The 144,179-nt window shown below is 42.1% G+C and overlaps 3 protein-coding genes across 11 annotated transcripts; 1 reads left to right on the top strand and 2 right to left on the bottom strand.

Moving 5' to 3' along the window:
• Positions 1-173: 173 nt before the first annotated feature.
• Positions 174-11,730, bottom strand: UBL7 (ubiquitin like 7). 2 transcript variants are annotated; one of them, XM_072147858.1, is made up of 11 exons: positions 11,583-11,730; positions 10,435-10,642; positions 9,493-9,612; positions 8,366-8,448; positions 5,630-5,714; positions 5,035-5,092; positions 2,579-2,709; positions 2,193-2,242; positions 1,930-2,097; positions 1,697-1,819; positions 174-531 (listed from the first exon to the last, which is right to left on the bottom strand). In XM_072147858.1, the coding sequence occupies exons 2-11, from the start codon at positions 10,613-10,615 to the stop codon at positions 400-402; spliced, it is 1,131 nt and encodes a 376-aa protein (XP_072003959.1). In that variant the 5' UTR covers positions 10,616-10,642; positions 11,583-11,730; the 3' UTR covers positions 174-399. The 2 variants fall into 2 exon arrangements, with proteins under 2 accessions (XP_072003959.1, XP_072003958.1); XM_072147857.1 differs by lacking the exon at positions 11,583-11,730 and adding an exon at positions 11,259-11,523.
• Positions 11,731-35,877: 24,147 nt separating this feature from the next.
• PEAK1 (pseudopodium enriched atypical kinase 1) lies at positions 35,878-85,666 on the bottom strand. Of its 3 annotated transcripts, none has more exons than XM_072147850.1 (5): positions 85,436-85,666; positions 46,090-48,709; positions 39,728-39,930; positions 38,450-38,919; positions 35,878-37,949 (listed from the first exon to the last, which is right to left on the bottom strand). In XM_072147850.1, the coding sequence occupies exons 2-5, from the start codon at positions 48,609-48,611 to the stop codon at positions 36,777-36,779; spliced, it is 4,368 nt and encodes a 1,455-aa protein (XP_072003951.1). In that variant the 5' UTR covers positions 48,612-48,709; positions 85,436-85,666; the 3' UTR covers positions 35,878-36,776. The 3 variants fall into 3 exon arrangements, with proteins under 3 accessions (XP_072003951.1, XP_072003949.1, XP_072003950.1); XM_072147848.1 differs by having other exon boundaries at positions 85,376-85,666; XM_072147849.1 differs by lacking the exon at positions 85,436-85,666 and adding an exon at positions 51,190-51,514.
• HMG20A (high mobility group 20A) lies at positions 85,555-106,352 on the top strand. Of its 6 annotated transcripts, none has more exons than XM_072147861.1 (10): positions 85,557-85,973; positions 88,626-88,670; positions 91,747-91,829; positions 98,622-98,754; positions 99,318-99,533; positions 101,370-101,502; positions 101,749-101,780; positions 104,741-104,816; positions 104,973-105,188; positions 105,952-106,352. In XM_072147861.1, the coding sequence occupies exons 3-10, from the start codon at positions 91,747-91,749 to the stop codon at positions 106,086-106,088; spliced, it is 1,026 nt and encodes a 341-aa protein (XP_072003962.1). In that variant the 5' UTR covers positions 85,557-85,973; positions 88,626-88,670; the 3' UTR covers positions 106,089-106,352. The 6 variants fall into 6 exon arrangements, with proteins under 6 accessions (XP_072003966.1, XP_072003962.1, XP_072003965.1 ...); XM_072147864.1 differs by having other exon boundaries at positions 88,631-88,670; XM_072147863.1 differs by having other exon boundaries at positions 85,558-85,973; positions 88,631-88,665.
• Positions 106,353-144,179: the final 37,827 nt, after the last annotated feature.

The raw sequence follows: 144,179 nt of genomic DNA on the forward strand, positions 1-144,179 counted from the left end.
GAATGATTAGTGATATCAACTTCCTGTTTGTGGCACATTAGTATATGGGAGGGGAAAAACTTTTCAAGATGGGTGTTGACCATGGCGGCCATTTACAAAACATTAAAATACGGGAAGACTGGGGTTTTTTTTAGAACTTTTTCTTTATAATATTGGATAGAAGACAAACTTAATCTATTTCAAAGAAAAGCTATTTAATACATTTCATATAACTCAATACCGATATATACATGCAATGAAGTGTAATTATAGTAAAACACTGTATTCTGGCAAGTGATGAAATAAATATGCCTCTACGGTCTACAGACCAAGTCGATAATTTACAGGAAGTAAAATCCCTTTTGAAAAGTTATAGAAGAGTGGAGAACTCAGAAAAAGCAACATTCACAGAAGTAGTAACTACAAAGCACCCCCAGCAAAGATCAGCTCCAGTGCAGCTTGGATATCTCCTCCGGTAGCCTGTAACGCCCGCAGACTGAGCTCTTCATCACGAATCCCCATATCCCGTAACTGCTGTAGCTGAGGCTGCCACTAATTATGCAAGACAATAGAGAAAATAAACTTAACAAAGCAAAGAAATAATAGAGTTTACACATATTAATCCATTTCGTGACAGAGGGTCATTGGTGCCTGAATTTCCAGGTCAATTTTTGCAGATCTGTTTTGTTCTTCTTTAAATTACAATATCTGTGTAAACACTTTATATAGAGAACATTTAATGAGTCTTTTACATGACATGTGAGACTTTAAACTGATATCAATAAAATGATTCTACATTTTATTATACAAAAAATTAAAAAAAAATATGCTTTAATAATTTTCCCTATTACATTTTCTAATAAGCAATAAAATGTTATAAACCTATAAACATTTACAAACATGTGTAATGAATATGTGCAATCCATTTTTTTTTACTGTATATTCTTTAATTTTCAGACCAGATCATACTTGACAAAGGTCGGGCTGACTGAAATGTCCTAAACTACCTCCGATCTGTATAATATATTTTTCTTGTGTTCATATATCTCGGTGAAGGCTATGCGATATATTCACCAAAATAAAATCATAAAAATTACTCTGGTGTGTGCCATGTTCTCTGTATAAAATCAAACATATGTCATAAGTCATATCTCCGGAAATGTGGCATCTATAAATGCAATTTTGGTGTCCAATTAAAGAGGAGAAATTGTGTTTCTAGGTGAAAAGGAATCCGAGATATCCAGATATCTGGTTATGGGAGATTCACCTTTTAATGAGACACCAGAATTGTGTTTTAGGTGCCACAGTATGGGAGATATGAATGACTGTTTAAAATGGGACACTGCCATGACATGTATATACGTGGTATCTAAAAATGGGCATGTCCAAATAGGACCTGTATAGCTGTATGGCAGTTGTGAAGGAGTTAAACATAATGTTCTATTATTTATCCCTTTATTGGCAGGGGCATTCCCATATCGGCCCTCCATGATACAAGAAATAACCACCCATTTTCTGTAGCTAAGTTTATGCAAGAAGTTGAGCGCAAAACTGCAGGAGAAACTGCAGACATGCTTATTAAAAGAAAAAAATAGGCGCAGTAACACAATAAATTATATTCTAAAAATGTCCCTAGCCTTCTCCCAGCACAATATTACATAATGCTTGAAATGGCACTAATACTTTTTAATTTAATGTTACTGAGCAAACTACTCACCTGCTGTGTGGTTTGGCTGGAAGCTTGCAGTGCATGTTGTAGAGCTTGGCTGAACAAGTCATTTGTGATGGGGGTCCCCGACTGTACGCTAGAGGACATGGGAGATGTTCCTGACGAATGACCCTACAGAATATATAACCATAACATTTATGTTTTCATACATGCAGAAATAGTTAACTAAAACAAGATTAAACGAATGCCAAGACATAACATCAGATACAATTTGTTCTGACCTGTGTTCCAGGTGTTGGTGTGTGAGAGCTGCTCTCTGGGGTACTTGCGAGAGCCAGAGCCGTAGCCAATTCACTTTGAGTGATAGGACGGGGACCTGAGGCTCCAGTATATCCCAGAGATGCTGGACGGGGACCAGATGTGCTACTAGAGGATCCTGGCCGAGACGTCTTTTGCACATAGGAATGAAAGAACAAAATTTTAAAAAGGAAAACTCTTTTCTAATCAATTTATGTTTAGCTAATCTTGTATCGGATCATCTCACCTGTGGATACTCGTCCTCTTCATCTGACAGACCATCAAACAGGAACCCACCTAGGATCCAACAGAGGTTACAACCAGAAACAAGTCAACCAAGGTAAATATAACCAAAAGCACAAAGGATGTATATCCGGGATAACATACAGTAGGATAGAAACTCTAAGCAACAACAAAGGGAACCGGCTTTAAAGTAGAGATTCTGGCTACAACTAATCAGGCTATAAGTTTAGAATTTTTTTTTAGATTTTTTATATTCTCCACCAGTGGCCCCTAAAGAGAGCTACATCTGTGTACTGTGAACCCTGGCCACAGAACACACTGCCCAAGGGGAAACAGGAACATTCATAAAAAAAAAAATGTTTTGACAATACATCCCCTTTTTATTCTTACCAGGCATATGTAAAGTTGCAGGAGGAACTGTATGAGCAGCGCCATCTGCTGATGGGAGTGACGAACTTCCAGTCACCGAATGTAGGATTAATATGATAGCATTTACTAAAGCAGGGTGAGAGGACACCAGTCTGAAAGAAGTAACAGCAAACTGGTTACAAAATGGTTAGTTTATGCCTCAAATTTATGATGCAGAATATAGGTCTTGCACTATGCCCCCTTCACATACTATGGATAATTTGGCAATGAAGCAATTAGAAATGATCTAGGAAAAATGAATGTAAGGTGAACAGATGAGTTATAAAGTTTGTTTGTTTTTTTTTTAAACAATTTTTATTTGGTTTTCAGTATGTACATCATACAATATTGTAAGTAATACAACATAATGTAATCACCTATGCAAAGGAATATCGTACTAGAATAGGCGGCGATATATTATATGTATAGGGGGCTAGGGTCAAGATATTGGCCCTACTAATTTCACATCTGTCAAAATAAAACAAATTTCAACATATTTGTAATAAATAACAGGTGAACGATATTCCACAGAGCATAACAATTATTTATTCTCATAATGGCGTCATGTTTAGCAGAGCATTTCCCTGTTGGACTCTTTGAAAAATATATATTGCTGCACATGTACTTATTCTAGATTCTGTATTATTGATCTATTCTTTATAACCTAGTTACAGGCTAGCTCCAATCTAACCTTTAAAAAATGTGTACATTAAAGAATATTCTACTGTCAATGTCACATGGGGAAGGGGCTAGTTCAAATATAGTCCCCATTTTCATTACCGATTTGGCAAGCTCTGTATAGCGCTGCGTAATTTGTGTGCGCAATATAAAGGAATTATTATTATTCCTATAATTTTCCAATCCTCTCTGAGTTTCACTTGCTCAAGTAGTAGCATTTTTATACAGTAAATCTTTTTTTTATTCCATTCCCTTACAAAGAATGGTCGGTTTATTATACAAGCTCCTATACCTCCACCCCCTCATCCTCATTGACTGTAAGCCCTTGAGAGCAGGGCCTTCACTCTATTGTACCATAGGATTATGTTTTTACTTTAATGGCTTATTTTATTTGTATATGTCCCCCACAATTTGTAAAGCGCTATAGAGTATAATGGCACTATATAAATATAAATTATTATTATTTATATATTTATTATTTTGTAGGTCAACAATGAAAGAGAATTTTCAATTTTTGACAATCATTGCATACAGGGTATACATGTTTATGGATGTAGGTCCCATTGCTGAAATCCACAACTCAAGGCAGAGGCTGTGGATCACACAGCCTGCTGCGTCTGTAACTGAAGTGATGCTGTAGGCATGCACAGATTTCTTTATTCACTTTAAAGGGAGTTTCAAAGATCGCCCAGCATACTTACTATTAATAGAAAGAGTTAAAAGTCCTGCCCATATCACATATATCAATTATCTGCCACTGAGGCGCTGTACCTTAATTACAGCAATTGTATGATATGCAAATGAGTAGAATTCTGCTCAGAAGAGTCATGTTTTCTCCAGGTTTCCAGTGAGCCACACCTCCTCCTTCTGACTGACAGCTTAGTGGGTGCAGTTTTCTGGCGGAGAAGGCACATATATCTCCCCATCCCTGCCAGTTTCTCCAACTCACACGCCACTTTGGTTTTGTCAGGGCATGAACGTCTGGCCCAGCAGATTTACTATATTCTCCACTGGAAAACCAACGGAACTGTGGAAAAAACCTCTAAGCAGGAGGGAAATTTTAAGACTGGCGTTTAAAATGCCAGCCTTAATGCATTCCCCCAGGGTCTCTGCAAATCTCAATCTGAGCAGACAGGAAATCAGTGGGAAACTGCAGATCATCTCACAATTTCACGCACCCTATGGTGACTGGGGCCAACATAGTCAAGGGGAGAAAAAAGTTTAGAAAAGATTTAAATGGTTTGAAGAGGCAGATGTAAGCTGGGACACAAGCACTGCTCTTTTCAGTAAGTAAGGCTTATTGTGACAGCTCCCCATTGGAACTTTAACCTTCACTAAAGGTTTAATTATCATTGTGATATATAATATTATTAATCACACTCAAGAACATGGTTTACGTATATTTGTGTTGGAGATGTGAGCCGGCTATTGTCAGCCATAAAAAAAACCCTGCTTTTTGCGGATACAGTCATTTTCTATTACACGCAATAACAATCTCATTATTGAAGACTGTTGATGCCGCAATCATTATGCAATGGGTTCCAATCCGGACAATTTCATGAACATCAATTTTGCAGACATTAATATAGTAAGATGATAGCGGCGCAGCTGCCAGTAAGAACACTCAGCGTCTCAATTTTAATTTCTTTCATCTTCTACTGAACTGGATCCATTAAATGTGTATATAGAATTAACATTCAGCAAGTCCCAATATAAAGCAGAAATTCTTGGAGACTTGTGTGTGTGATATTAACACTTACGTGTCCAGCATGCTGGGATCTGTGAATACTGTAAATAAATCTTTATCCTGCAGAACTCCTGTAAAACACAGATGAAAGATATGATGATCCTCTGCTGTATTATTTTTAGTATACAGTTTTATACATTCTTTCAATCATCCACTCATATCCCCTACACCAGAGATGGCGAACCTTTTAGCGACCGAGTGCCCAAACTACAGACCCAAATCCCCTTCATTTATTGCGAGGTGCCAACCAAAAATTAAAGCAGTATCTTATTGCTCCCTGTTCTTCAACAATGTTCAATCATATTGGACTCATGAGGACACCAACATAGTAGATGGGAAGGAAAATTTGCATCATTGTAGCTTCTTTCCAGTGTCCCTCTGTACACAATCATGGGGCCAGCAGGAGGTCCTCCAAAGATAACTAGGCCCTGTCAACACATTCCTGGGGCAATGGCCGAGGTGCTTGGAGTGCCGCTTCTGGCACACGTGCCATAGGTTCGCCAACACTGCCCTACACGGATCCAATGCCAAAGCAATGTTCCAAGTAAATAGTTCACTGTTAGCCAATCTCATCCAGTGACATGAAAAACTATGACTAAGGGACTCACCCATGGCCACGGGATCAGAACTGAGACCAGGAGTTGCCACAACAATCTGCTCCAAAGACTCACGACTGCCAAGCAGCTTGAACACCTGAATAACAAAAATGTTAGTGAATGTGAATCTGTATATATAGCTACATCATAGGGGTTCTTCACTCTTTTACATACGTTGGCAATGTACCTGTACTGGCTTAATAATAACCACTGAATGTTTTTCAAGTGATTAAGATTTCCTGTTACTTACTTGATTGTTTGTTTACATGTCTGAGCTCTAACGAATAGAAGGGGCCGGAGCAGAAGATTAATGACTCATCCTGCTCCCTCCATCCCTTCTCCCTGTATCTGTCAGTGAGACGACAGTGAGAGACACACAGAGGGAGACTCCACAAGTTGTGGAGAAGTTGTGTGTATATATGCAGAGTGCAGCATTGTGAGAAAATGGAAAGGCTAAACTCTCAAGGGAGGCAAAGGTACAAGTAAAGTACATGCAGAGACATGTCTAATGTGGTCAACTGCTTTAAGATTTGTATTTCTTTTGAAAGAGAATGTTGCTGATATTAAGGGTGTGTGCACATATTAAAGGTGTTGGCCAACTAAAATGATGTTTTTTGTAATGTGTGTGGGGCAAAATATTAATTTACCAATATACACCTATTAAAAGTTCTAAATCACTTTATTGAAAAGAAATTCTGGTCGCAGATGGAGGGATATGTGATCTCTACGTGTCCGATGTACAATTGCCCTGCCATACTAGTATTCGTAGTATTCCGGGATGTTTGCCTGATGAGGTAAATGACAGGAAGCTTCACCTTACATATCAAGAAGAGGTGACAAACTTTTTATAGTGTTATACTGGTAAGTTTCTTAATATCCTGTCCCCCACACATTACATAAAACATGAGGAACAGTGGCCAACCCATTTAACCCACAGAAGTGTTCTTCTCATATGCTACCCCTTTGAACAACAATGCAACCTTCCTGATACGCCATTTACATAGTGAAATACATAGGGCAGTGGGGAGATATTGCAGGGACGGCTGCCAAGTTCCAGATCTTACTTAACACCAAATTCCACATAGAAAGGCAATCTGCAACAGAGGTAACTGCAGGGCAAGAATTATAGCAATTCTGTTCAGATATTTATCAGAACCCTAGGTCACATAGTGAAGGACATTTCCAAATCAATTCATATAGATTTATGGGCCTCACTGATAGCTTGAAATTAAATCAGTAATCCAAGCTGTAACATGTATGAATTTTTTTGCAGAATTATTTTTTCATGGACAACTGCATACAAAGCATGCTTTCCTTTTGTAGAGTGACCCGGACTATATTATTCCTCCTTGCTTTTTAATACGGTGATGCATTTAATACGTCTTAATACATCAAAGTAAATATTGCACAAAAGCTGATGTGTAATATAAAAGGGATGGTACTTGATACTATCTTTAACTGCGGTCTCCCCAACAAGCCACAATTTGCCGTATATACACTAGTATAAGCAGATTTACCTTATTTTACCACAAAAAACTGGGAAAACCTATTGACTTGAGTAGAAGCCTAGGGTGGGAAATGCATTGGTCTCAGCCTCCACCCAGTATAAAGCCAGAAGCCCCTGTCCCCCAGTATAGAGCCCGCTGCCCCCTTTTGACATCATAGTGTGTGCCGATGGTGGGGACCAGCTGGGGCCATCAGAAGGCGAGTACACTTTTTTTTTTCCCTACAGACTTAAGTATAAGCCGAGTTAGGGTTTTTCAGCACATTTTTTGCTTTGAGAAACTTGGCTTATACTTGACTATATACGGTACATGGCTAAGCTGCCTTCAAAAATAAAATTTAAAAAAAAAATGAAAAACCCTGCTCAGATGGAAAATGATGAATAAAATATAGTAAATCACACACAAAAATAAAAGGTTAGACAAAGTGAAATAATTAACCTGGGAACGAAAGACCAAATGAATAAAACAAGATATGTTACACTTTCATTGTTTAACTTATGATAAAAAAAATGAATAAATTAAAGTTACGTGCCCAAAATCCACAAATACAAAAATACAAAAAAAAAGAGACAAAAGATGGCCAAAACTTATTCAAAAAGTATGTATGAAAATATATAAATGGAAAAAATATATAGGAAAAATATTAAATTAGCAGCTTTTGTAAGATTGCCATATTTACAGTATATAATGCAACATATATAACAGTGATGGCGAACCTTTTAGAGACCGAGTGCCCAAACTACAACCAAAATCCACTTATTTATCGTGAAGTGCCAACATGTCATTTTAAGCAGTAACTTATTGCTACCTGCTCTTCCACTTCTTTAATTGTATCGGTCGCCTGAGGCCACCAATACAGTTGAAAGAAGGAGGGCAAATTCAGACTATCATTGTAGCTGCTCTCCAGGGTCTCTCGGTACAGGAAGATTGTTGGGTCCAGCAGGAGGACCTCCAAAGATAATGCAGTTCTGTCAACACCTTTGCACTTTTCAAGCAGTTTCAAACAGTCAATGAAGTGTCGCTGTAAAATAGTGCTGAGAGCAGAATCTCTTAAGTTGCCTGATACTGTGGGAAAATTTAATGGATTTGGTCCTGTTTGGTGAACTCTGTCCTGGGCTGATGGCCTGAGTGCCCACAGAAAGGGCTCTGAGTGCCACCTCTGGCACCCGTGCCATAGGTTCGCCATCACTGATATATAACATATATAGTGCAAACCCTCCTATTTTGTACATTTAATACTTACTGCATCGCGGTAGCTGGAGCTTGTATGCAGGGCTGTGTGCAAAGCTCGGAACTCACGACTAGCAGCAATTTTATCCACCGGTTCTAAAATTTAAAAAAAAAAAAAAAAAACAATAAGACTAGAGTTTTCTTCCATGTGACTACCATTTTCCCATGTTCAGCACTACAGTAATACAATACATTGTTTTCCCCATGTGCAATGTACAGCAGGTAAACATCTATGTAGTAGACTCTAAGTCTCTAAATCCCACAGCATCTACTACCTGGACACTTTACAAATGTGGCCCACATCTTTTAGAGAGATGAGACACAGACATGTGGGGGACATTTATCAGGGCTTGTATGCCAGTTTCTGTTGTACAAACGATGAAAGAAATGCATTGCCTAGCAAACCTCCAGGCATTGCGATTATCTCTCCTTTTACGCCACCTCCAGGGCATGTGGGCATGGAGGGGCATGAAGAGGGCGTGGTTGTTCCTGCGTCATGTTTGCACACTTTCTTTTGTCTGTGTCCATTCAGGGCTGAATGTTTCCAGCATTTGCGCAAATTTAGGCCAGACTGAGCATTTGGGAATACCGGGGCAGTGGGCCACCCAATACATCAGTAGACCAGAGCCAGTGGCGGAGGAGTTTCATAATATGCTTAAATATCATACAGGTGCACCGTTCTTTATATTTTGTGATTACTCTCATCATGACATCACATGAGCAGGGACCGCTGTTTATACAGAGAAGGTAAATAATGATGCTTCCTGTTGAATGACAGCAAGCAGAGATCTTGAAAATCATGAGGAATTTATAAAGAAAGTACATTGGAAAATTGTTTAACTTTTCATTACACAAACAATATCCATTTGCTGGAATTTGCTTAAAGTGGACAACCCCTTTAAATGCTGTAACTGAGCAACTAGTAGTGTTCATAACACAAGTACTGGAACATTTAGCCATTCATCATGAACACAAAAAGAGACATTATCCTTCCTTCACAAATGGCACATACAATGTTAGCTATTGTGTTCATTCTAGCTATTGTATGAGAAGGAGTGTAATACTAAATACTACAACAAGCCAGTTCACAGTCCATCCATGCCTAAAATTCACCAAAGATAATAAAAGCCTGTCACTCACCAGGCCGGGGTGGGGGCTCTGGCCACGCTCTGCGCAATATGTGGACGGTGCTCCCTGACTGAACTCCATAAAACTCCAGAGTCTGATCATCTCGGAGACGTCGACCACAGTGCACCAGGTCTGTTCAAAAACATGAGAAACAAATGTCAAAACATTTAAAGAAATTAATTTATGACCTCCATATTTTAACCCTTTCCAGTTTGACAATGAAGTTCCATCCTCTCCATGGACTGTAATCCACACAAGTCAGAAAACACGAATGTGTACACTATCAAAGGATCTGTGGTCTGTTTTTGGCCCAGGTCTTTGGTGTGCAAAGTCCAGTCAAGACACAAACTCTGGCAGTATTAGAACCTGCTCTGAGTTTAGCGGCTCAGGCAGTTGGATCATATATACATTTTTGCAGATTTTACTACAGATTTTATGTTTAATAAATCTTTTTTTATAAAGTACTATCATATTCACTTTACAGATCATGGAGTATATATAAAAAAATAAGAAATTACAGAGTAGTAACAGAGTAATAATATTGTCATATGAAACAACAGGAGTGAGGGCCCTGCTCGTAAGGGAGTAAATGTCTTTTCTAGAATCTGCTCATTTATGTGAAATATCTCCAGGTTTCCTATAAATATCTCTTTCATGTGAAAATAAACAGAGAAGAGGCATGTTTGTCTGAGATGAGTTACATTTGGAGGTTGCAAACGTAGTGTCACTTTAGATGCTCCGATCTTTGGTATGATAGAATTTCATGCAAGATAGGATTTTGTTGAAAGTACATTTCATACCCTACCTTAGGGGGCTGGCAAGTTCAATGGGGAAAAAGCTGATGAATGTCTTTTAAAATTCCAACTGCAGATTAGATTCTTTGGTAGAAAATCCATATATATGTAAACCTAAGATGTAAACTACAAAAAAAAGCAGATGATATGCAGTACTCACCTATCAGCTCTGGGTCAGGAAGTGACTCTGGCAATGAAGCAGTGATCAGTTGTTTGACTGCTGACACCCGATGACCACAAGAAGTGTCCCCGTCACCATTGGAATGTACAGGGAGGTGGACAATGGATTTAGGAGACAGAGGCTGATCTGCCAGCTGGACGCATATATGGAGATCAGACATGACTGCAGTTTGATCCTGATTTGAAATCTAACGGAGAAGATGAGGAACAGACAAAATAAATTTTAACAAGTTCCCGAAGGCAGAGATGAAAATACAATAAAATCAAGGTCATTTAAAGCCCACAATGGGTCAGAAATCCTGATGTGGTAAAGTCCCTGAGTGGGCTTACAATTGAGGAAGAAGGAGCTGAGATACAACCTTATGACAAAAGACTGAGTCTAACATGTAAGACTTTTCTTTTTCCATACTTAGCAATAAAATAGGCAGTCCTATCAATGAATGACAGCTATGTCCTTATGCACATTCAAGGATAGCTGTCAAATTACTAAAATGACTGCCCCGATGACCTCAAATCAAATAAAGAACAGAGATTGAATTTAAAAAAAAAAACCATTATTCATACTGTATCTTATCCCAGCTATAAAACAATGTCCATCTGCTGTCTGCACATCGGATTAAATAATAGATGCAACAAGTTCCCATTTGGGCACCGCACTACTATATTATTCGCAAACTGTATAAAATGTGTCACAGTCCACATAGATATTCATATAGAGATATTGTAAACATAAAGAGATTTATGAATATAGCGATGCCACTGCTTGATTGAAATAATCAGGATGTGTGTGTGCGAGGCTTGTACCCCATAACTTATCTGTATGGACCAGGAAAGCTGCCAGCACATCAGTGGGTCACCCATGAGGATGGTTACAGGACACCCTCCTCGGGTCATAAGACTTTCCTGAAGATAAGCTGCACTCTATAGTGGGCTATGGGCCTGTGTAAGGGATGTCCCAGCACTCAGGGTGGTGGGGTGTCACAGTGGTGGCTGGGTGCCTGTCCCCAAGAGCACACATGACTGCCTGTACTGTCTATACACTCCAATACTAGTTTCTAATGGGGAAACACGGTGCAGACGAGACGATACAACCCGCCATAAGGCGCCCCCCAGGATAGAGCTACTTACCCGCTGACGATACTGCCTTTGTTTACAGTCCACTAGGAAATGACTAGTCTAAACCATCGCTACACGTAAACTACATGTCCCATCATCCCATGGCGGGCGCGGGGTAATGACGTCACGTCCTTGTGTAGCGTTCACCAATAGAGGCGCTACTGCTGTGTTTTTGTCTGATTCGGAGCTGTTACATGTAATGGAACTGGCAAAATGGTGACCCTATATTGCTATAGGAGGAACTACTCTCAGGAAAGTTATGACACTTTACCCAAAAATCCAGTGTTAGTCATGTTGTAGGAGAAAACAGTATCTAGTCTAGCAACAGAGGTGGGCGCTCTTCTAAGTGAGAAAGTTGAGGGTGGAAAAACAGGCATTTTATTCAGCCAGTTAGAATCAGCCTGGTCCTCATAAACTATCTTATATGAGTGAATCAAGAAAACTGCTTCTGACTAGGATATGACTGTCATTTTTTACACATTAACAACATGTAATGGGACAGTCCATCACGGTGTCACTAAGGATGTATGAAGGGAGCTCAAGGACCCTGTTCCCTGCCTGGAGTCTGCCCAAGAGTCCCAGACCTGTCATTTAACCAGATTGTTAGAGATCAGTAGGAAAATAACCATATGCAAACAAAACACCTGACATACAGATTTAGGCTACATTCACATGATGTATGCCCGTTGTACCTTAGCACGACGGGCACACATCGGCGCTGGGGAGAGGAGGAGGGCTGCTCACCCTGCCCCTCTCCATAGCGATATATGGCGCACGGAGAGGGGCTAGAGGGACATTTCCTATCTTTCCCCTGGCTACGGAACGGTGCGGTGCCGTGAGCCCATTGCAGTCTATGGTGGACGCATATACGGCGTATATAGGTGGGCGGTATATAAGTCCTCCATACGGCAGTGTAAATGTAGCCGAAGCCTATTTACATACAGACCTTTTTGCCCACAGTGTCCTCAGGTGAATACCTCTGGATGCTTGTAATATACTTTACTTTAGTCCCATGCTGCAATGATCAACTGTAAGGTCTCTGCAATTAAGCTGCACTGTTAATTTTTGTTCCCTTGTTAAAGGACCATAGACATTCTTCTTCATGTTTTAGATATACAAAAGTGTAAGCATAAAATAAATTAAATGATTCTTGGCAGTTTTGTTGATAATGAAATAAGTCACTGCAAGGACAGAACCTCTTTATATCCACGGTAACGACTGTGAGACTGGCTTCAGTGCCTTTCGCGAATGCGTGGGCCAAACTCTGTTCCACAGCCGAGCATCCTGAGTGTGGGCACTTGTGCCGCACACAAGGTGGTGCTCGTTCGCAGAAGCTGTGCGTATAGATGTGCACTCTCTCCAGTAGCCAATAGCTGTGTGTGCATTCTGTGCATGAGCACACAGCAGCCATCTTTTTTACACCCTCCAGGGCGAGCAGGTATTAAAAGGTAATAACCTTTCAAAAAAACTTATAGCCACATCAATTAGAGGAAAAAGTATAGGTCTTTTCCATGTAGGGCATGTAATTATGACACATAAGAGTTTTTTTGGTGGCTGTACAACCCCTTTAACTACAAATTTTTTAAAATTCAAAACGGGGACCAAAAATTTCCTTGTCTGGAGTTACACTTATTAAATATACCTGTTCTGACTTGCATACAAATTCATCTTAAGAACAAGCCTATAGAACTTAACTTGAATGTAACCCAAGGGACTACCTGTATTGCAAGTAGTCCCCTTACAGTAGTATGTGAAATCAGACCCCCCCCCCCCCTCCCTCAGGATCCAAGTACCCTAGGGAGTATAAAAAGTTCATATAACCCTCAATTTGATAAAAATATTGAAATAAACAAACATTTTCTCTGTGTCCAGTGCCTGATCTATCAAAATATAAAAATGATTATTCTCTGCTGTGAACCAATAACATAAAATAGCACCCAAATGTTTGAATTAACACTCTTTCTCAACACATAAAAATGTGATTAAAATGTGATCAAAAGGTGTAACAGTTCCCAAAATGGTAGCATACAGCAGAAGGAGAGAAGAGAGGAGCTGCTGCGGGGAATGGGGGAATGTGACTACAGGTGTTTATTATTTTACTGTGGGGGCAAAATAAAAGAGGGAACTTCTGGGGGGCCCTAGAAAGGGGGAGCTGCTATGGGGGGAAAAATAGAAGGGGAGCTTTTGGAGGGGCAAAATAAGAGTGGGTGCTGCTGGGGGTGGGGCAAAATAAGAAATGGGGCTGCTGGGGGTCATAATAAGAGGGGGAGCTATGGGGGGAAACAAAAAGATGGGGAGCTGATTGGGGGAACAGTAAGAGAGGGGTACGATTAGTAGGTGAACTCTTGGGGGGGGGGCTTTAATACCGTATAAGGGGAGCTGGGGCTACAATGTGACGGAGCTGGGAGGACAATGTGAGGGGAAGATGGAGGCACTAAGAAGTTAATTATAATACGTGGGGGTAGAGTAAGGGGTGGAACAAGAGGCATGGCTTAGAGGAAAAAAAAATCCTCTTTCCTACAAAATTTGAATGGTATGCAAAACTGATGGTTGTTTGGTGTTGTTATTACTGCTTCGAATACTGCTATTCTAAATGTAGACCCTGCCCATTTGGATGGGGACCCTGGCTGTGTCTGCACATGCATAGGCTGGCACTGTGCCTTTAAGATGACACCATCTGAATGGCACGGGCTGCCATAGCAACGAACAGCGTCCCTTGAAGACAGCGCGTGGGGGGAAAGACCGCCCAAAGGCCCTTTAAATGCCGCCAACCGCGTCATTTAACGGGTTAAACACCTGTGATTGGAGCCCACTCCAACCTTGGGTGTTACACCGGGATGCAAGCTACTGGCTGCAGCTGACATCCAGTGTATCTCGATGCCGGCCTGGCTCACATCCCGACCTGGGCCGGCATCAGCTCTGCATCTGATATATCAGACGCTGAGCGTTAAGCCACTGCACTCTGCCTTCGATATACCGGAGGCTGAGCGGGAAGGGGTTAAGCAGGAGAAAATCTGCAACACATTTTGTAACTAGTATGCACAGAACAACTCTGCAGTGGGGGACAGGAGGGCAAGTAAAAGGTCAATAGTATTTGTCCCAGTTAATATACACGCTGGAATACCCCCAAATTCATCAATGAGTCTCATCGTCTTGGAGAGGGATCCCTGGGTGTCGCTTAAAAGGCTTGTCAACTATTAGAAAAAATTAGCAGAAGGGCTGGGAAGGTTTTTTTCAACAAATAAAGCTTCACTCACCTCCTGCGGCGTTCCCTGCTCAGACTGCTGGGGTCCTGGCACGCCCACTTGTCTCCTGTCCCCGCGCCGTAACGTTGGTGAAGGGGAATAAAGCTTTATTTATTTTTAGAAAAGCACTCCCCAGCCCTTCTGCTAATTTTTTCCTTTAGTCAGACAACCCCTTTAAGAACAATAGCCTTTCTCCCAACTTCTATTTGCATTATAACTCCTGGAGCAACATGTCCATCTGGAACTATCCTCTTACCTTTCCTCCAACTCGATCTTCAACAAACTATGATCTGGTTTCCAACCCTATCACTCAAGGGAGACTGCCTTAACCAAAATCAGCAGGATGTTAAGTTTCTATCAGTCTTATACCTCTCATACATGAGTTGAAGAGGACTAAATACAGATTAAAGGGTTTTTCCCATGAAAGAAAGTTCACAAATTTTAATCCCCTAGTGATGTTAACACAATAAAGATCATTTTAATCCCTCACTTAACAAGTATTTTTTTTGCTGTTTTAGCTCCTATCTCTCCCTCGGATGCTCAGTGCAAAATCCCAGGGTTGTCGGCGGGGCCTCTCTAAGCAGACACATTATAATCCATCTAGTTCTGTGAGATGACAGTGTGGTTTGATTATCAGGGTACAGGTTTATATAGACTTTCATTTAGCTTCTGAACATTGTACTAGTATTTGACACATAGAAAGAGACTGGCAGATCAGAGATGATGAGATCCATAAGATGCCTATTGCACACAATGGCAGTCAGCTCTCCTACATCTCTGCTATTCCAACACATAAATCTGCTGTGCCTCCCCAGATAAACAACTTATCTGTCTGTAGCTTGTAGTTCACCTCTGGCTGCTGCTGCCGGCATGAACTCAGCGTGTGTGTATCGCAGCAGAAAGTCAGTGTATGTGTATTAGTGATGGGTCAGCACAAAGTTTTCAGTGAACTAGGTGAGCTGGCTCCCTCCTGAGAGCTGATCCAGTGAGCTGTTTCCATCAGATTATAGTAAAGAGGGTCAGGCTAGGCAGGATTACGAGACATCTGATGTTCAGATGGGGTCTTTCCTCCTCCACCACCTGACCTGTCCCTCTGTGTATTTCTAATAAAATCACCATGCACTAGTCAGCTCTGGGCAGGGAGCCGGGTGCTTAGTAAACCTCTCCCCTTACTGTCTGACTCCGCCCCTAAACAGAGACTCCCTCTATTATATTAAACAGGGAGCCGTTCAGGAGCCAGGTGAGCATGATCCAGCTCACTGAAAAGAGACGGAAGGCCCATCACTAATGTATATCAGTGTGAGCTCCGTTCTGGACTGCATGGGAGCAGGGCTAGAGGCAGAGAGAGAGAGAAACTGAGAACAGAAATCCAAGATGGCTTCCCCGACCCTAAGTCCGAAGTTACACCAGGACTGATAGAGACAGGTTGGAGTCATATCTATATTATCCGTGGTGTATATGTAGGAGTTCTATTTTTTACATTTTCCACTTCCTTACATAACCAGTGATTTGTAAAGATTTTGTAATACCCTTCTTAAATGCCACAAAGGCTCTTTAGCATTTTGATGGGGGACAAATCAACTGAGAAAACTCCTAAAGCAAGTCAGAAGCTGCACTCTAAAATAATAACATTTGCATGCTTTTGTTCAGTCACTTGTCTCCATTTGGGTCGATAGATCTTTCATTATTTGGTATTTTGGCAGCTAAAAGTTAGTAAAAAGCCTTAAGCAGTCCTATCAATTATATGGCTGATTCATCCAATAGACATTTTCATTTTGGATCACCTCATAATACTTAGTTTTAATGCAATTTACAATTCATAATCATTTCGATACAGAAGTGTTTCAAAATGAAATGCTTGTCATACAAATTAGTTTTCAAATTAGCATATGATGCATATTCCTTTATTAATCATGCAATATGCTAATGTTAAAATCTCATAAAGATTTTTAGAAAATGTAAAATATATTTTGCTCGGATCGGTGGTTGAGGGGGATATTTATCACAAGCGTGGCCAATTGTAATAATGATTTGTACGGTTCTTATCGTAATAATAATAATTCCTAAATATGAGCAAGGAAAAGTTCATCTGGAAATAAATAATACTTTCTTGCTGAGGCGTAACTTAAAGCTATTTATCTACAAAGCAAAATGTGGTCCCCCCCACTTCTGACTCCAAATCTGGGAAGAGAAACCTTATGGCTCCCCTTTAGAACCCGCATAGTCTCTCTGGCTGATCGCAGAGTTGGCTGAATCTGTAAATGTATAAGTTCCTTGTAGCCATTTTTACCATGGACGTTGTTGTTTAACACATGCCTTTCATGACATCTGTCACTAGGCAACAGGAAAATCTCCAAGAGCAAGGATCGCCCTGATTAAAGGGACCATCATATCCTCATTTTAAGCCACCAATTATTCACTAGTGATATTGAAAATGTTCAATATCTATGAGACACCATAGCAAAACATGACACTTTGAGGGACAGGCAAGATAGTAACAATCACCACAGGTGTATCGTACATCATGATATCAAAGCAAAGAAGGAATGCAAACAAATTAAAGTATAAATTCTGCAGTGAGAGAATAATTGATGCACAGAACTAGTAGACATTTAAAGTGTTGCTATGGGGAAGAAATAGTAACCTTGGGGCCCCATAGCAAAACATGACTCTTTCAGGAAAATCTTTTTAGAAGGCTTAGATAATCTGTATCGTGTTGTCAAAATACACAGATGACAAACACAGTGATGTCACAGCACAGGTATAATATACATCATTATATCACAGCAAATAAATAATGTCAACAAAAATACATTTAAAGGGGGTTTCCACTTTCATTAAATAAATGATATTGTTTGTGTAATGAAAGGTTATACAATTTTACTATATACTTTCTGTATCAATTCCTTGTGATTTTATAGATCTCTGCTTGCTTTCCTGCTATAGAAAGCTTCTAGGTTTACTTTCAGTGGATAGGCACTACCTTGAGAGCTGAAGGTTGGCCGGTGTTCATACAGCAAAGGTAACTTAGTGCGTCCTGATATATGGCCAAGAGTGGGTGTCTAACAGCCAGGTGCACGTATAGAAAGGGACCTGCTATCGTCTTAGACAGAACTCAGACAAGTAGGATTTGTTCTTGTTTATAGCTATGCTGAGGCTGAATTTAACGTCAGAGTGTGAATAAAACACTTTTTTTGGACCATATCCTGCACATGTCCTTGCTTCCTGCACTTCTACCTAGTGTCTGCCAGAGCATTTCCCAGCACTATATACATAAAGATACAGTTCTTCACTCATACACACACACATTTATACACTCTTACACACACACACATATTAATAAAGATTGATTACTTCCAAATTAGAGGACAACGGGTATAAAAGTTATACCAAGCATTATATAGGTAACTTCTCCATCCTGATTAGCCTAAATGACTGGCAAAAACAACAACTATAACCTTCATGAAAAAACACCAGACATAAACAACAAAAGACATGTCCAAAAATGTGTACAAATTTTATTAATTGTTGTTGAAAATAGAGGAAACAGACAAGTGCACTAAACTAGAGGGACACACATAAGGATGACACTGGCGCAACAAGACATATATTGTATAAAATTCTATTAATTTGTATACAGGTTGACAAGTCCGACTAAAAGTATATTAAGCAGTCTATAGAGCCTAAAGTACAATGGATACACAATATCAGAGGTGCTATGATTAATTTTACAGTTCATGATATAGTTAAAGGGGTTATCTGAGCTTAGGAATAATTAAGACGGGGCTGGGGCGAGCTATTTAAAAAAAATAAAAGTGTACTTACCTCCTCTGGCGCTGCTGATGTCCGACGCTGCTGATGATCTGTGCACCGGTTTGTTTACAAGGGTGCAAAGGGAGCTTCCGGTCGGAAACTCCCATCCAACACCATCTCCCAGCGTCTACAATGCTGAAAGATAGGAACGGATGGGCGTGGCCGGCCCCTGCGCCGTCTGAAAGCTCCCTGTGTGTGGCTTCTGTGCCCCTGTATACAAACAGGCACGGATCAGACGGACCGCGGCGCGGGACATCAGCGGTGCGGGAGGAAGTTAGTACAACGTTTATTATTTTTAAATAGCCCGGCCCTAAGTAATTTCTTAAACCCAGATAACCCATTCAACACATCACACATAGATGTGCAGCATAATATGTATATTATGGCGGAAATCCTTCATTCTTTAGTTTCAAGTCGGATGACGGCCCCCTGCCAATGCAGGCCCCATAACGGCTGCTGTGGCTGCTACCACTGTAGTTACGCACCTGGCTGGGTACAGTTCCATCTACTTCTCACTCAAGAGCAGGCCTGAAAACATGGGCAGTGATTTGACCCCATTTACCAACTTGACTGTGAACTATAAAAAAAGGAGTATAAAAAACCCTGACCGGAGCTCCCAATGATTCCAATACAGCTGTTGTTCAAAATTCCTTCAAAGATCTTCAATTATATTCTACCGATGAGGAAAGTTTTGCAACAAGATGTAGGCCACTATTCAGAACGTCCTTAAGGTGCAGTTTTCTCCTTAAACTCACTCAACCGTGTGGTAGCAAAAACTAAAAGAGAAAGTAGGCTCCAAATCGCATAGTATGTTCTTAAAACCTTGGATTTTATTCTTAAAAGTTATACTCACAAGAGTATGTTTAAAATGCGCATAAAACAGTATACAAAACGGGACGCCAGCTCCACTCGCTCGCCCGACCCTGGGTTTCGCCGTTCTCAGCTTCTTCCGGGGAGTGTCACTGCTCAACACTTGCTGAGTAATTTGAGTATGGGACTGCCATTCTGGAAGTAACTATGATACTGTGGCTTCACGACAGATGAACAATAGTAGGGTTTGCTAACTTGAATACTACAGGTCAGGAAGTGGACAACCCACAGGGAATGTTACCTGCCCAAAAACAATCTGAAAGGAAAACTTATTGTTGTGATTCATTTTTCAAATGCAACCCTCTTTACTGACAGCAAACTGAGGAACTAAAACATTTCATTATTCAGTGATTGTAGTATATTTGCATAAATACATAAAACCACATTTAATGAAAACATAAAATGACAGCTTGAATTTTTGCAGTCAATGGGATACATTTATCACTAACCCACTCAAGGTTTGTGGAGTGGGTATGGAGCTCTTCAGATGTCTTTTGCATATCAAATGTATTATAATAGTTATGCTTGATAACTGTGGTTTAATTTGAGCACATGAGATATTTACCGTAAGTGGATTTGCAACTTTTTCATTAAAAAGTCACTAAAAGCTCTTATGCCAGTTGCATATGAGTAACAAGACTGTAATGGGCCCCAGTACAAACTTACGGATTAAATCAGTCACAGTTGCTTCCTTCTCCATCTGTGTTGGCCTGGTCCATCCTTGTCTGTATTTTGTGGGCTCTTCACAGGTGACAATTCTCCATCAGCTATACAACCTTACAATGACTTCTCCCGGCGTCTCTGCAGGATCTGCCAACCAGTCATTTGCCTTGCCTCACTGTGCCACTAAAGATATATCACAGTTAATAGAGTATAGTGGGGCACATTCATTAAACACAGTGCAGTCTGTACCATGTGCAGTTTGCCTGTGTAGTGTCAGGGGGCTCTGCACTGCTCCGACAGAGTGCACCACTTTTTATTTGGTGCACCTTTAACATAGGGCATGCAACACAATTCTGTTGGTCTTTCCATGTTAAATCTGGTGCACGGTCCAACTGTGCACTGGAACACCCGCTTTAGTGCCGCACGAAGAATAGAGCAGCCCCGACACAAAAGGGTCGCGTGTGACACAAATATTGTGCAGACACTTCTTAAATACCTGTGTAAGCAGTTTAAAGAAAGTGCAAAGTCCGACAACAAAATGGTGCAAAGCCCTTAGTAAATGTGCCCCAGTACTTCCTGGATAACTACTATGTCCCATGCTACTAATAACACTCCACAACTAAGCAAGCTGCCACCTACATATATATTAAATAATACAAAGGGATCCCAGATATATATAAGTAATAACAGCAGTCCCCCATCATATATAAAATTAATAAGAGCCCCCCACGTCATATAAAATTAACAGCCCCCCCCAGTCAGATCAAATTCATAACAGACCCCCAGTCATAATAAATTCATAAAAGCCTCTCACTCAAAATTTATAACAGACCATCCCACTCATATTAAATTAAGAACAGCGCCTCTTTCATATAAGATTCATAATAGGACCCCCTTATCAGTTCTCATTATAAAAATAATAAAATCAGTACCTACCCAGCTGCTTCCTTTTCTCGTCCCGCTGCTCCTCTTCTGTCCAGTCTTACTCAAGTATACATGAGCCTCTCTCTATGACCCATACATACGTGATGCAGTGCATGATCACGCACCGGATCATGCAGCCCTGGGTCATAAAGCTCTCTGCTGGCGGCCTCAGCATGAGTCTTTTTTGAGGTGGCCGGTGAGCTGCCAGTGACAGTGCCGATGCTGGCATCACGGCCTCCTTAAGTGCTGCAGAGGGCCTGCATATCCCTGAGAGCCTCCCTAGCACGCAGCCCGATCATGATCGCACACACTGTGACCGCGATCGTTATGCCCCTGCCCTCCAGGTATCTGCAGGATTTATCGTCCAGAATGTAACTAAGCATGTTAGTTCAATAGTTTTGAGTTTGGACCAGTACAGACACATGGAATAAATATGTCAAAACAAATGAACTTGTGTGCATCTCAAGTGCATCTCCCAGCATATATGCTGCATATGTCCATAGACATATGCAACAGCCCTCCAAATGCATAGGGTGGGTAGTTGTTGCAAATAACGTCCATGTTCGGAACTGTCTATAGAGACTGACTGTAAAGCAAACTGGAAGCTGGTTGGCCAGTGCTGTCACCTCACTAGAGGAGTATAAACCCCCTTGTGGGTGGGAGCACAAGGTCTTAAATCCTAGGTCCTGCAGTTGTTAGTCAGCAGAGTGAGAAGTCAGTGTGCCACACCAGGAAGCGAAGGTGTCTCAGTCCTGCTGTCTGACAATTCGGGCGGTCAGGAGACTGAGCCCCAGAGCAGAGAGCTACCATCTGGACTCGGTTCCATCTTTACCAGCCCAGCCTGATGCTATTAAACAGGCTGTGAGCATATCTTCCTGTGGACCTTCACTCTGACCAGCTTTCCAACCTGCTGATCCTGCTGCTGATGTTAGGCCATTGCCTACTGTTGAAGTACCAATAAAGAACCAGGAGTATTTTTGCACAACATGCCTACGTGCGATCCCTGGATCAGGCTGTTATGGGCTCCCCTTCCTCCATCACCCAGGGATCCCTATATACATCTCAGGGATTGCCCCAGAGAGAAACTTATTCCATCAGCGTCTCCCTCCATTTTGCACACACCACCTGCTGGAGACCTGCTGTAGGCCCATCATCCGGTCCCAGTACCAAGTACCGTGACTATAGTGTGCCCAAGGCCACGTCAGCCAGCCACTCCAATATTCTGGGCTGTGGCAGCCAACGAAGAAAGGCTAGGCCCTGGGGGGGGGGAGGGGATGTGGCACATATACTCGCAAACAGAGACATCCTTTTTGCTCTGTCTGAACAGAGTGATGTATATGCTCAGCAGAGGCCTTAAAAGCCTATTGCCACTCAGAGGCCAGATGTATCAACCTCTAAGATAAATCAAACAAGCCGTTCTCCCCCATTTCCAAAAAAAAGACAGACACAAATCTCCAGACTAAAGATAAATGACCCTTAATGTCTGGGCCAGGCGGCTGTCAGTCTCATTGGGCTAATTAACAGAACCGCACTGCATCCCCCCAGGTCCAGAAAGGATAGGACTTGGCCAATTGGAGTCTATAGCTGGAAACAGATGTTCCAGAACAGGAAGTGAAACAAGCAAGCAAAAAGAGAGATGATATTAGAACATCTTTGAAGTTAAACTGCAAATTATGTTTATTATATAAGGTATGACATAAAGTCAGTGACCTCAAGTGGCCCTTTCTGCTATATCAGGAGACATTCGTCAAGGAATACATGCACATTTAAAACCAGAAGTTTACATATGCTATATTAAATCCTTCACGCTCTGCGATGTACAGCGCAGAGGTGTGGAGGCTATATGAAGAGGGCTTACGGGCTGTGCCCTCTTCGTATAGAGGTGTGGTTTGCTGCATATTGCACTGCCATCTTTGTTGTGATCGCTGTTCCCCCGAACGTCATTGGGGGGAGTTTGGCGATGATCGGTTGTCTTGACAGCCTTGGGTCTTCAGCATACCTGTGGCTGTCTGGTTTACAGGTTACAGTGAGCCAGTGGTTATTAGCGTTAGAGATGGTGCAATTTTCTTTTCCGTACACGTTCATTTAATTTTTGAAAATGTATTAAAACACAATAAAACCTATATCAATCTGGTATCACCATGATCGGAATTAACCTGAACCATAGAATAAAGTAGATGTATCATTTTGAGAGCACAGTGAAAGTAGTAAAAACAGAGTCCACAAGAAAGTGACGTTTTTTTTTTGTGACAATTTCACCATATTTGGAATCTTTTTTCCAGCTTCCCAGGACAAGGCATAGAATAATAAATAATGTCACTAACAAGTAAAATTTGTTACACAGAAAATAAGTTCTCACACAGCTTTGTGTGAATAAACCCTTCAACCTTAAGGGGTAAAAAGACACATATGTATGTTTTGTTTACAATCTGACGTGAAATCAGAATAAACCTTTACCATTTTAGTGTGGAGACAAGATGTTCGGCTCCCCAAACTGCTAATTATACACGGCCCTGCACCTCCTTCAGCATGGGTGTCGAGATGACCTCACGCAAGAGGTGTGAATTCACGGCTCTTGTGTGACGTCACCTCCCTGAGGGGTATGCAGAATTAGCAGCCCATGGTGCCAGACATCTTGTCCCCGCGTTCTGTGCTCATAATTATAACTTTCTTTTCTAGGTGATCCCGGTCAAGCTTAGTAAAAGACATCACTGGGATCAAGAGAATAAGGGGTGAGTATTTGCAGTTTTTTTACATGATCGATTTCCTTTAGGCAACTTTGTAACCAGTTTGGCTTCAACTTTCGGGTCATTGTCCATTTGGAAGACCCATTGTGTCGCCCCCATGTTTCACAGTTGGGATGGTGTTCTCAGATTTGCAGGCTTCTCTCTTTTTCTTTAAAAGGTAACAATGGTCGTTATGGCCAAATAATTAAATCAACCAGTAGGAAAAAGTAAAAAAAAAAACACTGAAAATACTCACCTCTTCATCTTGAATCCGGCGCTTGTCTTTGCAAGTCTTGACATCCCAGGAAAGAGACTTATAACTACCATTTATATTTGAGTACTAGCCGACCCGAGTATAAGCCGAGACCCCTAATTTTACCACCAAAAACTGTGGAAACCTATTGACTCGAGTATAAGCCAAGGGTGGAAAATGCATTGGTCACAGCCCCCCCCCCCAGTATATAGCCGACAAGCCCCCAGTAGTATATAGCCAACCTTCCCCTTGTAGTGTACAGCCAGCCTGCCCCCATGTAGTATACAAACAACCTGCCCCCATGTAGTATACAACCAGCCTGCCCCATGTAGTATACAGCCAGTCAGCCCCCAGTAGTATACAGCCAGGTTGCCCCCTGTAGTATACAGCCAGGTTGCCCCCTGTAGTATACAGCCAGGTTGCCCCCTGTAGTGTACAGCCAGCCTGCCCCCATGTAGTATACAGCCAGGCAGCCCCATGTAGTATACAGCCAGCCCCATGTAGTATACAGCCACCTGCCCCCATGTAGTATACAGCCAACCAGCCCCATATAGTATACAGCCAACCAGCCCCATGTAATATACAGCCAGCCCCCAGTAGTATACAGCCAGCCCTCAGTAGTGTACAGCCAGCCAGCCCCCAGTAGTCTACAGCCAGCCAGCCTCCAGTAGTCTACAGCAAGCCAGCCCCCAGTAGTATACAGCCAGCCAGCCCCCAGTAGTATACAGCCAGCCAGCCCCCAGTAGTATACAGCCAGCCTTCCCCCTGTAGTACACGGCCAGCCTGCCCCCTGTAGTATACAGCCAGCCCACCCAGCACTTGGCCGTGCACATGCCGGCTGTTACAGAAGAACGAAGGGGAGCTGCACTGAGCATCGGGGTCGCCAGAGGGTGAGTATATAAGTGTATTTTTTTTATTGACTTCTGTATAAGCCGAGGTGAGGTTTTTCAGCATATTTTTTGTGCTGAAAAACTTGGCTTATATGCAAGTATATACAGTATGCATGCCCCCTGCATGACGTCATCTCCCTCTCCAACATGAAAGAGGTAGGCATGTATCACACAGGAGGTGTAAAGTCACCTCCCTCTCCTAGCATGGGAGAGGGAGGTGGCGTGTGTGCATAATAAGCAGCCGGGAGCACCGGACATCTCATCCCTGCACACTGGACTGCTCTTTATAAGTCTCTTTTCTGGGTGATCCCAGCGTGTCAATACTAGCGAAGGCAATTGCCAGGATCAAGATGAAAAAGAGTGTAGGTGAGTATTTTCTTTGTTTTTTAAATTTTTTCCTACTGGTTGATTTCCTTTAAATTTTGTTCTCGTTGTACCACAGTTACTGTGTGCATTTTCAAACATTAATCTGTTTTATTTTATGTTTCTTTTGGAGTAATGGCTCTTCCTGACCTTTCACGTCATATAGAAACAGCACTTGTTTCACAGCTGGATAATAATACACTCTTACCAGCTTCAATCAGCATCTTCACAAGGTCACAAGCAGCGTGTTTTAGGTGTGCTTTAAAAGATATCCACAGGTGTGTCTCTAATTTACTCAGATTTTTCTGAAAAACCTATCAAAAGCTTCCGAAGAGATGACATAATCATATGGGCTGTCCCCTATTGTTTAAAGGCATAGTAATCTTAGTGTATGTAAACTTTTGACTTTACAGAACATATGTCACATTTTAGAAGCATCTTACTGTCTCTCATAAACACTGGTGTTCTGGTGGTCACTAAGGGTTATAAGAGATTATTCAGCAATGAACCCAAACTTTCATTCACAGAATTAATCTCTGATAGGATGGGTCTTATTGGCAGTGGAAAAGTTCCTTTAAAAGCATTAGGTGAACCATAAAAAAATTGGACACTTGATACTCAGGACACATAAATGTAGCAAGTGTTTCTTTAAAAATGCCCAAAGTATCCCCTTCTTGTTGCAGGTATTCAGTGTTAAGGTCACACGACAATGGTAGGTCTCTATAGAGCAGGGGTCCCCAAACTACAACCTTTTCTATCCAGCTCCTACCATCATTGGCGCTCTTGGAGCGGCAGTGTGGCCCCATGGATCCGGATTTAATGGTCTGGGGTCCCCGGGCTGGTGCACCAAAAGCCCCAATGATTAGGACCCTGCTGGGGCCTCCGTCTGTCCGGATATCAAGCTCATGTCTGTCGCTACATAGTGCTCGGTGCTGCCGGAAACGCTCACTCGAGCACTATTACTGGAGCGATGTGGCCGGAAGACAACCCCGGCGTACATTGCTCCATGAACTAGGATGCACGGCTGCGTGATGACGTCACGCCTTCCTGTCTGACCGGGCAAGAATAAGCAAGACGCAGGAGCCAGAGGGGAGTATAGGATTTTTAAAAAAATTTATTATAGAGCAGTAAAAACATTGTGCCTGCCCGGGGCCCAACATATAAAACAATTAATTATGGGAGCAGATGAAATAATTCATTGTGGGGGGAAGCATATGTAATAATTCATTGAGGGGGGAAGCCTATGTAATAATTAATGGTGGGGGGGAAGCATATGTAATAATTAATGGTGGGGGCATGTATATGTAATAATTAATGGTGGGGGCAGCATATGTAATAATTAATGGGGGGGAAGCATATGTAATAATTAATGGTGGGGGGAAGCATATGTAATAATTAATGGTGGGGGGATGTATATGTAATAATTAATGGTGGGGGCAGCATATATAATAATTAATGGGGGGAAGCATATGTAATAATTAAGGGTGGAGGGGCAACATAGGAAATAATTAATTATGAGGGGCAGCATAGGAAATAATTAATGTGGGGGGCAGTCTAGTAATTAATGGGGTGGGGGGGCAGCATATTCAATAATTAATGGAGAGGGGTCCTAGTATATTAAATAATTAATTAACCCAATTAATTAATTCATTGGGCCAATATATAAAATAGTTCATGAGGGGGTTCAGTATATTAAATAATTAATTGAGGGAGGGGGCAGTGTATTACGGATTTTTAAACTTTAGTCCGGCCCTCCAACGGTCTGAGAGGGACAGTGAACGGCCCCTATGTAAAAAGTATGGGGACCCCTGCAATAGAGAGATGTCCAGCACAAACAAATAAAAATATTCAACACTACATAATGAATCAGGGCAAAACTTGAGTACTGTCAAATGAACACCTTTTTATTTTACTAACATCCATGTTTCCTGCATAATATTAAAAACACAATATACTTATAGTAAAAATGCAATACAATTCCCTAGTAGGTAAAATACAATAATAATCTGTACTTTTCATAATACACTATTCATTCACATGTATATATTATTCATTCACATAAATATATTGATGTTACAATCTTCCAAGTGATTCCAATACTGGGTCCAATGTAAAATATGAAATAATATCCCCACCAGGATAACAGCCAATAAAAAGATCTCCTCAGATCAACAATACAGACATCAATATAAGTAATAACTGGGGGTGAGACTGAAGATGAAGCTTACTCATGAATGACCTTCATATTAGCTCCTTGTGTATCTCCGACTTGGGGTCGTGGAGTTTAGGATGCAGTAATAATTGACTTTGCACATCTTGTCCCCGCGTTCTGTGCTCATAATTATAACTTTCTTTTCTAGGTGATCCCGGTCAAGCTTAGTAAAAGACATCACTGGGATCAAGAGAATAAGGGGTGAGTATTTGCAGTTTTTTTACATGATCGATTTCCTTTAGGCAACTTTGTAACCAGTTTGGCTTCAACTTTCGGGTCATTGTCCATTTGGAAGACCCATTGTGTCGCCCCCATGTTTCACAGTTGGGATGGTGTTCTCAGATTTGCAGGCTTCTCTCTTTTTCTTTAAAAGGTAACAATGGTCGTTATGGCCAAATAATTAAATCAACCAGTAGGAAAAAGTAAAAAAAAAAACACTGAAAATACTCACCTCTTCATCTTGAATCCGGCGCTTGTCTTTGCAAGTCTTGACATCCCAGGAAAGAGACTTATAACTACCATTTATATTTGAGTACTAGCCGACCCGAGTATAAGCCGAGACCCCTAATTTTACCACCAAAAACTGTGGAAACCTATTGACTCGAGTATAAGCCGAGGGTGGAAAATGCATTGGTCACAGCCCCCCCCCCAGTATATAGCCGACAAGCCCCCAGTAGTATATAGCCAACCTTCCCCTTGTAGTGTACAGCCAGCCTGCCCCCATGTAGTATACAAACAACCTGCCCCCATGTAGTATACAACCAGCCTGCCCCATGTAGTATACAGCCAGTCAGCCCCCAGTAGTATACAGCCAGGTTGCCCCCTGTAGTATACAGCCAGGTTGCCCCCTGTAGTATACAGCCAGGTTGCCCCCTGTAGTGTACAGCCAGCCTGCCCCCATGTAGTATACAGCCAGGCAGCCCCATGTAGTATACAGCCAGCCCCATGTAGTATACAGCCACCTGCCCCCATGTAGTATACAGCCAACCAGCCCCATGTAGTATACAGCCAGCCTGCCCCCATATAGTATACAGCCAACCAGCCCCATGTAATATACAGCCAGCCCCCAGTAGTATACAGCCAGCCCTCAGTAGTGTACAGCCAGCCAGCCCCCAGTAGTCTACAGCCAGCCAGCCTCCAGTAGTCTACAGCAAGCCAGCCCCCAGTAGTATACAGCCAGCCAGCCCCCAGTAGTATACAGCCAGCCAGCCCCCAGTAGTATACAGCCAGCCTTCCCCCTGTAGTACACGGCCAGCCTGCCCCCTGTAGTATACAGCCAGCCCACCCAGCACTTGGCCGTGCACATGCCGGCTGTTACAGAAGAACGAAGGGGAGCTGCACTGAGCATCGGGGTCGCCAGAGGGTGAGTATATAAGTGTATTTTTTTTATTGACTTCTGTATAAGCCGAGGTGAGGTTTTTCAGCATATTTTTTGTGCTGAAAAACTTGGCTTATATGCAAGCATATACAGTATGCATGCCCCCTGCATGACGTCATCTCCCTCTCCAACATGAAAGAGGTAGGCATGTATCACACAGGAGGTGTAAAGTCACCTCCCTCTCCTAGCATGGGAGAGGGAGGTGGCGTGTGTGCATAATAAGCAGCCGGGAGCACCGGACATCTCATCCCTGCACACTGGACTGCTCTTTATAAGTCTCTTTTCTGGGTGATCCCAGCGTGTCAATACTAGCGAAGGCAATTGCCAGGATCAAGATGAAAAAGAGTGTAGGTGAGTATTTTCTTTGTTTTTTAAATTTTTTCCTACTGGTTGATTTCCTTTAAATTTTGTTCTCGTTGTACCACAGTTACTGTGTGCATTTTCAAACATTAATCTGTTTTATTTTATGTTTCTTTTGGAGTAATGGCTCTTCCTGACCTTTCACGTCATATAGAAACAGCACTTGTTTCACAGCTGGATAATAATACACTCTTACCAGCTTCAATCAGCATCTTCACAAGGTCACAAGCAGCGTGTTTTAGGTGTGCTTTAAAAGATATCCACAGGTGTGTCTCTAATTTACTCAGATTTTTCTGAAAAACCTATCAAAAGCTTCCGAAGAGATGACATAATCATATGGGCTGTCCCCTATTGTTTAAAGGCATAGTAATCTTAGTGTATGTAAACTTTTGACTTTACAGAACATATGTCACATTTTAGAAGCATCTTACTGTCTCTCATAAACACTGGTGTTCTGGTGGTCACTAAGGGTTATAAGAGATTATTCAGCAATGAACCCAAACTTTCATTCACAGAATTAATCTCTGATAGGATGGGTCTTATTGGCAGTGGAAAAGTTCCTTTAAAAGCATTAGGTGAACCATAAAAAAATTCAACACTTGATACTCAGGACACATAAATGTAGCAAGTGTTTCTTTAAAAATGCCCAAAGTATCCCCTTCTTGTTGCAGGTATTCAGTGTTAAGGTCACACGACAATGGTAGGTCTCTATAGAGCAGGGGTCCCCAAACTACAACCTTTTCTATCCAGCTCCTACCATCATTGGCGCTCTTGGAGCGGCAGTGTGGCCCCATGGATCCGGATTTAATGGTCTGGGGTCCCCGGGCTGGTGCACCAAAAGCCCCAATGATTAGGACCCTGCTGGGGCCTCCGTCTGTCCGGATATCAAGCTCATGTCCGTCACTACATAGTGCTCGGTGCTGCCGGAAACGCTCACTCGAGCACTATTACTGGAGCGATGTGGCCGGAAGACAACCCCGGCGTACATTGCTCCATGAACTAGGATGCACGGCTGCGTGATGACGTCACGCCTTCCTGTCTGACCACGGCAAGAATAAGCAAGACGCAGGAGCCAGAGGGGAGTATAGGATTTTTAAAAAAATTTATTATAGAGCAGTAAAAACATTGTGCCTGCCCGGGGCCCAACATATAAAACAATTAATTATGGGAGCAGATGAAATAATTCATTGTGGGGGGAAGCATATGTAATAATTCATTGAGGGGGGAAGCCTATGTAATAATTAATGGTGGGGGGGAAGCATATGTAATAATTAATGGTGGGGGCATGTATATGTAATAATTAATGGTGGGGGCAGCATATGTAATAATTAATGGGGGGGAAGCATATGTAATAATTAATGGTGGGGGGAAGCATATGTAATAATTAATGGTGGGGGGATGTATATGTAATAATTAATGGTGGGGGCAGCATATATAATAATTAATGGGGGGAAGCATATGTAATAATTAAGGGTGGAGGGGCAACATAGGAAATAATTAATTATGAGGGGCAGCATAGGAAATAATTAATGTGGGGGGCAGTCTAGTAATTAATGGGGTGGGGGGGCAGCATATTCAATAATTAATGGAGAGGGGTCCTAGTATATTAAATAATTAATTAACCCAATTAATTAATTCATTGGGCCAATATATAAAATAGTTCATGAGGGGGTTCAGTATATTAAATAATTAATTGAGGGAGGGGGCAGTGTATTACGGATTTTTAAACTTTAGTCCGGCCCTCCAACGGTCTGAGAGGGACAGTGAACGGCCCCTATGTAAAAAGTATGGGGACCCCTGCAATAGAGAGATGTCCAGCACAAACAAATAAAAATATTCAACACTACATAATGAATCAGGGCAAAACTTGAGTACTGTCAAATGAACACCTTTTTATTTTACTAACATCCATGTTTCCTGCATAATATTAAAAACACAATATACTTATAGTAAAAATGCAATACAATTCCCTAGTAGGTAAAATACAATAATAATCTGTACTTTTCATAATACACTATTCATTCACATGTATATATTATTCATTCACATAAATATATTGATGTTACAATCTTCCAAGTGATTCCAATACTGGGTCCAATGTAAAATATGAAATAATATCCCCACCAGGATAACAGCCAATAAAAAGATCTCCTCAGATCAACAATACAGACATCAATATAAGTAATAACTGGGGGTGAGACTGAAGATGAAGCTTACTCATGAATGACCTTCATATTAGCTCCTTGTGTATCTCCGACTTGGGGTCGTGGAGTTTAGGATGCAGTAATAATTGACTTTGCACATGCCCATTGAAGATTTTTGCCGCACTACAGGAACCGCAACAACTCAGTCGGCACAGCAGTCAGTAGGAGCATGAGTAATAAGAAACAGTAGTGATAGGCTGTAGTAGTATGTGGAGACGTTTGTAAGTAGCAAATCCATTTACCTCCTCATGATTAGCGTTAAATTACAGCTGTGGAATCACCCTTATCAGAAAGGGTGAAAGATGACTGGATTCTCATGTACAGTGGGTACGTAAAGTACTTAGACCCCTTTAAATTTTTCATTCTGTTTCATAGCAGCTAATTGGTACGCTCAAAAAAGCTATTTCTTTGTTAATTAATGTACACACTGCACCCCATCTTCACAAAAAAATAAAGAAATGTAGTTATTTTTGCTAATGTATTGAACAAGAAAAACTGAAATACATGGTCATATGGAAACATGGTCATAAGTATGCCGACTCTTTGCTGCGACACTTATACTTAACTCATATGGAGTCCATTTCCTTCTGATTCTCCTTGTGATGATTCTTCATTGGAATCCAGCTGTGTTTAATTAAACTGATTTGACTTGATTAGGAAAGGCACACACCTGTATAAATAAGATCTCACAGCTCACAGTGCATGTCAGAGCAAATGAGAATCATAAGGCCTACGAAACTGCCCAAGGAGCTCAGAAACAATTGTGGCAAAACACAGATCTGTCCAAGGTTACAAAAGAATTTCTGCAGCATGCAAGGTTCCTAAGAGCACAGTGGCCTCTAATATCCCTAAATGGAAGAAGTTTGGGATGACCACAAGTCTTCCTTGACCTGGCCATCCAGCCAAACTAAGCAATCATGGGAGAAGAGCCTTGGGCTCCAGAGATGCAGTAGGGAGATGAAAGAAAGTCCCATAAAGTCAACTATCACTGCAGCCCTTCACCATTCGGGGCTTAATGGCAGAGTGTGCCGACGGAAGTCTCTCCTCAGTACTAGACATTTTAAAGCCTGCAGTTTTGCAGTTTGCAAAAACAAAAAACATGAAGGACTCCCAGACTATGAGAAATAAAATTCTCTGGTCTGATGAGACGAAGATGGAACTTTTTGGTGTTAATGCTAAGCGGTATGTGTGGAGAAAACCAGCCACTGCTCATCACCTGCCAAATACAATCCCAACAGTGACACATGGTGGTGGCAGCATCATGCTATGTGGTGTTTTACAGCTGCAAGGACAGTTTAACTTTTAGCAATTGAAGAAAAGATGAATGTGGCCAAAAACAGAGATAGCCTGGATAAAAACCTCTTCCCGAGTGCTCTGGACCTCAGACTGGGCAGAAGGTTAACCTTCCAACAAGACAATGACCCAAAGCACACAGCTAAAATAACAAAGCAGTGGCTTCAGAACAACTCTGTGACCATTCATGACTGGCCCAACCAGAGCCCTGATCTAAACCCAATTGAGCATCTCTGTAGAGACTTGAAAACGGCTTCAACTAATGTTCACCATCCAACCTGAGGGAACTGGAGAAGATCCCCAAATCCAGGTGTGAGAAACTTGTTGCATCATTCCCAAGAAGACTCATGGCTGTACTAGATTAAAAGTGACCAAAGTGAGCAATACTGAGCAAATGGTCTGGTCAAATGACCATGTGATATTTGATTTTTTCTTGTTTAAGAAAAAATATCTAAATTAAGATGGGATAAAGAGTGTACAGTAATGAGCATAAAAAAGAACTTTTGGATCTTTCCCATCTGCTGCAATGAAGCAAAGAGTGAAAAATGTAAAGGGGTCTGAATACTTTCCATACCTGTTGTAGTTATCTTAAAGAGATTATTTCATGTTTAGCATGGTTGTCCTGTAGAGAAGAAAAAAAGGCCAATTCCTTTACGTCCTGTTCCACAGAAGAAACCATTCTCTCTGTGGAGTTCTGGAATTAATGGGATAAAAGGTAGGAATTTTTTTTATAGGAATTGAAGGATATTACCATTAAAATCAACTATGATAAACCAGGGGCACTTACACATAGATCCCGGAACAGTGACTGTGGTAATCGTCTTACATTTGCTATCCATGGCCTCCTTCCTTCTAAAATCAAGCTTTAAAATGATATTAATGAGCTTGAAAGGCTCAGGGGGCGGGGGGATGCAAAAGCAAGTGCTGAGGGAGAAAATATGGAGGGGTAGACAGTGTAACAGCCTATGAAACTGCAGCACTGAAGACACTACCTGGATCTATGAGTAAATTAACCTGGTATATCATGCTTGATATTGATGGTAGATTTCCTTTAACCCCTTATTAAAACCATCATTTCAGCTTTTTACATGGGACATTAAGGGTACTTCTTCTGATGCAATGCCTTTCTATGGTGCCAGAAGAAGATTGCAGGACATCGGATCTGAAAAGGGTCAATTCTGCGTGTTTAACTCCTTAAAATCTGCAGTGAAACGTGGAGTGCGATGTCTAAGTGCATACAAAGGGAGCGAGTTCTCTGCTACCCATCAGAGCTCCCCAGCAGCTATTGTGGTGTGTCACATGCACCTGGAGGTCCTCTGAGCACCCTGGGATGCCTGTAGCATCTTTCTATTAGGCCATGATAGCGCAGTGCATTATAAAAAAGATCAGATCTTCTGTCTGTTCCCCTCTTTTCATATTATATCTGTTAAAGGGGTATTCCAGGAATCAGCATAATTAGTATACAAATGAGTCAGTAAAATAGAAGCTAATATGTAATTAGTTGTTATTTAAAATTTTGCTCCCCTTAGCAGATAAATGCTGGTGACATAGACTGTAATAAAGAATTAAAATGCTACTGGCTCTTTAATCAGTCCGTTAATTTCCTTCGCACGGAGAAGACACAGGACAGAAGATGGCCGCTGGTCACATGTCCTGCACCTGCCTGGGCAGGTCATGTGATCACCACTATGTTTGGCTGTAGTCGGTTGGTTGCAGTGCATACAGTATGGTCAGTGTTGTGGTGACGGCAGTTACACATTATTACTATGGGAACAGAGCAAGAAAACCTGTTACATCATCACTGGGAGCAGAGCATAAGAGGGAGGAGGAGTTACTGAGAACTAAAGGATCATGGAACTTGTAGTTTCCAGTGGCGGCCATCTTAGTGATAACTCCACCTACTTTAGAGAGGCCATAAATTTTGTAAATCATAAAATCAAACTATTTAAGCTCCGTTTTGTGACTAATGACATTGAGTATTGTTGTACTCATTTATTTATATCATCATGGGTTTTTGTGTCAGACGTTCATATTCCTGGAATACCCCTTTAAGGACAGAAGTTTGTTGCTATGGGCAGTATCTTAGAGAGATCTTATAGAAACATAAAACTGATGCATAGGTTTATGTGACCCAATTGGGGAGATTTATCATTAGGCAGGTTCCATGCTTAGTTCTATGTTTGACTTTGGAGCCCTGCTGCTTTTCCGATTTATTAAAGTGGCGTTGGCCCTTTAAGAATTCTCTTGCTGATTTTTTCAAAATAATAGCAAGAAGAGTAAAATAATTGTAGCAACACAAACACCAGAAAGGGATTGGAGTGACCTTGTGACTTTTTTGCAATTATTTTTTTAAAATCGCAAGCCATAAATCTGGCAGTACCAGTGGTTCTATGTTTAAGCCAGAAATTGTGAATGGAGGGAGAAGGCACAGGGAAAGGTATATGCAGTGTTCATTGCACTGCCCATTCTCCTTAATCCTGATTGATAGGTTTCCTTGCTAAAGAGCTCTGTTGCGTCATTGTCCACTTCATGTTGTGTGACCCGAGAGAGGTGATCTAAAGTCCTGTTACATTTGCAACATATACCCGATGTATCCGATCACATGAAATCACAGCAGCCTCCAAGAAGGCAGGGGGAAGAGTAGGAGTCCATGGAGGCTGCTGTGATTTCATGTGGTCAGATAAATACATGGGGTAGATGTTGCAAACATAACTGGGCAAAGGTGACATCACCCTGGTCACATAACAAGCTGAGAAGAGGCATGGGATATGGGAAGGTGTAGATAGGTAGTCGGGGATGTGCACTGGTCGACCGTTCCCTCTCATCTACACCTCCTCCTCATGTACCTGATGCCAGGTAATATAACATAAAGTTGATTTATGGGGATGTAATGGAAACAATTGTTAGCTAGAAGAAGGGTGTCAGTTAATTAATAAGGTTCTATGGGAACCTAGCTACATTTGTGGAAATGTGGTTTCCCATTAAGTCTTTTTATATATTTTGATTTGTCTTCAAAATGTTATTTTCAAAATGACAAAACAATCAACTACAGAAAAATCCTTTATCTTATTAACTAGTAATATCCCTAAAGAAATAACACAGACCACTAGCACTGCCATAAAACAAATTTATTAACACAGCAACAGTAGGAACATCAGCAGTAAAGATGGAAAAGTACCACAACAAAAACAAAAAGGAAAGGAGGCATCGGAGCAGGGAACACCTGTACGAGATGACCATCTGTGCTCCCCTGGCCTCCTATAACAGAGGAATCACCGAGCAGCAGGGCTCTAGTCCCCATACGTTTAGGAACGTGAAGCGTCAAGGACACTTCTGTCTTTCCATTGTGTATACTGTAATTACTTCTATAAATGAAATTTAACACTATGTGTGGTTCTTAAGTATACTGCATGTGTTGCATATAAATATAAATATGAATTTATGGTATTAAAAGCATTAAGAATAAAACATTTTGTATTAATACTAGTTCTGGTAATCTCTCCCCCACAGTCTGGCAGATTGTGTGCGTATGTATGGTGTATCAGCAGTGCTGTGCGTGTCATGGCTTCAGCTTGTGTAATCCTCTGTAACAGGTTTGTAGTTCTGGCGATGCATTAATACTTTCATGGTGGGTCCAACGGATTATGCCAGCTATGACATTTATGATAAGTATGAATATGTTCGGTATAGAAATGGTAAAAAGTGGCTTCTGGCAGGATTAAAATGACTGTATAAAAAGGGGGTGGTGTTTTGAAATGCATTAATAAAATGAAATATACTTGCTTGTAAATACATTTGTTACAATGTCTATACTAAGTCCATTGTTTTTGAGGCATGCAAAAGAGTGTGTGTGAAGACCAACATGTGAGTGTAATGTCTGCTTAGGTATCTGCCTGACTGTGCAGGAAGGAGTGGTATAACACTGGACATTCAAGCTTCTTAAACGGAGCCTTCTGGGTATTCCCAGCTATTGCACACAGACCATGTTGGGAAAAGTTACAAGAATACAATGCTATTCAGTTTTTTCCAGGAGCCGTAGTGTCTGTGCCAGTCCCTGGGCTGTGCCAAATGCCAGGTACTGACAACACAACCAGTCCTCCAGAGTCACTCTACTCTCTTTCTCCAGAGCTCGCTCTGCAAGTCTTATTAACAGCAATGTCCTCTTCACCTCCAGCCAGTTATGTAGAGATCCTGATCCTTGTAGAACTTGTTCTCTTGGGCCCCAAATTAAGCAGCGTAGGGCAGCCTTGGCTTGTCCAACCTGAAGCCGATCTGAAGGGCTGTGCTGCAAGAGAAGCCCAGCCAGTCGTCCCAAGCCACGCGAATATGGTGAGCGGCGTGGTACAGCTGGTAAGTCACAGGGTCCATATTCTCTTTCTTTCAAACCCCCATCAAGAAAAGGATTCGGTAAGTGCAACATTTCATAGATGAGGATCCCAGTCTGAAATTCATCACTTCTCCGGTATTGTGTTGCTCCCATAATTTCAGGAGCCATCCGTGATGGATCACCTTGTGGACGCCAAACCCTCTGGCTCTTTAATTTAGCCTGGCTAAAGTTAGTGAGAAGCAATCGACCAGCACAGGTTGGGAAAGCTCTCTGTTCGGAAGGACTTGTTTCCTTGGCATCTACTGGATCCTCTGTAGCAGACCTATAACAACAACTACATCCTGTATCGCCAGGGCGGCAGTTGGCAAGCAAAATGTTGTCTAGACGAAGATCACAGTGAGTTATTCCTTGTGCCTTCAAGTGCTCCAGAGCTCCACAGAGCTGAAGCAGTAGCAGACACACTTGCCGTTCATACAGCTCAGGCTCTCTACGATGTTGGATTTCACCCTCCCGTACAAAATCTGCAAGAGTCTGTTTGGGGGGTTCTCTGGTAATAACTACCACTCTACTCCTCCGTTTGCCCAACGAGCCTTGATTATTAGGAGAGCTCTGCTTTTGATTTGATTTGGGGGTCTCTTTTTGTTTCTTGGTGACCTCTCCATTTTCTCCTTCTTGCTCTTCCTCCTCCTCCTCCTCTTCTGACACAGTAGGATCCTCCCAGGGTAGTAAACGCGCAGGCACCTCAGCCAGAAACTGCCCACAATCCTGCTGGATATTGAAATGTTCAGTGAGTCCCTGTCGCACAGCCAGGCAGTGGTAGTATTCCCGCTGGGCTTGCTTAGACTTGCTGCGGCAAATCTGGAAATCAACAAAAAGACCGGGTTAAAAGAACAGTTTTACTACAGTGAAAAATTTAAAAGTATAATAAATACATCATCTCTGTAACTTAGAAGCCGATGTATATCACAGGACGAGAACAGAAAAACTCCACTTGGGATAAAAATGTGACTATAGAAAAATGAATAATATAAATTACTTCTGATGTTGTTTTTAATTATGAATGTATATTGGCAGAAACTTGACAACCTGATTAATTCTGTACAGCTTTGAACATTTGCCACGTAAGCAACAAAAGAAAAAATAAAAGGACTAAAACTGCTGCTGTAGGCCAAGAAAAAGGCAAGGAGGTAACAGAGATCTACTGAGGGAGAAAGATGTATAATAAGTATAAGCCATGCTCCTGTGGTTTCTAAACTTCACCCTTGCTTATTCAATTTGGCATGACTATAGGGTCACGCATCAAAGGGTAAACTCTAAACTATAAGAAAAACTTCCAATTATTTGTGTAAAAAGTTTACCTTCACAGCATAGAGATTTCCAGGGTCTCGTGCATAAGATGCCCGGTAATATACTGCATCTCCAGCTTGGCAGCATGGTGTGGGACTTGTTAGTCTGAAATCTGGCCAACTTTCCAATCCGAAGCTGATTGGTTCCCTTTGTCCTGCCATGAAAATGTCCTCACAACGAGCATAGAAGCGGCGCAGGGCTTCAACCTGTAACTCTGCTATCTTTCCTCCACTTCCTTTGGGTCGCTCCATGGAGTCACCTGATTCAACTCCACCAGTTTCCCAGCTGCGGTCTGTATCGTATGTAGGGTTAGCCAGGCTCAACGATGTCCCGGGTGCTTTTTCTGGTGTCGACTGTCGAGGTGCTATATTTTTCTTTGGAAGAGGGGGAGGGGTCGGATGAAGTTCTGGTTCATTGGGTGGGCTTCCTCCATGGGTCTGGCGAGGCTGTTTATATGGAATCATATTTGCCCGAGACTGACCTGTGGATACGGATTTAGCAGATTAATGTCCTGGAATATAAAGTTTCTATTTGGGAGTACATTTTATTCCTTTTTACCTATTATTCTTTTGCCGCAATACCCAGGCATGGCAACTCAAGGTTTACTTGTTATTCTGGGTCAGCCTGACATAAGATGGAGCTGCTTTGCAATTATCTATTTGTATACCACACTACAGTTTTTTTTCTGATAAGAGTTGTATTTTTCCATATTTTAGTGAAATCTCTAGCAGCGATATGTAATTGACAAGTACTAAACAAGAAAAATAATGTACTTAATCAGTTGTGCAGGATCTGGGATATGTAAAAAATAAAAATCTCTGAAAGAAAATGCTCAGACATCGCAGTTGTATTTTGTTACTGATCATTTTTCCCTGTATACAAAGGCCATGCAGCAGCACTGTATAACGCTGAACTTCATATGTCAATCCTAGGTGTGGTGAACAGGCTGCAATGTGCTTATGTATTTCCATAGTGATGAAACATGAACACATCCAGTGGTTTCATATAGAATTATGTAATATTACTGCTGCCTATAGTAACTGAATGGCATGGAAATATGACAGATCCAGGATTTTTACAATCTTAGACTATCCTGGACTATAGCAATAGTTATGACTAGCCATGACTATAACAGTGGCTATGACTATCAAGGAGCAGCAATGGCTTAAGGGGCAGCAATGACTATGACTATCCAGAACTATAGCAATGGCTATGACTATCCAGGACTCAAGATGCAGCAATGGTAGAAGAAATGCTTTAGTTACTGAGTTTGGAAGTGTAGATCTTACCTAAGTTGGTATAGGTGGCTCCCCCTGGACTGAAGTCAGATGAGCAGTCGGAGGCAGCACCAGAGACAGGAGCAGGTTCTTCATGTGTCCGAACCTCGGCAGGTGGTGGAGAACTCTCTGTCCGCTTCTGCTCATCTGGAGTTGAGAGCACCATGGGGCCAGGAGAGGCCGGGTCTTGTAGGGGAGGCATATCGTCAGGGGTGCTGCATTAAGAAATATACAGATAGCGGCATAATCACTATCAACACCAGCAAGTGTTTAGGAAAAACAAATCTAAAATATATATATATATATAAAGTAAAAGAAAAACAACAATAAATAACAAATCCGTCTGTTCAAGACCTCGACAAAGTAAACTACAAATACGATAAGCCAAGTGAAGTACAGATCCAATCTTACCATTTTCTGCTACTGACACAGTTCCCCATTCTCTAACAGAAAAAAAAACTAATGCATGGAGTGGAAAGTCGTGACCAGACTGCCCTGTGATGTGACCTAACCTGTGTGTTTACCTGTGAGGGAGTGTCACCAGAAACCCTCCCCTATGACAGCTCAGCACTGACACACACTACTCCCCCCCTCCTCCTCAACTCCGATAAGAAGAAGTTTTTCTCTATAACCAAAGTTGGAATGTACACCCCTTACAATCCTACCTGCACACTGGAGCAGATGAGCAAATAAAAAGTGTCTGAAAAAAAAAGTTGTTGTGGAAAAAATTGAAGAAAAAAGGAGTAGAAATAAAATTTGAGCGGTGAGCCTAGTAGTGAAAGTGCAGCACATCCAGGCTGTGAAACCACACTGAGCAGAATGACAGGGAAGAGGAAGGAGATGGTAAATAATAGGAAGTGTGATAAGTGTGCACACTGGGACATGAATACTGCTAACATCAACAGCAACAGCCAGTGGTGACAAGAAACCTTACAGGAGCCTAAGAACGTGGCTAGAGACTGGAGCTAATCATTGGGGTTGTAGTACACGTCTATTTAGTATCAAAATCAAGCATCATAAAAGCAAGGACACTGTGACTGTGGTAATATTCTTCTATCTTCTGTTATCAATGGTCCCCTTCCTTCTAAAATCAACATTTAAAATTACGCTCATGAGTCTAAAGGGGGGTGTATTATGTTGGATTAAAAGATTTCCTTTTAATGAAAATGTTTACAATTTACAATGATAAATAATAAAAACATAAGAACTATAAAACAAAACGTCCCTCCCCACAGAAACCCCTCTTTATGGAGAAAGATTTATAAGAGGAATTCTAAAATGATTCCTAGAAAATAGAGAGCACTACTTCTTTAAGCTTTGTGTTGCCTGTTATGAGACAACAGCGAAAAATACTAAGTTGTAAGAAGCTAAAATAGCAATAAAACTAATAGCAATAAGTACTAAGGCGAGGAAGCTGGTGACTGGGAGTGATGAGTGAAACCATCAGTCTATTTTCTGTGACTGTAACACCATAACCATCAGTTTTGTTTTCTTTTAAAAGGTAACCAGGGTTTTTAATCAGAATTATTGTGTTTTATTTTTTGTAAATGGGAATAAATATGGTAGTCTCTCATTTAAAAGTGTGTTGTACCTTGCAGGGGTTTCCCCATGAAAGAGAATTCTCAAATTTCAATCCCCAAGTGAAGTTTACACAATAAAGAGCATGTTAACCCCTTACTCTCTAAGCAGACACAAAGGGGGTTATTTACTAAGGGTCGCGCTACTCACTTTCGTCGGATTATGCGCATTTTTCGGAGATTGTACAGCTTGGAACCTGAACCTGTTAACAGGTGTCTGGGCTGGGATTGTGTCGCACACGATCATTTTCTGGCGCAGCTGCGCTGGCTTCCACGTAACACAAATCGGGGGACGTGCCATTGGACAGTGCAGGGGGTGAGTGCTCCTTGCCTCTTCACAGGGAGCCGAGCGCCCCTGCAATAAATCTGGTAAAGGATCGGATAGGCATGTCCGGTGGGCCACTGTACTGTTGGCAATACGGCCATTCAAGTTGAAGTAAATTTGGCACCATGCTACCTGTATTAAAACAGGTAAGGGGCATAAAATTTTAACTTCACAGAGACTGAGAGCAGAGCGGAAAAGTTCAGCATCCTGGGTGATCCAACCAGATTTATACTTGATCTTGAAGTTCTGGTGTGCTTACATTTCTCAATATTGACTGTCATGTAAGGGATTACTCCATTCCTGTTATGTGCAGAAAGCTTTTATATTTCCTGATAAAGGGTGCAATATCCGTTTCTACATGGCGATATGCTGATGGTTATATATGACGATCCTAGGTCCACCATAATCTTAAAAGACAAAGGGGCACATTTACTTACCTGGTCCTGCGCGATCCCCGCTGTGCGTTGTCAGGTGAGAATGAACTTTTCCGCGATTTACAAAGATCGTGCACCTGATTTCCGTCGTCTGTCTCACTTCCCCGCTCAGGTCCGCCGGAGTTCACCTTCTTCTTCCCGGTGTATGTAAGTACATTGTCTTGCGACACAATTTTAAAGTTAAATCCCGCGCTCAGTCCCAATCCGTCGGATCGCCCAACGGCCCTCCCCCCGATTTCTGTTGCATGAGAGTGGGCGCAATTGCGCAAAAAAGATCTGATTGCCTGCGACACAATCCCCTTCTAAATAGCTGTCACAGCAGCGCAAATCCAGAAAATTTCTAAAAGCTAATGAAAGTGCGATCCATGGGACCCTAAGTAAATAAGCCCCAATGTCACTAACCTTTACAACAATAAACTAGGAAGCATGAAAAAAAAGCATATGGAGAGAAATACTCCTTTCCGTGGCTGCCATCTTGAGCGCTATAGCTCTTTATATGGACACATATAATCTTTGTAACAGAACCAGGAGTGTGGTTCTCTGCACAATTCATCCAGAGATAAAAGCAGTTAAAAGGGGCAAAACCAAGTTTGGCGGGATTAGAGGATAAAATTTGTATTGTGGGGGTCAGACAGCCGTGACCAAAACTGACCACAATAACAGCGGGAACAGGGGGTGGGTCAAGCATGTGTCCTGCTGCTTAATGCAATATCATAGGGGCTTTCATATGGGACACCAAATGGGAGGGCCAAACATAGCTCCAACAATTAGTGTGGGTACAAGCAGATGTGGGATTGTTATCCACTATAAAAGATAAAGTTTGGAATTTATGGGACGGGCACCACTGAGGCCACTAGTTAGCTGAAGCAGGTCCTGTAACCCCCTGGAACTTCCAGCCCATTCTCCATTGCTGAAGAAACAGCAAAGAGTGGATAGCGAAACCCAGACTAAATGCATTCAGAATTTATAGAAATTTTTTTTATTTCAATGTGTCTACTTTCTGCAAAATTCTTCCTCTGAAATCACCATTTCACCCCTTCTTTATCGTCTTCTGTAGCTTGCAGAGAACCATCCACCTTGTGTATACATGATGAATGGGCTGTTTACAGGTTGGTGGTGTCTGAATAGCGCACATGCCCCCCAGCCTGACATCATGCATTCCTGTGTGCTTGTTCCCCCAGTTTTCCTCTTCTCACATGGTCTCCCTTGTCAGCAGCTGCCAGCCCTGTGCAGTAGCAGAATACTTTCCTAAATACTCCCCTCCGGGCTGCTCTGTGTAGATGAGTTATCCTCCACCAGGGTATCCATTAGAAGGCTTAGGTTTCGGTGACACGCGGAGCTTGTATTGCATTTAGAAACGCAGAAGCACACAGGGATGGGGCTCAGCCTGATTGCATCTGTGTTTCCAGTAAACAATGCAAAAACGTATTGCCGATCGCAAGCCTTTCACTGTAAACACACATGTGATCGGGTGCCCCATGTTCTTGCATTGCATTTGTAAACCGTACCTTCATGAGACAAACTTCTGACAGGATTTTGCCTCAGAATCTCCTTTGTGGCACAAATGTGCAGTTTACCCACCATGTAGTGATAACGTCAAAATAAATCCAAGTTCTGCCACATAAGTGGAGGTGTCACAGCAAATTTGTGGTAAAAGTTTCTGCCATGATGTTACTATCTGCTGCATGTCACTCTGTACAGGCAGTGCTCAGGTTATGTACAGAATAGCTTCTATACATTTGTTCTAAAGTTAAATTTGTTTGGGGAGAAATATTTTTGGATCCTCTGATTTGAAGGACATCTACCACGAGAATCAAAGCTTGTAAACCAAGCACACTGACGTACTTGCGTACTTGGGTGTGCCCCTTCTGGCAGGACCTGCTCTTCTTTAAGTATCTTATGCCCTTGTTTTAAAAATTTATGCAAATGCTTTAAAAATTATGCAAATTTGTCTGAGGGGCTTCAGACTCCATTTACATCTATGGAAACCTGAGCCCCTCAGATTAATTTGCATAGTTTAAAAAGTCTTTTTTTGTAAAACCCAAGGCACAAGAAGCTAAAAGAAGAGTGGATCCTGCTAAAGGGGGTACACACCAGTATGTCAGTGTGCTTGGTTTACAATCCTTCCTCCTGGTGGTAGATGTACTTTAAGTTTCACAGATTTTGTGGTTCTGCTGGAGTTCTACTTGGTGCATGACTGATGCATATGTTAGAATGATGTACAAGCTATTTCACTCCTTTAAACTCAACATTAGTTTTGTCGTGATAATAGTTCATATATAGGTCTGCACTAGATGAAAGATTTACACACAATGCTTGCCTTGAAGTCATTAAATTGCTTCATTATTTATTATTTTTTCTATGTTGATAGTCAGTGGTAACTGAGTTGGATTGTCTTCTTTCCTGTATCTACTCCCTTAAGCTTCTTCTTCATCTATAGTCTACAGCTGCAAGAAAGGGGTTACCTGGGTTTCTGCATTGATTACTAATAAAATGTGTCCAGATACTTATCACAATAGACATAGCATAATAGACAAGCAGGGTGTAACTAGACCAATAGCACATACACTGTCCGTGTAGGAAGAACTTGTAGAACATGTATTTCCAGCTTGTTTCGTCCAATATAGGGAAGAATAACTCATGTGGCTAAAATTTTTGAGGAAAAATAACTGATCTTCAGGGCATAAGAGTATCAATAGATCAATAGGTGTAGAAACAAGGATGCAATCTCAAGACTAATATAGTCCTTAAAAGGGGCTGTCCACTCAAGTACCAGAAAGGTTCCTATTATATGATAAGTATCTTTCCCATATTAATCTACTTCCTGTAAGCCTTGACCCCACCAAAGGAGCAGTGCCAAATATTAAAGGAGACTATCTGGAGAGTAGCACCACCTTCTGCATGCCCCTACAACCATCTTCCTTTTAGTCTAGCCAAACATACTGGTCAAATAAATGGGTATGCCTGAAGGAAGATATAGCATATGATTAGAAGATTACTTGAGAAGATACACTATGAAAAAAGAAATACTGGAGGATATTTGGCTAATTTAAGTTTTCCTCTTCTTTTTTCTCCTTCCCCGGATAGCTGGGTAAGGGTTGTGGAGGTGGGCAGTTATGGGTTTTAAGAAAGTGCGTCTTTTATGGTGAGGCTATATAGACAGTAGGAGGATCATGACACATGAAATTTTGGTATGTTTAGGAATGTAAGTTTTTGTACTTTCTTTCTACAATTGGATGTTGCAAATGTCATACTGTTATTTGAATTGGTATTACAATGTTATACTCTATGCCCCTTAAAGGGGTTATCTGAGTTTAAGAAATAATTTAGGGCTGGGCCTGGGAAGACTATTTAAAAAAAATAAATATGTACTTACCTCCTCGGTCGGCCGAAAACTCCAATCTGACACCATCTCCCAGCGCTCTACAATGCTGAGAGATAGGGAGGGATGGGCGTGGCCTGCCACCTCGCCACCCGGAAGCTCCCTGTGCACGGCTTCTGTGTCCGTGTAAACAGACAGGGGCACAGATCAGCCGGACCACGGCGCGTCCATAGGAGGTAAGTACATGTTTTTTTTTTTTTAAATACCCTGCCTCAGCCCGGCCCCAAGTTATTTCCTAAACTTGGATAACCCCTTTAATAACGTTTTCCATTTTTGTGTATTTTTATATGCAATGTTTTTTGCGAAGGAGAAATAAAAATAAGGGAAATTGACGACAAGGGGTTCATTGTGCCATAATAGTAATAATACATCTTGGCAACACAACTCTGAACACTCAGCTTTTACCAATTCTTTTACAATTGTTCCTATAATGCGACACTGGAGTAGGACCAAAGTTGTACAAAAACAAAAAAACAGGCTTCTATTGTACATTTACATAAATCCTCCAATATAATACTTTCAAATTTCTTTATATAAAGTGGACAACCCTTTAAGCTATTTTTCTCCTTTTTTAAGTCATTTCATTTATCTCCAACACCTGCACATATCTGTTTCACTATTAAAATCACACACGTCTTACAGGTGACAACATTTACCTGCTAGATCTGGTCTCATTGCCAATGCTATTCTGTGGACTTCCAGCCGCTTGCTCTTCCTGTGACCGATACATGAACACAATGGAAGGTTTCTCTCCAGGCTCTGCTCGACTTTCACTAAACCAATGGTGTCTTTGAACAGGTGGTGGTGGAAGCATGTGAATAACCGTGCCATCTAGCCCAACTAGTTTTCCATCTTCTCCTCTGTCTTCACAGCCACCTTGCCCACTTCCATCCTTCTTTCTCCTGAAAAAACTTTTGAAGGATATCCAACGTCGTGGTTTGCCATCTGCTGGCCGGCGTGGTTGTGTTGAAGTATCAGTTGGTGAAGGTCTGTTATTTCCAACTGGTTTTCCACGGGTTGCAAAGTGTTTGTGTAACATAGTGGCATGATAGGGAGAAGAAGTTGAGCGTGGGGGAGGGAAAGGTGGGAGAGGTTCTGAGGTGGACGATACAGTTGGGCTGTCATCACTGGAAAGTGCTGGAGAGTTCTTGTTTAAACTCACAGTTCCAAAGGTGTCACTTTGGGAGGTAAACAGAGTTTTTGGTCTTCCTAACGAACTAGTATGCTGTTCTGGATCAGATTGAGTTTCTGGTGGACGGTGATCATCACTACTGCCCGATTCAGGAGTCAAAGCTTCTGGTGGAGAACGTGGAGGTTGGATGGATGCCACAATCTGAGACAAAACACGGTTGGCACTTTCACGTGTACAACCAATTGTTTCCTGTGGGACCCCACCAGCAGAATCGTCTTTCTTTAGTGCTTTAACAGGGGTTTCTATTTCCTCATATGTGTGGCTTGCTGCACTTCCAGTCTGACGTTTTTCCTTGTCTGGGGGCGGAGGAAAAACACCACCAGAACCAACAAAACTTCTGTAAATTGCCAAGTTATCATAAGCACTGGGATTGATAAGGATGGGCACTTTATCAGCACTTTTACAACTGTGGGCATATTCCGGTTCATCATGAATAATAATAGGGAAAGGTGGCATGCCTGCATTGTTATAGCTGTTAAATTTGATCTCTGATAAGTTGGGGGAACGAACAGGTACAGTATGGGCACTTAAACCAGCAGTGGGTGAAGTTGGAGCAGACTTATAGCAGCTTCGTTTGGGAGCCTCCACATTTTCTGTTTTAGAAAGCTTTTGTCGAGGGCTAGTGCTTGATGTCCATACTTCCTGATAACGTGTAGAGCTTGACTTTTTTAGCTTACTGCTCAGACGAGATTGGCATTCACCAGCCATTGCAGCAGAAACATCAACTACTGTATATGGCTTACAGACAGGTTGTTCTAGATTAACCACACGATATGGCTGCGCCTGTGCCATACCAATATCTTGAATAATATCTTGTGTTTCAATATCCGTCCCAACTGCTGATGGCTTCTCTGTGACTACATTTCCATTGCAAAAGAGTCCCCCGGAAGATGATGAAGATGATGATGCTGATGAAGAAGTGGAGGATGAAGAGGAGGAGGGAGGACAAGACAAGGAATCAACCATTGATGCATCAGGGGAAGGTGGAACAACATGACCTTCCCCATGAACACCTACATCACAGCCATTAAGAATCTCATCATAGCTATCATCATAGTCCACAGCACAAACCCTTTGTAAAGACTTTTGACGTAATGGCACAGTATTCCACTTCTCTCGTTTTCCAAGTCTTCCTGGCACAGGAGACAGACTGCCACTTTGAAGATTTGCAAACCTTGGTTGCCCTCTCATGCGAATCTCCATTGCCAAAAGTTCTTCATCACTTTCTTCCCAGCTATCCCGTTCCTCCTGCTCATCTTCATCTTCCTCATCCCAGCTGTCATCACCACTGGAAAACTCTGGATAGCAGAAGCGCCCACCATCCATTCCAATCACTGCACCCTCTTCTCCACTTAAAGCTACTCTTCTAACACACTTTTTTGGCCCTGCTCCTTCTTGGCGATTTCCAGATAAACAGCTAGCGGGTGGCTTTCTCTCTAAAGAGCGGCGGTAACATTGGTTGATTCTACACAGAAAGTTTTCTCGAGGTGTACCTTCTGAGGGGGGTAAAGGTTCTACTGGACTTAAGCCTGCTATTTCTTTTAGTACTTCTGTAAGTCCACTGCTAGTCATATGATTATTATTAGTGACTGTTTGTTCTGCTCCTGTGTTGTTATTGGCTCGATCATCATTGGATACTACATTCTGGACTTGTGTTCTAGTATTTTGCGTGGGTAGTGGTGACCTAGAATGATTCTGAATAGGATGGCATATTGCTCCATCTACTGCCATCATGGTAGGCTTCACAGCAATGGTAGGTTTCTTGGCTACAGGTGGCCTGAACCCAGTGGTCGTACGTGGTCTCTGGCTGGAAATTACTTTGGCATGATTTGCTCGGTAAGGAGGTGGTGGAGGTGGAGGCGGTGGTGGTTGACCAGGGTTGCCTCTGCCCAGAGCCGATAACTGATGCTGACCTTTGGGCTGAAAGCAGTTCTTGCACTCTCCTGGTTTCCAAACATGCTCTGTAAATGAGCCGCAAGCCGACATGATTGCAGGTTCTGTAGAGCATGGCACCAGGGCACAACGTAGATCTTCAATTAAAAATTCATAGCAGACAATGAAAACAGCATAGCTAGTTCAAGTGCCTAAAACAAAAAAAAAAAATCTGTGAGTATTAAGTATTATAAGGAATAAAAAAAAACACTTTTCGATATGTTCACATAAAAACCTTTAACCTGGCAGACAATAAAGAGCAAAGGTCAGACTTTTGGCCATTCTGGTTAGTGTTGTGGCTGTATATCGGGCAATGCAAAGCGGCATGCCATTGGTTTTTTTTTAAAAAGAAAGTGAATTTACCAGAGATTTTCTTGATGGAAAAAAACTTTTGCATGAATGAGCTCCAACTTTAGAGATGGCCCTTTTTTATCCATAGACAAATAAACCTAGAATTTGGTGGCGCTGTGAAGCATTGAGACACTTTCATACACAGGATAGGAAAGTATATGCCCCCTAACATCCGAGAGCATGACAACTCCTGAGAGGTTACAGAAGAACCTAAAAACTTCCAAGACAATGTTAAATGTCTAAATGTTACAACTGAAAGCCTATTCTTCAGGCAACCCTTTTAGTGCCATGTTTTGTTAGAATATCACCTACTATATAATAAAGCCTTAAACTCTACATGTGCCTTTACAATGAGTTTATATAAAGTGCTTAATACTCATTTCCCCCATTAATGTACTGCAATGCCCTAAGACCATCAATAATACTGAACAGTGTTATAAAGTGTGAGGATGTGTCCCGCATAGCTGTAGTACACTCTTCTACAGATCTTCTTTGCATTTAAAGAACTCAGTAGGAATCATAGCGCAATACAATAATGCACAATTATACTAAGTGATTGCTCCACAGTAAGTAACACTATGCAATGACAAATACAAACCAAGCACATAGAAACTCCGACATTCGGCAGCATTAACATGGTTACACATAAGTGATGCAATAAATGATGCCTCCATCAGCTGGCTGTACCACGTACATTGGCTGTGCCAAACTCCCACTCAAACTAAGCTCTGCCAACCTAATTGTTTCATATAAAATGTATATATATATAACACAACGTCATCAGTCTCCCCCTCAGTAGCTGTCAAGTAAATGGAGAACAAGTATGCACAATAAGATGGAAATGCTAACGCTTTGCCAACTCACTCTCCAACTGCTGTCGCCCAGATTAGCCAAGCGCTTGGACTGCACTATCTGTACAAGGCGATAAGTGACCCATGCAGATTTCCCCAACTCTCATGGAGGGAATGGTGACCTTTAATGAGGTTTCTGAAGTTGTTTCAAAACTATAATTTTTCCAACGTTATAAACCAATTCCATTCTGACCTTCTGGACGTTCTATTTTTGCCCTGATGCTATAACCAGCTATTCCTATCTTGACATTCCAGTTGCTTTCAACCGGGATAGTTTCTGATTCCATCTTGGCAGAAGTTTTTAATAATCTCCTGAACCTTCTGCACCCTTTCCATGCCAGGCCTAAGAGCCTCATCCAGATCTCCGGCCTTTGCAGTATCAGCTGTTCTTAAACTCCAGTTTCCGTTTAGTAAGGAAGGAAGACATTAAGCGTCGGATACTCAGGATAATCCACCCCCCTCCTAAAACACCACCTCAACGTCCTGCCTCTGAATCACAAATGGGTGTGAGGGGGACACCTCCTCTGTCAGAGCTCTGCAGACCATCGCTTATTTAACCCCTACTGCAAACACTCCTTCTTGACAGATACAAGGATTAGTAACTGTGTTACATATAGGTCCATTTCCATTTCAGAACACAAGGAGTATCCTGGAGTTATACAGCGGTCTTCATGTTTTAGAGAAGGACCTATCGACCTGCTCACATAAACATTTGTCCTGTGTGTGTCAGAAAGTTGTATTCTTTATTCATATCTCAGCATGTCTCTATAGCAAGCGTCTCCAGGATTGACAGGGTACAGCATGTGCATGTGACAGTAAGTGTGTAGCATAGAAATGTGACAGCATGGTCTATGTACATGTGTATAGGAGCCTATAGGTCCAGCTACACTGCCTCCCGGGCCTGGGAAGAGTTACAGGAATGCTCGGTATGTCTGGGGGGGTCAGTCTGGGAGCAGGGAAAGTATGTGCTATTTACAGGACAATATGGGGGAGGAGGCTCGCCACCCAGGCAAAAGCCCCAAAGAGCATCAATATAACTCTACCCGACATTTCTGCTTTAACCCTGAGATTGCCGGTTACCATGACACCTCATGCTTCATACCCACGCCTTGTTACATGTCAAAATCACATATGTCTATGGCAGCAATGCTGCTGCAGACCCCCGGATACTGCCCTCCTGTACAATGATGCAGAATAGCAGGTTACCAGAGACTGGTTTTAAGGAATATGAATATTCTGGGCACATATTTAAAGGTTCATTATCGCATAATAAAATAAAAAATCACATACAGAAAAACGCAGAAGGTCCCTTAAACCTCTTATTCCAGAAAAATCTCCCCAGTGCCAGAGTACTCTCCTATACAACACAGCATATTCCAGCATGTCAATCCCACAGATTCATATCTAGCCAAAGCAATGCCAGCACTCACCAGAACAGGCGTATAGCTGATCTGTCCCTGCAGAGAAAGACGGTCACACTGCGCTGATCAGCTGAATATGTATGTGACAGAACAGCCTTTGTATGTGTGTCTATGTGTCACAGGGCCATGGAGCTGAGTGTAGCAGAGCTGTCAGGATGTGCCATGGCCGTGCATTAGCGTGACAGCACTGGGTGACATGTTATTCTATAGAACAATGTGTGTTACAAGCTGCGCTGTGTGTATTTCTGCCTGATGGGTGTATGTGTGCTGCTGGCCTGAGCTGTGTGTGTGTGTGTCAGCCAGTCTGTGTCTGCCTCTCTCTCCATCCGTCTATCTGCTTCTCCCCCTGCAGGGAATGTTAGGAGCAGCAAGCAAATCATTTCCTGAAGGAGGAAGGCACACATCCCTTCTTTTACTCTCACATACACATAAATACGCTTCCCCCACATATACAAATACAGGCGGCACTCATCTGATACTCACATGCACTGCACACACTCATACAGTAGCCATGTACCATGCAATAATCCGAAATAAGCAGACAAATCAATGCTTTTTTATAGGAATACATTCATTCCAAATAAAAGAAATAGAACATTGTTTATTCCAGTTTATAAATATACAGAAATTATGATATTTTTTAATTCTGAATCTCTTTACCAGATTTTGTTTTTCCTGTAACATCCAGCATATCTGTTTCTTAATATTGGGAGATCCTAATGAACTGTGTTGGACTGGCCCATTAGAGTTCCAGAGGATCCTCTGTTTGGTCCACGATCAGACACTTAAAGAAAATCTTCCATTTAATTTAAATGCATTCTGAACCCAACATACCTTGGAAGGCTGTAGCTACACTGATGCAGGCACATTACTTCATTAATGCCTGAACTGAGTGTTTTTGCTGAAAAAACAATGATAACATTCAGGTTAATGGGCAATTTTCCTCTTACATTAATTATGCATTCAGAGTCCTGAATGTTATAATTGTTTTTTCAGCAAAACCACTCAACTCAGGGATTAAACAAGATATGTTTCTGCATCAGTGTAGATACAGCATTCTCAATGTATGTTTGGTTCATAATGCATGAAATCAAAAGGTAGATTTCCATGAAGGGGGTGGCCACATAAGAAAGTTTAGCAGGATAAGTACAGTACACTAATAGGTTCATCCATTTGGACTTTCCCCTGTACACTTTCCTCATCTGCCAAGTGGAGCTACAGGTTTTCCACCAGAAGCCACTTTTGGGTCTCCCTGTGACATCTGAATGCCAAGAACATCCAGACTAATGTGGTACGCTCCCACGATCTGATGGAAATCCATAAGACTTTGCACATTATGGAAGCCCCAAAAATGGCGGCTTGTAGGTCACATGACCAACAGTTCTTCTGGGCAGAAGGAAAAACTTACTAGAGTAAGGGCTCATTAAGACCACATAAAAGTTAATGGTTTCACAAAAAAAATATGCAGTCTGTTTTTTCTTAAATGTTGCTAGACAACCAACTGGGCAGGGAATAACAATAATAATTAATAATTCTTTATTTATTTGGTGCACACAGATTACGCAGCGCTGCACAGAGCGGGGTGGACCCGGAGGAAACCCATGCAAACACAGAAACACGCAAACCCACATACAAAATCTTTGCAGATGTTGACCCTTGGACTTGAACCCAGGTCCCCAGCGCTGCAAGACTTTAATGCTAACCACTAAGCCACCATGCTGCAATATATTATGTCAACCCATACGTTTTTGTTAGTGTATGTGAAAAAAAAATTATGACATGTGGATGTTAAATAAACAAATGCGGATACAATAGGGACTGCATGCCTAAGTGCAATGGACATGCCCATCTATATAAGTCCAAAGCACAATATAGGTGTCCCTGTTTTTTGTAATGTCCTTACCCCTGCTAAACTTTCTTATATGTGGCCAACCCCATTAATAATAGGCCCTCAAGAAACCCATTTAGAGGTGACTGGCACAATCACTTGAAACTGGGACTATTTATTTTAAGATGATTCAAAAACCCCATTATGGATGCATGGTGGACCCATGGTACCACAGTCCGACATAGCTAGTCAATCAAATGGATAGACAGAAATGTCGAAATATATTCATTGTCAAAACTGCAGCAAAAACATCATAGTAAATAATACGTCCCTGACATCTACCTGAAATATCATATGGTATAGTTCAAGCAAGGAGTAAGCAATGGATAAAATGTATTCAGTATATACCACCTTGTGCCCCAGAAAGGCACATACCCCATACAAGCCAACAGACTGGTTGATGGTGGTCTGTGGGGCGGAGCTTAAATGCCCTGATTTTTACCAAAGGAGAATCGTTAACGTTTCCATTGTGCATCCATTAGAAAAGGACCATTTCATACCAGATATCCCAGATTTTATAAGAAAGAATCAATAAGACAATATCCAGAAATGTTCCTTACCCAAAATATATATCAGTCAATTAAAAATAGCAGTAATCCAAGGTACCATAATAATGCACCAATAGGGGCTTCCGGTAAATACAAAATCACCCACGGTGAACTCTAATATCTTGTTATTGCTATCCCTAAACACTTGAGGTTTGTTGATATTACCAATTTACACATAATTTTAATCAAAGTCGCCATCCAGGCACTTGAACCACATGTACAGTACATCTCTGAAAGACTTACGTATTATACATCAAAATAACAAGAATACAAAGCTAGGTCATACAACTGGCCAGAGTCTAAATGTATTCTCTAATGGTGTGTGCTGTATAAGGAGGGATTCCCAGGGGTGGATATCATTCCGAGAGATCACGGGATCCCAGAGGGATCCCATCCCATTACAGGCGGATTTTCTTCCCCAGTTAATGGATGGCTCATTCAAGGATACATTATACCATTACACTGTGCATTTAAAGGAAACTGAGGAACAAGCATCTTATAAATAATACCAAAGCTCCAAGGCTAAACGGCAAACCTTATGTTAGTAATTGAGCTTTTACAACCAAATTAAGAAACTAAACACCCATACATGCAAAGAAATCGGAAAATTGTCTAGGAAATTGCTTCTTCTTAGGCTACGAAAGAAAAACAAAGAAATATAGTTTTACAGTCCATTGCATATCAAATAGAAATTACAATACGCATTAAAGGAGATAACAGATGATGACAAGAGTCCAGGAAAGCTGGGTGAAAAGCCCTGTGAGAGAGTGGTGTTGCAGCCATGATCATATATATATATATATATATCTATATATATATATATATATATATATATATATATATATATATATACATACACACACAAGATAGGTTCTGTAGGTTTGTTCTTAAGTTGAATTTGTATGTAAGTCAGAACTGTATACTTTATCATTGTAACCCCAGACAAAATTTTTTTGGTCTCTGTGACAATTTGGATTTTAAAAAATGTTGGATTGTCATAACAACCAGGATTAATAATAAAGCTTATTTGCGGACACCTGTGATAATTCGGCTGATTATTGTAGCCAAAGGTAAGGTATAATAAATTACCAGCATCCAGGGGTCCGTTTATAACTAGGGGTTGTCTGTAAGTCAGGTGTTCTTAAGTAGGGGACCGCCTGTTTAGGGTGTATGTACATGCATACATGTGTGAATACATCATAGCCATACGATTAAGTTCTTCTACATAATACGGTAGATTGTCCTATATTTTTTATACCAAAACAGCTTTGGCTGATCAGGCGCTGATCAGGACCCCTTTAGGGAATGTGGCATCCTCGCAGGGAGAGGTGTAGATAAGTGTGACATCATCCATTATCAGACATGGATGGAAATAATGTGTTTTCTATAGAGGTGTCATCTTCTATTGTAATTCTGTCTGTAATGTAAATTAGGGTTTAGAAAACCTCAACACAATTACTAAGTGTCAGTCTATTATTAAGCCTAGTGGCAAATTACAACTGCGGGATCTAGTGCTGTTTATTAAAGGGAACCTGTCATCAGGAAACCTTTTTCTGGCTCCCCTGTGTCTCCAGAGAATAGTGTACACATTGCCGAAGAGTATTTATTGTAAAACTGGCTTTTTCCAAAGAAAAAAAAGATAAGTTGGACCATAGTTTACCTTTCTATATGCAGAGCTGTGTCCCCAGTCCCATGGGAGTGTGTGGTAGACATGTATGACGTCCTGAGAGGGGAACCAATGGGGAGGGGTAGATATATGGAGGGGCATGGGAGCATTAAATTTGAAATCAATGAATGACAGTGTGGTTTCCCGAGGGGGGCACTCTTCACTGGCCACTACCATGGGACTAGGGACACAGCTCTGCATGCAGAAAGGTAAACTATGGTCTAACTTATCTTTTTTTTTTTTTTTGGAAAAAGACATTTTTACTATAAAAACTCTTTGGCAATGTGTACACCATTCTCTGCGGGGACATGTTGGAACCAGATTTTTCGGGGACACCTTCCCTTTTTAGGCCCCTTCACACAGATGGTGCTCACCTGGTCCGTTACCCGGGTGTAGCACATGGTCAAATAGAGAAGGGAAGGGCTCCTCACCTCTCCCTTCTTCATTGAAGGCCAGGTGGTCATGTCAGGGTGCAGTGGGACACTGTGAGCTCCCGGCACCATGATGGGGTGCTGTAGGGCAGCACAGTGGCTCAGTGGTTAGCCCTACAGCCATGGGATCCCGGGTTTAATTCCCATGCAGGTCAACATCTCCAAAGAGTTTCTATGTTCTCTCAGTGTTTGTGTAGGAATTTCTTCCGGGTTTCTCCCACACTCCAAAACATACTGGTAGGTATGAAGGAATTATTATTATTTTTTATTATAGACCTCTATGTGGGCCATGATTTGGACACAAATTTTGCAGTCATGTCATGGCCCCCATAATGGTTGGATGCACGAGGCCTTAAGATGTCTAGTGGTATGGCCTCCATTGATTGATTCCACAAATTTGTGTCCAAGCACACTCCATAGGTGCTCACCCAATTGATTTTGGAAGCCAATGGGATTGAGATCCATAGTAATCTGTCATGTTCCTCAAACCACTATGTCCTCTGGTTCAGCGAAGGAGGAGACTATAGAGCAGTGACTGTTGAGCAGTGTCTGCTAGCATTGTTCTGCGTGTTCCCTCATCGATGTCCCTTACATAGAGAGAGACATCACCGGGGACATTCCTGAATGTACGCTCAGTGGAGACTGGGGGTGAATAAAATACATTGCACCCACCCCCCTCAGCCATGAATGGCCTCCACTGAGGATGGAAAGAAATAGTTTGCTCAATTTCCAAAAGTATGCAGCATATACTGTGCAGAAGAAGGCAAAAAAGATGCCTTAGTGTGCCAGTAGATGTCTATGGATATGCTCAGAAAATACACTTTCCTGGCTTATACGCTGAATGTATCATGTCATATACAGCCCATGTCACTGTATTTTACTTGGTGTAAACTTGGTTTCTATGGTTCAGTTTACAACGGACCTCTAATTGTTAATAATAGAAGTGCACGGCAGTCTATTAAATCCCATGCTTCCCTTGACATAAACATGCAACTTTTTCCAAGTGTTGATAGAGTCTTGAGAGATAGCAGACCGCTGGAAGAGTGTTGAGCTGACAGATATCCAATGCATTTGGGCAGCTTTACGTACCAACATATTTGTTGCTATTCCACTTCATAGACTGTAAGCTCTTGGGAGCTGTGCCCTGTGAGCGGAATATGATGGAGCTACATACTGAATATAAAGTTTATTTATTATTATTATAACTTTTGATATTTATCTTTGAGTTTGTCACACAGAATATACAGAGAAGACATAGGAGATCACATGTAGGAAAGCAGATACGATAGAATACACATTGCTCGCCTTCGCCCGTCACCACTTGCATTCTGTTACATTGTACATGCACAGACAGTGCCCCTCTGCACAGAAAGCAATGATCTCTCTTTGACCATCTGTTTCTCCTACAGTCACATTCCAAAAGTGGGACAGCAGAATGGCTGGAGAAGGCAAACCCGCAGGGGTATACTGCGGAATCTGGCAAAATATTACAGAAAGAAACCGTTTCCATCAAAAACTATGCCAGCAAAGCTCAGAATTCAGATTTATTATCCACCATCAGAATCTTTGATAAATCTGTTTTCCATTTCATGCCAATATTAAAGATACCTCCTGAGCAGTAAGTTGCTATCTGAAAAATAATGAAAGCCTTAATGTGTGTACGGAGCAGGTAACCAGCTGGGAATCTGTGAGAAGTCCAGTATCACGAAGCAGCGGATGAATGGCCCTGGCCAATGACTTCCTATATTCCTTCAGTGTCCTAGCTGCTAGACGCAGAATACTGTACACTAGCAATAGTGAAGGGACTGTAAGTTTCAAAGGTCGGAGCCCCCACATTTATTGGTCACTGGGAAAACAGTCATATTTTTAATACGAGTAAACAGGCCAACATAACAGCACATGTTGTCTTAAAGGTTTGTGCCTAATAGAAAGTGTAGTTGTCATGTGGATTATGATTAAGCTCATATATTGGTCAATAAGGGTCTCAACGCAGCTGTAAAAAATTATAAAATTCTTCTGGCGACGCAGGTCACACTATTGAACAAACTATAAAATACAATTTTTTTTTTACCTTATGTATATAGTTATATGATATAAAATTGAAACTTGTTCTTTGTGGATGATCAATTTCCCTCTATGGGTCTATATAAACTTAAAGGGGTTATCCGGGTTTAAAAAAATTTTTTTATGACCGGGCTGGGGAGGGCTAGTTAAACATAATAAACATGGACTTACCTCCTCCGGTGCCGCTGATGTCCCGCGCTGCGGTCCCTTCGATCCGTGCCCCTGTTTGTTTACAGGGGCACGGAAGCTGCGCACAAGGAGCTTCCGGTCCGCGTTGTGGACGGCTCCTCCCATCCGTCCCTATCTCTCAGCGTTGTAAGGGCTGGGAGATTGTGTCGCATGGGAGCATCCGGCCGGTGTAATGAAACCGGCGCACAGAGAAGACCGGCCGCGGCGCGGGACATCGGCAGCACCGGAGGAGGTAAGTACATGTTTATTATGTTTAACTAGCCCTCCCCAGCCCGGCCATAAAAATTTTTTTAAACCCGGATAACCCCTTTAAGAGTGTACCATTTATAATGAATACCAAACTGATCAGGTACTTTCATTATTTTGCATTTGGTGACAAATGGACATTATACATATTATGATGACTGCACATGACTTTTGGAAAAGTTTTACAATAAACACTAAACTATAGTTAAACATCAAGACATTCACCCAACAATGCACGGTAAAGTGGTCTTCTGGACCTAAAGGAAAGAGCTACAGGGTTTACACTGCAGAAATTAAAGGACATCTATCACCAGATCAAGGATTGTAAACCAAGAACACCGACATACTGGTGTGTGCCTCCTCTGGCAGAATCTGCCCTTCTTTTAGCTTTTTATGCCCTGATTTTTACAAAAAAAAAAAGGCTTTTGAAATGTATGCAAATGAGCATGAGGGGCTCCAGGTTCCATAGGAGTTAATGGAGCCTGGAGCCCCTCAGGGTAATTTGCTTAATTTTTAAAGCCCTTTTTTTCTTACAAACAAGAGCATAAAAAGCTTAAAGTACAGTAGATCCTGCCAGAGTGGGCATATACCAGTATGTTTGTATGTTTGGCTTACAATCCCTGATCTGGTGATAGGTGTCCTTTAACATCTTCTGCAGGAAATGCAATCTGGACACTGCATACTGTATACCATCAGTAACAACCTCTCACCCCAAACTGCATATAATGGCTTACCGTATTTACAATAACCTCATACCAAAGTCCCGAAGGCTTCTGCAAACACAGGAACAACAAAATGTATCCAGTAAAAATAAATTAGGGGTGTGATTCAAACCCGAAAATCCAGAAACTCCACATATCATAGTAGGCGGCAGCAAGAAAAAAAAAACACATCATCGAAAACTAGAGAATATTCTTCTCTTCTCTTGCCAGACCATGGAATTTAATATCTATAATGACAATGCTTCCAAACTCAAAAAGCCTTTAGTGCAATGTCCCACACCTCTCCAACCAGGAGGACAGAATAATATGAGGGAAAGAGACGTATAGCCTGCAATAAATGAATACAGTGAAAAATGTCTATGCACCACTGAATCAGAAAATATTAGCTTGCAGTGACGGGTCCAAATAGAAAGTGTGACAACGCCATTCCCTACTATTCACAGATCAGCACAGTGACAGATCCCATCTAAATTCATAGGAAATGGTAATGGCGCAGAATGCACGGCCAAGACCTTATAGTCAGCCATCTGCGACAGTCACAACAGCACTACAGTGATGTGTACTAGATGATCTCCCTGCTGTTCAGGGATTGTTCCTGCTGTCCCAATACAAGGGAAGGTCTGTGGTCTATGTGACCACATTACAGGGATTGGGAAGGACTGTCTACATACTATAAGAGGAGATTAATACTCTTTTCCTAGGAAAAAAATATGCATCTGTACCTATAATGGCCATACATATCTATTCCCCAAGTCACCACAAACACCTGCACTATCCCCTCCTGTGCTCTATGACTCCTGTGATGGACGCTCATCTTTCAGAGAGGAAATTGTATATGCTTGACCCTTCTCTCCGCGCCATTAGGAGAGCTCTGCTGTCTGAACACTTGCCCAAACTTCCCATACACATGTATTTCTGGCTTGGGAAAAAGTCAGGTAGCCCAAGTGAGTAATGGAGGTAACAAAGCATTATGCCCCTCCCTCTGGTGTTGCATCCATAAGCCAAAACGGGACCACCATTCTCATGATCGCTGTGGGAGCCTCATCAATCAGCTTGTTATATCCTGTCCTGTGCAAATGGAACAACCACTTCAAATCAAAATACCGATAAAACACCTAGTGAACAGGCTAAAAATCAGTTTTTCACTCATTGCACTCTGATGTGATTGTAAGAGCCCTATGAGGTGTTAGGAGGAATGGCATTTGAAAACTATAGATGCACTCTGGGCCAAAGACCTACTGCTATACTGAGCAGACTGGAGGACATTCAACCTCTGTTTTTTTGGGAGAATTATTTTGAAGAATTCTTTCAGAGTTTTTACAATAAACCATTGCTCATAAGGATTGTAGCTGGAATACAATCTATTAATAAATCATGTTCCTCATGTCAACTCATTTCCTACTTCCAACTCCAGGCATACTCATGTAGAAACGTAATTGGGACCATTATAGAATCCCAGAGGCAACGATCCCCCAGAATAGTTACAGATATTGTACCATAGCATGTGTTTCCCCAGGCCACAGAGGAAGGAATAGATCATAAAGATAATTAGCCGAGCCCTTCACAGACCTTGTGTTCAGATCAATAATTAAGCCTTTTCATTAATGTAGATCACTGAACCAAGTGAGATTAGGGAGATTTGGTTTGTTTGCAGATAACTAAACATGAATGGCCCACATTAAAGGGATTACTGATTTATACCCTATTATTGCTATCATTTGCAAATACCCTATTACGGCTTTCTGAGGTAATACATGAATGTACCCAAATCAAGAGAGTGGTTATAAAGTCCATACCTTGTTCTTGAGGACTTGGCAAATCCATGCATTAAAACCCACTGCATTCAATACAAATAGTGTGATGCTTCATTTGTCATGTGGTGGCACTATAGGACAGCGACCGACCCATAGATAACAGCTGGGCTCCAAAACATTGATCTGATAGAGCAGTGATGGCAACGCTTTTACAGACTGAGTGCCCAAACTAGATCAAAAACCCCTTTTATCATAAAGTGCCAACATGGCAAATTAATCAGTAACTTATTGCTCCCTGGTTTGTCATAAGTTGCAACTGTATCAACGCCCTGAGGACACCAATACAGTAGAAAGAAGGAGGAGACATTCAGATTATCATTGTAGCCTTCCAGGGTTGGAGCAGGAGCTCCAATAATAATCCAGCTCCACACCTTCTCGCTCCATCTGTAGTCCCAGGCAGAACAGGACGTGTCGCTTTATAATAGAACTGATCATGGCACATGTTCAAGACTTGGCCTTGAGTCCTTAACGCTCCTTGAACTCTGTGCTGGGTTGACTGCCTGGGTGCCCATAGACAGGGCTATGGGTGCCACCTTTGGGGCAGGTGCCTCACGATGTATCAGGCAGCACCATAGAGGCGTATGATAAATATCCCCCTCAGTACACAGACAGTGAAATGATGTTGCAGCACAGAAATAAGGCAAGAAATAACACTGCAAAAAAAGTTACATTAAGAGTTAAAAGAGTTTTATTGAGGTTTGGTTACATTAAATTTTCCTCATCTCTAATAGTTGTCACCTTATGTCTATGTGGAAATGGGGAGCTCATGTTTCCATGCACAATCATTCAGACATTACATATGTTGCGTATAAGGAATTAAGATTATATACGAAACAAGAGTTTCTTGTGCAAATATTTACTGTGCGGCTGTGGGTAAAGAATTGTTCCATATTATCAGTTATTTCAGGCTACAATGTCATTCAATGGCATAACTGTACAGGAAATCTTCTGTGAGCGTGAATTCACTTGTAAGATCCTATCTTTATGATCACACGTTCTAACAACCTGCCAGGTCAAGAAAGAATAAGGAAACATTTTTAAAGACTTGCATTTGTTAGAATTAAATATATATGTAGCGACTTGAGAAATGTGCCCACCGCACCACACCCTCCTTTTATACCAACCCTCTGGAGAGCTGCTTCATTTGTTTTGGACATTTATGCAAGTCTTGTATCTGGACTTTGAAGGCTTTTTTTTGCCCCCCCCCCCCCCCCATATAGGGGTCCATTCACACTGTGCTGCAAAAGCCTTTTTTTCTTTTTTATATAATATATATTAAAGTACATATGAACAATGGCAGCTGCATGTATACACTGATGCAGTGGTGTGTAAAGGACTTGTACCAAGTAATATTGTTGTCTGCTATCCCCAGGATAGGTGATAACAATCTGATTGTGGGGATCCTGAATTTGGGGATTGTGGGGTTCATGTGACCTCCATTGATCACGAGAATAGGGTCCCTTCTCATGTATTTTTTTCTCATCTGAGGCAGTATAATTACATAAATTATCAATAATCCTTCATTCACTAGTGCAAAATTAAGAAGCAGCATTTAAGGTAATTTCCCTGCATTCTATAATAAGGAGGTACTTTATGGTCCAGTCTGTAGTCCATTTAGCCACTAGATATAAGCTTACATGAAATTACATTTTTTGCATGGACATAAAACATTATGGACCACATTTACTAAAGGCCCTGTGCCAGTTTTCTGACGGACTTTACACGTTCTTTTATGTGTGCATGTATTTAAGAAGTGTCCGCGCAACATATGTGCCGCATGCACTTTTCTGCGATGCGGCACTGAAAGGGGCGTTCTGGTGCGACACATTTATCATGCCAGATTCATGTAGAACGGGTGTAACAATTCATGAATCTAGCTCACCCATTAACACAGTTTTTTTGTTTAGTAGATGTGGGCCTGTGTATCTTGTCATAAACAAATAATGTATTTTCCCCAAAATATAAGTCCCCTTATAGCGAGAGAGTAAAAATAGAAGCTGTAAAGAAAAACTCATCTTTCTTAACAAAATTGCACAGAATTTGTTAAGTATGTGTGCTCCAAGACACTTGTCTCTGAACAAAACATAGATTAGAGATGCACGCTTACAATCTGTGCAACTTCTCTACATTTGATCCCCAATGGCTAAAAAACCAACATAAGCTCTACTTGCTAATGCTATTTTTAAAGGCAGACTAAACCTAAAGTCTATGGATTAAAGAGTGCAGCTATTATCCTTTAGATAGTCTATGTATGTCAATGGAGATGTTCTCAGAATTGGATAAAGATAAAGTAGTGAGGATGTGGGCAGAAAGTTATTATAAACGATAGTTTTGATCCCTTAATACACTGTACTTAAAGAGGACCCGTCACAAGATTTTGACAACCCTGAGTAACAATGCCTGCTGATAAAGGGTTACAAGTCCTCCCCATATAACCTAAAATTAGCTCCCAGTGGGGCAATGTACCTTAATTACAGATGTTATTCTGATATGCAAATTAGCTGGCAGTGAACCACGCCCATTATTCTGACTGACAGCTTTGTGTCTCTTCAAATTACTGCTCTGCCTCCTTGTACTTATGATGGAAATATTGTGCCTCGTGTTACATTCATGACATGTGACCAGTGACATAATTGCAGGTCCTTTAGCCTTCTAACAATAGCTAACTGTACACCATATGTATGTGATTACATGAAATCACATGACGGATGAAAAGGAATAGAAGTCCATGTTGGCAGCTGTGACTTCATGTGGTTGGATACATGCATGGGTTACAGTTTGCTATTATTTAGAGGCTAAAGTACCTCAGATGATGTCACTCTGGTCACATGACATGAACTGTGACCAGTAAGGAGGCATAAGGCAGGAGGAGGATTAGATGGGAGGAGCCGGCCGAGCAGGACATGCCCCCTCTGATACCAGGTACTATAAGATAAAAGGTGATTTATATGGATGTAAGCAAAACAATTTTATCTAAAAGAAGGGTGTCAGTCAGTTAATAGAGCTCCATAGGAACCTGTCACTGGCTGTATACAGTATGTGCAAATGTGGTGACTGGTGACTGTGAAATCTTTGGGATGGGATGAATTAGAGATTATAGTTGGTTTAAGGTGGAGGGTAGGTTGTAGGAGGCCAGGGTGGTAGACAACAATGTGTGCGGGTGCAATGTATACATATAAGTATCAATACTAGGTTTTAGAGAGGTTCAATATATATACAGGCGGTCCCCTACTTAAGGACACCCGACTTACAGACAACCCATAGTTACAGACAGACCCCTCTGACCTCTGGTGAAGCTTTCTGAATGCTGTAAGGTGTCTGTAATGAAGCTTTATTGATAATCCTTGGTCCCATTACAGCAAAAAAATGTTTAAACTCCAATTGTCACTGGGGCCAAATTTTTTTTTGTTTGGATCTACAATTATAAAATATACAGTTTCGACTTACATACAAATTCAACTTAAGAACAAACCTCCAGACCCTATCTTGTACGTAACCCGGGGACTGCCTGTATATACAATTCAGCACAGTCTTGTGTTTTAATGTGTGTGCAAGCCTTAGCTGGTTGTCAATGACATCCCCATATTTGAAAATGCCTGACCTGATCTACAAATCCCTACAAGGATCCAGTAGTGTCATTAAGTATGAAGTCAAAGGGCAGGTATTGTTAACGATCCCCCTCATAGCGAAAAGTCTCCAGCAGACCACCACTTTCTGTGAAAACTATTTCCACGTGAGATTTACAGGCTTCCCTCTAAGAGCAGCAGCTCAAGGTCCTTCTGTTTGTTGGCAGATTGGGAAATCACATGCTTTACGTATAACACAAACAACTATGGTTTGTGCTTTGATCGACCTCATGGTATTGGTTTAATACATCAATGAACGGTCTCCAAATCCTAAAACAAATAACAAAAATATCTTCCTTATAACAAATGCTTAATCCTTAATGATCTAGTGGTAGACTACTGTAGTCAAAAAGCAATGATTGATAATGGATGACAAAGAGCCAAGGCTGGGACATTCTACTTGAATAATTCATCACTCATCTACATCACTTTAGTAATGCATAGCGAAGTAACAACTTGGTATTTTTAGCATGTAATATCCTGAGAGGCCACCACCAATCCATAGATAAACCTCTCCACGCCAGATCCCCAGTATCCTGGCCAGGACTCTGTTCACATACACTTGTCATCAGATTATGATTGTGTAGAAACAAATGACAAATAGTAAAAACATAACAGAGACTAAAATTGCCACCTATCACATCAGTTCATTGAGACGTAGCAATCCACTAGATCTTGGACAACACAAAAAAATGGTTTGTTGGGACAAAAATATGTCCTGAAGTTCTGTTCATGGGTCATTTCCAGAATTCCTATTTATCCTACTATACGGAAGGGGATATATATATATTGTGGATTGGTTGCCTCAATGTAGGTTTCACCAAGCATTGGTACAAAGTTTTATGTCTACAGGGTGGGCCATTTATATGGATACACCTAAATAAACTGGGAATAGTTGGTGATATCAACTTCCTGTTTGTGGAGCATTTGTCTAATTAGTACCATGGTGGCCATTTTGAAGCCGGACATTTTGGATCCAACTTTTTTGTCTAATGGAAAGAGGGTCATGTAACACATCAAACTTATTTATAACTTATTTATAATTTTAAGTAAAACAATGGTCTGCATGGGTGACAATTGCCTTTTGATGACCCCTAAAGTCCGAGCATTCCCACAAAAGTTTCCTGGAAAGTGGATTGGACATCTTGGGCCAGTTGAATGGCTACCAAGGTCTCCCTACCCTTAGAGTTTTATCTTTGGGGTCATCTGAAGTCAATTGTCTATGCTGTGAAGATACGAGATGTGCAGCATCTGAAACAACAGATACTAGAAGCCTGTGCAAAGATTTATTCTGCGGTGTTACAACCAGTGTGTCAAGAGTGGGAGAGGAGAGTTGCATTGACAATCCAACACAATAGGCAGCACTTCATTTTATAAGTGGTCTTAAACTTGTAAATAATTCATGAAAGAATAAAGTTATGTAATTACAAATTATTACATTACAAATTTTTCTTGTGAAATTTCTTAATATGTTTGATGTCTTACATGACCCCCTTCCCATTGGGAAAAAAAAAACGGCCAACTTCAAAATGGCCGCCATGGTCAACAGCCATCTTGAAAGGTTTCCCCCCTGCCATATACTAATGTTTCACAAACAGGAAGTTGATATCACCAACCAATCTCATTTTATTTATAAAAACTTCAACACAACATCAACATATATGCCGTATATTATAACTTCCCCCTCCCTGGATATACAGCACTACGATTTCCCTCTATTCTCTCTCTATAAAGAGTGTAAATGTAGTATGTGACGTCCTATTATAGACAAACCAAAACAGCACATGTGGTTTCATCACAATTCCAGGCATTTTACATGCACATAGCTTGCATAATGGTAGTAGTCACTAAGGGGTATTCAGTGATTTGACTGAGCTTATTTACAATGAATACAAAATGAATAAAGAGCCTGATATAGAACACAGAGTCTGACCCAAAATGTTGGACAAAGCTTGAATTGAAAGCTCTACGTCTTTATGGAGATTTTCTGTGGGACATCTTCACATAATCCCCCTATTATATAACCAGCTGGTATCTATCTGCACTTCTTACAAGACTTCTTCATGTAAAAATATATTCCCTGCTCACATCAAACATGGAGCATGGTTATGTCCTACTCCTTCTTTTACTATTGTTAAAATTTCTTAAAAAGATTCATAAATATTATAATGTTAAAAAACAAAACATGGAGCCAGTGGTTAGCCCTCTAGTGCCAGTCTTAAGCATCTACAGGATAATGCAAAGACCAAGCGGAAGATTCTATATATGAAATACAAAACCATCAATAGTAATGTATCCAGTAATTTTCCTGTATTACATTGTGGACAACCAACCATCACAGCCATTTGGATACCATAGATTTACCATGACAGGGTGGTATTTCTAATCTTGTACATTTTTTCTGGTGACTTTGTTGACTTAAAGGACATCTACCACCAGGATGAAGGATGGTAAACCAAGCACTCTGACATACTGATCTGTGCCCCCACTTTATATGGTTATAACTTTTGGACACTTATTTATCTAAGCAATTCTGAGATTGGTTTTTCCCCACATGTTGTACTTCATTTTACCAGACTTGAATATTTTTTTCTTACGTTTTACTAAATTTGCCAAATAAAACACTTATGTGGGGAAAAATCTATCATTTGTGCATCGCCGCCTTCCAAGTAGCATAACATTTTTACTTTTTAGGCTATGGAGCTGGTTGATGGCTTGTTTTTTGCGGAACATGCTGTACTTTGCAACAATATTATTCTGGAGTTTAATGTTTTTTTTATCACTTTTTATTGCATTTTTGTGGGATTCAATATCCAAAAATGATTATTTTTGGCTGGTTTTAAACATTTCTTTTTAAGCGGTGTTCATCGTGCGGGTTTAATAATTCTTTATTTTTATTCTACGGGTTGTTACAAATGCGGTGTTACTATATACTGTATGTGTGGTTTGTTATGATTTAGACTGTTTTTGGCGTTATATGTCTCTTTATATGTTATGAAGATTATGGGCATTTTTTTTATTGATTTATTGCTTTATTTTTTATTGAAAAACATTTTTTTTAACTTTTTCACTATTTCCACCATGGGACATGAAAAAGCAATCTGATTGCTTGTTCATGATAATACTTTGCAATACTGATGTATTGCAGGGTATTAGCAGTGTCAGACATCTTTCAGGCAGTGCCTGCAGGCAGCTCTGGGTTCCTGATCGGACCCCAGGGCTGCCATAGTAACGATTGGCGCCCCCTCCCCGAAGACGGTGCAGGGGGGCCGAAAGTGGGAGAAAAACCCCCGGAAGGCATGTCCTTTAAATATGCACAAAATCTATTTGTACTTTAATAAATCTGCGGCAGTCTAATGACAATTCCTCAAGACTGAGTCTGGTCTGTGTTGCTGTGTGTGCTTGCAAGACTAAGAATAACTGAACAGACAATGTGGTGATAGGGAAACATAATGATAATGAAAGGTAGGCACCCCTCCCTTGCAATTCCTCTACCAGGATGCTTTGCCATAAACCATCTTCTACAGGAACCATATACCATCATAAAACCTAATGGTCCAGTGGGGGGAACCTATCAACACTATAACAGAGGACAGCAAAAAGTGATGTCCTACATACCCATAAACATCAAAGAAATAAGTGGCACATATGTGTCTGCATGCTTTTCCATAATAACTCCATCCAGGACTCTACTGTTACTGTATCAAAGGCCACCGAATGTAACTCCAGCAACAGGGAGCAATTATTTAATTTCCAAATTATTACTACTCTTAGCATCATGTTTATTATGCATGTGTGCAGGACATTATCAGGGAAAAGATGGGTGTAAAACCAAGTTGGTAGAATTCCTGCTTTGCAACATATCATTATATAAAGAATATGAGGCATTAAAGATGTAATTCGTGGGTGGCTGGGGGGATGTTGGAATCTTACCTAGAGGAAAGAGTCACATAGCAAGTTTCTCATTCTTTGGGGGTCCCTAGCGGATAGATTGATCACTTATTTTTGCTTCAACAGGCACCAGACTTATAACTTCATGTAATGTAGTAAGTTCTTTGTAAGCACGGACCTTTTGACTGCAATTTAATAAGAGTCTCCTTGATGTGTGCTACTAATTCCATGAAAAGCCATCACCTAAATAAAGTAATATTCTGAATATAGCTACAGCCTGGCACTTTTCATACAAAATAAGAAGCAGAATACTTACTATCCCATTTTCCAAAAATACTGATATTTCATCCAAAAATACCTAAAAATACCATTATATCAGGGGTAGGTACAATATCTGAAAGATTAAGTACATGGCTAGACCGTTCGATACAGCCCATTATCCACAGAACCCCAGGTTTTCTTCAGGACTCAAAATTGGTGCTACAAAGTATGTCTAAGTTAGGCTGGACAGAACAATAAGCGTGGCTACCCGGTGACATTCCTGCCGTGTACATATGCATGCTGTATGTGACATCTCTGCCCTGTATATAAAGCACTACATGGATTAGAATATTCTATGAATAAATATACACAATGTTCAGTAGATTTAAAAATTTTTATTCTAACCGTCACAAACTTTCTACTACATAACAACTATTTTGCCTTTAATAATAAGTTCAACTATCAAATTCAAAATTGCCCAATGGGCTCATGTTTCTTCCCTTCACTGGCCAACATATATATGACATACTCATTGTATGGCATAGGTCCTCGCTGTACATGGAGTGCATGAATGACAACACATGTCCATTTTACGCATATACCATTCTTGGATATACTATTGGACGGATCTGCATCCACAAATAATAATAATAGTAATTCCTTTATTTAAAGAGGACCTGTCACTCATAAATTGGGCACTAGTGCTTAAAAAAATCAAATGCCGCAGTGTTAGAGTGATAGCTTTACCGGAAACCTCCGCTATCACTGCAGAGTAGTACAATGTAAACGTCGGACCACTCGCAAAGTGGTCCGACGTATTCATAAGGGAGCGGTCCGAGGGCTGTCTCTTCCGCGGACCACCCCACTCGCTCCATAGGCCGCTGGTGACAGCCACGCGTCATGTCTTAATCCCGCCCCCTCATGAATACATCGGACCACTTGGCGAGTGGTTCGGCATTTACATTGTACTCTGCCATAGTGTACTGTGGCGTTTGTTTAAGCACTATGAGGCAGCTCTTAGTGCCCAACTTATGGGTTACAGGTCCTCTTTAAGAAGCGCACACAGATTACGCAGCGTTGCACAGAGCTTGCCAAGTCAGTCCCTGTCCCCAAAGGGGCTAACAATCTAATCAACCTACCAGTATTTTTTGGAGTGTGGGAGGAAACCGGAGGACCCGGAGGAAACCTACACAAACACAGAGATAATATACAAACTCTTTGCAGATGTTGACCCTGGGAGTTGAACCCAGGACCCTAGTGCTGGAAAGCTGTAATGCTAACCAGTAAGCCACAAATACTATTGTTACTTTATACGCTTTATAGAAAGCACACCAAGGGGACATTTCAGGTCTACAAGTCACGGCCATAGAGTAGGTTACCGCCCCTAAAAGTGGCAGAGAAAGGATACACAAACTTCGCAATAGAGAAATATATTGGATCGTTAAAGTAGACACGTTCACCAAAAGGCTTAAACAATAGATCTGTACACGGGGTAAAGATAGCACATGTCCTTTCTTTCCTTGTGTGCACAGCCCGTATGTCGTCTATGGAGAGGGGAGGGGTCACCCCTCCTCCTCTCCATCACGGTGGACGTATGCCCGGCCGGCCGTATCCGTGCGGGCATACGTTTGTCTAAAAGCAACCCGAGCCTGTGATCCCAACAGACATGGTGAGTCTGGTTCAGCGATTCCAGGTTTGGTCCTGTACACTAGTGTAACATATAACATAATGATATATATTGCTGAGCAAGGGATGCCACCCTTTGTGTAGGTATAGTCCATCTGTAAGTATTATCTACAGGAGTAATCGTTTCCAGTCATCTGCGTTACCACTAGACGCTATGAACCCTATGTGCTGCTGCCCTATCACCTATAAATCTGTCAGCTACCACTGACTCACCATCCACTACTTCTTTCCTGACATTGTCCTATGACCTGAAAGTCACTCACATGCCAGTTTTACAACTTCAATGTCCGCCATTCATCACTGACCTGACCCTGGGTTGTGACTCACGGCTAGATCAGGTTACATTTCCTCCAGACTACATACGATATGCACACATGTATATTTAAGTATCATGAAGATGAATACACATCCACTATATGCGGCCATGCTCTATCTGGGTATCATTTTTAATTCATTTCTATTTCTGGAAATTCTTGTCCTGTGTGCAAACGATCTATGTACTGATAATGAACACGCTTTACTGTGCATGCCATGAGAAACAACAAGGGAATATCTAACAGCAGCTGTCCACTCTCTCACGCATCCTGACTCAGTCCCTGTGTGGGATCAGAGCTGGGCCCAAGTCCAAAATCAAGCGACCCCTTTCCATTGTGACAGTACAGTCTGCTAGACTAACCCCTTCCTGACGGCCTTGCCCATAATCATAACATTATCCATTTTAGGCATTCACTCAAAGAACATTGACTCCTGAAATATCAGCTGTCTATGACACATTCTGATTACTTTCCACAGAAACCTGGAAATATTTTCCCAGTCATACATTACCGCACAAATACTATGACATCGTTCAGTCTGGATTCCTCATAAACATAAAGAATATTGGACACAAAAGCGTGGGGAAAAAAAGTACCTAAATCTACTTAAAGTCCCAAAATAGAAGTACCAGTTCTCAAAAATGTACAGCCTATGTCCTCATTCTGCTCCGAGTAGTGATGGGGCGTTCGTGAACAAGCCGGCACAAAGAGCTGGCTCTTGTTTGTGAACAACATGAGCCGGCTCCTGTCAGTGAGCCGATGGCTCACTAAACCTCGCCCCTAACCGGCTCATCAAGCCCCCTTTATCCAGATAAAATCGGGTTACAAGTGGTGTGGTGTCCGGTGACTGACTGGCCTGCGGCTCCCTATAATATTTTTAATAGGGAGCCGTTCAGGAGCCAAAAGAGTCAGCTCATCTTAGGGAGCTGAGCCTAATGAGCCAGCTCACTAAGAGGATCCGGAAATTCCCATCACTAGCTCCGAGGACCTGCCCCAATGGATCTCTCTATAAATGTCCACTTACTGCTGAATGAATGCTCTCAGTAAGTCGTAGACATGCTCCCTCTAGTGTCTTATTTCAAGGCACTCAAGTATCATGAAGATGAATACACATCTACCATATGCCATATTGTTTCTGCTCTGCAGGGTGTTGCAGCTTTGTCCTATTATCATTTGCTACTACATGTATGATATGGAGGTGTAAAAAGCATGTTAAGGAATGTTAATGAAGGGAGTGCTGTGCATGTCTGATCCCTGGGGCCCCTTTAAATGGTGGATCCATTTTAAGGAACTGGAAAACCTCTTTAATGGCCATTTCCCATTTGCCATTCTGAAAGGGATGCAAAGAAAGCTACTTTTCCTTTCCCTGGCCAACAAAGCAGAGGCTATGGGGTGTCAAGGGAAAATACATTTCTAAATCCTCGTAAAGCTACTTTTTGTAAACTGTGCCAAAAAAAAAATCTAATCTGTTTTAAAGCAACTGTTAACAATTATTTTGATGAGTCTTTTAATTTCCAGGAATCCTGTACAGGCGGTCCCCTACTTAAGAACACTCGACTTACATACGTCCCATAGTTACAAACGGACCTCTGGATATTGGTAATTTATTGTACTTTAGTCCTAGGCTACAATGATCAGCTGTAACAGTTATCAAATGTGTCTGTAATGAAGCTTTATTGTTAATACTGATTCTTATGACAACCCAACATTTTTAAAATCCAATTGTCACAGAGACCAAAAAAGTTCTGTCTGGGATTACAATGATAAAATATACAGTTCTGACTTACATACAAATTCAACTTAAGAACAAACCTACAGACCCCATCTTGTATGTAACCCAGGGACTGCCTGTATATGGTTCCCGGTTCCTGCATCGCAGCAGCCGTCTGTCTTATCTACTTTACTATTGCCTGCTGAGGCCACGGACTAGCAGTGTCTCAGAGAGGACAACTGCCAGGCACTACCTATTGGTTTCATCCACCCAACATTGTCACCCACAATCACATGATAACACATACATGCACAGGAACACTGATATTGCAATGAATACCCCTTAAAGGAAATATATAATCAAAATCAAACATGAAAAGTCAGGGGCACTTACTCATAGATTCAGGCACTGTAACTGTGGTAATCTTCTTATATTTGTTATCCATGGCTTTCTACCTTCTAAAATCAACTTCTACAAGTATGCTAATGAACCAGAAGGTCTCTACCAGAGCCCCACTGTGGTCTGGCTTCACAGGCTGTTACACTGTCTGACCCTTTCCCCTGGCACCTCATCCTTTCTGCTTTATTCTGTGTGTATTCCTCACAGTATAACAATCTGTGCAGCTGCAGCACCGATGGGCTCTGGCTCATTACCTTAATTTTAAACATTGATTTTAAAAGGAAGGAGGGCATGGATAACAAATATAATAAAATCACCACAGGCACAGTGCCTGGATCGATGAGTAAGTGCCCCCGGTGTGTATCATGCTTCTACTGGTGCCTAACTTTCCAGTTTTCACTGAGGACGAGTTTACAAGTGGAGTTTTTGGATGCGTTTTTACATGTTACCATGCATTTGGCTGGTTAGAAAGCATTTCATTATTGCTGGAAGTATAAGAAGCTGTGTTAATATTGAGACGCAGCTGCTTACACTTCCAACAATAATGAAATGTTTTCAAACCAGCCAACATGGTAACATGTAAAATGTGTTTGACACTTCAGGAATACATTTAAAAAAAACATCCAAAAATGCCACGTGTGAACACACCCTAAGCCATTCCAAAGAGATTGAAACCCTCCGACAGCAAGTTGTCCACATGAAGGCTAAAGGAGCAACACTATCAACCAAAGTAAGTGAAATTGGTTATTCCAAGTCTATGATTTCTAGAATATTGCATCTTTACAACATCACAAACTCATTCAAGTCCCCGAAGAAGGTGGATTGCCCTTGAAAGATAAATGAAAGAGAGGATAGGATAATGTGGAGAATCTCAATGGGTTATCATTTCAACACTGCAGCTGGTTTTCATTGACAGTTCAGACCTGAACAGGGTAAGGATTGGTCTTCTCAGACAGTGTACAGAGTCTTGATGTTTAAGAGCATTTGGACTGAAATCCTACTCTGCAGTGACCAGACCTCTCATTTGCAGAAAGAATCAAAAGGCTAGACTCACCTTTGCTGAGGAGCATGTTGTGTGGACAGAGAAAACGTGGTCTACAGTTCAGTTTAGTGATAAAAGCAAGATTATAATATTTCCCATCAAACCCAAAATAAATTAGTCTTTGACAAACTGGGAAAAACTGAACCCAAAAAGTATGAAGAAGTCAGTGAAAGGTAGTTTAGGAGGCGCCATGGCAAAGTGAATGCAAGTGTGCATCAGAACCTTCTTCAACAACACATGGGGGCACATACCGTTGTCCGGCGAGGATGAAGTCCGGCGCAATTCACCAAGATCGTGCGCCCTATATCCTGCATGTGTCGCTTCCCCGCTGAGGTCTGCCGAAGTTCACTTTCTTCTTCCGGGTGTATGTGAGTGCATTGTCTTACGACACAATTTGAATTTTAAATCCCGCGCTTGGTCCGAATCAGTTGGGTTGTCTGACGGCCACGCCCCCTGATTTGTGTTGCATGAAAGTCGGCGCAATTGCACCAAAATCAGATTGCGTGCATCAAAAACTCCTGTTAAATGCGGCGCAAAACGGAAACAATGAAATGGCCAGCACAGAGTCCTGATCTGAACCTAACAGAAAACTTCTGGACAACCTCCTTGGTTATGGCCAAGAAACCCTCAGCAGTCACAGAACTGTGGAAGAGACTGGATGAAGAATGGACAAAAATCCCACCAGAGCAGTGTATGAGACTAGTGATGTCCTGTGGTCACAAGGTGCTGAAGTCATTTAAAGCAAAGGCCTGTGCACTTCCTACTGACTGGTGACTGGTGTAACCTTCAGAAATGTAATTATAATCTTTCTCTGTACTACAGTCATTGCTGTTCTCTAATTATAATCATCACATTGTTTTCCAAAGGTTTTATTTTGATCTATTCTGGTAATTTTGTGTGTATACATAGTGTATACTGCCAATTTTTCCCACTTACAAAGAACAGAGAGGTCTGCAATTTTTATTGTAGGTACCCTTCAACAAAGACAGATAGAATCTAGAAAACCACACACTGTACGATTTTTAATTAAATAAAGGGGTTGTCCAAGGATTGACATTGCGTTTTGAAGCCTATGTTTTGTAAATGTTCACAGATCTCCACTTTTCAGCTGTTGTATTGCAGTCCAAAACATATGCGTTAATGCCACAAGTGAAGGGTGCAGCCACACATGACATTTATATTGCATTTACAAACAACAAGCCTGGGGTAGGGTCTGGCCCGATGGCATTCATTTCACTGGAAACTCATATGCAATGGTAACCAGAGCCCGATGTCTTGCATTTCAACAATGCAAAACGCCCAGTGCTGGTTACAAATCGCATGCGTTGCAATGCAGCCACCCAAGCGATTGGGCTCAGCCCTGCCCCTGGGCATTTGCATTGCTTTTATAAATGCATTACAAATAGGGAACCCCTAGGCCAGTGATGGCGAACCTTCTGGAGACAAAGTGCCCAAAATACAACCAAAATCCACTTATTTACCGTGAAGTGCCAACATGGCATTTGAAGCAGTAACTTATTGCTACCTGTTATTCCAAATCTTTGAATTGTATCGGCCACCTAAGGCAACCAATAGAGTTGAAAGAAGGAGGGCAAATTCAGACATCATTGTAGCTTCTCTACAGGGTCTCTCAGTGGAGGAAGAATGTTGGGTCCAGCAGGATGACCTCCAAAGATATTGCATTTCTGTCAGCACCTTCTCACTATTTCTGCAATTCCACACAACCAATGAAGTGTCACTTTAAAATAGCGCTGAGAGCAGCATCTCTTAAGTTTCCTGGGACTGCAGGAAGATTTGGTGTATTTGGTCCTATTTGGTGAACTCTGTCCTGGGGCGATGGTCTGAGTGCCCACAGAAATGGCTCTGAGTGCCACTTCTGGCACCCGTGCCATAGGTTCGCCACCACTGCCCTAGGCAATAGGGACATAATTGTAGACCTGCTACAGCACAATAGGTAAGCAGCTTGGCAAGAAGGAAACAACTCTCTGTGCAGTTATTATAAAATTGGAGAATAATAAATATTTATATAGCGCCATCATAATTTGTAGCTCTTTACAAATCATGGGGTACATAGCCAAATAAAATAAGACATTGCAGACAAAAACCATATTCATATGAAATAGGAGTGAGGGCCCTGGTGGAAGGGAGGACACAGGCGGTAACAGCCTTTCTTTATAATGGATTAGAGTAAAATAAAGTGATTCTATAAATATATAATGCTGCTGTTTGAAACAGTCATCAGCTGCCATTTTATATACTGACTCCAATAATAAGACTGCAGAGTAGCCTGTATAATGTAACATACAGGAGGATTGCACAGGGTTATTTTGTGAAAAGAGAGTTGTTTGAAGTTCACCAGCGACCATCCAGATGATCCAGAGGAGGCATAGGAGAAGGTCTTGTGGTCAGAACAAAATGTAACATTTTGGTATCAACCTCCGTGTTTGGACGAAGAAGAAGGATGAACTCAACCCCAAGAACAACATCGCAACCAGAGGTCGCATTAACGCCAAGCGTCATAGACGTGCCATTACTCCCCAGAATAATTGACAGGCATAAACATTGACAGGATAAAAATTATCCCCTGTAGAGCGTGGGCTGAGTGGTCCGGTGCACAGGACGTGTACAGGATCACAACACGCTGGCACTGCTCAGCCATATGCTCTTCCATATGTCATCATCTCCAGGTGTCCACACAACATCATACTCATAGCTACATCCTGCGCATGAAGGACCTGGGATGAGGTCACGTGCGACACAATCGCCAGTTGAATACCTATCCCAGCGGTGCAAATCCGAAAACGTTGGAAAACCAGACGAAAGTCGGCCGCTGGACGTTAGTAAATAAACCCCAATGTAGTAGAGCTGTGTACCTCATGCATGTAATGTGTATAATAGTCATGTAGCAGAGCTGTGTGCCTCATGCATGTAATGGGGCTCATTTACTAAGGGTCCGCGGACCGCACTATTATCGGACAATTTCCGATTGGCAGCGCATCAGATTTTGCCGCATCGGAGCCGGTTTTCATGTGACACAAATCGGGGGGAGGGGGGGGGGCGATCCGACTGATTCGGACTAAGAACGGAATTTAACTTTTAAATTGTGTCGCAAGACAATGCACTTACATTCACCGGGAAGAAGATGGTGAACTCCGGCAGACCAGAGCGGGGAAGCGACGCAGGATACTGGGCGCACAATCTACGTGAATTGTGGCACAGTGCATTATTGACAGACAGTCCGGATCGGGGATCACGATACAGACGGGTAAGTAAATGTGCCCCATTGTGTATAACAGTCATGTAGCAGAGCTGTGCGCCAGTTTTCTGTCGGACTTTGCACATTCTTTTTAGTAGAAACTGCTTGCACTGGTATGTCAGCCCTACATATGTGGAGCAGCTTTACTAGTCTTGATGCAACACAAATTAGGGGGCGTTCCGGTAATCAGTCAAGCGCCAGATTTAACATGCAAAGTCTGACAGAACTGTGTTGCGCACCCCTTGTCAAAGGTGCACCAAAAATAATTGGTGAACTTTGTCAGCGCAGTGCAGGAAGCACCAGATCCATGAAGAACGTGCACCAGAAATCATGAATCTGGTGCACCCTACACTATACACAGATAACTGCATGTAACTGCAATGTGTCTAATAGTCATGAAGCAAAGCTGTGTGGGTCCCTCATGCAGTGGGGCCACTAAACCACCAGTTATGCTTTCCCTGCAAAAAATAACATCCGATTAACATTATATATGCCTAAATATTATTTATTCACAGTATTACAAGTTTTGGACTCCTTGTCGGCTAAAAATACTCCTCCAAAAATGCCAAAAATAGACCTCTGATACCAACTTTGAAGCATTTGGAGGAATCACCATACTTTGGGGGTGATTTTTTTGTAAAGGGGCCAGGATGACCATATTGAAGGAAGGGTAGATGAGGCCATGTATCTCAATAAAGACTCCTTCTCTCAGTAGGCAGAGGAAATCACTTGATCATCTGTGTATCAAATACTTATTTTCTAAACTATATATAGGCAGTCCCTGGGTTACGGTCAAGATGGGTACTGCAGGTTTGTTCTTAAGTTGAATTTGTATGTAAGTCGGAACTGTATACTTTATAATTGTAACCCCAGGCAAATTTTTTTTGGTCTCTATGACTGTTGGGTTTTAAAAATAACAATAAATCTTAATTACAGACACCTTTGATAACTGTTAGAGCTGTTTATGTTAGCCTGGGACTAAAGTATAGTAAATTATCAACATCCAGAGGTCCGTTTGTAACTAAGGGTCGTCTGTAAGTAGGGTGTTCTTAAGTAGGGGACCGCCTGTGCCCATATATATAAATATATATATATATACACACACACACACATACCAGTACAGACCAAAAGTTTGGACACACCATCTCATTTAAAGATTTTTTTTAACAAAAAAGTGTGAAGCAACTGAAAATATGTCTTATATTCTAGGTTCTTCAAAGTAGCCACCTTTTGCTTTGATTACTGCTTTGCACACTGTTGGCATTCTCTTGAAGAAGTAGTCATCTGAAAATGTTGTCACATCACAGGTGCCCTGTCAGGTGTAATAAGTGGGATTTCTTGCCTTATAAATGGGGTTGGGACCATCAGTTGTGTTGTGCAGAAGTCAGGCGAATAAAAGTTGATAGTCCTACTGAATAGATTGTTAGCATTTGTATTATGGCTAGAAAAAAGCAGCTAAGAAAAGAAAAACTAGTGGCCATCATTACTTTAAGAAATGAAGGTCGGACAGTCCGAAAGATTGGGAAAACTTTTGAGAGTGTCCCCAAGTGCAGTTGCAAAAACCATCAAGCAATACAAAGAAACTGGCCCACATGAGGACCGCCCATGGAAAGGAAGACCAAGAGTCACCTCTGCTGCCAAGGATCAGTTCATCCGAGTCACCAGTCTCAGAAATCGCAGGGTAACAGCAGCTCAGATTAGAGACCAGGTCAATGCCACACAGAGTTCTAGCAGCAGACGCATCTCTACAACAACTGGTAAGAGGAGACTGTGTGCAGCAGCCTTCATGGTAAAATAGCTGCTAGGAAACAACTGCTAAGGACAGGCAACAAGCAGAAGAGACTTATTTAGGCTAAAGAACACAAGGAATAGACATTGGTCCAGAGAAAATCTGTGCTTTGGTCTGATGAGTCCAAATTTGAGATCTTTGGTTCCAATCACCGTGTCTTGTGTGACACAGAAAAGGTGAATGAATGAACTCTACATGCCTTGTTCCTACCGTGAAGCATGGAGGAGGAGGTGTAATGGTGTGGTGGGGCTTTGCTGGTGACGCTGTTCGGGATTTATTAATAATTGTAGGTATACTGAACCAGCATGGTTACCACAGCATCTTGCAGCGGCATGCTATTCTATCCGGTTTGCATTTAGTTGGACCATCATTTATTTTCAAACAGAACAATGACCCCAAACACATCTCCAGGCTGTGTAAGGGCTATTTGACGAGAAGCAGAGTGATGTGGTGCTACGCCAGATGACCGGGCCTCCACAGTCACCAGACCTGAATCCAATCGAGGTGGTTTGGGGCGAGATGGACCGCAGAGTGAAGGCAAAAGGGCCAACAAGCGCTAAGCATCTCTGGGAACTCCTTCAAGACTGTTGAAAGACCATTTCAGGTCACTACCTCTTTAAGCTCATCAAGAGAATTCTAAGAGTGTGCAAAGCAGTAATCAAAGCAAAAGGTGGCTACTTTGAAGAGCCTAGAATATAAGACATATTTTCAGTTGTTTCACATTTTTTTGTTAAGTATATAATTCCACTTGTGTTAATTCATAGTTTTGATGCCTTCAGTGTGAATCTACAATTTTTATAGTCAGGAAAATACAGAAATCTCTTTGAATGAGAAGGTATGTTCAAACTTTTGGTCTGTACTGTATGTAGTAGAAAAACTGCAGCACAGCCCTAAAGTAATGTGTGCTATCCTGCACTCTCACCAACAAGAGTCCATTAAAGGAGTATTCGCACGAGACAAGTTTCTTAAATTTTACTCAGCATAACAAAATAACACATTCTTTTATTCACTGTTATTAACAAAAATATAGCATTTCACATATATAAATTCAACCTGTCTCCATCAGTCCTGGTGCACACAATTTCAGTTGCCCATAGACACGACCCTGTAACTTCTAACTTAGGGTAGGCCTGCCATCTTGGATTCCTGTGTGACGCGGTGCAGCTGAGATTTCGGTCTCTCTCTCTGCACTATAGTCCCACCTCCTGCATTCCGGGATGGAGCTCACACTAACACACACTCACTCACTTCCTGCCAGCAAACAACATATTGTGAGGAGAGAGAAGCTGCAAGCTACAAGCAGATAAGTTCTTTGTCAGTGTGTTGGTACAATTTCAGAAGCCAGATGAACGTGTATATACACCTGTACCCTAAAAATGTAACCAGATTGTCAGCTCACAGAACTAGATGGCTAATAATGTGTCTGCTTAGAGAGTCCATGCCCCCACACTCTGGAATCATACACTGAGCAGCCTAGGGAGTTATAGGAGCTAATACAGGAATAAAACTGGGTAAAATTGTAAAGTGAGGGGTTAAAATTGTCTTTATTGTGTAAACATTACTAGGGGATTGAGATTTGAGAATTTTCTTTCGTGGGAAAACCCCTTTTAATATCCAAAGGAAAAAACAGCAGCACTTCAATATAGTGAAAAAATGGTGTTAATTGTGCCCCTAGAAAAATTTCAGCCCTGACAAAGGCTGGTAACAAAGCCAAAACATCACTAGAGGTGGAATAAACACCATTATTTTTGCTACATTTGAGAACTGCCGGTTTTCCTTTGGATATATATAGCACAGTAATAGATAACATAACCAAATGGGGCTCAAATGTGTATTACAGACAAAATAGACACATAATCCATGAAACTATCATGAAATGTTTAGTTACTTATACCAGAAGTAAAGTCCTGATCCATTACACAGAGATTCTATTTACTTTATTCTGTACTAGGGCGAGGAATGGTTAATAAAAGGCAATGCTTAGTCTGCAGAAAGCACGGCCAGAATTCTAGATATGGAAATGGAAACTTCTTGAGGGTGGATCTGGGAGGGAGAGAAAGGGAAAGACAGAGAATATTGCATATGATACAAAAAGGAAAAGAGAGCAGAGAACATAGGAAATGGACAGGGAGAAAAGGAATGATGAAGAGGAAAGAATGTATAAACCAAACAAAAGGATATGTTCTGAAAATGAGCTGAACTATTCATTTATGTGGTATGTGGTACAGTGGCCAGCGAGGTGCTGGTTACATAGGATTTCCTCTTCTGGTATGCTCGCCTGTGATACATATATATGACAGTATGAGTCCTCACACGCAAGATCTAGATCACTCCATCAAAGCTATAGTAATGGGGTGTCACCCTATCAGGATTTTGTCAGGTCACAATTATGCAATGTCACACTAAAGAGGTGTTAACAGAGAGCAGTTTTGACAGAAAAACAAGGGCTGGACCAAAAACTATAAGGTAATCTGACATGTTCTATAATTGCAGTGATTTCTCATAAGATATTTCAGAAAGCACAGGAGTGAACAAAGCCTTATTAAAAAAAATTCCTTACATGAATTCTGCTTCAAAATCCTTACAAGATCTGTTAGAATTTTAGAATCTAACGCAAGTCAATAAGATATTTCGTACAGAATTGTATGCATTTAGAAGCAGCACTTCATGCATACAAACCTTTATTTTGGCTGTGAGCTAACCATTTTATTACCTTTTATTAATTGGGCTTGGTCACATTGTGTGGCATGAACTGTGTTCGAGCCAACTGCCTGCAGGACAAATTATAGAGCATGTCCTATTCCTGCATGTCTTTGCAGGCATTTTGTATTGACATTGGCGGAGTCTGATGGGCCACAAACAAAATGCTTAGTCCCACATAATTTCCATGTGGACAATCATTTTGTGGATCTGTGGCACAACCCAGACCAAGTGCACATAACTTACACCTTTACTTAAATTGCTTGACCACCTAGAATAAACACATAGGGGCAGATTTATGAAGCAGTCTGAAAATCAGAATATTTCTAGTTGCCCATGGCAACCAATCACAGCTCAGCTTTCATTTTACCAGTGCTCATAAATATATTCTGACTTTCAGACAACTTCATAAATCTGCCCCATAGATTTGGGAAAAATACATTAAAATACAACACCAAAACTATCTAAAAGCCCTGTAAAAAGTCCAACCCATAGAATCCATTCACATAACAGATTTTGACTGTCCAGAATCTGCATCCTATTAATTTCAGCAAATGCCAGCATAATGGAAAAACAGCAGTTTTACCCATCTTGAATCTCAGAAGAGAAGTGGTTTCAGGTTTAGATTTTGAAGCTTATGACAATGGGGGTTTCTTAATCCATCATGTAAGTGCTGAAATTTAAGACTGACAGAGAGCTAAACACTGAGCTTTGTTACCCCCCCAGTAGTAAATGGATAGGTAGCCACACATGTTCAATACCTCTCTATTCACCTATCACAACACAGATCCTTTCACAAAAGGGACTGATCACTGGAGATCCTTCCAAACAAACCACTAGTAATCGGACATTTATAATTGACAAGCTCATTACAAGAAGTTGTCCTAGAGAAAATCTGCTGAAAGTCTGGCAACTGACTCCTCGGGAAATACAAGTTTTAGAAATGTAATACCACACATCACATCAATTCAGAAGTTCTGTACACACCTGAACCAAGGCTGGCAGGACAGAACATTTCTCCGGATCATAATGTGGAAGGTTCTAAACGGAAGAACCACACAGAACATGGATAGGGGCTATTCACTAGTCAACTGCTCCTTCAAAAGCCTTGAAATGATGGCACCTAAACTCGGACACAACAGGGACTGTACAGTCCACCCAGATGCCTCATAGTCATAAATACTGCATTGTACAACTAGAGGATAAGAATCAGAATATTCCTCCAGGGAATATTCACATGGGATGTTATTGTAGTGGAATAGTAGTGATAGTACATACCAACCTAGCGGACAGGATTTTACTAAGTGTCTTCTACACGTTGTGACTAAAACCTATAAAGTGAACTGTCCTGTGGGTTATCAACCAGCACATTTTTACTTTAAAATTTATAGGCATCAAAGGACTGCTCCAGTTCCAACAGGACTGTCACTGCAAAACCTACGCCATTTCAGGATTTCAGACAAAATCAATGCTAATTTTCCAAGTTGAAGATTCAGCAGTGGAATCATCTCATTGAGCCTCTACCTTCCTGGGTCTGAATAACAAAATCATATTTACCTAGAATCCTGTACTAGTCCTTCTTATTGTTCTGCTTCATCCTATGATGAGTTCTGATGTAATCTTTGGAAGAGGCTCCTGCATTATTTATTACAAAATCTGCTCTCATTCACAAATGAGCCTTTTTACGTTCTTAATAGCAGAGAGCAAGCTGACAGTAACAATGACAACACACGCTCCCTGACTCCCCTAAGGCCCCTTTCACACTTTCGTTATTTTCACACGCGTGTTCTGTACATTCTTTTGATGCATAGGACTTGCATTATATATATGTAATCAATGGGTTTTTTCATACTTGCTTTATTTTTCCTGCACACACTTGCGTTTTTTAACGCACGTTTAAATTCCAGCATGCTCTACTTTTGCAAGTCACGCGCATGAAAAATGCACCATACAAGTCTATGGAGATGCATCAAAAACACTTGCATTGGACTTGCATGTGTCTTAGAGTGCATTTTTCAATCATCTCCATAGACTGGTATGGTGCGTTTTTCACGTGTGTGATTTGCAAAAGTAAAGCATGTTGGGATTTAAATTGCCATAGAAAAGATAGACCACAGTCCTGAGTCTTTGTCATGCGCATGAAAAACGCATTGAAAATGCATTGGATACAATAAAAAACACGTGTGAAAAACTGAGACACTGAAAACTGATTGAACTCTGATGAAAAATGTCAGTTTTTCACTGACTAAACTCTGATCCGACTCTGACGTGATCTGCAACGCAAGTGTGAAAGAGGCCTTATACATGCACCCTATGTATAGGAGATGAGTAACAACCAGACAACCCTGGGCCTGCTGATCACTTGGAAAATAAAGATTTGATCAGGACCATAGAAGCGACCAATCACGTATACATTAGATATCAGGAGTGAGCATATGTTGAAAGAATGTAGGCAGATTACTTTCTAATCTGTTGGAAATACTGGATAACATCTAAGGTTTTTATGCCCTCCTTTGTGGCACACATTGATGTATATACACTATAAGACACTGATCCTTGCTAGATACTGAGGTATTAGTAATGGAGCTCCATACTATTACTATGTACAGTAGGGATGGGAGCACAGGGCTGGGGAGCAGGGGACACATCTGGATTGTAGCACACATTGATGTATATACACTATAAGACACAGATCCTTGCTAGATACTGAGGTATTAGTAATGGAGCTCCATACTACTACTATGTACAGTAGGGATGGGAGCACATGGCTGGGGAGCAGGGGACACATCTGGATTGTGGCATACATTGATGTATATACACTATAAGACACAGATCCTTGCTAGATACTGAGGTATTAGTAATGGAGCTCCATACTATTACTATGTACAGTAGGGATGGGAGCACAGGGCTGGGGAGCAGGGGACACATCTGGATTGTAGCACACATTGATGTATATACACTATAAGACACTGATCCTTGCTAGATACTGAGGTACAATAATGGAGCTCCATACTACTACTATGTACAGTAGGGATGGGAGCACAGGGCTGGGGAGCAGGGGACACATCTGGATTGTGGCATACATTGATGTATATACACTATAAGACACTGATCCCTGCTAGATACTGAGGTATTAGTAATGGAGCTCCATAATACTACTATGTACAGTAGGGATGGGAGCACAGGGCTGGGGAGCAGGGGACACATCTGGATTGTGGCACACATTGATGTATATACACTATAAGACACAGATCCCTGCTAGATACTGAGGTATTAGTAATGGAGCTCCATACTATTACTATGTACAGTAGGGATGGGAGCACAGGGCTGGGGAGCAGGGGACACATCTGGATTGTAGCACACATTGATGTATATACACTATAAGACACTGATCCTTGCTAGATACTGAGGTATTAGTAATGGAGCTCCATACTATTACTATGTACAGTAGGGATGGGAGCACAGGGCTGGGGAGCAGGGGACACATCTGGATTGTAGCACACATTGATGTATATACACTATAAGACACTGATCCTTGCTAGATACTGAGGTATTAGTAATGGAGCTCCATACTATTACTATGTACAGTAGGGATGGGAGCACAGGGCTGGGGAGCAGGGGACACATCTGGATTGTAGCACACATTGATGTATATACACTATAAGACACTGATCCTTGCTAGATACTGAGGTACAATAATGGAGCTCCATACTACTACTATGTACAGTAGGGATGGGAGCACAGGGCTGGGGAGCAGGGGACACATCTGGATTGTGGCAGCCGAGGAGGAGCATTCCTGTGCAGTACCGGGGTGATCCAGCCAGGATAATGCATTGTATTGTGGGTGACAGCTATGGATGTGCATGCAGAACAGAAAGGATGAAGGGGAGGCTGCTGGTTGGGGCCCGGTCATACAATCAGATTGGACAGATGACAGTACGATATCACTCACCTGTGTGCTGCACTGTCACAGCCTTCACCTGTTCGCCACTACATCACACTGCACACGTACCGTCATGTTCTTTCACTTAATCACGTGCCCACATTCTATGCAAATGAGTCTACAGGGAGAGCGGTGACGAATCCCGTGGCTGACGTCACGCCTGCACACAGCATCCCCGCCACGCCCCCCAGACGGTGTCACATCATCAGCTACGAACGTCCCCTCACCAATTACTGCCGCGCTCTTCTTCAGAAAAGATTGTTTTCAACCAATAGGCGACCTTGAATTGTGGCCAATCGGGAGCAATACGTTCACCCAAGCACTACACTTCCCACCATGCCCTGCGGCTTAATGATACAGGACATGCGCAATAACGGCAACATGATATAGTTCCTGAAAGCCTTTGTAATTTCGTGGCAGAATAACGGCACACAGGTTGATTATGTATATTTTGCAGTAACTGCTCGCTTTACGACTATTGTTTTGTTTTCGAGCAGTGGCGGAGGGATATTGTGCAAGAGGCGGACATCTTTGTCCTTTACGACGATTCCCTTTACGTGCTGCTGGTTGCTAAGGAGCCTGTGCAACTAGAGAAGCGAAACAACTGGTAATATGTTTGCTTGTATTGGGTTATGCATGTATTGTGAGCCGTGCATATACCGGGGCGGTGTATATGAGGTGACCCTGCACGGCGCCCATAACAAAAGAGGCGCCACACAGGTGCACGGCTACGTGACTGGCCTCCATTATGTGCTCCTACCTCCTCCTGTACCACTTACAATATTTATATATCATTGTTTAGGTGTTCAGGTGATATGTCCCTATTATATGTGATGTGTCCATGCATAGACGGATATGTCCGGGACCTGGCTCAATGGCAGCCAATGAGAGGTCAGCTTTCATTTTGCCACAGCACTATATGAAATGAAAGCTGAATTCTGATTGTCATGAACAACTACAACAGTTTTCACTTCTGATAAATCTCCCCCGATGCCCCTATGTTATACTATAAAGATCTTGCTGTCATTCCCCCACCCCATATTGTAAATGCTGTTTTGTGAGCCTGTAGCTATGATGCACAGTCAGATGTGTAGACCAGTCATAAGGCCCAGTTAGGACCTCCATTATCTTTTTTCCTCAGTAACATAACTATTTATTTCACTGACTTTTTTAATGACTTCCGCTGGTGTCTATTTGCTTCCATTATTTCAGAAGATGCAGCTTCCATCTTATTTTCCACTCCAATAGTGGAAACACTAAGGCCTCTTGCAAACAAGTCTCAATCTGAGAAAAACATTCCATGGTCTGGCTTAATTTCCAAGACCGAATAAATCTCCCTCTCGGAAATTCAGTCCAATCATATGATATGAGGTTCGTTCCAGGAAATCCTGCCATCAAAAGTGGAACATATGGACAATAACAGACGCCAATGAAAGTTTCATGGACTTCTGTTTTCGTTTTTAGTGAGGAAAAAAATTAACATGTGTCCAATTGGGCCTTAACGGAAGTGCCCCCTAGGTCTAGCAGAATGTGTTCTGCCATTGGAACAGATGCATCGGCACTGTAAGGGGCAGTTCCTGCCTGTGTTTTGGCTGTTACATTAATAACAAAGTATCAGTTTATTTTTATGATCCGTTAAAAATAAACACTTGCCTTTCTTTCCATTAGTGTCAGATTCAGTTTTTAATGATTTTATAGACATGTTTTTGTTTTTTTTTTTAACTATCCTCTTAAATAAAGGAAGGACTAACAGATGATGTGAAAACAGATACTAACAGACACCATTGGAAGTCCATTAAAATTAATGTGAAAAAAAAAAACAGTTATTCATATGTTTTAAAAGGAAACTGCAAAATAAAAGCCAAAACGCAGGTAGGAATTGGCCCTAAGTTGCATCCAACTCGCATCATACTTGCAGCATGTGCTGGCTGGAACGTCTGTCCCAAATGCTGACAACTGGAAGTGAACTGACATCCTGAGTTCAGTTCCATTTGCTCAGCATTTGAGGCAGATGTTCTGGCCAGCACATGCTGCAGGTATGATGCGAGTTGGATGCACACACTCGCTAGTGTGTAAGGGGCCTAACAGTGTCTGCACTGCTGTTTGTCTGGCAGACAGGGACTCCTACCATCATATCTTTCTTTGATGCAAGCAGTGGGGGATTATAATATAGAGAGTTTGGGCAGTAGCCACATCCCCATGGCCACCAAAATAACTTGCCAAATTTTATACTCGGATGTTCCTTCACCCATGAAATATTTGTACATCTAATCCTACTATCAATACACGTGTACACACAATCCATTTCAGGACCTTTGAAGGTCCTGAAACCGCAAATTGAAAGCAGGCAGAAGGGACGCATTCTCCATTCCCCAAGAAGCTTGATTCCATTACCACGGAAGTGAAGGAAATGTAGGAAGGGAATTCCGGACTTGTAGGGGCTATAATATTTACACAGCACAGGGCCCACGGCGGTCTTAAAGGACATTACCACCAGGATGAAGGACTGTATACAAATGAGCCTGAGGGGCTCCAGGTTACATTAACAGCTATGGAGCTTGGAGCGCCTCAGGTTCATTTGCATATAGCCCTTCACCCTGGTGATATATGCCCTTTAATCCACCCCTGGATGCAAGGGTTCCCATTCGGTGAACTATGCTCAGTCTGTGGGATCTAACCAGCACATTGTTCCATTTCCATGCACCAAACACTTCAGTGTGCAGGGGGACTAGCCTTGAACAACATGTAGCATGAACTGGAACTTACGATTATTGGGCTTCTATTTTATATAAAAGGGCTGTTGGGGAGTAGCAGGACCTGCATATCCTCTGCCAGAAGCTCAGGATTGTCTGATGCAGCATTAGTAGTGTAGTGGTAGGGACAGGCGGGTTGTGATATGCAAGTGAATGATGTGGGATTTTATCTAGCTTCATCTGTCAGATAAATATACTGAAATAATTAGAGGAGACAAGGAATGTGTACAGCATAACGTTATCCATCTTATATTTTGTTTAGCCTAAAATATACCTGCTTAATTGAATTGTCCGTGTTTCTAAAGACATATTCACTTTCTTTCTTAAGTTACTCCTTCTAGGCTATGTGTGTTCTTGCAGTTCAGTCTCCTTTTACTTTATTTGATAAAAATGTGTTTGTAGGTATAGAACAGTATCAGATGTCAATGTTTGTGTGTGCATATAATATATAATCTATCTCACTAGTTAATATATGGAATAATTTCAGCAGCTTATTTATATCTCAGTTTAGGTGGAAAGGAGTCACCATTACTGCAGTTGCAAAAGGTAAGGTCAGTGTCTAGATTCTTAAATTGGGGATCAGAGTTCCTTTTTACATTATAAAGGAAATAACTATTTTTTTATTGCTAATCTACATGAAAGGTTTTTTGGGAAGTGTACTAAATGCACTGACCGCACAGATCGCTAGATCCCTGCATCCTGTACTAAATGTACAGTAATTCACTAAATAAGGAGAAATTAAACATATTGGCCAACAGTAGCCTCTTGCTTTATCTGGAGCAAGAGCTCATGAAAAGGTCCTGCCTTGTGTAGAATTGCACTATTACATTGCTATATAGGCAGTGCTGTAGCCTGCCTCACCTTTGTCATGCCTTGTACACCAGAAAACTGATGTACAGCACATAAGTGCCCCCCGTATAGCACTATTTTCTGCCATTTGGTTTCCTCATAGTGGCCCTAACCTAATTCAATGTCAGTTGTACATGCTAATGCACATTTTGGTTGCAGATAATTACACATACTTATATATATATATATACACACCTATGCAACCTCCCCCTTCTCTTCGCTGACCCCACTGTAGTCAGCATGTACCCCAGCTATTGCCACGTGGAGAAGCTGCTTCCTGTTACTACAGGTCAGAGGCTGGGGCGTGAGCACAGAGTATGGCGATGCCCCTTCACCCACTGTTCTGCCTGAAAACGTCCGGTTATCTCCTCTTGTCTCCTAGTGATTCATTTTGACAACCAGAGTGCAGGACTTAATGGAGAGGGGCTAAAGGAGGTAGACAGAAGAGGATTAGCAGGCAAATGGTTCCAATAATGTAACAAATATATATTGGAAAAATGTTAGTTTTCAGCTATTGTAGCTATAGGAAAAACTTGTTGCCATTATGTGCCTTTTTTCCTAAACAACTATTTTCACTATTGCGAAACAGAAGTAATTTGTGAATTTTGTACTATGAGTGAATATACCCTTTACAGATTTTTGTAATGTATGCTTTTTGGCTAAGTGTGAATGTTTTATGACTAGAAAACTCTGACCACAAATGGAATTTACACCTAAGCCTTGTTGTGGTAATAGATGCAGAAAAATGTTTAAAGGAAACCTACTATCGGAAGTAGATCTGATGGTAGATTCCTCCTGCTTGTCTCTGCCCTAATCTGTAATTTAATAATCCTTTAACCTAACCCAACTTATTAAAATTTTTATTTTAGTAATATGTAAATTAACTGCAAATGCTAATTTGGCATGCACTGGCCTGCCCGGCATTGGGAGCTAACGCTGCTCCATGTCCCAGTAGTCTGCAGTTACTTTATTTTACTAATATGTACAGTAAATTATGTAAGAAGTTAGATTTCAGGATTATTAAATAACCGATTAGGGCAGAGGCAGGACGAATCTACCATCACATCTACTTCTGATGATAGATTCTTCACGGTAGGTTTCCTGTAATTGGTATCCTTGCAATAGTGAAACCAAAAGGAAGTCAGGCAGGTTAATTCAGGGAGTGTTTAAACATTTAGAGTTGTGCATAACACACCTGCTTGGAAAAGTAATGCCGGTGATAGCTGCTTTGCCAGTACTTCAGCTGTGTAAGGAAATGGCAACCTACCACTGTGCAAACAGGAAATCAGGAGAGATGTAGATGTAAGGATGCCTTTTAGAGCTGAAAACTGGACCAAAATCATCTGTTGTTTGCTGGTCTAATGTACCGTGGAGCTTACTTAGGCCATGTTCACATCTCTTTTTTTTTTTTTTAACGCATTCGGTGTACAAACCAGAAAATCTCTCGACATATGTGTTGATTGTCTCCATATATACTGTAAAAGTCCAAAAGAACATCTTTTTCATATCATATATTGGAAAACAAGATGAAAAAGCCTTGTGGGCTTCACTATCTTATCCTGCTGAGTGCTGTAACAACAAGTATTGGGTGATTTGATGAGGGACATAGGAGATGGATGCCTCTGTATGGTATCCATCTCCAGCCTCCAATAAATAGAGACCTTTATGTCACAGGGGAGATGCCAAGAACAGTGGAAGCAGGAAATCACTGCCTGCTACTCATGTTCATTCCTTCTCCTGCTGACTGAGGGAGGGCTTTTTTATACATTTCTCCTGATGTATACTTATAAAGAAGAACCAAACAGAGATGTGAACAAAGTCTTTGAGAAACCCATAACATAAGTTCTGCATATGTAACACCAGCTCTGTGTCTGGAATAAAGGGCATAGCCTTCCCTGTCCGTAGTAAGGATAGGACCACATGGTTCAGTGGCATAGGTGATCCGCGGAGGACATTGGGAACACATTCGTTTTAAAAATAATTTGTGCAAATTCTTGGTCGGGGGCTTCACCATATGTGGCCTCTCCCTTACAAAAACACTAGCTGTGATTGCCTATATTTAAGCAGCTTAAGACCCCTTGCACACCCGGGCCATACCACTTGATAAGGCTCCATTTGAGGTCGATAAGACATGGCCAGCAGTTTTTCTCCTTTACATTACACAATACAGCACGAAATATCACTTCTAAGTTGGATAACCTATTGAAAGGAGTTCACCTGTACATGTGTAGGTCTTGCCTGCTATCCACCATGAATGTATGACATGGGTGCTTGACACCCTTTCATCTACGAGAATTTGTGAGTTCAGAGGTCATCATGCAGCCGTTTGTTTTTCCCCTCTTATTGTCCTCCAGTTGCTGCTTCCTGTGTGTTATATAATTCGCAGCTGCAGCTTTCAGAGGAAGTCCCAAAGTGCACCCCTAAGGAAATCACTAAATAATAGATTTATGATTCTGAATTCTTTCATAGGAACGCAAGGGCCCCTTTAATACCTTTGTATGATGGCCTGTGTTTTGGCTTGCTTCTCGCATTATACTGTGTTGAGCATTTAGTACTGTTATTTCTAGCAGCTTCTCACAACCTAGCAACTGCTTCAGAGGATTCACTCTTTTACTGTTACATAACCCTCAGTAGCACAGCATATGGCGGGGGGAATCACAAGATGTTGTATTTCTTATTTAAGATGCATATGTCTATGGCAAAGGGGGAGGAGTAGCTGCACAATAGAAGATGGTGTAGTTCTGGCTGTTTTTTCATACCTTTCTATTATTCCTATAGATGGAAGGTGTTGTTTCTGCTGTTCAGCCGTCCAGTGGGGAAGTCACTGAAGCCAAAGAGAATGTAGACCAACCATTCCCAGAGTAAGTACTTTATATGTTGTATATTAAAAATTCCTCTTAAAGGGGGCCTGTTATCAGGTGTTGACTTGTCAACCTGATTACAGGTTCTTTTAAAGGAAATCGAATACATAATTTTACCTCTATAACCCTCCACCTCTGCCTTGTTGAGGTTAACTTAGACATTTTAGTCATATGACCATAAAGATGATTATTGTACTCCTTCCCTTATAAACCTTTGTTTTATATTGATGTAAATTAGGCATGCCCGCTGCCTCCTCCAGAGATTCCCCTAATAGATATTACCATTCTTTTGTCAAATGTTGTGCGCTGCTGCCTTCTCCTCAATGCGGCTTCAGAAGCTAACCCAATCGTAGCATCGGCAAAGGACTTTTTCCGCTTCTGGGTTAGCCTGCACTGCCTGTGAAATCAAAGTCATGGCGTAGAAGAGTATCAACATGCACAAGATTAGATAAGTGAATGGTGATGTCATTAGCTAAGGGATGCTCCGTAGGGGGGTTTGTCGTGGATTAGCCACTAAAGCTGTAGCACTAAGGGCTCCCCATCCTCAGAATTCTTCATTGCTTCTACCATATACCTCCCTTCTAGTGACGTGGTCAGCTGCACAAGGAGCAGCTCTAATTTGAACAGTGTCACCAACTATGTCACTAGAAGGAAGGGGGAGATGAGGGAGATGCCAGTTTGCACATCTAAAGGCTGGAATTCCACATTCTTCTTTGATGCATAGCTCTAACTCATATTTGTTGTTTGTTGACAGTAATTCTAAAATCTAGCAGATTTAGGTTCTCTGCCATTCTAGCGTTAGTGGACACATAAGTATGCTTTTATTCCATTGTAAATCTAGCTGTATGTTTAGGCTCATTTTCCTGCTGGAAGGTGAACCTACACCCAAGTCTAAAGTCTTTTTAACCCTCTGCCATAATTAGTGCAGTTCAAGTTCCCATTCGCTCTGCCCCGCATCCTAGTCCACTCTGAAGTAACACTTCCACACACCACCATGCTCATTGCCACCACCTAAAATATCAATAAAATAAATTTACATTTGTGGCTGCAAGTTGAAAAATGATAAAAAGTTCTAGGGGGTTGAACACTTTTGAAACCCACTGTATACAGCAATCAGTCTTAAAAACCACAGGTAACGTGCACACCTTTCATTATATTGTGACAATAAGATCTGGAAAGGGATGCTTAATATCAGACAGTAGGTTAACAGCTTGTTGATGTGTTGGAAGCAGAAAAGAAATTGCCATGCACAGGTCCGAACGATTATGGTAAGGGCCATATCGTGAAGGGCATACACATGGATCAGAGCTTCTTCATAATGGCCGGTTGTGTATAATTATTAAAAAAAAATAGGCAATTTTTAAAGCAAATCTGCCAGGGAAGATTGTACGGGAGTATTGGAAATTGCCAGGCACAACCTTCGGATATCTACGACTCTTCTTCACCACCTGTGGCCTGCTGGAGATAGTTGAGTGCAGTTCTTTACAATTCAACTCCTTTGCGCACCAGTGTGCAAGTTTAAAGAGCTTATATAAGTTTTTAATTTTCATTACTTGGCTCCCTACCAGCACCGTATGTATAAGTCCCGGGGTAAGGGCAGCTGCAACCTGTGTCAGTCTCCTCAACACTTGTCCAACTCACTCCCCTCTTCTTGTCATGGTCATTGAGCAGGCAGGGGAGGAGGGGAATGGTGTGGAGTAGAGGAGGAATTCATGAGGAGACCCGTCACACACTGCTGGCAGTGAGCCATGTAGTGTTAAATAAACCACTGAAATAATTGAGAATGCTGACAAAGGCAAAAGTGCATAGTTTAGACTATTGGAACCTGTCACCAGCTAAAAATGACCTTCCTTGTGACAGTTTCATTTTAAGAAGGGAAGTGTTGGAATTTCTAGAGATCTTCACTATCTCCGGCACATTACAGATGGTGAAGAAGAGAGCTGGAGATGCCCAAACGTTGTCAACCCTCCTATCCTACCCTCATTCTATCCAATGGATATAGTTGGTACAGCCCCTAAATATGCCTTTTTGATTTTTGGCTTTCTGTTTTTCTAAAAGCAAGGGAGGAATTAAGCTTGGCACTCAATATGCCAGTTTTAACCCCTTCCCGCCGCGGCCCTTTTTCGATTTTGCGTTTTAATTTTTCACTCCCCACATTCAAAAATCTGTAACTTTTTTATTCTTCCATGTACAGAGCTGTGTGATGACTTATTTTCTGAGTAACAAATTACACTTCAAAATGGTGGTATTTAATATTCCATGCCGTGTACTGGGAAGCAGGAAAAAAATTCCAAATGCAGTGAAATTGGTAAAAAAACGCATTTGTGTCGTATTCTTTTGGGCTTGGATTTTACGGATTTCACTGTGCACCCCAAATGACATGTCTACTTTATTCTTTGGGTCGGTACGATTGCGGGGATACCAAATTTGTATAGGTTTTATAATGTTTTCATACATTTAAAAACATTAAAACCTCCTGTACAAAATTTTTTTGGGGGATTGTGCCATCTTCTGGCGCTAATAACTTTTTCAAACTTTGGTGTACGGAGCTGAGGGTGGTGTCATTTTTTGCGGATTTTGATTACGTTTACAATGTTATCATTTTTAGGACTGTACGACCTTGTGATCACTTTTTATAGAATTTTAAAATTTTTTTTAAATGGCAAAAAAGTGCCATTTTCGACTTTGGGCGCGATTTTCCGTTACGGGGTTAAACACAGTGAAAAACCGTTATCATATTTTGATAGACCGGGCATTTTTGGACGCGCCGATACCTAATGTGTTTAGGATTTTTACTGTTTATTTATATCAATTCTAGGGAAAGGGGGGTGATTTGAACTTTTTTTTAATTTTTACTATTTTTCAGACTCCCTAGGGTACTTTAACCCTAGGTTGTCTGATCGATCCTACCATATAATGCCATACTACAGTATGGCAGTATATGGGGATTTCACTACTCATACATTACAATGTGTTGACAGCACATTGTAATGAATGGGTTAACCCGAAGTAGCTTCGGGTCTTCGTGAGACCCAAAGCTACCATGGCGGCGGATCGCCGCTCCCCTATGACGTCACGGGGAGCGACGATCCACGGAAAGATGGCGGCGGTCTTTTTGGAGAGGCCGGCACCTTTGCCGCCGGCGATCAGCAGTAAAACACCCGCGATTGGTGCCGGCACCGATCGCGGGTGTTACCGGTAAGCCTTTACTGCAATATGCAGCAAAGACTTACCGGCTATGGAGAGGGCTCGGCCCGTGAGCCCTCTCCATGTACCGGGACCCGACATGTGACGTACTATTACGTCACATGTCGGGAAGGGGTTAAAAAATCCCCCCCATGTTACACTAGCATCTTATTACAATGCCTGTCAGTTTTTCTATACACTATCTCATCATTATTTCCGTCTATACAGTATTACTACAACATCTCATCATTATGTCAGTGCCTATACACTAATGCTACAGCATCTCCTCCGTATGGCTGAGCTATACAGTATTACTACAGCCTCTTGTTATTATGTCTGTCAATGCCTGTGGGGATCCTGTCTTTTTTTTTCTTTTTTTTTTAGTTTATTCACACGATGAAAATGTAGCTATATTTTATTTCTTTGCCACTTAACATGAAAAGATGGCATTATTTTCTCAACATTTATTCGGCACACGGTTTGTGGCTGTCAGGCAACGAGTGCCAGGAGGATAAAGATGAAGATAATTAAAACTATACTGGAAAGAATTATACATCTGTATTTTGGAACCAATGTATTCCTATTACACTCGAGCTGCTGAATGTATGAATGGATCCTGTGAAATACATTTAGTTTCACCTGATAAAGCTGTGATGTAATTCAGTTTCCATTGGGAATTACATGCAACAGACAGATGCAGAGGTGGCATGAACTGCTGAGCCTAGTGGCAAAGTGTGACTGGCACAGCAGCCTTAAAGAAGGGTGACAAAAAGCTGTTGTTCTTCGAAGCTGTAACTGCAACTAAATAGTGTTAGCACATGCCATTCTGTTACCACTTCATTCATTATAAACATGTGAATGGAAAGTTGTGTTCACACTGTGTCTAGTCATTGAAAACATCAGGAGTTTTCCAGCCTACATTTTATACAATGGCATCATTTGAAGTTTATGATTGTCTTACAAAACAATTTTCCCATAATGGCCAGAATTATGCTGTTGGCCTTCATTGAGTGAACAAGGTGCCTATGGACATGCCTCCTATATATGACACATATATACGCTACACCATTTAAGCCCTTACCGATATGTGACGTAATAGTATGTCACATGCCGGGAGCGGGTGCATGGAGAGGGGACATGGCCCTTTCCATAGCCGGTAAGTCTTTGCTCTATAATGCGATGCAATGTGGCTTAAAAAAAAAAATTGAAAATCCCCATATTCTGCCATACTGTAGTATGGCAGTATATGATAGGATTGATCAGACAACCTAGGCTTAAAGTACCCCAGGTATTCTGAAAAATAGTAAAAGTATTAAAAAAAATTCTAATTAAAAAAAAAAAAATTCTAATCACTCCCTTTCACTAGAACTAATATAAATAAACAGTAAAAATCATAAACACATAAGGTATCGCGGAGTCCGAAAATGCCCGATCTATAAAAATATAATAACTTTTTAACTGCATTTACCGTAACAGAAAATATTGCCCAAAGTCGAAAATGCTATTTTTTGGCCATTTTGAAAAATGTAAAAAAATTCAATAAAAAGAGATCAAAAGGTTGTACAGCCCTAAAAATTGTAGCATTGAAAATGCCATCAAAGAGGGATCCCAAGGATCCGGCTGCAAAAGCTACAGACGCCAAAAGATAAGGGGGGTTTGGCACTCCCTAATGCTTGGGTTTATTATCTGGCTGCGCAGTGCCAATAATTTGGAGGATGGGATCTGACAGGGAGCACTTCTTGTTGCCCACGAGTGGTAAAGCACTTTCTGGGAACTCGGGAACCTGTAGCAGCATTGGAAGCAGGATTTTTGGGCAGGGGGGTACGTAATTGTCCGACCTTTAAACTTATGCAAAAGGTATGGGATACGTATAAACACTTAATGGCAGTAGGTCCTTGGACTAAGTTTACGCCGTTGTGGGATAATCCATATCTGGGAGAGGTGTACATGCTGGAGGATATGCAAAGATGGAGGAGAAAGGGGATTGTATACTTACATCAATTGTATGCAGCTGAAGTGCTCAAGTCATTTCAACAATTGACGGAGGAATTTGGAGTTAGTAGAGCTATGTTCTTTCAATTTTTGCAAATTAGACATGTGATCCAGGCACAATTTGGAGATCAGGATATAGAGTTCTCCTCTATCAGAGTTCTTTCAGGGGTGGTAAAAGCAAAGAATATGCGGGGCCTGATATCTCTGGTATACAAATTGATAAGGTGCTGGGAGACCAGATGACAGATACTCGAAGGAAGTGGGAAGTGCAGGTGGGGCACCTTGCGGATGAAGAATGGGGGGGGAAGTGTTGGAGTCGCCCTCCCTATTGTCATTGAACGTGGCACGTAGGAGATCACAACTATTTCTTATACATAAGGTGTATCGTACTCCAGCTGTGTTGCAAAGGATGGGGCTGTGGGGAGACTCCTACTGCCCGAAGTCTCGGGAGGAGGGTGCGGACGATATGCATATGTTCTGGAGGTGTTCCATTCTACAACCCCTGTGGGAAAGAGCAGGTAGACTGATCTACAAGGTGTTTTCGGTTTATGTACCTATCGAACCCAAAATATGTGTGTTGGGCTGTGTAGGGGAATTGGACATAACCAGACCAGAACAACTAGCAGAAGCCAAAATTCTTCACCATGTACGGAAATCGATTGCCAAGCATTGGCTGGATGAGGAACCGCCGGTTTTTACAGAGGTGAAGCAGATGCTAAATAACACGATTAAGCTTGAAAGGAATGTGTATAGGAAGAGGGGGGGCTTTTAAAAAATTTGAAAAGCAATGGAGTAAGTGGATTGAGTGTCCAGGACTGGCCTCACCACAGTTACTGCAATCTGTAGGGCTGCTAGGAATATAAAGCAGGAGAATAAATTATTATGGCAATAAAGTGAGAAGCTCAGACCTATGGGGGATGTGGGGGGGGTTCATGTTGGGGATTCGTTATGTGTGTATAATGCATATTTGACAATGTTATGGTATATTACTATGTGGAATATGTCAATGTAACTGTTTCGCTCTGTGATTCAAAGCATAAATAAATGTTTTCTGGTTTAAAAAAGAAAATGTCATCAAAAGTCACAAAAAAATTACACCACCCACAGCAGCTCCGTACACCACAGTATGAAAAAAGTTATTGGCGCCAGATGTTTTAATTTCTGTAAATGTATGAAAACATTATAAAACTTGTACAAATTTGCTATCCCCGTAATCATATCGACCCAAAGAATAAAGTTGACATATCCTTTGTGGTGCACAGTGAAATCCGTAAAATCCAACCCCTCAGGAAAACGGCGCAAATGGGTTTTTTTTTTTACCAATTTCACTTCATTTGGAATTTTTTTTTTTCCCTGCTCCCCAGTACACGACATGGAATACTTAATTCTTCCATTTAAAGTACAATTTGTTACACAGAAAACAAGCTATCAGCTCTTTACATGGAAAAAATAAAAAAAGTTATCGGTTTTTGAAGGTGGGGAATGAAAAATAAAAAACGAAAAGGGGCTGCAGCGGGAAGGGGTTAAAGTGTAGAAAGTACATGTACCATAGACAAGTCCTTTTTACATAATATGATATATCCTATATTTAAACTAATATTTTCTGTCTTTCAGGACAGAATCCTCAAAGATTCATGGAGGACTGCATGGCCCTACTTCTCAAAAAGAGGGCCATGATATCCAGAGCCAGCATCAAAGTGTGGAACAGCAATTGTTGGACAGTGGTGAATTGAGAACCGATGAAGAGGTGAGAGGGGGAGTAGGTTCATGTAAAAAAGTTACACACAGATGTGTTATTTTAATTAAAATAAATCCAGGCACCATGACTGTAGCAATCTTCTTATATTTGTTATTTATGGCCTCCTTCCTTCTAAAATAAAATGTTGTAATTATTCTAATGAGCCTTAAGGGCTCTGGGGTGTTGCAGGTTGGGTGTCTCGCCCAACCGCCTGCTCTCTCCTCTTCCTGTGTCATTTAACAACAGCGCAGGGGGGAGGCCTGCTCTGCTCATTGTAACAGCCTTTGAAGATACATTACTGAGGGGCTCTGAAAACACCCACCAGAGCTGTTCAGGGTCATTAGAATTGTAAAAGATGATTTTTAGAATGAAGGAGGCCATAAATAACAAACATTTTGATGGTAGGGTTCATTTAAGAAAACCTTCGGATAAAGGGTGCTCACCTGCAAAATATCCTAAAAATGACTTGAATGAATGGGGTGTAAGCATATAATATATATATTTTTTTAATTATTTTTTAATTTTTTTATTTTAAACACCTCCCCCCCCCTTTTTCCCTTCTGCTATGTCAGCAACCAAGACCTCGACGTGGAGGGTGGACAAAAGGGCGTAAAAGGAAAAGAAGCCCACGTGATAACAATGCTCCTAAAGCTCCACTCACTGGATATGTACGCTTCATGAATGAGCGAAGAGAGCAGTTGAGATCAGAACGTCCAGATGTCCCATTTCCAGAAATTACCAGGATTGTGGGTAGTGAATGGAGCAAGTTGCCTGCTGAAGAGAAACAGGTGATCTGATTTTACAGTCTGCATAATCTTGGCAATCTTTGATCTGTGCTACATTAAACACTTTTGTGTCTGCCACAAAGGGATCCGACTGTACTGATTGTTTCAAATCAGTGGTAAACCATGAACCTAGAAAAAAGTGTATGTTTATAAGTGCTCCACTTAAACCAGACAACCTTGGGGGTAAAAAATAGTGTCCCACGAGGTCATGTGAACTTCATGGAGCAGAAATCCCCCACTAAGTGTTTTTTTTTTTTTTTTTGAGACAGAAAATTCCCTTGAACCTTCTCATTCAGATTTCAGAAAAAAGGAAAATCTCACCAGTTTTTTCTTTTTGACTAAATAAAACTAGAAATCAGAACATATCATTAATAATAAATGTATTCTGTTTATACTGTGATTGTAGATCTATACATGCTTATGTAGGCAGCCACCTCCTCTGCCCTGTTAGTTGAGTTTTCAAGGGATGTTTTGTGCAGGTTTGATAAACTATGACGACATCTCTGTCAGTAGTAGATGCAATGGTGGTGCTTTCTATAGAGCTGTTCTCTTCTATAGTAATAGTGTCTGTCTTGTTTGTGATGTAAATGATGTGACTGCTGTGAATAAAACCCCTATAAAAGGGTCTGTAAGACTTCGCTGATTAGATTTAAAATATTCACTTTTATGTAGTGACAAGGAAAAAAGACGAACCAAAATTCCTAAAACACTTTGTAACATAAAAATGTAATAAAAAAAAAATGAGACCATTATTTGGTGACTCATCTCCCGTATTTATATCTCCATTTGTATTATCAGTTATCATCAGAATCTTTAAAAGGAATCAGACAGGAATTTTGACCACTTGAAGCTGCCTGTGTGTTGTTAGGTGCTCCAAGACTAAAAAAAGCCTTTATATTGCAGGATTGTAGCTGGATTCTGAGCCCTCTGGTGCACTGGTGTGTGGGTCTCATCAGTGTCCTGCTGCATAGACCCTGCTGTAGCAACTTCTCTTTGAATACTGCAAGAGTTGCTTGGGGGTGGCTCAGTGAAGAGATCTCACACACCAATGCATTACAGTGTTTTAAGTCCAGCTACATTTCTGGAATATAAATGTATTTTGCTGGAAACACACACAGGTCTGGTTATACAGGTATCCAGGGCAGATACCCAACACTGCAGCTTTGTGGTCAAAACTGCTGACAGATTGCTTTTGATGGAAATATATTTAGCTTCGGTATTAGGACTTGAGTTGGTTATCTCTTAGCTGAAAGGTAGATATTAGATGGTTATTACTATCTTATAGCATGATAATATATATCTAGGGTATGCCAATACTTTGATTGGTAAGGATCTTATATCTGGCTCCCTCACTTGTCCTGAGACTGCACTGCATCCCCTGCTAACGCTCCTCTTGATAAAGACCATTCACCACCCGATTGTGAGGGGACCTGCATCTGACCACTTTCATTTGCCTGGGGCAACACTATGTATACCTGTAATAAAGATTGTTATTTCATTCACATGTAATAATTCAAGCAACGAGTAAATTGCAAATTTCATATAGGATGGTAAGTGTTCTATGAGTGGTGCTATTTGTAAATAAATAAATGGCTCTCTTTAGGAATCTTGGTTCTTGCTCAAAAAAATAAATCAATATTGCCTAATGTGATTAATTGTTTGTTGACATCCCCTGCTCACTAGTCATCTGTATCTGATCTTTCCATCTGCATACTGTCTTCAGCCTGTCTCCTTGTTCTCTATTTCACCTACCTTGTTATACACGTTTGCATCTGTCTGCCCTATCCTTTGTAAACTCTCTCCGCCTCCACCAGCACTGAGCTATGTGTGTTGTTCTAGCGTTACCTGGATGAAGCGGAAAGAGACAAGGAACGGTATACAAAGGAACTGCAGCAGTATCAGAAAACAGAGGCCTACCGATCTTACAGCCGCAAGGCACAGAGTCGTCAGAAGGGGAGGCAGCAGAGGCAGGGTGAGGTGTGGGCTCAGGGCAAACACAGGCGGGGGACGGGCTTGTGTGTCTGCAGGGCAAACGGGTGAAGGAGGCAGATGGCTCTGGTGAAGGCGATAAGAGTGGTGGTGGGTGTGTGTCTAGTTTGACATGGAGCTGTTTTTATGAGCGGATTAGTCCATTTTAGTATTGTCACTTGGCTTCAGTATATGTTCCGTATATGGCTTAAGAGAGAATTTCCTTCATGATTCCTCTCTCTATTTTTAGAAGGATCCCGTACACTCTCCAGTGACCCTGAGGTGAGGTTTCTTCTCCATAATAAGCCCCTTATTTTGTGGTATAAACTGCTTTTCTGATACTCTATAATAGTGCCAGACAGACAGTCCTCTTTCCTGTTTTCTTTACATATATTAAACCAAGTATGGTTAAAGTAAGGAACACTCGGGTGTATAGTCCAAAAATAAACACTGCTATGTATTAGTTTTCAGGATCTATAACTAGTTCTAGTCAATTGAATGGAAGAAATATATATATTATGAATATAACATAAGGCAATGTTGGAAACCCAGAGCAGATTATTGGAAAATAGAACCAGCGGTGGATCAAATCATGTAAATGAGTAATATGGATTGGAATGTGGACTGGGAATTGTTGGCAGAGCGAGATGTATAATGGAGGGTGAATTATAGACACTATTTTATAGAAAAGATTAGCTCCAGAAAAATAAAGTACAACTTTTAGTAAGAGCAGTGTTGAATGTCCACTTTTGGTATTAGTGGATACATCAGGATTAACCCATATAGAATTTAGTACAGTAGTATGTGCACAAACAGAATACTTGACTCATGTAGCACTCCTAGAAATACCTCTTTGCTGGTTTCAGCTGTTGTTTTAAAGAAAATTCATTTTTTTTTCTTCATGTAATTAAGCACATCAGGGCACCATGGCTGGTCAAGAGGTCGATGCCATGTTCTTCCTTCTACCAGGGTGTCACTCATGTGTAATGGGGTGCTGCTGGTTGGTGCAGCAGCATACCTACCTGGTGCACCAAGAAGCTAAATTACATAAAGTTGAAAACAGAATTTCCTTTAAAATGACACAGCATAGGAAAACGGGGAGGTATGTCTGGGTAGTTTATGAAGTGTCTTATAAATTGCGGATTATACGTGTGGGGAAATAAGGAAGTGGTACACCCCTTTCAGTCATCGTTGGTCTTCCATTGCCCTGTGTGACTTGCACTTGGATCTTTGAATCACTGAGGTATGTCTGTGTGGAGGTAAAAATTATTATTTTCTAAGGGCACTTCAGTCAGTGTAAGTCCAATGTTCACTCTGCCCAGTAGAGCCGCCGCCACTCGGACTGCACAACTACCTAGTTCATATTAGGCCCTGCATGTAAGTGATCGATATAGGCGCTCACCCCTCCTCTCTCCAGCACGTGGCTGTATAGCCCGTGTGAGCATAAATTTGAGTGGAAGAGGTCTTCGTTATAACAAGGAATGCATGTAGGCTAACTATAATCAAAATATATATTTTCTTAATTCAAAGTGAAAGGAAACATTTAAAAATGGGAACACAATATGTTATGTTCTAGGCCAGTGTGGTTATCCTTATGGGACACAACATATTGGGGCACATTTACTTACCCGGCCCATTCGCGATCCAGCGGCGCGTTCTCTGCACAGGATTCGGGTCCGGCTGGGATTTAAGATGGTAGTTCCTCCGCCGTCCACCAGGTGGCGCTGCAGCGCCGAAAATAATCTTAACGCCCCGGAATGCACCATCCCATAGAAGGTGAAGGTGAGCGCTCCCCAAGCGACACATTTTCGGTTTTTAAATGCGGCGGTTTTTCCGAATACGTCGAGTTTTTGTTCGGCCACGCCCCCCGATTTCGCGCCACAATCCGATCGCGTGCGCCAAAAACCCGGGGCAATTCATGTACAAGCGGCGCAAATCGGAAATATTCGGGTAACACGTCGGGAAAACGCGAATCGGGCCCTTAGTAAATGACCCCCATTGTGTTGCCATTTTTAAATATTTTTATTATTTCTGTATAGCGGTTTTGTTTATTATAGGTCACCTACGTGTATTACTTGTTCTCTGTTTCTTGGTGTGCAGTGTGAATCCAGTGCACGCATAAGACCACATGAGAGATTGTGTTGCATTAGTCTGCCTGGTTGACCAACCTGAACGGTGAGCAACGAAACTGAAAATCTGCCGAGTTCAGTTCAGCTGTTCACCGATTTGGGAGAATCTCTGTGCAAGTCACAATGGACAACCGTGGAGGTGTATAATTTCATGATATGTTTTTTAAAGTGTATTTTTAACTTTCAACACCATTTTACATTCTACTGGAAGAATAATCTAGTATCAAATATAATTAATCCTGTGTAATTAGAAATATATATGTGTGTAGATCTCCAGTAACATTTTGTATTGAAGTCCAGAGCTACGTTCACAATTGTGATTGCTTTTAACTTGCATTGCCTCTGACGGCATTTGTTATAATGACTAAATGTCTGGGGTCTGACTGAACTATGAGAGGAAGGGGGAATGACATTCTTGCCAACTATAACAATTGTCGATGCAGCTCTGTGTTCTAATACAAGCTACAAGGAAGGTCAGTACAGGATACATGGTACTGTGTATTTTTTAACATTTATGTAAATAACTTTCATATATAAATGAAAAGGGTACTTAAAATTCATTAAAAGGCAAGTTATTCACAGTCAAGATGGTAGAGATAGATTGATTCCCTAGCCTTAGTATAGGCTGTCAGTATTAGATCAGCGGGGGTCTGACTCTGCATCCATAGCAATACTTTATTTTACACTAGTCTGGATGTTGGACTGCTGTACACGTAATGGCAGCAATATGAGTACTGCAGCTTTGTCCTTTGTGCCTAAGCAGACCCCAGACTAATCTGATTGCCAATCCTAAGGATAGATTTTTAGTATAGAAAAAAAAAACTTGAAAACTTCCTAATGGGTTTTCTGAGTTATTGACCCATATTCAGCATCCCTGTCACACAATCTCATTTCTCAGCTTGTGCCACTTTATACCTGACATAATGTAGTTACTGCATCCATTATTGTGTACAGTCCTTTCCGCTCCCCTTCCACTACACTTCTTATCATATCTGTTGCCCCGCGGTCCTCCAGCATATTTTTCTCTTACTGGTGCTTTGTTTACCACCTCCATTCTTGGCTCAGCTCTTCATACACATTCTCTTCCATCGTTTTATTCTCATGTGTTTTCAGAAAGAAGTTGTTCTGAAGGAGAGACCAATGTTTGATATTCCAATCTTCACAGAGGAATTTCTGAATCACAGCAAAGGTAGGGTTTCGGGGCCGGCGAGCCAGGAGGGATTGCACACGGGTTATTGATAAATATTTTGCTGACTGAAGTCTTGGTAATTCTTTTTTGATACAAGCGGGCCACCTTTTGTTATTGGTGTTTTTACTCTCTTGCCATCCATCATTCTATCTTTAGCACGGGAAGCGGAGCTGAGACAGCTCAGGAAATCAAACATGGAGTTTGAGGAGCGAAATGCGGCTCTACAGAAACACGTAGAAAGCATGCGGTCTGCAGTGCAGAGACTAGAGGCTGAGCTCAACCAGGAACAGGGGAGAAACACTCTCCTTCAGCAACATATACAAAATGTCCGCCAGACTCTTGCCCATTGCCTGCGTGCTGTCCCTATTCCAGGTATTTATTTACTTGAGTAGGGCATTTACTGTGTTTAAATGTAGGTTAGAGAAGTCAAATATTATATATGATAACAGTAACCTGTCCTCATCATACTGCACTCTTCTATTCCTAGTTTATATAACATAGTTGAGACAAAAAGTATGATTTATTTGGCCGGCCGGCTGCTGATTGACAGACTTGCCCCCATTGCTATGTATAAAGAGTATTTGCACTGGGCAACTTGCAGGTTGTAAAAAGTGAATGTAAATTGGGCAAAACTGTCACGCATCCATACATAAATAACACAATAGTAAAATTCGGTGCCTGACGCTAAGAGATGACGGCAAGAAAGAGCTGATGGATTCCCTTTAATTTAGGTGAAAAAGTAATCTCACAAAGGAAATGCCAATAATACTGATTAGGACTAGGACCTCTGCGACTTTTTGTAGTGCTTCTGATTGATTTTAACAATTGAACTGCAGCTGCAGTCAAAATGAACGTATTGAGTCTTGTGCAGCTAGGATGTGGCTGGAGCTCAATAGTGTGAATTAATCATGGACGCCACAAAAAGTCGCAGGGTAGCGCTGGCCATGAGTGTTGTAGTAAGTGAAGAAGGCGGTGGACATGAATAAAGTGTATAGTTGTAGAGGGACAGATTTATACTATGAATGTTCTGTACCTTGGGTTTAGATGAGACGTATGAAACCTATGAAATGCACCATTTATTAATAGCAATATGTCCTAGTCATCAGTCTTTCTCTCCATCCCTTCTTTTACTTAGGTACTAATGAGACCCCAACCTTGGACACTATTGACTCTTACATGAGCCGTCTGCAAAGTGCTGTGCTTACGCATCCTAAGGAGAGCGAGGCGCTAATCTCTGGTGTCCGAGAAGTGTTAAGTCAGCTGGAAGGTTGAGGAGGAATCTCGCACTCCAGAAACAGTGAGGACCTTAACTTGACCTCTTTTGAAGAAAGAACTAGCCAAAGTTCAAAGACACTAGAAGAACAGAGGACTGGAGCAAATCTGAATGTTTCCTCTTCTTTCTTTCTATCTGTTATTTTGCTACTTGCGTTTTGTAGCACTGCATGCAATATGTGATATAATGATCTCTGTTTTAGCTTGGTGTATGCTGTGGTTACACCTTTCTGAAGTAAATATCTTTTTTTAATGGAAAACAAATACAGTGTGTTATGCTTTATTTTTACTTGTTTTACTCCATTTGGAGCAGTTTTCTAGTGGTCAGTTTTGGCTGACAGGTTTCCTTTAGTTTGTTGTCAAGCATCACAACACCACATAATGTTTCTTTCATGGCCCGCCATGGTGATCATCCAGATCATCCAGATAATCAACTTTGAAGTGAGATGTAAATTGTATGAATGCAGGAAGGATGATCTCCTGAAGTCTGATTCCCAATGTCCTTCACAACAGATAAGGAGAGCTTGACTTTAGTGCTAAACTCTCCACCTCTGTGACTTTTTACAACCAAATTACATCTCACCTGAAAGTTGATTTTCTAGATGATGCCGCCACAATGGATCGTGAAAGAAACCGGATCTCAAAGGTGTTTGAACACTTGACAATTTACTGTTAGTGGTTTATTAGGTCCATTTCTTCTGATATATTTCTCTCTGATTGTGTTGAATTCATCAAGCTGTCGCCATTGGAAAAGAATGGGTTATGTGATTATTTTTTTAATTTAGTGGGTATAATTTTATCCACAGTCATAGGATGGTACCATGTTTCATAAAAATCTTGTGATAAAATAAAAAAGTTGATAAGTAAAAAAAAAAAGTTACATTTTAAAAAATAAACTGTTGCTCTAGAAATCTGTTGACTAAAAATGAAAAACAAAAACTTATTTGCAACCAAACTGATAGAGGTTTGTGTATTTTAATAATAATTATTATTATTTATATAGTGCCTACAGATTACGCAGCGCTGCACAAAGCATGCCAAATTGGTCCCTGTCCCTATAGGGCTCACAATCTAAACAACCTACCAGTATGTTTTGGAGTGTGGGAGGAAACTGGAGTACCCAGAGGAAACCCACGTAAACACGGAGAGAACATACAAACTCTTTGTAGATGTTGACCTGGGTGCTACCCACTCAGCCACCGTGCCGCCCATTTTGGAATCCTCTGTTATGACACCTGTGAAAAGACAAGCCTTGTTCAAATTCCCCCCGCCTCCCCCCCCCCCCATTTGACAGAAGCACTGTTGTCAACCAGGTACATCTCCAAGGCACAGGTATGTGAAGAGGACTTCTTACAAATGTCTGGAGAAATCAGGGCATTCTTTCCTTAATTGCCAGCCTGAGAGTTAGTTAAACCAATCAGTGGCAGATCAATAGCGCTCTTCATTCCTTACTAACAAGGTTAGACCTACCCTATAATGAACTCCCTTGAAGGCATCTTAAAGAGACCCAGGATTCTGCATCACCTTGGCAATTAATAGCGAAGTTTGGTCATTAATAAAGGTGAGGTGGGATGATTCTGGCTCATTGTAACACTAACCCATGTCTGCCATGGGCAGCCGAATACTGAGTGATGTGTAGTGTATTTATTTCAGTTCTATCTTTCTAGCTATGTCAGCATGTGTGTAGGTGGGTGGATTAAGATTTTTTGCAGCAGCCACTTTAGTAGATATTGTCATTATGTGACTATTGGAAATATTTTTCTGTTCCTTATTACTGTGTAGGCTGTCATGGAACAACAAGTGCCACACATAGCTGTGCAAACAGGTATTATAGACAGATACCGCTGTCAAACACACTGTTCTGCTAAAATAGCTCCAAGCTGCAAATCCTATCAGCTCTCGTGCCTAATGAATTCACCTTCATGCCAATACCTATTAAGTTTTCTTTATTTGTGAATGAAGAACTCCTGCAGCTGAATATTCTCAGAGGAAGCACACTTTTTATGACCATTTCACTTGTATTTCCATTTTGTGCAGATGTTTGCATGTTGTGTTATTTTGAAATCATACAAACCTTTATGGGATTCTGTTCAGGAAGCTGCTATGTGAGTAATTCACTAATACATTATGTATGAAGATCTCTGGCCTGAGATGGAAGATATTACTGAGGTAATCTGTATGTATTACCTGCCCTTATTCACTACGGAATTGCACACTTCTTCAGGGACACTTCTAGCAGTATCGTATTCCACGTATTTGGCTATCTCACAACCTTCACGTCGTTGGATAGGGGGAAGGATAATACCACTTCCTTTTTTTAATTATAAATGCATTAATCACACACAAATGATAGCCACTGATTAATATAACGTATACAGTATAATGTATGTGGATTTTTAAAAAATATATATTCATAAATATTATTATTAGTGTATAAAAACATTAAAACATACATGCAATTAACCAAATAGCTTTTCCATACGTGCTAAGATATCATTTGTTTTTTCTAAGCAAGCTATAGTATAGGTTATACATCTCAGATCAGTGGTTAGTGTGCAGATCAGCCTTATCAAAACCCACACGGGGGTCACCCAAAGACATTAAATGAAAAGGCAAGATGGATACACCACTGCTGTGATTGAGGTGGGGGTCTCTGCAGCCAAACCCCACCAATAACATTGTTGGCTCTATTCCTGTAGCAGCAGGAGAATCCAAATTAATATTTTGGTTTCTATATTGAAAGAGGACCTGTCACCAGAATTTGACCAGCCTGACAATGCCTGCTGGTAAAGGGTTACACATTCTCCCCATATCACTGACTGACAGCTCTGTCTTGTGTTACATTCATGTCATATGACCAAAATGACATTGTCACCGTTCCTTTAGCCTCCTCTCATTAGCAAACTGTACTGTATGTGTGTGATAAAATGAAATCACAGCCAACTATGATTCTCTTGTCTGTTTTCTTGGTCAGTGTTCCTTAAGTATTTTTCAAGTTTCTGAGCCGTATTTCAGCAAAAACAGTCTGCATGTCATCCATACTTCATCCTTTATTTGAATCTGTAGAAAATACACAAGATATACAAACTATGTCAGTAGCTTGTCCCAACCCCTTCGAGTGTCATATGATTCTGGCAGAGCCAAAAAACTGTCGAGAATAGGCCATGCCCTGTGTTTGAAGCTCAGGTAGTGAGCTACACGGGGCCATGGAAGCCACAACTGTGTATGATCCCATAGAAATACATAAGGAGATGTGCTAACCCTTGTAGCGGCTAACACACTTCTCATAACAATGCTTGTGAGCATGAGTGCTAAAGGCTAAAACACACTTGATCAGGTGATCGGTGCCATGTCATGACTGACCACACTTCCAGGGACAGATATTGATGTATGATGCACACAGTTCCTGATTCTAAGGATATGCAGCAAAGCCAAAACTATCTATGTTTTCACTTTCCATGATCAAGGCAAGTGTGTTTCAGCCATAACACAGCATCGGCACAGTGAATGGGATTTATACCAATTCCATCCACACTCTATGTCTGGGCATAATCTTTTATCTGACTATGTCTTACTTGTGTCTTTCTAAATAGATAATGAGCACTGCCCCCTTCAGTCTTATCTTTTTTTGTTGGGGGAAGGGTATTGCAGAAAAACATTTATCTTCTAGAGTCACATAAAAGTACCTGGAAAAAAGGACAAATTTGGCCAAAAACCTGTGAAACCAGAAAACACTGAAATATAAAGTTATAAATGATGAATGCCACCAGTTGTCAGCAGAAGTAAGAATAATGAAGTCTTATTATATCATAGCTTCAGTGTATAAACATTAACAGTTCTATAATTCCATGAATGATATTCATATGAATATTCTTCTACTTACATTTTTTGTGCAGATTCTATTTTTAGGTATGTTCCGTCCACTGCGTGGCAGCACCTTACCTGAGAGAGGAAGAAAGAAATAGTTCATGTGTACAGTTACATGTGTGGCTGTTTCATTCACTGATGGATGATCTAGTAACAAAAACATCTCCAAATGTGACTTGCACACAACAAGTTGACCCCTGATAAGTTTGGCATCAATTCTGCTTCAGAATCAGCAAAGTGAAATGTAAACTACTGTAATATTATTTAGACTTTGCAAAACAACCACAACGTAATTTACATGTGGTCCTAGTTTACTATATAAAATTGTGTTAATGTATAAAACAATACCCATAGAGATCACCTAATAGATTCTGCCATGAAAAACTCTGGGGCAAATTTATCAAAAGTGTCTAATCCTGGATAATAAATCTGTATAGTCTAACCTTACACCTCCCATTGGCTTGGTTTACATCACAAAAATGTTCCAAAATGTTGTTTCTTTTTTTATAATTTCTAGCGCTCCACTCCACCCCCCATCCCCCCACATTTTTCCCAATGAAGCAACATCCCTTTTCATAAGGTCTAGTACTAAAATTGTCTAAAACCCTTGTATAAATGTGATGCATTTCACATAAATCAAGATTTTTGGTGTCACATTTTTGGCTGCCACAGAATTAGAGAAAATATTAAAGGGGTTGTCCGAGAGCGTAATAAAACCTATTGGTGGCCAGGAGGGGGCTGGTTAAAAAAATAAACATTTACTTACCGCTGCGGTCCCTCCCGGTGTCCCACACTGCCCTCAATTAAAGAACGTGTTTGTATGTTTCTTTCTAATTTTATACAAAATCGGCCACCTCAGAGTTTTTTTTTCAAGATGCTGTAAAACCCTTTTACTGCATGTATTCTGGATGTAACATCTGCTGTTCTTATGTAGAAACTTCTCAAGAAAAGTCTCTACTATAAATACCACACAGCAAACAGATCACTTTGAAATGGTTTATAAACTTCACCACACATCACATGGATGCCTATTTCTTAGAAAGTAGGGGATATGCTTTGATGGTTATATGTCAGTGCAAACTGCACTGGAGTTAAATCTGACAAATTTATTAGGTGGAGAAAACCTCTTTAACAAATCATGACTTTGGCTGCCTGTGCAAAAAATGTCACCCAAATTTTTTTCATGACAGAAAATTAGCACAAAAAGTCACATAATAAATCAACCGTCTAACCCTTCCCTTCCTAGGATTATGTGCCTAGTGGGCCTTGTCTTGGGATGTTCATGGTTCATTGAACAATTTATGTAGCTCTGGGAAATACAACAAAAAAAAGTTATCTAGTATAATAAAAAAACCTCGAAATAGGCTGATTCTAAAGGGGTAAATATGGTACACCCCTCCTTGTTTACAGGCACAAAATATTGCTATATGGGGTAAATGCACATAGAAATACACAGATATATTGAAATATATAGTTATTATAGTTATTACCAAGCATATGTTGTTGCTTTTGATACAAAGGGTCCAGAGTTCACATACCCTCTGAGACACATTGTAAAATAAACTTCAGTGTTTATAGGCACTTCAGGGACAATCTTAGTGCTGAAAGGAGACTCCATCCCATTCACATCACAATTTGTAATATTTGGTTTTAGTAAACATGTTGTAAATGCAATGTTTACTGAGTATTATCAAAACTGTAACAAAATGTATGAACACAGCCTCTAGAGGAGCACAGAGAGACCACACATTGTCTTATTGGACAATATGAGAGAAGATTAGCATAACACACACCTCCAGCCCAAGCTCTTCCTCTCTGACAATACACAGGATTATAATGGTCAGATACTGGGACTGATATCTCTGCAACCTTGGTGGATAAAAAGAAAATTCAAAGTGCCTATATAGCTGTGTAGCAGACCCCACAGATGGTGAAAGGTCCTCTTTAAGTTGAGTACATTAATTGCACATGTCAGCTGCGAGGGTCCCGCTCTTACTGTGCTATACAAATGTTTACATTTTACTAACCATTTACTCATATTAATCCTGTATAAAATTAGGTTTTATGCTTACCTAGTAGTTTTATTGAATTGATCTCTAGATAACCTATGAGGTTTTGGTGGTGCTGCAGATTATTCAGTTTGACTTTGTATTACATTGAGATTATGTTTTAGTAAGGCTGTATTTACACATTTTTTTCTGTTGAACAACCCCTTTAAAGACTCTAGTCTTGGATTGATTTATGGATTGATTTATCTCCATATAGTCCTAAATATTAAGTCAAATATTCTCCAAGTCTGTAAGGAGTTAACCTTTAGCCTCCTTTCCTTATCAGTCTGCTGTGTATGGACTTGAGAACAAATTTCAGATACATTGCTCACTACAAGTGACGAGGCAAGGGAAAGAAATAGGACACAGAAGCATTTATCTTAAATAAAGTATATTAAAACATTTTCTGTTAACAGGTGCACTAACTTTTAGTACTAAGAGTATTTGTATTGATGATGATATCCATAGCCAAGCTTCTATCCACTCAGACTTGGAGGGTTAAGCAGTTACACAGTTATTGGTCACACAATTACAGTATAGTTTAATCATTGTAATGTATGGAGATAGCTTTGTGCAGATTTGTTTTCCTTAGAGATTCTTAGATCTGTAATGATTTTTGCTTGATCGATGTGTGATAGACCTAACAGTAGGATGAATATGAGGTATGTACCATTTCCATTTGACTGTTTTGACGGAGAACACCTTTAAATTGCTGGGGTCAAGTATCAGTGACTATTATCATTTTCTAGTGATCAAAGGAAATACGGCTTACTTCAATGTCTGTGTGGCACCAGGAGTATTCTGGCCTATGTTAACAAGATTAGGCTTCTCAGAACAAGTGATCAATACACAAGTGAAGCTCCTGAAAACCATTAACAACCAGTTTGTATAGGACTTCATAATGTATTCCCCCAATGGAGTAAACAATTAAATATCAACAAAGCTTCTCCCTTGGTTCAAGGTATCATTGAAATTCTTAGTTTAGGGCTTTGACAAATGCCCGTAGGCAAAATGGTATTACTATCCAGCACACTCCTTAAATCTCATCCACTTAGTGGATATACATTGACAGAATAATAATAATAGTTTCGGCTTGTCAATATAGTGTCTGCTAACTGTTTTAGTTTAGTGTCCCATGGCAATGTACATAGCGGCGACTGCATTATTACAGTAATGTACTGTTATGGGAATAAGTATAGCACTAGATAAATGGTAAGTGTTCTTCCTGTTATTTCCTTGCAGAATAATTATGCCTTCTTATACATGGTTGTTTATGTGCAGAGAGGCCACGATAACCTCAGCATATTTATACAGTATTATCATGTCAGTTTTATTGCTTGGTGGCCGTATGAAGGGTCGTTCTCCCATGAGTGTGATAATTTATCCTTCAAGGTGATGGCGAAGATAAACTTAGTGAGAGATTCTCTTTAATTTCATTTGAAAAGTAAATGATCAATGTTTGTCTCACATCTGTCACCTTCTGTGGTTATTATACTGCAAATACATGTAGGAATGGATAGAAAAATTCAAAGAAGTATTTCTTTATACTTTTCTTTCTTATTGGATGCTTTTACTGCTGCGATTTCTGTCCACAAGATCTAAAGGTCCATTGAACTTAAATTAGGCAGGGTTCACATTACATTGTGTGCATCCTGTTAAACCCACCGGGACTGAGCCGATGCTGGTTTGGCTCTGCACTGGAGCCAAACCAGCATCGGAAGTCGCGGGGTGTCAGCTGTAATGTATCGCTGCTACCCCCGGGTAACACCTGCGGTCAGAGTAGGCTCCGGTCGCGGGTATTTAACCCGTTAAATGTCATGATCAGCGTGACCGTGACATTTAACTTGCCTTTGGGGGGGTCTTTCCCCCACGATTGCCCCCCCCCACCCTCCTTCCACTCTGCGACTTGCTGTGCCCCAAAAAACAAGTAAAGGCCACATGTGGGGGTTTCTGTACTCGGGAGAAATTGTATAATAAATTTTAAGATGGGTTTTCACTTTTTATCCTTTGGAAATGTGTACATTTTAGGACTAAATGAGTGTATCCCCAACAAGCTGTAAGCTAAGTTGTAAGCCGCGTGACATCTCAGAATCATTTTGATAAGTAACAGTGTTCAAAAGTTATAACCATATAAAGCGACGCAAGTCAGAATCCAAAAAATGGGGCTGAGCCTTAAGCTGTAAAGTGGCTTTGTCCTTAAGGGGCTAAGGGTTTTTTTTTTGCTTGTTTTGATAATGGCTTTTTTCTATTTAAAGGTGTAATGTATTTTTACCAGGGGGATGCAATAGAATAATTCCCCTGCTGTATTCTGCTGCCCTTGACTTACAAACAATATCCCCCTAGATCCTGGGTGTTTTTAAAGTGTATTATTTTATTGACAGTAAAGTCAAGGCCTTGATCCTGTTTTTGACGGGAAAGAAATTTATGGCAAGCTATTTTAATGAATATTAAAAGATCTTTTTACACTGGAAGTTAGTTGCAACATGATATTGGATAAAACATGAGACGTAGTGTGCTCCTGCTATTAGCTGTTTTGTGCGGTACCTTTGCAATAGTATTTGATGCAGTTTTTGATGTAAAGTAATTAGTGAATCCTGCAAAAAAGAGAAGTATACATGCTCCCTTTATATTTTACATTCACATTAAATCCAGTTCTGGATTTGACTAACAAATTGTATTACAAATTGCAATATTTTTTCCAAAGATTGTTGTAGGTGAAGCCTTGCTTAGTCTTCTTCAGTTTGAGAAGACTCCACATAAGGAGAACTCTTACTTCCTGACCCTAGTCACAAGCCTCTCACTCACCCACATCAGTTCCCTATGCTGTACTGTCTACAGTCGGGAGTCTGTTCCTTCTGGAATAAATAAACTGGCTTGATATCAATCCTGCATCATGTAATAAGGCTTCCTGAAGTTCCTGAAGGTCATGCTTCATGTCAAGGGAGCTGCCTTACAAGGTAGCTGAAAGAGGCTGGTTTTCTTTATCCCATCCTGGAAAAAATTGCATATTTATCCATGGCTATAAGACTCCACATATCTACATGGTGGCCTTAATTGGCAGTCTCCGTAAGTAGAACTCTTACTTTCCGACCCTAGTCACAAGCCTCTCACCCAGCCAAACCAGTTACCTACACTGTACTGAAGAGACCTAAACAACCTGGAAATCTTTGCATATTTACTCAGTCAGAGTAACAAATACTGAACCGTCATCACAATTGTGGTGAAGGTTAAAAAGGTGAAGGTTAAAACAAAAATAGGAGGCACTAATCACTAAAATTACGTTTATCCACCGATTTCTGTTGTACGTTTTGTTTCCTTATCCCAAGTATACACTTACCGGCCACTTTATTAGGTACACCATGCTAGTAACGGGTTGGACCCCCTTTTGCCTTCAGAACTGCCTCAATTCTTCGTGGCATAGATTCAACAAGGTGCTGAAAGCATTCCTCAGAGATTTTTTCCATATTGACATGATGGCATCACACAGTTGCCGCAGATTTGTCGGCAGCACATCCATGATGCGAATCTCCCGTTCCACCACATCCCAAAGATGCTCTATTGGATTGAGATCTGGTGACTGTGGAGGCCATTTGAGTACAGTGAACTCATTGTCATGTGCAAGAAACCAGTCTGAGATGATTCCAGCTTTATGACATGGCGCATTATCCTGCTGAAAGTAGCCATAAGATGTTGGGTACATTGTGGTCATAAAGGGATGGACATGGTCAGCAACAATACTCAGGTAGGCTGTGGCATTGCAACGATGCTCAATTGGTACCAAGGGGCCCAAAGAGTGCCAAGAAAATATTCCCCACACCATGACACCACCACCACCAGTCTGAACCGTTGATACAAGGTAGGATGGATCCATGTTTTCATGTTGTTGACGCCAAATTCTGACCCTACCATCTGAATGTTGCAGCAGAAATCGAGACTCATCAGACCAGGCAACGTTTTTCCAATCTTCTACTGTCCAATTTCGATGAGCTTGTGCAAATTGTAGCCTCAGTTTCCTGTTCTTAGCTGAAAGGAGTGGCACCCGGTGTGGTCTTCTGCTGCTGTAGCCCATCTGCCTCAAAGTTCAATGTACTGTGCGTTCAGAGATGCTCTTCTGCCCACCTTGGTTGTAACGGGTGGCGATTTGAGTACTGTTGCCTTTCTATCAGCTCGAACCAGTCTGTCCATTCTCCTCTGACCTCTGGCATCAACAAGGCATTTCCGCCCACAGAACTGCCGCTCACTGGATGTTTTTTCTTTGACCATGTCTACATGCCTAAATGCACTGAGTTGCCGCCATGTGATTGGCTGATTAGAAATTAAGTGTTAACGAGCAGTTGGACAGGTGTACCTAATAAAGTAGCCGGTGAGTGTATAACTTTAAATGTATCTACCTTTGAATTAATTTCTCCACCCAAATCCCTCTGTAATATTACAATATCCTTCTGTGTGCTCATTACCTTACAGAGCTTAGTATCATTTGCAAATATGGAAATTCAACTCTCTAAACTATCTTCAAGGTTAATTAAAATATTAAATATGAGATAGCCTAAAAGTGACTTCTGCGGCACCCAACTGGTAACTGCCACCCAGTCTGAGGATGTTCCAATTAAGACGACTCTCTGTTTTCTATCACTAATCCAATTGCTAACCCAGTTATACATTTACCACCCTAGCCCCAGCAATAATGGCTAATTACAGCTGACTGTTGGGGGTACCAGGTATTGGACACAATAAAGATAGGTCATCAGTACAAAATACCCAGGAGACCCGCTGCATAAAACTTAAGTTAAATTGTATGAAATACATAATTCATCGCCCATAAATGAACAAAATGAGAAAGAGAAATAGTCTCAGTATACAGAGGAGTGTACCATTTATATATAGTATAAAGAAATTACACAATTAAAATTTTTATTTGACTTTCTATAGTAGTATTTTGGGGTCTGAATGTTTCAAATGTACAGAATTCTTCGCCTCCAGTTGGGATTTTTATCATTCTTATACCATTTCAGCCTCTGAGATGCAAATTCTTGCTGTGAAATACTGTATTTGTTTACTCCAGACATAGTGCTAGTGTGTAAAGAGCTCTCTTTTAGGCATGTGGAGGACTAGACAGTCAGAAGAGAGGCAAAATGGCACAGTGTTAGATTTTTCTGGCCTCAGGCCGCTTCAACATAAAAAGTCCCCTTTATTGCATTTGTAAGAAATAGTCTTAAAAGGAATAGTAATGAAAATTCTAGCTACTCCTGTGTAGTAGTGGCTTTCATCCCCTCCACGAATCCCGATTTTTGATATTTTTGATATCTCTCTAGCTATAGAGTAAGAGTTTCTTCTTCCTAGCTTTTGTTCCTTCAAAGTGACTGCATTTTGTAAGAAGCTATATCTTATGTAACTTTTGACACACATGTCTCAGTATATTATTGATTCATATGTCTGCTATTATTAGTTGTTTTCCTTTTACTGAAAGTGCTACTATTTTTTGTGCTTTTTCTGTGCTACAATCCTTCATATAATGTACTATTTCTGTAATTTCCACTTACGACAGTAGGCTTAAAAATATACTAACTAGAGATGAGCGAACACTAAAATGCTCGGGTACTCGTTATTCGAGACGAACTTTTCCCGATGCTCGAGTGCTCGTCTCGAATAACGAACCCCATTGAAGTCAATGGGAGACTCGAGCATTTTTCAAGGGGACCAAGGCTCTGCACAGGGAAGCTTGGCCAAACACCTGGGAACCTCAGAAAAGGATGGAAACACCACGGAAATGGACAGGAAACAGCAGGGGCAGCATGCATGGATGCCTCTGAGGCTGCATAATCGCACCATTATGCCAAAATTATGGGCAACAGCATGGCCATGACAGAGTGACAGAATGAAGCTAGATAGCATCTAAAACATCCAATAATTGACCCTGACACTATAGGGGACGGCATGCAGAGGCAGCGGCAGCAGGCTAGAGAGTGGCATGGCGACATACCCTAAATGGACTCAGGCTTCAAACCAATGGGTGGCAGAGAGGAACCAAAGGAGGTGAGCAAGAAGCGCTCAAATAATATCGGTACATGATAAAAGTTTGCCAGTATATTTTGTGGATTACACAGCAGGGTGGCGACAAAGTTAACATGGAAGCCATGAAAACAACCCAAAATTCTGCCTGACACAGCTCGTTTGATAAGGGGACCATGTATGGAGGCAGTGAACTAGTAGTAGATTAAAGGTGCTGCAGTTAAAACTATGTTAGTTGGATCTTGGCATGGAGCTGGCGCTCCGCTGCCAGGCGAGCTTTCGCCAATCCAAGCCCCTGTCTCTAGGCTACTCCCCAAACAGCACTTCTAAGAACCTTTTGTATAAGATCAAGTGTAGTAGCGTTCTTATAAGTTTAGGATATGCCGGGTGAGGGGAATGTAAACAGATGCGCAAGAAGCGCTGAAATAATATCCCTAAATGGTAAAAGTTTGCAAGTATATTTTGGGGATTACACAGCAGGGTGGCGACAAAGTTAACAACTTTGATGTGGAATGCCCTGTAATAGCTCTTGGGCGGTGTGCCTTTTATCGCCTAGGCTCAGCAGTTTCAGCACCGCCTGCTGTCGCTTAGCGACGGCACTGCTGCTGTGCCTAGAGCTACCGACTGATGGCGCCATGCCCACGGATGGTAATTCGGAGGAGGAGGAGGTGGAGGAGGGGTGGGAGGAGGTATAGTAGGCCTTTGAGACCTGGACCGAGGTAGGCCCCGCAATTCTCTGCGTCGGCAGTATATGACCAGCCCCAGGGTCAGACTCGGTCCCAGCCTGCACCAAGTTAAGTGTAGTAGCGTTCTTATAAGTTTGGGATATGGCGGGTGAGGGGAATGTAAACAGATGCGCAAGAAGCGCATGATGCGCATGGAGCTGGCGTTCCGCTGCCAGGCGAGCTTTCGCCAATCCAAGCCCCTGTCTCTAGGCTACTCCCCAAACAGCACTTCTAAGAACCTTTTGTATAAGATCAAGTGTAGTAGCGTTCTTATAAGTTTAGGATATGGCGGGTGAGGGGAATGTAAACAGATGCGCAAGAAGCGCTGAAATAATATCCCTAAATGGTAAAAGTTTGCCAGTATATTTTGGGGATTACACAGCAGGGTGGTGACAAAGTTAACAACTTTGATGTGGAATCCATGAAAACAACCCAAATTTCTGCCTGACACACCTCGTTTGATAAAGGGACGATGTATGGAGGCAGCTATATGGACGACTTTTGGAGGTAGCAATGGAGACAACGTGTGGAGGCTGCTATGGAGACAATTTAATTTGGATAGTGCCTGTATGTGGCAGTCCAAAACATTTTTCAAACCAGAGGAGCAGGTAGGTGGCCCTCCAGTAAAATGGGATAGATTGAGTGCCTGTATGTGGCAGTCCCAAAAATGTTTCAAACCAGAGGAGCAGGTAGGTGGCCCTCCAGTAAAATGGAATAGATTGAGTGCCTGTATGTGGCAGTCCCAAAAATTGTTCAAACCAGAGGAGCAGGTAGGTGGCCCTGCAGTAAAATGGAATAGATTGAGTGCCTGTATGTGGCAGTCCCAAAAATTGTTCAAACCAGAGGAGCAGGTAGGTGGCCCTGCAGTAAAATGGAATAGATTGAGTGCCTGTATGTGGCAGTCCCAAAAATTGTTCAAACCAGAGGAGCAGGTAGGTGGCCCTGCAGTAAAATGGAATAGATTGAGTGCCTGTATGTGGCAGTCCCAAAAATTGTTCAAACCAGAGGAGCAGGTAGGTGGCCCTGCAGTAAAATGGAATAGATTGAGTGCCTGTATGTGGCAGTCCCAAAAATGTTTCAAACCAGAGGAGCAGGTAGGTGGCCCTCCAGTAAAATGGAATAGATTGAGTGCCTGTATGTGGCAGTCCCAAAAATTGTTCAAACCAGAGGAGCAGGTAGGTGGCCCTGCAGTAAAATGGAATAGATTGAGTGCCTGTATGTGGCAGTCCCAAAAATGTTTCAAACCAGAGGAGCAGGTAGGTGGCCCTCCAGTAAAATGGAATAGATTGAGTGCCTGTATGTGGCAGTCCCAAAAATTGTTCAAACCAGAGGAGCAGGTAGGTGGCCCTGCAGTAAAATGGAATAGATTGAGTGCCTGTATGTGGCAGTCCCAAAAATTGTTCAAACCAGAGGAGCAGGTAGGTGGCCCTGCAGTAAAATGGAATAGATTGAGTGCCTGTATGTGGCAGTCCCAAAAATTGTTCAAACCAGAGGAGCAGGTAGGTGGCCCTGCAGTAAAATGGAATAGATTGAGTGCCTGTATGTGGCAGTCCCAAAAATTTTTTAAAACAGAGGACCGGGTAGGTGGCCCTCCAGAAAAATGGAATAGATTGAGTGCCTGTATGTGGCACTCACAAAAATTGTTTCAAACAGAGGACCGGGTAGGTGGCCCTCCAGAAAAATTAAATGCATGAAGTACTATAGCAAGAGCCAGTGGGCCCTGTCAAAAAATAGCCATTTTCCTCTGCTTTACTGTACAAAGAGGAGGAGAAGGAGGAAAATGAGGAGGAGGAGGAGGAGTGGATCAATTATTCAGGTTGAGCTTCCTTCACCTGGTGGAGATTGGAAATTCTGAGAAATCCAGCCTTTATTCATTTTAATAAGCGTCAGCCTGTCAGCGCTGTCAGTCGACAGGCGTGTACGCTTATCGGTGATGATGCCACCAGCTGCACTGAAAACCCGCTCGGACAAGACGCTAGCGGCAGGGCAGGCAAGAACCTCCAAGGCGTACAGCGCCAGTTCGTGCCACATGTCCAGCTTTGAAACCCAGTAGTTGTAGGGAGCTGTGTGATCATTTAGGACGATGGTATGGTCAGCTACGTACTCCCTCACCATCTTTCGGTAAAGATCAGCCCTACTCTGCCGAGACTGGGGACAGGTGACAGTGTCTTGCTGGGGTGACATAAAGCTGGCAAAAGCCTTGTAAAGCGTACCCTTGCCAGTGCTGGACAAGCTGCCTGCTCGCCTACTCTCCCTCGCTACTTGTCCCGCAGAACTACGCACTCTGCCGCTAGCGCTGTCAGAAGGGAAATACTGTTTCAGCTTGTGCACCAGGGCCTGCTGGTATTCATGCATTCTCACACTCCTTTCCTCTCCAGGGATGAGAGTGGGAAGATTTTGCTTGTACCGTGGGTCCAGGAGAGTGAACACCCAGTAATCGGTGCTGGAATAAATTCTTTGAACGCGAGGGTCACGGGATAGGCAGCCTAGCATGAAATCTGCCATATGCGCCAGAGTACCAACGCGTAAGAATTCACTCCCCTCACTGGCCTGACTGTCCATTTCCTCCTCCTCCAACTCCTCCAACTCCTCTTCTTCTGCCCATACACGCTGAACAGTGAAGGACTCAACAATGGTCCCCTCTTGTGTCTCGCCAACATTCTCCTCCTCTTCCTCCTCATCCTCCTCCACCTTCACCTCCTCCGATATGCGCTGAGAAACAGACCTCAGGGTGCTTTGGCTATCAACAAGGGAATATTCTTCCCCCGTCTCTTGTGACGAGCGCAAAGCTTCCGACTTCATGCTGACCAGAGAGTTTTTCAACAGGCCAAGCAGCGGGATGGTGAGGCTGATGATGGCGGCATCGCCACTGACCATCTGTGTTGACTCCTCAAAGTTACTCAGCACCTGACAGATATCAGACATCCACGTCCACTCCTCATTGTAGACTTGAGGAAGCTGACTGACCTGACTACCAGTTCTGGTGGAAGTTGACATCTGGCAGTCTACAATCGCTCTGCGCTGCTGGTAAACTCTGGATAACATGGTCAGTGTTGAATTCCACCTCGTGGGCACGTCGCACAACAGTCGGTGAGCGGGCAGTTGGAGGCGGCGCTGCGCTGCCCTGAGAGTGGCAGCATCTGGGCTGGACTTCCTGAAATGCGCACAGATGCGGCGCACCTTCGTGAGCAAATCAGACAGATTGGGGTATGTCTTGAGGAAACGCTGCACTATCAGATTTAACACATGGGCCAGGCATGGCACATGTGTCAGTCTGCCGAGTTGCAGAGCCGCCACCAGGTTACGGCCGTTGTCACACACAACCATTCCCGGCTTGAGGTTCAGCGGTGCCAGCCACAGATCAGTCTGCGCCGTGATGCCCTGTAATAGCTCTTGGGCGGTGTGCCTTTTGTCGCCTAGGCTCAGCAGTTTGAGCACCGCCTGCTGTCGCTTAGCGACGGCACTGCTGCTGTGCCTAGAGCTACCGACTGATGGCGCCGTGCCCACGGATGGTAGTTCGGAGGAGGAGGTGGAGGAGGGGTGGGAGGAGGAGGAGGCATAGTAGGCCTGAAACACCTGGACCGAGGTAGGCCCCGCAATCCTCGGCGTCGGCAGTATATGAGCAGCCCCAGGGTCAGACTCGGTCCCAGCCTCCACCAAGTTAACCCAATGTGCCGTCAGCGATATATAGTGGCCCTGCCCGGCAGCACTCGTCCACGTGTCCGTGGTCAGGTGGACCTTGTCAGAAACGGCGTTGGTCAGGGCACGGATGATGTTGTCTGACACGTGCTGGTGCAGGGCTGGGACGGCACATCGGGAAAAGTAGTGGCGGCTGGGGACCGAATACCGAGGGGCGGCCGCCGCCATGAGGTTGCGAAAGGCCTCGGTCTCTACTAGCCTATAGGGCAGCATCTCCAGGCTAAGCAATCTGGAGATGTGCACATTAAGGGCTTGGGCGTGCGGGTGGGTTGCACTATATTTGCGTTTCCGCTCCAGCGTCTGGGGTATGGAGAGCTGAACGCTGGTGGATGCTGTGGAGGATCGTGGAGGCGACGATGGGGTTTTTGTGCCAGGGTCCTGGGCAGGGGGCTGACTAGCAGCTGACACAGGGGAAGGAGCAGTGGTGTGCACGGCCGGAGGTGAACGGGCTTGTTGCCACTGAGTGGGGTGCTTAGCATTCATATGCCTGCGCATACTGGTGGTAGTTAAGCTAGTAGTGGTGGAACCCCTGCTGAGCCTGGTTTGGCAAATGTTGCACACCACAGTCCGTCGGTCATCCGGTGTTTCCTTAAAGAACCTCCACACTTCTGAAGATCTAGCCCTCGCCGCAAGAGCCCTCACCACGGGAGCTTCACTAGTTGACAGTGGCGCTGATGCACCAGCTCTGGCCCTGCCTCTCCGTCTGGCCCCACCACTGCCTCTTCCAACCTGTTCAGGTCGAGGACTCTCCTCCGTCTCAGAAGCACTGTGTTCACCCGGCCTCTCAACCCAGCTTGGGTCTGTCACCTCATCATCCTCCGATCCCTCAGTCTGCTCCCCCCTCGGACTTCCTGCCCTGACAACAACTTCCCCACTGTCTGACAACCGTGTCTCCTCATCGTCGGACACCTCTTTACACACTTCCACTACGTCAAGAAGGTCATCATCACCCACAGACTGTGACTGGTGGAAAACCTGGGCATCGGAAAATTGCTCAGCAGCAACCGGACAAGTGGTTTGTGACTGTGGGAAGGGTCCAGAAAACAGTTCCTCAGAGTATGCCGGTTCAAATGCCAAATTTTCCTGGGAGGGGGCAGACTGGGGGGGAGGAGGCTGAGGTGCAGGAGCTGGAGGAGTGGCGATTTCGGTGACATGGGTGGACTGCGTGGAAGACTGACTGGTGGTGGACAAATTGCTCGAAGCATTGTCAGCAATCCACGACATCACCTGTTCGCACTGTTCTGGCCTCAACAGTGCTCTACCACGAGTCCCAGTAACTTCAGACATGAACCTAGGGAGTGTAGCTCTGCGGCGTTCCCCTGCTCCCTCATCAGCAGGTGGTGTCTCACCCTGCCCAGGACCACGGCCTCTGACCCCTGCAGTAGTTGGACGCCCACGTCCCCGCCCTCGTCCTCTACCCCTAGCCCTCGGGTTAAACATTTTTAAAATGAGAGTTATAACTTTATTTTTTTTTTTTACTTTTTTTTTTTTTTTTTTGTGTTTTTTTTTTTTTTTTGTGTTTTTTTTTTTTTTTTGAGTTTTTAAAACCAAACAATGCTATCCTATTGCTATGGCTATTTTCTAGCCAAGTATCAAAGGAAGCACAGTACTATGCCAGATGAGATGACACTGAGTTATTGCCTAATAGAAATCCAACCCCTACTGAATTTTGCCACTTCGGCCTTTGCTATGGATATGTGCGCCACTAAGCGCAGAACACAGCGGTCGCAAGTCCCACTACAAATTGCTCAGAATTGGCAAGTACATGCACTGCAGAAACTACAGCCACCAGCAGATCAACCAGAAATCAAATATATAGAACGCTACTGTAGGCTTCAAGAAGCTGTTTGTATTCTCCTATGGCTATTTTCTAGCCAAGTATCAAAGGAAGCACAGTACTATGCCGGATGAGATGACACTGAGTTATTGCCTAATAGAAATCCAACCCCTACTGAATTTTGCCACTTCGGCCTTTGCTATGGATATGTGCGCCACTAAGCGCAGAACACAGCGGTCGCAAGTCTCACTACAAATTGCTCAGAATTGGCAAGTACATGCACTGCAGAAACTACAGCCACCAGCAGATCAACCAGAAATCAAATATATAGAACGCTACTGTAGGCTTCAAGAAGCTGTTTGTATTCTCCTATGGCTATTTTCTAGCCAAGTATCAAAGGAAGCACAGTACTATGCCGGATGAGATGACACTGAGTTATTGCCTAATAGAAATCCAACCCCTACTGAATTTTGCCACTTCGGCCTTTGCTATGGATATGTGCGCCACTAAGCGCAGAACACAGCGGTCGCAAGTCCCACTACAAATTGCTCAGAATTGGCAAGTACATGCACTGCAGAAACTACAGCCACCAGCAGATCAACCAGAAATCAAATATATAGAACGCTACTGTAGGCTTCAAGAAGCTGTTTGTATTCTCCTATGGCTATTTTCTAGCCAAGTATCAAAGGAAGCACAGTACTATGCCGGATGAGATGACACTGAGTTATTGCCTAATAGAAATCCAACCCCTACTGAATTTTGCCACTTCAGCCTTTGCTATGGATATGTGCGCCACTAAGCGCAGAACACAGCGGTCGCAAGTCTCACTACAAATTGCTCAGAATTGGCAAGTACATGCACTGCAGAAACTACAGCCACCAGCAGATCAACCAGAAATCAAATATATAGAACGCTACTGTAGGCTTCAAGAAGCTGTTTGTATTCTCCTATGGCTATTTTCTAGCCAAGTATCAAAGGAAGCACAGTACTATGCCGGATGAGATGACACTGAGTTATTGCCTAATAGAAATCCAACCCCTACTGAATTTTGCCACTTCGGCCTTTGCTATGGATATGTGCGCCACTAAGCGCAGAACACAGCGGTCGCAAGTCCCACTACAAATTGCTCAGAATTGGCAAGTACATGCACTGCAGAAACTACAGCCACCAGCAGATCAACCAGAAATCAAATATATAGAACGCTACTGTAGGCTTCAAGAAGCTGTTTGTATTCTCCTATGGCTATTTTCTAGCCAAGTATCAAAGGAAGCACAGTACTATGCCGGATGAGATGACACTGAGTTATTGCCTAATAGAAATCCAACCCCTACTGAATTTTGCCACTTCAGCCTTTGCTATGGATATGTGCGCCACTAAGCGCAGAACACAGCGGTCGCAAGTCTCACTACAAATTGCTCAGAATTGGCAAGTACATGCACTGCAGAAACTACAGCCACCAGCAGATCAACCAGAAATCAAATATATAGAACGCTACTGTAGGCTTCAAGAAGCTGTTTGTATTCTCCTATGGCTATTTTCTAGCCAAGTATCAAAGGAAGCACAGTACTATGCCGGATGAGATGACACTGAGTTATTGCCTAATAGAAATCCAACCCCTACTGAATTTTGCCACTTCGGCCTTTGCTATGGATATGTGCGCCACTAAGCGCAGAACACAGCGGTCGCAAGTCCCACTACAAATTGCTCAGAATTGGCAAGTACATGCACTGCAGAAACTACAGCCACCAGCAGATCAACCAGAAATCAAATATATAGAACGCTACTGTAGGCTTCAAGAAGCTGTTTGTATTCTCCTATGGCTATTTTCTAGCCAAGTATCAAAGGAAGCACAGTACTATGCCGGATGAGATGACACTGAGTTATTGCCTAATAGAAATCCAACCCCTACTGAATTTTGCCACTTCAGCCTTTGCTATGGATATGTGCGCCACTAAGCGCAGAACACAGCGGTCGCAAGTCTCACTACAAATTGCTCAGAATTGGCAAGTACATGCACTGCAGAAACTACAGCCACCAGCAGATCAACCAGAAATCAAATATATAGAACGCTACTGTAGGCTTCAAGAAGCTGTTTGTATTCTCCTATGGCTATTTTCTAGCCAAGTATCAAAGGAAGCACAGTACTATGCCAGATGAGATGACACTGAGTTATTGCCTAATAGAAATCCAACCCCTACTGAATTTTGCCACTTCAGCCTTTGCTATGGATATGTGCGCCACTAAGCGCAGAACACAGCGGTCGCAAGTCTCACTACAAATTGCTCAGAATTGGCAAGTACATGCACTGCAGAAACTACAGCCACCAGCAGATCAACCAGAAATCAAATATATAGAACGCTACTGTAGGCTTCAAGAAGCTGTTTGTATTCTCCTATGGCTATTTTCTAGCCAAGTATCAAAGGAAGCACAGTACTATGCCAGATGAGATGACACTGAGTTATTGCCTAATAGAAATCCAACCCCTACTGAATTTTGCCACTTCAGCCTTTGCTATGGATATGTGCGCCACTAAGCGCAGAACACAGCGGTCGCAAGTCTCACTACAAATTGCTCAGAATTGGCAAGTACATGCACTGCAGAAACTACAGCCACCAGCAGATCAACCAGAAATCAAATATATAGAACGCTACTGTAGGCTTCAAGAAGCTGTTTGTATTCTCCTATGGCTATTTTCTAGCCAAGTATCAAAGGAAGCACAGTACTATGCCAGATGAGATGACACTGAGTTATTGCCTAATAGAAATCCAACCCCTACTGAATTTTGCCACTTCAGCCTTTGCTATGGATATGTGCGCCACTAAGCGCAGAACACAGCGGTCGCAAGTCTCACTACAAATTGCTCAGAATTGGCAAGTACATGCACTGCAGAAACTACAGCCACCAGCAGATCAACCAGAAATCAAATATATAGAACGCTACTGTAGGCTTCAAGAAGCTGTTTGTATTCTCCTATGGCTATTTTCTAGCCAAGTATCAAAGGAAGCACAGTACTATGCCAGATGAGATGACACTGAGTTATTGCCTAATAGAAATCCAACCCCTACTGAATTTTCCCACTTCGGTCTTTGCTATGGATATGTGTGCCACTAAGAGCTAAACACAACGGTAGCAAGTCCCCCTGCTAATTCCTCACAAAATGGTAAAATATGCAAATTAAAATAAAAAAAGTAGAACGTTATTGTAGCCCTAAGAAGGGCTGTTGGGTTCTTTGAGAATCACTCCTGCCTAACAGTAAGCTAATAGAACACCCTAACGCTTTCCCTGAGCAGCAGCAGCTCTCTCCCTAGCGGCATCCAGAGACAGAATGATCCGAGCAGCGCGGCCAGCGGCTAGTCTATCCCAGGGTCACCTGATCTGGCCAGCCAACCACTGCTATCGACGTGTAAGGGTACCACGTCATGCTGGGTGGAGTGCAGAGTCTCCTGGCTTGTGATTGGCTCTGTTTCTGGCCGCCAAAAAGCAAAACGGCGGGAGCTGCCATTTTCTCGAGCGGGCGAAGTATTCGTCCGAGTAACGAGCAGTTTCGAGTACCCTAATGCTCGACCGAGCATCAAGCTCGGACGAGCATGTTCGCTCATCTCTAATACTAACACTTCCTAATTCTGTAGGGTTTTTCTATAGAATAGACCATACACATCATTGCCTCTACTGCTGACAGCAGATGATGCTACAGCTTATCTACTCCCCTGCCCTGAGAAGAGCTTGCCAAGAAAACTCTCCATAGACCTCAGTGAGTCACCTGCGGTCTATTTCTGAGCATTAGAATTTTTTTTTACTATGGATAAAATGGACTGGAATCAATCTTATGTTTCTTTTCCCTTCATTAGGTAAAACAGACTTGAATCTTTATTCAATCTGATCTTCTTCTATGATCCTTATACTATGATACTTTACATACTGTTAAATTTCAACAGATCTTGCCTAGATCTAACAAGTGAATACAAGAAAATGTATAATCTATCCCATGCTAGCATTGCCTCTTTCTCCATCCCTTCCTGATAATCTGAATCTTCAGAAATGCCTTTCTGTTCGGCAGTCCATAAAGGTGAACTTTTTATTTCACACCAGTGATTTCTCACTGAACCCATTTTTGCTTAGGGACACAAATATATTTGCTTTCTCGTCCTGGTTTCAGTGATTTTTCACTGATGCCTCACTGACCCATTTGTTTGAATCTGTTCTGTGTTCTTTGGAAGAAGAATTTAGATTCGAAAAACAAATTGTGAACAATCCCATTGAAAAGACTAGTTCAGTAAGAATCACTGAAGCCAGGAAGATAAAACAGACCTGTATGTATCCAGGGCCAGCGCCAGCACTGGGCTTACCTGGGAAAGTGCCAGGGCCCAGGGCTCCGGGGGGGCCCACATAATGCTGTACATAAGGAAGGCTGGCTTTGGCTTCTGATTTCATGAAATTTATCTGAATATAAATTGGTGAGTTATTTCATATAATGTCCCCAATATAAAATAAAAAAATAACATAAAGTGCCCAACCCTCTTAAGAAAAAATGTCCTTAATGACCAGGGAACAACCAGGGCAATCAAAGAAAAGAACCACGGCCAATTCCTCTGATTTCTTCTGCTAGCGAAACCCCTATAGCTCAGTGTAAACCAGTTTAGTCAGTTTAATTACTAAGATGTTACTTTGGGCTATCCATTGAAGCTAGATAGTTTTGTTCTCTAAATAAAAAATCTCTGTCTGATGTTACTTTTTGTATTTACATCTGATAACTCTCAGTAAAGTGGGTAGCGAAGGTCTCACATCATGTATATAAGCTTCTGGTATGGCAATAGATAGAGCAGATTTTTCTGCTCTTTACCCATAGAAAACCTTTGTGTCAATCATAGCGAATCAGGATAAATGCACAGAAGCATGTCTGCTTATCTATTGATCAGCACAGAGTTTACCAATTGTAGTGCTATCGATGCAGGGCCATAGAGGGAGGGATGCCTTTGGAAGGGAGCACATTGAGATTCATGTGCATGCATACTAATGTCAGGACGTGTCAACACAGTTGGCAGCAGGTTTGTCGGTTGGATTCTGTATGTGTTGTGCTACAAAGGTGTTTTCATTGGCAAAGATAAATATATTATAATAGTGCCGTATATCAGGCATAACATCCTATGTATCCTCTGTCCACCTTCTCCAGTGCCCATTGTCCTGGCAGGGGAGCTTCTGTGGGAAACCATCTCTGCATGTCTTCTTTAAGAATTGATCTATTGTACGTGGAAGGGTATATGTTACATAATTACATTTCAATTGGATTTTTCCTGTAGGGAAATAAATACATTTAGTCATTTTTATAATGAATTTTATATTGTAGAAAACCTATAGAAGTAAAATGACACAAACAACTGTATAAAACAAAGAATGGGGAGAATTGTTATGAGTTTAATTTTTTTCTCAATTTTGTAGGGGTCTGTATTGCCATTATGTGCACAGAACTTATCAAACTTGCACGAAGTTTGAGAAAACTGATGCATCTGCACTTTCTGCAGTAGGACCCTTTGCAACTTTTTGAAACCCGGATTCTTGTGTAAAGGAATTGATGCATTCATCCAAATGTCAATTTTAGGCTGCACTCACACACCCATATGAAAAGGCCATATGTTACCCGTACTGTACCAGTTTTTTTACAGGTTACATAGGGCCACATTCATTTTAATGGAAAATTCGTCCAAACATTTATATTGCCATTGTTAAAGGAAATCTACCATTTTAAAATGGTAATTCAGACCTAAACATACCGTTACACAGCGGTAGGTAAGCCGATGCTGGAGGTGGTCATGATATGGCACAGAAATCCGCAGTTTTGAGGAAAAATAGATTTATCAATAGGCATATGACCCTATTTGGCGCTCCTGGGCCCCCGACACAGGGCACTTGGCGCTGCGTGCTTGAAACTTCTCGCTCCCGAGAGCCGGTGACGTCACCAAGCTCTCAGGAGCATTGGCACATGCGCACAGTTTCTTCTTTATGTGCGGGCATGCGAAATGAAGATACAGTGCGCATGCGCCATTGCTTCCGAGAGCTTGTGATGGCTCTATCTCTAAAGGGGGGGGGGAGAAGTTTCAAGCACGCAAGGTGCGTGAATTGTTATGATCGGGACCAAGTGCCAACCACCCTGTGTCGAAAGCTCAGGAGTGCTGAATGGGGTCATATGCCTATTGATAATTCGATTTTTCATCGAAACTGCGGATTTCCATGCCATATCATGACCACCTCCAGCATCGGCTTACCTAGTGCTGTGTAACCGTATGTTCAGAATGACCAATTTAAAATGATAGGCTTCCTTTAATACTGTTCCATATCGTACCATATATTAGCTGTATAAAAATATAGAGCATGTCCTATTTTCTCCCGTATTTTAGTTCTGTATGTCCTAGAAGTCTATGGGGACGTATAAAATACGGGTTACATATGTGCTGCATACGGATGAAAAACGTCACATATATATGGGCTCATACGGCACGGAAATACAGCACTGGAGAAATCACACGTTCATGTGAATGCAGCCTTGAGTGAAGTAAAGATCTATCAATGTCATTAGCATTGTGAGGATGTTGCAATAGTGGCCCATGTTGTTGCAGCTCAAATCCTTTAGATTTAAGCCATAGCCAAGGCACGCACAGAGAATGTCCATAACACGTAAGTGTTGGGTACAGTATTTCTGCCAGGGTTACTTTTGGCAGAATTTTGTTGCATTCATGACAATAAAGAAAATAATTTTCAGTAAGTGAAATCTGGAATCCATATATTGACCATACAAAAAATAATAACACACGCATATATATTTATATTGAGAGAGAATATTTTTGTAAACTTGTTTTTGCATGCAGGTAAGTCATGTATGCTCTGAAGTCATAAAGTCTTTCACAAACACAGTAGATTTACTTGAAGCCATCAGCTTACAGTTGTCATGTTGAAGCTGTCAGTCACCTGCTTGTCTAAGTTGCAGCTTCTAGCCATTGTGCTGTCTTACATGACCTTCAATAATTTAAAAAATGGGTTATTACCTTAGGTCCAGTGAGACAGGATAGAGTATAGCATTTGCAAATTGCTTTTCATGGAGATGCTTTTTCTTGTGAGTGAGCAAGCCTTTTCAGATCAGCAGCTACGTCTGTGGTTTTTGCCTTCTGCTCTTACAGAGCCGGCTGGCAACAATGGCCTGGCACTGATATGGCTTTCAGTTTAGGTATCACAGTTATCCTCAGCAGACTAAGCTAATTTTCTCAAACCACCTTTAAGACTGGTATTACATGTTCACGTTTTTGAATACAGTCTTTAACCCCTTAAGAAGTGTCCCGTTTGCACTTTCCTGACACTATAAGAAGTTACAACTTCAGAACACTTTATCACTGTTAAAGACTGTTTTCTTATGACAAGTAGAAAAATTTGGGTGATATGTCTTGTGTTTATTTATGAAAACAAAGAAATTCTACATTTTCCAAATTCTACATTTTCTGCAGTCATACCACCAAAATAGTTTGATCATTTTTGTGTGACCTCCCATTTTTCTAGGATATTATGAGGCTTATAACGATAGGTTTATTTTTTTCACATTTTTATGAAAAATTTCAAAAACTTATATTTTGAGGAACCAGCTCAGCTTTCAAGTGACTTGAAAAAACAATAAATGAACCCAATATAGAATCCAGGGCCGGCCTGGCCCACTGGTGCACCGATGAAATCACCCGTGGGCCCCGACACCTCTTGGCTCCACCCCCTCATAATGCAGTAAGAGTGCCTCCACGCCGGACTCCTTTTACTGAGAGCAGGCACACACACAACTGTCAGACTTCACCTACTGGAGTGTGGAGTGCTAATGGCAAGCACATCAACCTACAGCCTGGAGTCTCTCATCTTCCTCCAGCTTTCTCCTGACTTCCCAAGCACTGAGGGAAGATGAGAGAGACTCCTGGCCCAGTCTGCTTAGCTGTGCCACTACCTCTAGACTGAGCCGACAGTCAGGAGTAAGTGGGACTGGAGGGCTGAGTTGTCCGGGAGTGCCCCAGCGGGAGAGATGCAGTGTGCAGTCCATATTGGGGCCCAGGAGGCAGGAATAACTATTACAATAGAAATGTGCTACTTCACATTACCTGTAGCACTCTCTCCTCAGGGTTGCAACAACTTCCGGGTTAGTGGAGAAGACGGGTCAGCAAGGAGGGGCAGGGCTCTCTGCACAATACTCAGTATAGCACAAGAAGATGCAGTCTATAGCTTACAGCATGTGTTGTGTCCTATCCTCCTCATCATGTACAGCTTGATATAAGCTGTTTCCTCCATGTGCTCTGGTCACTGCTGTCCTGGGACTGAGAAGTGGGATGGCATCTTTACATCAGGCTATACACTAAAGGGAGGTAGTTATATACTACTAAGGGCTGGCTGGCTATATACTGGGAGCCTGTGACCAATGCGTTTCCCACCCTCAGTTTATACTCGAGGCAATAGGTTTTCACAGTTTTTGGTGGTAAAATTAGGTGTCTCGGCTTATACTCGAGTATATATGGTACATTTTTATGGATCCACAAAAAAACAGAAGGCTGGCAATAAAAGGGTCACATGATTGTGTTAAATGTGGATGACACCTGTGTGATATACTCAAAAAAGAAAACAAACACAAACTTGTGTGTGTATGTAGCCTCAGAGTCAAAAATTGTTAGGCAGAGAGTAATAAAAATATACAGTATATACTCGAGTATAAGCCGACCCGAGTATAAACCGAGACCCCTAATTTTACCACCAAAACTGGGAAAAACTATTGACTCGAGTATAAGCTGAGGGTGGGAAATGCATTGGTCACAACCCCCCCCCCCCCGGTATATAGCCAGCAAGCCCCCAGTAGTATATAGTCAGCCCCCTATGGTATACAGCCAGCCCAGCCTGCCTCCTGTAGTATACAGCCAGCCCCCTGTAGTATACAGCCAGCCCAGCCTGCCCCCTGTGGTATACAGCCAGCCCAGCCTGCCCCCTGTAGTATACAGCCATCCCAGCCTGCCCCCAGTAGTATACAGCCAGCCCAGCCTGCTCCCAGTAGTATACAGCCAGCCCAGCCTGCCCCCAGTAGTATACAGCCAGCCCAGCCTGCCGCCAGTAGTATACAGCCAGCCCAGCCTTCCTCCAGTAGTATACAGCCAGCCCAGCCTGTCCCCAGTAGTATACAGCCAGCCCAGCCTGCCCCCAGTTGTATACAGCCAGCCCAGCCTGTCGCCAGTAGTATACAGCCAGCCCAGCCTGCCCCCAGTAGTATACAGCCAGCCCAACCTGCCCCCAGTAGTATACAGCCAACCCAGCCTTCCCCCAGTAGTATACAGCCTGCCCCCAGTAGTATACAACCTGACCCTAGTAGTATACAGCCAGCCCAGCCTGTCCCTAGTAGTATACAGCCATCCCAGCCTGCCCCCAGTAGTATACAGCCAGCCCAGCCTGCTCCCAGTAGTATACAGCCAGCCCAGCCTGCCCCCAGTAGTATACAGCCAGCCCAGCCTGCCCCCAGTAGTATACAGCCAGCCCAGCCTGCCCCCTGTAGTATACAGCCAGCCCAGCCTGCCCCCAGTAGTATACAGCCAGCCCAGCCTGCCCCCAGTAGTATACAGCCAGCCCAGCCTGCTCCCAGTAGTATACAGCCAGCCCAGCCTGCCCCCAGTAGTGTACAGCCAGCCCAGCCTGCCCCCAGTAGTATACAGCCAGCCCAGCCTTCCTCCAGTAGTATACAGCCAGCCCAGCCTGTCCCCAGTAGTATACAGCCAGCCCAGCCTGCCCCCAGTAGTATACAGCCAGCCCAGCCTGTCCCCAGTAGTATACAGCCAGCCCAGCCTGCCCCCAGTAGTATACAGCCAGCCGAGCCTGCCCCCAGTAGTATACAGCCAGCCCAGCCTGCCCCCAGTAGTATACAGCCTGCCCCCAGTAGTATACAGCCTGCCCCTAGTAGTATACAGCCAGCCCAGCCTGTCCCCAGTAGTATACAGCCAGCCCAGCCTGCCCCTAGTAGTATACAGCCAGCCGAGCCTGCCCCCAGTAGTATAAAACCAGCCCAGCCTGCCCCCAGTAGTATACAGCCTGCCCCCAGTAGTATACAGCCTGCCCCTAGTAGTATACAGCCAGCCCAGCCTGTCCCCAGTAGTATACAGCCAGCCCAGCCTGTCCCCAGTAGTATACAGCCAGCCCAGCCTGCCCCCAGTAGTATACAGCCAGCCGAGCCTGCCCCCAGTAGTATACAGCCAGCCCAGCCTGCCCCCAGTAGTATACAGCCTGCCCCCAGTAGTATACAGCCTGCCCCTAGTAGTATACAGCCAGCCCAGCCTGTCCCCAGTAGTATACAGCCAGCCCAGCCTGCCCCTAGTACTATACAGCCAGCCCAGCCTGCCTCCAGTAGTATAAAACCAGCCCAGCCTGCCCCCAGTAGTATACAGCCTGCCCCCAGTAGTATACAGCCCGCCCCTAGTAGTATACAGCCAGCCCAGCCTGCCCTTAGTAGTATACAGCCAGCCCAGCCTGCCCCCAGTAGTATACAGCCAGCCCAGCCTGCCCCCAGTAGTATACAGCCAGCCCAGCCTGCCCACCTCCGGTGGCCCCAATGCACACCGCTGCTAACCTGATGTCAGTGCGACTCCTCTTCTGTCTTCCACGCCTGTCTTCTTTCTTCTGTATCAGTCTGCAGGGTGCGGGCATCTTTCTTCCCTGAGGGCAGGCGGGAATAAACATGACCGCGCCCTGCGGGCTGATACAGAAGAAGAAAAAAGAAGACAGGCGCAGAAGCCAGAAGAGGAGCCGCGCTGACATCGGGAGAGCAGCGCTGCACATCGGGGCCACCGGAGGGGGAGTATATAAGTTTTTTTTTCGTACTGGGCTGTGTGTTGACTCGTGTATAAGCCAAGTTGAGGATTTTCAGCATATTTTTTGTGCTGAAAAACTCGGCTTATACACAAGTACCATATACGGTAAATGGAAAAGGACTACAAAATAGGTTTTCAGGAACACTGGAAAGCCCATGGGGGCTGAGACAGGGATAGTTTAAAAAACATATTTAGCTGGTTTCAGACACTGATGTTGCTCAGATCTTTAAAGGGCATCTTCCACCAGGATGAAGGATTGTATGCAAATGAGTCTGAGGGGCTCCAGGCTTCATAGGTTTTAATGGAGCCTGGAGCCCCTCAGGCTCATTTGCATACATTCCTTCATACTGATGGTAGATGTCCTTTAAGCTTTGTACCTGGTCAGAAGGCACAGGCAGGGAGGGGGGGGGGTTATCACAGAGCCCACTTGAACCAATGAGTGAGCCCCATGAAATATAAGAAGTCTTACCCTCAAAGGAGGCCACTCATTTGCTGAACCTCAGCCTGGAACTGTCAATCAGACAAAATTACTTTTGTTCCTACCCCTGTCCTTGTCTCCATTAATGTATTAAAACACTTTTTAAATTTTAAATAGCTCCGTTTGGAGAAACCAAGGTTTAATCACCAGAGGCGACAGGGCTTTTTTACTATGAGAACGGTCAATCTGTGGAATAGCCTGCCTCAGGCGCTGGTCACAGCAGGGACAGCGGATAGCTTCAAGAAGGGTCTAGATGCCTTTTTTACAGCTAAATAACATTGATTGTTATGTTATATAAGATTGTTTTCCCTAAATCCCTTCCTCATCCAATCCCTTCCCTTCCTTGGTTGAACTTGATGGACAAGTGTCTTTTTTCAACCGTATAAACTATGAAACTATAACTATGAAATCCAGTGTACCACAACCAGAGACAATCTGGCTGATTAACATTGCATTTTCTGTGGGAATTGGAAGCCAGTTAACCTGATTTTTATAATATACAATATTCCCATGTAGCAGTAGGTGGGTCCCTAGGATCAATTTCACTGGTGGGCCCCAGGACCTCCAGTCCGACCCTGATAGAATCTACACTCCTCAATGTATGTAAAACAACTATTAGGAGATTTGTTAACCCTTTAGAAGAAATCTACACTAGGATAAATGGTTGTAAACCAAGCACACTTACACGCTGGTGTGCACCATATCTGGATCAGGATCTGCTCTTCTTTTAGCTTCTTTTAGCCTCGGTTTTTACAAGAAAAAAATAGCTGTAAATATTATGCAAATGAGCCTGAGGGGTTCCACCTGGTTTATGTAAAAACAATGGCATAAGTGCTTTCACAAACGTCCAGGGGCATCGAGATTAGTACTGCATGATGCGGGAAGTCACTTCCTGCCATGCAATACTATTATGTCCGAAACTGAGAATGCCTTAAATCCAAAGATTGTGTTGAACAGAGGAGGACAAGTATCACCAGTCTTTTCTGATCCACAACTGAATAACTGTATTTAGACAGCATAGAAGAACCAATGTACACTCCAGTGGCTCTTGGCTTATAGCAATATCATCTAATTGCTGACATTCCCTTCCCATCATGAAAAGGGACTCTTATGAATCCAAAGGCAACAAAAAACAATCATCAAAGATTAAAAAAAAAAATAATAACATTTCACACCCTGCTATTGAATGTGTGACCATGAAAGACAACTGGGCTCCATCAAACTTCCTGAAACAAGTGCATTGTAATGACATCTGTACGCCTTTAAGTGGTAACCCTGTATTACCCCTTTCTCTGTGATTTGTACTGTATGTGACTAGCAATGATGACCACATCATTTAATATGTATGAAGATGCTAATTAATGCCAAGTGCCGGGGGCATCAAACACATAAGTTATGCAGAATGCTAACAAACAAGTAACAGGAAATTATTCCGCCATGCTAGATTGTAAGCACTAACTCTATTTAGCAAACCACCGATGGAAACAAATACTGTAATCACAATTATCTATTTTCATCCTGGTTTTATATCCTCTTCTTGAATGTGCTGCACTTAACCATTCGTTTACTGATGGGTATATCACAAGTACTAAACTCTTACCTGTAGTAAAGGATAGCTGACTGACTGATGCATACTTATAGGAGTATTCTCAGCTGGGCATTGAAATGTAATATAATTCTTCTGCGATATACATGCATTTCTTCAATTAGATGTAATTAAAAAAATATGTACCTGTGAAGATAAAATCTCATAAATGTTGACATGTCCCATAGAAACAAGATTGTTGTCCTTAGATATGACCACCACTGCTGGAGTGATTGCACAAAGAAACAAATAGTTTTTGCACATGAAATATCAGGGATGGACTGTATTTCCCACAGCCGCCCTGTGGTAATAAAAGCCGAATCCTGGTGGTCAGGTAAGCAAAATAGTACATTTCTGGCCACTGCTGCCAGTGTTTGGGGGTGGTCGTAACCAAGGAAGCCATCTCATTCCTAAAGGACAGCATGGCTACATTTATAGGAAATTATCTTCACACAGGTCCATTTAAAAAAAAAACAAAAACATCTAATTGAAGAAATGTATCCATATGGGAGATGAATTACATGAAATGTCACTGCCCAGGTGAGAATAGCCCTTTAAAGGATAATAAAACATAGCAGCATTTATAGCATTATGCATAATCTGGGCATTTGGCCTGAGTTCTGGATTACCAGTAACATTCAATTCAGTCATACATATGTTCTAAGAATGGACATGGATCTGGATTAGAGATGAGTGAACATACTCGTCCGAGCTTGATGCTCGTTCGAGCATTAGCGTACTCGAAACTGCTCGTTGCTCGGACGAGTATTCCGCCAGCTCGAGAAAATGGCATCCCCCGCCGTTTTGCTTTTTGGCGGCCAGAAACAGAGCCAATCACAAGCCAGGAGACTCTGCACTCCACCCAGCATGACGTGGTACCCTTACACGTCGATAGCAGTGGTTGGCTGGCCAGATCAGGTGACCCTGGAATAGACTAGCCCCTGCCCGCGCTGCTCGCGTCATTCTCTGTCTGGATGCCGCTAGGGAGAGAGCTGCTGCTGGTCAGGGAAAGCGTTAGGCTGTTCTATTAAAATAGTGTTAGGCAGGAGTGATTCTACAAGAACCCAACGGTTTATTTAGGCCTACAATAGCGTTATATTTTCCATTTTTTTTTGTTTTTTGTTTGCTTGTGGCTGGGCTTGCTGGCATTAGTAGTGCAGCTAGTACCATATTGTGAGTAATTTGCAGGGAGACTTGTGTTTAGCTCTTAGTGACACACATATCCACCTCAAACACCGAAGTGGGACAATTTATTAGGGGTTTGATTTGAATTAGGCGAGTCTGTTGATTTATTTTTTTTTACGTTTATTTCTTTTTAGAACTCACAGTAATCTGGCATAGCAGTGTGCTTTGAGTGTGGGCTAGAAAATAGCCATAGGAGAACCCCAACGGCTTATTTAGGCCTACATTAGCGTTATATTTTCCTTTTTTTTTGGTTTGCTTGTGGCTGGGCTTGCTGCTATTAGTAGTGCAGCTAGTACCATATTGTGAGGAATTTGCAGGGAGACTTGTGTTTAACCCTTAGTGACACACATATCCACCTCAAACACCGAAGTGGGACAATTTATTAGGGGTTTGATTTGAATTAGGCACAGTCTGCTGATTTATTTTTTTTTACGTTTATTTCTCTTATAACTCAAAGTCATCTGGCACAGCACAAAATCCAGTTGTGTGCTGTCAGTGTAGGTTAGAAACTAGCCATAGCAATAGGATAGCATCGTTTTGTTTAAAAAAAAAACACAAAAAGCACAAAAAAAAAAATTTGAAGTTTACACTTTAATTTTGAAAATGTTTAACCCGAGGGCTAGGAGTAGAGGACGAGGGCGTGGACGTGGGCGTCCAACTACTGCAGGGGTCAGAGGCCGTGGTCCTGGGCGGGGTGAGACACCACCTGCTGATGACGGAGCAGGGGAACGCCGCAGAGCTACACTCCCTAGGTTCATCATGTCTCAAGTTACTGGGACTCGTGGTAGAGCACTGTTGAGGCCAGAACAGTGCGAAGAGGTGATTTCGTGGATTGCTTCTAGCCATTTGTCCACCAGTCAGTCTTCCACGCAGTCCACCCATGTCACCGAAATCAGCACTCCTCCAGCTCCTCCACCTCAGCCTCCTTCCCCCCAGTCTGCCCCCTCCCAGCAAAATTTGGCATTTGAACCGGCATACTCTGAGGAACTCTGTTTTAAGCAATTTTTGGGAGTGCCACATACAGGCACTCAATCTATTTAATTTTTCTGGAGGACCACCTACCTGCTCCTCTGGTTTGAAAACTTTTTTGGACTGCCACATACAGGCACTCAATTTATTTAATTTTTCTGGAGGACCACCTACCTGCTCCTCTGGTTTGAAAACTTTTTTGGACTGCCACATACAGGCACTATCCAAATTAAATTGTCTTCATAGCAGCCTCCACATGTCGTCTTTTTAGCTGGCTCCACACGTTGTCTCCATTGCTACCTCCACACGTCATCGCCATAGCTGCCTCCAAAAGTCGTCCATATAGCTGCCTCCATACATGGTCTCCTTATCAAACGAACTGTGTCAGGCAGAATTTTGGGTTGTTTTCATGGATTCCACATCAAACTTGTTAACTTTGTCGCCACCCTGCTGTGTAATCCACAAAATATACTGTCAAACTTTTATCATTTACCGATATTATTTCAGCGCTTCTTGCGCATCTGTTTACATTCCCCTCACCCGCCATAACCCAAACTTATAAGAACGCTACTACACTTGATCTTATACAAAAGGTTCTTAGAAGTGCTGTTTGGGGAGTAGCCGAGAGACAGGGGCTTGGAGAGGCGAAAACTCGCCTGGCAGCGGAGCACCAGCTCCATCCCAAGATCCAACTAACATAGTTTTAATTGCAGCACCTTTAATCTACTACTAGTTCACTGCCTCCATACATCGTCCCCTTATCAAACGAGCTGTGTCAGGCAGAATTTTCAGGTGTTTCACCAGATACATAGTGGAACGCGGCCCATCTGTCGCCGCCATGCTGGAGACCTGAAGTTGCAATCATAGCAGCGCAATATGGATGCCCCATACTGTCGCTCTTAATCATGGAACCATTTCCGTAAAAACAATTAAAAATAGAACCACTATGCTATTCCATTATTCCTAGGTGAAATATTCAAACGACCCGGCCTGCTTTGAAAATTATAATTTTTTCAAAGTAAACGCTTCTGGCCCCCAGGCCCATTTTGGGTGGGGAGGAGCCGAGAGACAGGGGCTTTGACAGGCGAAATCTCGCCTGGCAGTGGACCGCCAGCTCCATCCCAAGATTAGGCAGCCTCAGAGGCATCCATGCATGCTGCCCCTGCTGTTTCCTGTCCATTTTGCCTCCACGATCCTCCACAGCGTCCACCAATGTCTCATTTCAACTCTCTATACCCCAGACGCTGGAGCACGAGAGGATATGCAGCACATCATCCCCTTATCAAACGAGCTGTATCAGGCAGGATTTTCAGGTGTTTCACCAGATACATAGTGGAACTCGGCCCATCTGTCGCCGCCATGCTGGAGACCTGAAGTTGCAATCATAGCAGCGCAATATGAATGCCCCATACTGTCGCTCTTAATCATGGAAGTCGTCTCCATGGCTGCCTCCACATGTCGTCCCCTTATCAAAAGGCTCATTTTTCGGGTGTTTCACCAGATACGTTATGGAACTTGGTCACTATGTCGCTACCATGCTGTGTTATCGACTAAATATACCGTAAACCTTTTGTTCACATAGGAAATCATTTCAGCGCTTCTTGCTCACCTCCTTTGGTGAAGCCTGAGTCCATTTAGGGTATGTCGCCATGACACTCTCTAGCCTGCCGCTGCTGCCGTTGCCTCTGCATGCCGTCCCCTATAGTGTCAGGGTCAATTATTGCATGTTTTAGATGCTATCTAGCCTCATTCGGTCACTCTGTCATGGCCATGCTGTTGCCCATAATTTTGGCATAATGGTACGATTAAGCAGCCTCAGAGGCATCCATGCATGCTGCCCCTGCTGTTTCCTGTCCATTTCCGTGGTGTTTCCATCCTTTTCTGAGGTTCCCAGGTGTTTGGCCAAGCTTCCCTGTGCAGAGCCTTGGTCCCCTTGCTCGAGTCTCCCATTGACTTCAATGGGGCTCGTTATTCGAGACGAGCACTCGAGCATCGGGAAAAGTTCATCTCGAATAACGAGTACCCGAGCATTTTAGTGCTCGCTCATCTCTAATCTGGATGCCAAATGCTCTATGTACCATGAATAGAGTTTTTTAATGTTCATAATGACGTTGACATTGATGTAATTCCTACTGTCACTTCTATATTAGTGGATCCTTTTCTCTAAAACCCAAATTCCTTTAACCCTAGAATGCATACCTGGGGCCTCGCAGGCCCGCTCTGTTAGTTTTTTTCTTTTTTCTGCAAGATTACTTTAGTTAGAATTCTGAAACTCTAGGTATTCCTCAGTTATATAGTTGTTAGTCATTACCAGTTGTTCATATATTTTTATGTTACAGGCATTTCGGTATAATAACTCTTTTTTGTGAATACCCCATATTTACATACCTGGGGCCTTTTAGGCCCATACTAGGTTTACATGTGATCCTAAGTCTTTTTGTCTTTTCTGTTGCTGGGGAAAACTGTGACTTAGGCTGCATTCACACTGCCGTTGCCCGCCGTACCGTAGCGGGCAACGGCAGCACGCGGGGAGATGAGGAGGAGGTGAGCGCAGCGCACCCCCGCCCCTCTCATAGGGATACATGGCGCACGGCGCCGTAATACGGGAAAAGATAGGACATGTCCTATCTTTTTCCCGGGTACGGAGCGGTACGGTGCCGCACGTGTGCTGCACTGTACCGCTCCGGTAGGGCGCCATGCGCCCATTGCCGTCTATGGGGGACGTATATAGGCCGCATATACGTCTGCCAAATATATGTCCCCCATATGGTCGTGTGAATGTAGCCTTAGTCTTTATGACTGAGTGTGGATTGTGCCTGACTACATGGTCATGTGATCTTGGGAAGGAGGCTACCTCATGATGTCATGCGTCTCTGACATCATCATAGTTCCTGAACAGGAAGGAGGAAGGAGTCAGCTTTCTTGTTTCTTGAAAAAGAAACTCTGAGCTCCAAAAATCCAAAGATTTCCACTTCACCTAAAAGAAAGTGGTGACCTGCTAAAGATGAGAGGAAGTGGCTGCACCGACACTAACAAAGAGTCTACAACCCTTATTGTAATCATTTTTTTTCATTATAGTTTACTGACTTCTAAGGTTACAATGGCACAGTCTACATCCAGGGGTTTGACGGACCAAGAAATCAAAGCAATCATTTTTGATACAGTCCTGTGTAAAATACTACAATTTCATCTTCCAGATGTTGAATTACAGATAACATGTGAAAGATGTTGCGGTCATTAGTAAATTCAAAAAGGAAACTTTGAAAAGGGATATTCCTGCAACATGTGTACTGCAACTTTTATATAAAAAAAAAATTTTAGACAAAAAAACGTTATTATAAAGAGTTATATTGAATTAGTATATTGGGCGTTTTAAGCCCGTTCAGTTACTTTGGGTTTTTTTTGCACAAAATGTTTTGAATTATTCACATCTTAGGATGCATTCTCACCAGTGCTGGTGTTTGCCAGGAGGTGATCCGTAATGGATATGATCTCTTGGTAACTCCAGTTAAGGCTGCCGGAATGCCCGGATTCTACCAGCCTTAGCTGGGGACACCAGGAGGTCAGATCCAGTACAGATCCCCTCCCGGCAGACACCAGCGCTAGTAGGAATGCATCCTTACTTTGCATTTTTAAAATAAACTTTAAAAAGTATTTTTATTTGAGTTATTCCATGTTATTTGCACACGGGCCTAAAAGGCCCCAGGTATGTAATAGTGTAGATTTCTATGGTCATGCATTCTAGGGTTAACTGTTTATATAAATGGAGCCACTCTATTGGCTCTTTACAGGAAAAAGATGTGCATAATTTGTTATGTAGAGGTTGGTAAGAGAGTCAATGATTTCATCAGTAGTCATCTGAAGTTCAGAAGCATTCAGGTGTAGAATGGAAAACAATAATGGAATGGATCCCCTGATGTTTTATGAATGCTTACTTGCATCGGAAACAGCTGAACCATACTTTAAGGTATGTGCTCACATTAGCCAGTTAACACATGTCTAAAGTCTTGGCACCATCTCTAGGCATTGAATGTAAATGTGATAGTACTCGGTTTTAATATTGTGCATTTCAGCCTACAGACGGGATAGCCAAGAGCGCTATTTCAAAGGCATATGCTTCTTTGAGGCAATGAAACTATATATCTAGTGTTGACTTGTGTTGGTTGTAGTACAATACAGTTATATTGCAGTATATTGTATGAGTGATCACACCCCCTAGGGTTAAAGTACCCTAAAGAGCCTGAAATAATAGTAAAAAATATAGTAAAATTCAAATAACCCTCCTTTACCTAGAACTTGTTTAAAAATAAAATCACAAGATGCATCATTGTTATTGAAGGTATGTGTCACGGTTGGTCCCGCGGGCTCACCCGTGCTCCTCTGCTCCCGCCAGCGTGCCGCCAGCGCATCTCACCTGTCCCGGCTCCTGGCTCGCTCCCCTCCGCTGTGCGCGCGCTTCCCCGACTGCTAGGGCGCGCGGCAGCTTCTCCAGATTTAAAGGGCCAGCGCGCCATTAATTGGCGCTGGCCACAGGGCAGCCATCAGGAAATTCGGGGCCCCATACAGCAAAAGTGTCTGGGCCCCAACACACCCCAAAACCGAACAAGCCTCCTGCCCCCCGCAGTGACCTTTCACAAACAGGGTTTGAGGCCTGTTGCTACGACAAGGCACACTCTTCTGGCCCCAGCCACAAAATATATTTACAAAAAGGAAAAGGCTGCTCCGGTCTTCTTCTCGTTCTCTTGCGCGCGCCTTCTTCTCCTGCAGACAGTGTGTGATCCCGCGAGACCTGTGACCCAGCACTGGATCTCGCGGGATCACACAGCCAGCCCAGGAGGAAGCGCGCAGAGACCGACGCGACGCTGGCGGCAGGGTAAGCATGAAAGAACTGTA

Source organism: Engystomops pustulosus, chromosome 4 (genome assembly GCF_040894005.1).
Source record: "Engystomops pustulosus chromosome 4, aEngPut4.maternal, whole genome shotgun sequence".
NCBI lineage: Eukaryota > Metazoa > Chordata > Amphibia > Anura > Leptodactylidae > Engystomops > Engystomops pustulosus.

Coding starts and splice junctions, on each gene's coding strand:
- UBL7 (XM_072147857.1), bottom strand. CDS start 11,348: ATGACCCGAGGAGGGTGTCCTGTAACCATCCTCATGGGTGACCCACTG. Junction 2,710..5,034: donor GATCCCAGCATGCTGGACAC/GTAAGTGTTAAT, acceptor TACTTCTTTCAG/ACTGGTGTCCTCTCACCCTG. Junction 1,820..1,929: donor CACCAACACCTGGAACACAG/GTCAGAACAAAT, acceptor TATATTCTGTAG/GGTCATTCGTCAGGAACATC.
- PEAK1 (XM_072147850.1), bottom strand. CDS start 48,611: ATGTCGGCTTGCGGCTCATTTACAGAGCATGTTTGGAAACCAGGAGAG. Junction 39,931..46,089: donor AATGAGACCAGATCTAGCAG/GTAAATGTTGTC, acceptor TTCTTAATGCAG/CACCCCTGACGATATGCCTC. Junction 37,950..38,449: donor GAAATCTCTATGCTGTGAAG/GTAAACTTTTTA, acceptor GTTGATTTCCAG/ATTTGCCGCAGCAAGTCTAA.
- HMG20A (XM_072147861.1), top strand. CDS start 91,747: ATGGAAGGTGTTGTTTCTGCTGTTCAGCCGTCCAGTGGGGAAGTCACT. Junction 98,755..99,317: donor AATTGAGAACCGATGAAGAG/GTGAGAGGGGGA, acceptor CTGCTATGTCAG/CAACCAAGACCTCGACGTGG. Junction 105,189..105,951: donor GCGTGCTGTCCCTATTCCAG/GTATTTATTTAC, acceptor TCTTTTACTTAG/GTACTAATGAGACCCCAACC.